Source organism: Somniosus microcephalus, chromosome 21 (assembly GCF_052327205.1).
Source record: "Somniosus microcephalus isolate GS21.2 chromosome 21, FLI_Smic_1.0, whole genome shotgun sequence".
Taxonomy (NCBI): domain Eukaryota; kingdom Metazoa; phylum Chordata; class Chondrichthyes; order Squaliformes; family Somniosidae; genus Somniosus; species Somniosus microcephalus.
The window spans coordinates 72,258,151-72,380,046 of NC_141007.1; the positions used below are offsets into that span (position 1 = coordinate 72,258,151).

Genomic DNA, 121,896 nt, shown 5'->3' on the forward strand with positions numbered 1-121,896 from the left:
CACGGACAAACATGTCACACTCACGGACAAACCTATCACACTCATGGACAAACATGTCACACTCATGGACAACCATGTCTCACTCACGGACAAACATGTCACACTCACGGACAACCATGTCTCACTCACGGACAACCATGTCACACTCACGGACAACCATGTCTCACTCACGGACAACCATGTCACACTCACGGACAACCATGTCTCACTCACGGACAACCATGTCACACTCTTGGACAAGCATGTCTCACTCACGGACAACCATGTCACACTCACGGACAACCATGTCTCACTCACGGACAACCATGTCACACTCACGGCAACTATGTCTCACTCATGGACAATCATGTCACACTCACGGACAACCATGTCTCACTCACGGACAACCATATCACACGCACGGACAACCATATCACACTCACGGACAACCATGTCTCACTCACGGACAACCATGTCACACTCATGGACAACCATGTCACACTCATGGACAATCATGTCACACTCATGGACATTCATGTCACTCACACTCATGGACAACCATGTCACACTCATGGACAACCATGTCACACTCATGGACAACCATGTCACACTCATGGACAACCATGTCCCGCTTATGGACAACCATGTCACACTCATGGACAACCATGTCCCGCTCATAGATAACCATGTCCCGCTCATGGACAACCATGTGCTGCTCATGGACAACCATGTCCTGCTCATGGACAACCATGTGCCACTCATGGACAACCATGTCTCACTCATGGACAACCATGTCACACTCATGGACAACCGTGTCTCACTCATGGACAACCATGTCACACTCATGGACAACCATGTCTCACTCATGGACAACTATGTCTCACTCATGGACAACCATGTCTCACTCATGGACAACCATGTCTCACTCATGGACAACCATGTCTCACTCATGGACAACCATGTCTCACTCATGGGCAACCATGTCTCACTCATGGGCAACCATGTCTCACTCATGGGCAACCATGTCTCACTCACGGAGAAACATGTCACACTCATGGACAACCAAGTCTCACCCATGGACAACCATGTCTCACACATGGGCAACCATGTCTCACTCATGGACAACCATGTCCTGCTCATGGACAACCATGTCCCGCTCATGGACAACCATATCACATGCACGGACAACCATGTCTCACTCATGGACAACCATGTCACACTCATGCACAACCGTGTCTCACTCATGGACAACCATGTCACACTCATGGACAACCATGTCTCACTCATGGACAACCATGTCTCACTCATGGGCAACCAAGTCTCACACATGGGCAACCTAGTCTCACTCATGGACAACCATGACTCACTCATGGGCAACCATGTCTCACTCACGGGCAACCATGTCTCACTCACGGGCAACCATGTCACACTCACGGACAATCATGTCAAACTCACGGACAACCATGTCACACTCATGGACAACCATGTCACACTCATGGACAATCATGTCACACTCATGGACAACTATGTCTCACTCACGGACAATCATGGCACACTCACGGACAACCATGTCTTACTCACGGACAACCATATCACACGCACGGACAACCATATCACACTCACGGACAACCATGTCTCACTCACGGACAACCATGTCACACTCATGGACATTCATGTCACTCACACTCATGGACAACCATGTGCCGCTCATGGACAACCATGTCTCACTCATGGGCAACCATGTCTCACTCATGGACAACCATGTCACACTCATGGGCAACCATGTCTCACTCATGGGCAACCATGTCTCACTCATGGGCAACCAAGTCTCACACGTGTGCAACCTGGTCTCACTCATGGACAACCATGACTCACTCATGGGCAACCATGTCTCACACATGGGCAACCATGTCTCACTCACGGGCAACCATGTCACACTCATGGGCAACCATGTCACACTCACGGACAATCATGTCACACTCATGGACAACCATGTCACACTCATGGACAACCATGTCACACTCATGGAGAATCATGTCACACTCATGGACAACTATGTCTCACTCACGGACAATCATGTCACACGCACGGACAACCATATCACACTCACGGACAACCATGTCTCACTCACGGACAACCATGTCACACTCATGGACAACCATGTCACACTCATGGGCAATCATGTCACACTCATGGACATTCATGTCACTCACACTCATGGACAACCATATCACACTCATGGACAACCATGTCCCGCTCATGGACAACCATGTCACACTCATGGACAACCATGTCCCGCTCATAGATAACCATGTCCCGCTCATGGACAACCATGTGCTGCTCATGGACAACCATGTCCTGCTCATGGACAACCATGTGCCACTCATGGACAACCATGTCTCACTCATGGACAACCATGTCACACTCATGGACAACCGTGTCTCACTCATGGACAACTATGTCTCACTCATGGGCAACCAAGTCTCACACATGGGCAACCTAGTCTCACTCATGGACAACCATGACTCACTCATGGGCAACCATGTCTCACACATGGGCAACCATGTCTCACTCACGGGCAACCATGTCTCACTCACGGGCAACCATGTCACACTCACGGACAATCATGTCACACTCATGGACAACCATGTCACACTCATGGACAACCATGTCACACTCATGGACAATCATGTCACACTCATGGACAACTATGTCTCACTCACGGACAATCATGGCACACTCACGGACAACCATGTCTCACTCACGGACAACCATATCACACGCACGGACAACCATATCACACTCACGGACAACCATGTCTCACTCATGGACAACCATGTCACACTCATGGACATTCATGTCACTCACACTCATGGACAACCATGTGCCGCTCATGGACAACCATGTCTCACTCATGGACAACCATGTCTCACTCATGGGCAACCATGTCTCACTCATGGGCAACCATGTCTCACTCATGGGCAACCATGTCTCACTCATGGGCAACCATGTCTCACTCACGGAGAAACATGTCACACTCATGGACAACCATGTCTCACTCACGGACAACCATGTCTCACACATGGGCAACCATGTCTCACTCATGGACAACCATGTCCTGCTCATGGACAACCATGTCCCGCTCATGGACAACCATGTCTCACTGACGGACAACCATATCACACGCACGGACAACCATATCACACTCACGGACAACCATGTCTCACTCACGGACAACCATGTCACACTCATGGACAACCATGTCACACTCATGGACAATAATGTCACACTCATGGACATTCATGTCACTCACACTCATGGACAACCATGTCACACTCATGGACAACCATGTCCTGCTTATGGACAACCATGTCACACTCATGGACAACCATGTCCCGCTCATAGACAACCATGTCCCGCTCATGGACAACCATGTGCTGCTCATGGACAACCATGTCCTGCTCATGGACAACCATGTCCTGCTCATGGACAACCATGTGCCGCTCATGGACAACCATGTCTCACTCATGGACAACCATGTCACACTCATGGACAACCATGTCTCACTCATGGGCAACCATGTCTCACTCATGGGCAACCATGTCTCACTCACGGGCAACCATGTCTCACTCACGGACAAACATGTCACACTCACGGACAAACCTATCACACTCATGGACAAATATGTCACACTCATGGACAACCATGTCTCACTCACAGACAACCATGTCACACTCATGGACAACCATGTCTCACTCATGGACAACTATGTCTCACTCATGGGCAACCAAGTCTCACACATGGGCAACCTAGTCTCACTCATGGACAACCATGACTCACTCATGGGCAACCATGTCTCACACATGGGCAACCATGTCTCACTCATGGGCAACCATGTCTCACTCACGGGCAACCATGTCACACTCACGGACAATCATGTCACACTCATGGACAACCATGTCACACTCATGGACAACCATGTCACACTCATGGACAATCATGTCACACTCATGGACAACTATGTCTCACTCACGGACAATCATGGCACACTCACGGACAACCATGTCTCACTCACGGACAACCATATCACACGCACGGACAACCATATCACACTCACGGACAACCATGTCTCACTCACGGACAACCATGTCACACTCATGGACATTCATGTCACTCACACTCATGGACAACCATGTGCCGCTCATGGACAACCATGTCTCACTCATGGGCAACCATGTCTCACTCATGGACAACCATGTCACACTCATGGGCAACCATGTCTCACTCATGGGCAACCATGTCTCACTCATGGGCAACCAAGTCTCACACGTGTGCAACCTAGTCTCACTCATGGACAACCATGACTCACTCATGGGCCACCATGTCTCACACATGGGCAACCATGTCTCACTCACGGGCAACCATGTCTCACTCATGGGCAACCATGTCACACTCACGGACAATCATGTCACACTCATGGACAACCATGTCACACTCATGGACAACCATGTCACACTCATGGAGAATCATGTCACACTCATGGACAACTATGTCTCACTCACGGACAATCATGTCACACTCACGGACAACCATGTCTCACTCACGGACAACCATATCACACGCACGGACAACCATATCACACTCACGGACAACCATGTCTCACTCACGGACAACCATGTCACACTCATGGACAACCATGTCACACTCATGGACAACCGTGTCTCACTCATGGACAACCATGTCACACTCATGGACAACCATGTCTCACTCATGGACAACCATGTCTCACTCATGGGCAACCAAGTCTCACACATGGGCAACCTAGTCTCACTCATGGACAACCATGACTCACTCATGGGCAACCATGTCTCACACATGGGCAACCATGTCTCACTCACGGGCAACCATGTCTCACTCACGGGCAACCATGTCACACTCACGGACAATCATGTCACACTCATGGACAACCATGTCACACTCATGGACAACCATGTCACACTCATGGACAATCATGTCACACTCATGGACAACTATGTCTCACTCACGGACAATCATGGCACACTCACGGACAACCATGTCTCACTCACGGACAACCATATCACACGCACGGACAACCATATCACACTCACGGACAACCATGTCTCACTCATGGACAACCATGTCACACTCATGGACATTCATGTCACTCACACTCATGGACAACCATGTGCCGCTCATGGACAACCATGTCTCACTCATGGACAACCATGTCTCACTCATGGGCAACCATGTCTCACTCATGGGCAACCATGTCTCACTCATGGGCAACCATGTCTCACTCACGGAGAAACATGTCACACTCATGGACAACCATGTCTCACTCACGGACAACCATGTCTCACACATGGGCAACCATGTCTCACTCATGGACAACCATGTCCTGCTCATGGACAACCATGTCCCGCTCATGGACAACCATGTCTCACTGACGGACAACCATATCACACGCACGGACAACCATATCACACTCACGGACAACCATGTCTCACTCACGGACAACCATGTCACACTCATGGACAACCATGTCACACTCATGGGCAATAATGTCACACTCATGGACATTCATGTCACTGACACTCATGGACAACCATGTCACACTCATGGACAACCATGTCCTGCTTATGGACAACCATGTCACACTCATGGACAACCATGTCCCGCTCATAGACAACCATGTCCCGCTCATGGACAACCATGTGCTGCTCATGGACAACCATGTCCTGCTCATGGACAACCATGTCCTGCTCATGGACAACCATGTGCCGCTCATGGACAACCATGTCTCACTCATGGACAACCATGTCACACTCATGGACAACCATGTCTCACTCATGGGCAACCATGTCTCACTCATGGGCAACCATGTCTCACTCACGGGCAACCATGTCTCACTCACGGACAAACATGTCACACTCACGGACAAACCTATCACACTCATGGACAAATATGTCACACTCATGGACAACCATGTCTCACTCACAGACAACCATGTCACACTCATGGACAACCATGTCTCACTCATGGACAACCATGTCACACTCATGGACAACCATGTCTCACTCATGGGCAATCATGTCTCACTCATGGGCAACCATGTCTCACTCACAGGCAACCATGTCTCACTCACGGACAAACATGTCACACTCACGGACAAACCTATCACACTCATGGACAAATATGTCACACTCATGGACAACCATGTCTCACTCACAGACAACCATGTCACACTCATGGACAACCATGTCTCACTCATGGACAACTATGTCTCACTCATGGGCAACCAAGTCTCACACATGGGCAACCTAGCCTCACTCATGGACAACCATGACTCACTCATGGGCAACCATGTCTCACACATGGGCAACCATGTCTCACACATGGGCAACCATGTCTCACTCATGGGCAACCATGTCTCACTCACGGGCAACCATGTCACACTCACGGACAATCATGTCACACTCATGGACAACCATGTCACACTCATGGACAACCATGTCACACTCATGGACAATCATGTCACACTCATGGACAACTATGTCTCACTCACGGACAATCATGGCACACTCACGGACAACCATGTCTCACTCACGGACAAGCATATCACACGCACGGACAACCATATCACACTCACGGACAACCATGTCTCACTCACGGACAACCATGTCACACTCATGGACATTCATGTCACTCACACTCATGGACAACCATGTGCCGCTCATGGACAACCATGTCTCATTCATGGGCAACCATGTCTCACTCATGGACAACCATGTCACACTCATGGGCAACCATGTCTCACTCATGGGCAACCATGTCTCACTCATGGGCAACCAAGTCTCACACGTGTGCAACCTAGTCTCACTCATGGACAACCATGACTCACTCATGGGCAACCATGTCTCACACATGGGCAACCATGTCTCACTCACGGGCAACCATGTCTCACTCATGGGCAACCATGTCACACTCACGGACAATCATGTCACACTCATGGACAACCATGTCACACTCATGGACAACCATGTCACACTCATGGAGAATCATGTCACACTCATGGACAACTATGTCTCACTCACGGACAATCATGTCACACTCACGGACAACCATGTCTCACTCACGGACAACCATATCACACACACGGACAACCATATCACACTCACGGACAACCATGTCTCACTCACGGACAACCATGTCACACTCATGGACAACCATGTCACACTCATGGGCAATCATGTCACACTCATGGACATTCATGTCACTCACACTCATGGACAACCATATCACACTCATGGACAACCATGTCCCGTTCATGGACAACCATGTCACACTCATGGACAACCATGTCCCGCTCATAGATAACCATGTCCCGCTCATGGACAACCATCTGCTGCTCATGGACAACCATGTCCTGCTCATGGACAACCATGTGCCACTCATGGACAACCATGTCTCACTCATGGACAACCATGTCACACTCATGGACAACCGTGTCTCACTCATGGACAACTATGTCTCACTCATGGGCAACCAAGTCTCACACATGGGCAACCTAGTCTCACACATGGACAACCATGACTCACTCATGGGCAACCATGTCTCACACATGGGCAACCATGTCTCACACATGGGCAACCATGTCTCACTCATGGGCAACCATGTCTCACTCACGGGCAACCATGTCACACTCACGGACAATCATGTCACACTCATGGACAACCATGTCACACTCATGGACAACCATGTCACACTCATGGACAATCATGTCACACTCATGGACAACTATGTCTCACTCACGGACAATCATGGCACACTCACGGACAACCATGTCTCACTCACGGACAACCATATCACACGCACGGACAACCATATCACACTCACGGACAACCATGTCTCACTCACGGACAACCATGTCACACTCATGGACATTCATGTCACTCACACTCATGGACAACCATGTGCCGCTCATGGACAACCATGTCTCATTCATGGGCAACCATGTCTCACTCATGGACAACCATGTCACACTCATGGGCAACCATGTCTCACTCATAGGCAACCATGTCTCACTCATGGGCAACCAAGTCTCACACGTGTGCAACCTAGTCTCACTCATGGACAACCATGACTCACTCATGGGCAACCATGTCTCACACATGGGCAACCATGTCTCACTTACGGGCAACCATGTCTCACTCATGGGCAACCATGTCACACTCACGGACAATCATGTCACACTCATGGACAACCATGTCACACTCATGGACAACCATGTCACACTCATGGAGAATCATGTCACACTCATGCACAACTATGTCTCACTCACGGACAATCATGTCACACTCACGGACAACCATGTCTCACTCACGGACAACCATATCACACACACGGACAACCATATCACACTCACGGACAACCATGTCTCACTCACGGACAACCATGTCACACTCATGGACAACCATGTCACACTCATGGGCAATCATGTCACACTCATGGACATTCATGTCACTCACACTCATGGACAACCATATCACACTCATGGACAACCATGTCCCGCTCATGGACAACCATGTCACACTCATGGACAACCATGTCCCGCTCATAGATAACCATGTCCCACTCATGGACAACCATGTGCTGCTCATGGACAACCATGTCCTGCTCATGGACAACCATGTGCCACTCATGGACAACCATGTCTCACTCATGGACAACCATGTCACACTCATGGACAACCGTGTCTCACTCATGGACAACTATGCCTCACTCATGGGCAACCAAGTCTCACACATGGGCAACCTAGTCTCACTCATGGACAACCATGACTCACTCATGGGCAACCATGTCTCACACATGGGCAACCATGTCTCACTCATGGGCAACCATGTCTCACTCACGGGCAACCATGTCACACTCACGGACAATCATGTCACACTCATGGACAACCATGTCACACTCATGGACAACCATGTCACACTCATGGACAACCATGTCACACTCATGGACAACCATGTCACACTCATGGACAATCATGTCACAACCATGGACAACCATGTCTCACTCACGGGCAACCATATCACACTCATGGACAACCATGTCACACTCGTGGACAACCATGTCACACTCATGGACAATCATGTCACACTCATGGACAATCGTTTCACTCACACTCATGGACAACCATGTCGCACTCATGGACAACCATGTCCCACTCATGAAGAATCATGTCACACTCATAGGCTTTCATGTCACTCACACTCATGGACAACCATGTGCCACTCATGGACAACCATGTCTCACTCATGGACAACCATGTCTCACTCATGGACAACCATGTCTCACTCATGGGCAACCATGTCTCACTCATGGGCAACCATGTCTCACTCATCGGCAACCATGTCTCACTCACGTAGAAACATGTCACACTCATGGACAACCAAGTCTCACTCATGGACAACCATGTCTCACACATGGGCAACCATGTCTCACTCATGGACAACCATGTCTCACTCATGGACAACCATGTCTCACTCATGGACAACCATGTCTCACTCATGGGCAACCATGTCTCACTCATGGGCAACCATGTCTCACTCATGGACAACCATGTCACACTCATGGGCAACCATGTCTCACTCATGGGCAACCATGTCTCACTCATGGGCAACCAAGTCTCACACGTGTGCAACCTAGTCTCACTCATGGACAACCATGACTCACTCATGGGCAACCATGTCTCACACATGGGCAACCATGTCTCACTCACGGGCAACCATGTCTCACTCATGGGCAACCATGTCACACTCACGGACAATCATGTCACACTCATGGACAACCATGTCACACTCATGGAGAATCATGTCACACTCATGGACAACTATGTCTCACTCACGGACAATCATGTCACACTCACGGACAACCATGTCTCACTCACGGACAACCATATCACACGCACGGACAAGCATATCACACTCACGGACAACCATGTCTCACTCACGGACAACCATATCACACTCATGGACAACCATGTCACACTCATGGGCAATCATGTCACACTCATGGACATTCATGTCACTCACACTCATGGACAACCATATCACACTCATGGACAACCATGTCCCGCTCATGGACAACCATGTCACACTCATGGACAACCATGTCCCGCTCATAGATAACCATGTCCCGCTCATGGACAACCATGTGCTGCTCATGGACAACCATGTCCTGCTCATGGACAACCATGTCTCACTCATGGACAACCATGTCACACTCATGGACAACCGTGTCTCACTCATGGACAACTATGTCTCACTCATGGGCAACCAAGTCTCACACATGGGCAACCTAGTCTCACTCATGGACAACCATGACTCACTCATGGGCAACCATGTCTCACACATGGGCAACCATGTCTCACTCATGGGCAACCATGTCTCACTCATGGGCAACCATGTCTCACTCACGGAGAAACATGTCACACTCATGGACAACCAAGTCTCACTCATGGACAACCATGTCTCACACATGGGCAACCATGTCTCACTCATGGACAACCATGTCCTGCTCATGGACAACCATGTCCCGCTCATGGACAACCATGTCTCACTCACGGACAACCATATCACACGCACGGACAACCATGTCTCACTCATGGACAACCATGTCACACTCATGGACAACCGTGTCTCACTCATGGACAACCATGTCACACTCATGGACAACCATGTCTCACTCATGGACAACCATGTCTCACTCATGGGCAACCAAGTCTCACACATGGGCAACCTAGTCTCACTCATGGACAACCATGACTCACTCATGGGCAACCATGTCTCACACAGGGGCAACCATGTCTCACTCACGGGCAACCATGTCTCACTCACGGGCAACCATGTCACACTCACGGACAATCATGTCACACTCATGGACAACCATGTCACACTCATGGACAACCATGTCACACTCATGGACAATCATGTCACACTCATGGACAACTATGTCTCACTCACGGACAATCATGGCACACTCACGGACAACCATGTCTCACTCACGGACAACCATATCACACGCACGGACAACCATATCACACTCACGGACAACCATGTCTCACTCATGGACAACCATGTCACACTCATGGACATTCATGTCACTCACACTCATGGACAACCATGTGCCGCTCATGGACAACCATGTCTCACTCATGGACAACCATGTCTCACTCATGGGCAACCATGTCTCACTAATGGGCAACCATGTCTCACTCATGGGCAACCATGTCTCACTCATGGGCAACCATGTCTCACTCACGGAGAAACATGTCACACTCATGGACAACCATGTCTCACTCACGGACAACCATGTCTCACACATGGGCAACCATGTCTCACTCATGGACAACCATGTCCTGCTCATGGACAACCATGTCCCGCTCATGGACAACCATGTCTCACTGACGGACAACCATATCACACGCACGGACAACCATATCACACTCACGGACAACCATGTCTCACTCACGGACAACCATGTCACACTCATGGACAACCATGTCACACTCATGGACAATAATGTCACACTCATGGACATTCATGTCACTCACACTCATGGACAACCATGTCACACTCATGGACAACCATGTCCTGCTTATGGACAACCGTGTCACACTTATGGACAACCATGTCCCGCTCATAGACAACCATGTCCCGCTCATGGACAACCATGTGCTGCTCATGGACAACCATGTCCTGCTCATGGACAACCATGTCCTGCTCATGGACAACCATGTGCCGCTCATGGACAACCATGTCTCACTCATGGACAACCATGTCACACTCATGGACAACCATGTCTCACTCATGGGCAACCATGTCTCACTCATGGGCAACCATGTCTCACTCACGGGCAACCATGTCTCACTCACGGACAAACATGTCACACTCACGGACAAACCTATCACACTCATGGACAAATATGTCACAAACATGGACAACCATGTCTCACTCACAGACAACCATGTCACACTCATGGACAACCATGTCTCACTCATGGACAACTATGTCTCACTCATGGGCAACCAAGTCTCACACATGGGCAACCTAGTCTCACTCATGGACAACCATGACTCACTCATGGGCAACCATGTCTCACACATGGGCAACCATGTCTCACTCATGGACAACCATGTCTCACTCATGGACAACCATGTCTCACTCATGGACAACCATGTCTCACTCATGGGCAACCATGTCTCACTCATGGGCAACCATGTCTCACTCATGGGCAACCATGTCACACTCATGGGCAACCATGTCTCACTCATGGGCAACCATGTCTCACTCATGGGCAACCAAGTCTCACACGTGTGCAACCTAGTCTCACTCATGGACAACCATGACTCACTCATGGGCAACCATGTCTCACACATGGGCAACCATGTCTCACTCACGGGCAACCATGTCTCACTCATGGGCAACCATGTCACACTCACGGACAATCATGTCACACTCATGGACAACCATGTCACACTCATGGACAACCATGTCACACTCATGGAGAATCATGTCACACTCATGGACAACTATGTCTCACTCACGGACAATCATGTCACACTCACGGACAACCATGTCTCACTCACGGACAACCATATCACACGCACGGACAAGCATATCACACTCACGGACAACCATGTCTCACTCACGGACAACCATATCACACTCATGGACAACCATGTCACACTCATGGGCAATCATGTCACACTCATGGACATTCATGTCACTCACACTCATGGACAACCATATCACACTCATGGACAACCATGTCCCGCTCATGGACAACCATGTCACACTCATGGACAACCATGTCCCGCTCATAGATAACCATGTCCCGCTCATGGACAACCATGTGCTGCTCATGGACAACCATGTCCTGCTCATGGACAACCATGTCTCACTCATGGACAACCATGTCACACTCATGGACAACCGTGTCTCACTCATGGACAACTATGTCTCACTCATGGGCAACCAAGTCTCACACATGGGCAACCTAGTCTCACTCATGGACAACCATGACTCACTCATGGGCAACCATGTCTCACACATGGGCAACCATGTCTCACTCATGGGCAACCATGTCTCACTCATGGGCAACCATGTCTCACTCACGGAGAAACATGTCACACTCATGGACAACCAAGTCTCACTCATGGACAACCATGTCTCACACATGGGCAACCATGTCTCACTCATGGACAACCATGTCCTGCTCATGGACAACCATGTCCCGCTCATGGACAACCATGTCTCACTCACGGACAACCATATCACACGCACGGACAACCATGTCTCACTCATGGACAACCATGTCACACTCATGGACAACCGTGTCTCACTCATGGACAACCATGTCACACTCATGGACAACCATGTCTCACTCATGGACAACCATGTCTCACTCATGGGCAACCAAGTCTCACACATGGGCAACCTAGTCTCACTCATGGACAACCATGACTCACTCATGGGCAACCATGTCTCACACAGGGGCAACCATGTCTCACTCACGGGCAACCATGTCTCACTCACGGGCAACCATGTCACACTCACGGACAATCATGTCACACTCATGGACAACCATGTCACACTCATGGACAACCATGTCACACTCATGGACAATCATGTCACACTCATGGACAACTATGTCTCACTCACGGACAATCATGGCACACTCACGGACAACCATGTCTCACTCACGGACAACCATATCACACGCACGGACAACCATATCACACTCACGGACAACCATGTCTCACTCATGGACAACCATGTCACACTCATGGACATTCATGTCACTCACACTCATGGACAACCATGTGCCGCTCATGGACAACCATGTCTCACTCATGGACAACCATGTCTCACTCATGGGCAACCATGTCTCACTAATGGGCAACCATGTCTCACTCATGGGCAACCATGTCTCACTCATGGGCAACCATGTCTCACTCACGGAGAAACATGTCACACTCATGGACAACCATGTCTCACTCACGGACAACCATGTCTCACACATGGGCAACCATGTCTCACTCATGGACAACCATGTCCTGCTCATGGACAACCATGTCCCGCTCATGGACAACCATGTCTCACTGACGGACAACCATATCACACGCACGGACAACCATATCACACTCACGGACAACCATGTCTCACTCACGGACAACCATGTCACACTCATGGACAACCATGTCACACTCATGGACAATAATGTCACACTCATGGACATTCATGTCACTCACACTCATGGACAACCATGTCACACTCATGGACAACCATGTCCTGCTTATGGACAACCGTGTCACACTTATGGACAACCATGTCCCGCTCATAGACAACCATGTCCCGCTCATGGACAACCATGTGCTGCTCATGGACAACCATGTCCTGCTCATGGACAACCATGTCCTGCTCATGGACAACCATGTGCCGCTCATGGACAACCATGTCTCACTCATGGACAACCATGTCACACTCATGGACAACCATGTCTCACTCATGGGCAACCATGTCTCACTCATGGGCAACCATGTCTCACTCACGGGCAACCATGTCTCACTCACGGACAAACATGTCACACTCACGGACAAACCTATCACACTCATGGACAAATATGTCACACTCATGGACAACCATGTCTCACTCACAGACAACCATGTCACACTCATGGACAACCATGTCTCACTCATGGACAACTATGTCTCACTCATGGGCAACCAAGTCTCACACATGGGCAACCTAGTCTCACTCATGGACAACCATGACTCACTCATGGGCAACCATGTCTCACACATGGGTAACCATGTCTCACACATGGGCAACCATGTCTCACTCATGGGCAACCATGTCTCACTCACGGGCAACCATGTCACACTCACGGACAATCATGTCACACTCATGGACAACCATGTCTCACTCATGGACAACTATGTCTCACTCATGGGCAACCAAGTCTCACACATGGGCAACCTAGTCTCACTCATGGACAACCATGACTCACTCATGGGCAACCATGTCTCACACATGGGCAACCATGTCTCACTCATGGACAACCATGTCTCACTCATGGACAACCATGTCTCACTCATGGACAACCATGTCTCACTCATGGGCAACCATGTCTCACTCATGGGCAACCATGTCTCACTCATGGACAACCATGTCACACTCATGGGCAACCATGTCTCACTCATGGGCAACCATGTCTCACTCATGGGCAACCAAGTCTCACACGTGTGCAACCTAGTCTCACTCATGGACAACCATGACTCACTCATGGGCAACCATGTCTCACACATGGGCAACCATGTCTCACTCACGGGCAACCATGTCTCACTCATGGGCAACCATGTCACACTCACGGACAATCATGTCACACTCATGGACAACCATGTCACACTCATGGACAACCATGTCACACTCATGGAGAATCATGTCACACTCATGGACAACTATGTCTCACTCACGGACAATCATGTCACACTCACGGACAACCATGTCTCACTCACGGACAACCATATCACACGCACGGACAAGCATATCACACTCACGGACAACCATGTCTCACTCACGGACAACCATATCACACTCATGGACAACCATGTCACACTCATGGGCAATCATGTCACACTCATGGACATTCATGTCACTCACACTCATGGACAACCATATCACACTCATGGACAACCATGTCCCGCTCATGGACAACCATGTCACACTCATGGACAACCATGTCCCGCTCATAGATAACCATGTCCCGCTCATGGACAACCATGTGCTGCTCATGGACAACCATGTCCTGCTCATGGACAACCATGTCTCACTCATGGACAACCATGTCACACTCATGGACAACCGTGTCTCACTCATGGACAACTATGTCTCACTCATGGGCAACCAAGTCTCACACATGGGCAACCTAGTCTCACTCATGGACAACCATGACTCACTCATGGGCAACCATGTCTCACACATGGGCAACCATGTCTCACTCATGGGCAACCATGTCTCACTCATGGGCAACCATGTCTCACTCACGGAGAAACATGTCACACTCATGGACAACCAAGTCTCACTCATGGACAACCATGTCTCACACATGGGCAACCATGTCTCACTCATGGACAACCATGTCCTGCTCATGGACAACCATGTCCCGCTCATGGACAACCATGTCTCACTCACGGACAACCATATCACACGCACGGACAACCATGTCTCACTCATGGACAACCATGTCACACTCATGGACAACCGTGTCTCACTCATGGACAACCATGTCACACTCATGGACAACCATGTCTCACTCATGGACAACCATGTCTCACTCATGGGCAACCAAGTCTCACACATGGGCAACCTAGTCTCACTCATGGACAACCATGACTCACTCATGGGCAACCATGTCTCACACAGGGGCAACCATGTCTCACTCACGGGCAACCATGTCTCACTCACGAGCAACCATGTCACACTCACGGACAATCATGTCACACTCATGGACAACCATGTCACACTCATGGACAACCATGTCACACTCATGGACAATCATGTCACACTCATGGACAACTATGTCTCACTCACGGACAATCATGGCACACTCACGGACAACCATGTCTCACTCACGGACAACCATATCACACGCACGGACAACCATATCACACTCACGGACAACCATGTCTCACTCATGGACAACCATGGCACACTCATGGACATTCATGTCACTCACACTCATGGACAACCATGTGCCGCTCATGGACAACCATGTCTCACTCATGGACAACCATGTCTCACTCATGGGCAACCATGTCTCACTAATGGGCAACCATGTCTCACTCATGGGCAACCATGTCTCACTCACGGAGAAACATGTCACACTCATGGACAACCATGTCTCACTCACGGACAACCATGTCTCACACATGGGCAACCATGTCTCACTCATGGACAACGATGTCCTGCTCATGGACAACCATGTCCCGCTCATGGACAACCATGTCTCACTGACGGACAACCATATCACACGCACGGACAACCATATCACACTCACGGACAACCATGTCTCACTCACGGACAACCATGTCACACTCATGGACAACCATGTCACACTCATGGACAATAATGTCACACTCATGGACATTCATGTCACTCACACTCATGGACAACCATGTCACACTCATAGACAACCATGTCCTGCTTATGGACAACCGTGTCACACTTATGGACAACCATGTCCCGCTCATAGACAACCATGTCCCGCTCATGGACAACCATGTGCTGCTCATGGACAACCATGTCCTGCTCATGGACAACCATGTCCTGCTCATGGACAACCATGTGCCGCTCATGGACAACCATGTCTCACTCATGGACAACCATGTCACACTCATGGACAACCATGTCTCACTCATGGGCAACCATGTCTCACTCATGGGCAACCATGTCTCACTCACGGGCAACCATGTCTCACTCACGGACAAACATGTCACACTCACGGACAAACCTATCACACTCATGGACAAATATGTCACACTCATGGACAACCATGTCTCACTCACAGACAACCATGTCACACTCATGGACAACCATGTCTCACTCATGGACAACTATGTCTCACTCATGGGCAACCAAGTCTCACACATGGGCAACCTAGTCTCACTCATGGACAACCATGACTCACTCATGGGCAACCATGTCTCACACATGGGCAACCATGTCTCACTCATGGACAACCATGTCTCACTCATGGACAACCATGTCTCACTCATGGACAACCATGTCTCACTCATGGGCAACCATGTCTCACTCATGGGCAACCATGTCTCACTCATGGACAACCATGTCACACTCATGGGCAACCATGTCTCACTCATGGGCAACCATGTCTCACTCATGGGCAACCAAGTCTCACACGTGTGCAACCTAGTCTCACTCATGGACAACCATGACTCACTCATGGGCAACCATGTCTCACACATGGGCAACCATGTCTCACTCACGGGCAACCATGTCTCACTCATGGGCAACCATGTCACACTCACGGACAATCATGTCACACTCATGGACAACCATGTCACACTCATGGACAACCATGTCACACTCATGGAGAATCATGTCACACTCATGGACAACTATGTCTCACTCACGGACAATCATGTCACACTCACGGACAACCATGTCTCACTCACGGACAACCATATCACACGCACGGACAAGCATATCACACTCACGGACAACCATGTCTCACTCACGGACAACCATATCACACTCATGGACAACCATGTCACACTCATGGGCAATCATGTCACACTCATGGACATTCATGTCACTCACACTCATGGACAACCATATCACACTCATGGACAACCATGTCCCGCTCATGGACAACCATGTCACACTCATGGACAACCATGTCCCGCTCATAGATAACCATGTCCCGCTCATGGACAACCATGTGCTGCTCATGGACAACCATGTCCTGCTCATGGACAACCATGTCTCACTCATGGACAACCATGTCACACTCATGGACAACCGTGTCTCACTCATGGACAACTATGTCTCACTCATGGGCAACCAAGTCTCACACATGGGCAACCTAGTCTCACTCATGGACAACCATGACTCACTCATGGGCAACCATGTCTCACACATGGGCAACCATGTCTCACTCATGGGCAACCATGTCTCACTCATGGGCAACCATGTCTCACTCACGGAGAAACATGTCACACTCATGGACAACCAAGTCTCACTCATGGACAACCATGTCTCACACATGGGCAACCATGTCTCACTCATGGACAACCATGTCCTGCTCATGGACAACCATGTCCCGCTCATGGACAACCATGTCTCACTCACGGACAACCATATCACACGCACGGACAACCATGTCTCACTCATGGACAACCATGTCACACTCATGGACAACCGTGTCTCACTCATGGACAACCATGTCACACTCATGGACAACCATGTCTCACTCATGGGCAACCAACTCTCACACATGGGCAACCTAGTCTCACTCATGGACAACCATGACTCACTCATGGGCAACCATGTCTCACACAGGGGCAACCATGTCTCACTCACGGGCAACCATGTCTCACTCACGGGCAACCATGTCACACTCACGGACAATCATGTCACACTCATGGACAACCATGTCACACTCATGGACAACCATGTCACACTCATGGACAATCATGTCACACTCATGGACAACTATGTCTCACTCACGGACAATCATGGCACACTCACGGACAACCATGTCTCACTCACGGACAACCATATCACACGCACGGACAACCATATCACACTCACGGACAACCATGTCTCACTCATGGACAACCATGTCACACTCATGGACATTCATGTCACTCACACTCATGGACAACCATGTGCCGCTCATGGACAACCATGTCTCACTCATGGACAACCATGTCTCACTCATGGGCAACCATGTCTCACTCATGGGCAACCATGTCTCACTCATGGGCAACCATGTCTCACTCACGGAGAAACATGTCACACTCATGGACAACCATGTCTCACTCACGGACAACCATGTCTCACACATGGGCAACCATGTCTCACTCATGGACAACCATGTCCTGCTCATGGACAACCATGTCCCGCTCATGGACAACCATGTCTCACTGACGGACAACCATATCACACGCACGGACAACCATATCACACTCACGGACAACCATGTCTCACTCACGGACAACCATGTCACACTCATGGACAACCATGTCACACTCATGGACAATAATGTCGCACTCATGGACATTCATGTCACTCACACTCATGGACAACCATGTCACACTCATGGACAACCATGTCCTGCTTATGGACAACCGTGTCACACTTATGGACAACCATGTCCCGCTCATAGACAACCATGTCCCGCTCATGGACAACCATGTGCTGCTCATGGACAACCATGTCCTGCTCATGGACAACCATGTCCTGCTCATGGACAACCATGTGCCGCTCATGGACAACCATGTCTCACTCATGGACAACCATGTCACACTCATGGACAACCGTGTCTCACTCATGGACAACTATGTCTCACTCATGGGCAACCAAGTCTCACACATGGGCAACCTAGTCTCACTCATGGACAACCATGACTCACTCATGGGCAACCATGTCTCACACATGGGCAACCATGTCTCACTCATGGGCAACCATGTCTCACTCATGGGCAACCATGTCTCACTCACGGAGAAACATGTCACACTCATGGACAACCAAGTCTCACTCATGGACAACCATGTCTCACACATGGGCAACCATGTCTCACTCATGGACAACCATGTCCTGCTCATGGACAACCATGTCCCGCTCATGGACAACCATGTCTCACTCACGGACAACCATATCACACGCACGGACAACCATGTCTCACTCATGGACAACCATGTCACACTCATGGACAACCGTGTCTCACTCATGGACAACCATGTCACACTCATGGACAACCATGTCTCACTCATGGGCAACCAAGTCTCACACATGGGCAACCTAGTCTCACTCATGGACAACCATGACTCACTCATGGGCAACCATGTCTCACACAGGGGCAACCATGTCTCACTCACGGGCAACCATGTCTCACTCACGGGCAACCATGTCACACTCACGGACAATCATGTCACACTCATGGACAACCATGTCACACTCATGGACAACCATGTCACACTCATGGACAATCATGTCACACTCATGGACAACTATGTCTCACTCACGGACAATCATGGCACACTCACGGACAACCATGTCTCACTCACGGACAACCATATCACACGCACGGACAACCATATCACACTCACGGACAACCATGTCTCACTCATGGACAACCATGTCACACTCATGGACATTCATGTCACTCACACTCATGGACAACCATGTGCCGCTCATGGACAACCATGTCTCACTCATGGACAACCATGTCTCACTCATGGGCAACCATGTCTCACTAATGGGCAACCATGTCTCACTCATGGGCAACCATGTCTCACTCATGGGCAACCATGTCTCACTCACGGAGAAACATGTCACACTCATGGACAACCATGTCTCACTCACGGACAACCATGTCTCACACATGGGCAACCATGTCTCACTCATGGACAACCATGTCCTGCTCATGGACAACCATGTCCCGCTCATGGACAACCATGTCTCACTGACGGACAACCATATCACACGCACGGACAACCATATCACACTCACGGACAACCATGTCTCACTCACGGACAACCATGTCACACTCATGGACAACCATGTCACACTCATGGACAATAATGTCACACTCATGGACATTCATGTCACTCACACTCATGGACAACCATGTCACACTCATGGACAACCATGTCCTGCTTATGGACAACCGTGTCACACTTATGGACAACCATGTCCCGCTCATAGACAACCATGTCCCGCTCATGGACAACCATGTGCTGCTCATGGACAACCATGTCCTGCTCATGGACAACCATGTGCCGCTCATGGACAACCATGTCTCACTCATGGACAACCATGTCACACTCATGGACAACCATGTCTCACTCATGGGCAACCATGTCTCACTCATGGGCAACCATGTCTCACTCACGGGCAACCATGTCTCACTCACGGACAAACATGTCACACTCACGGACAAACCTATCACACTCATGGACAAATATGTCACACTCATGGACAACCATGTCTCACTCACAGACAACCATGTCACACTCATGGACAACCATGTCTCACTCATGGACAACTATGTCTCACTCATGGGCAACCAAGTCTCACACATGGGCAACCTAGTCTCACTCATGGACAACCATGACTCACTCATGGGCAACCATGTCTCACACATGGGTAACCATGTCTCACACATGGGCAACCATGTCTCACTCATGGGCAACCATGTCTCACTCACGGGCAACCATGTCACACTCACGGACAATCATGTCACACTCATGGACAACCATGTCACACTCATGGACAACCATGTCACACTCATGGATAATCATGTCACACTCATGGACAACCATGTCACACTCATGGACAATCATGTCACAACCATGGACAACCATGTCTCACTCACGGGCAACCATATCACACTCATGGACAACCATGTCACACTTGTGGACAACCATGTCACACTCATGGACAATCATGTCACACTCATGGACAATCATTTCACTCACACTCATGGACAACCATGTCGCACTCATGGACAACCATGTCCCACTCATGAACAATCATGTCACACTCATAGACTTTCATGTCACTCACACTCATGGACAACCATGTGCCGCTCATGGACAACCATGTCTCACTCATGGACAACCATGTCTCACTCATGGACAACCATGTCTCACTCATGGGCAACCATGTCTCACTCATGGGCAACCATGTCTCACTCATGGGCAACCATGTCTCACTCACGGAGAAACATGTCACACTCATGGACAACGAAGTCTCACTCATGGACAACCATGTCTCACACATGGGCAACCATGTCTCACTCATGGACAACCATGTCCTGCTCATGGACAACCATGTCCCGCTCATGGACAACCATGTCTCACTCATGGACAACCATATCACACGCACGGACAACCATGTCTCACTCATGGACAACCATGTCACACTCATGGACAACCGTGTCTCACTCATGGACAACCATGTCACACTCATGGACAACCATGTCTCACTCATGGACAACCATGTCTCACTCATGGGCAACCAAGTCTCACACATGGGCAACCTAGTCTCACTCATGGACAACCATGACTCACTCATGGGCAACCATGTCTCACACATGGGCAACCATGTCTCACTCACGGGCAACCATGTCTCACTCACGGGCAACCATGTCACACTCACGGACAATCATGTCACACTCATGGACAACCATGTCACACTCATGGACAACCATGTCACACTCATGGACAATCATGTCACACTCATGGACAACTATGTCTCACTCACGGACAATCATGGCACACTCACGGACAACCATGTCTCACTCACGGACAACCATATCACACGCACGGACAACCATATCACACTCACGGACAACCATGTCTCACTCATGGACAACCATGTCACACTCATGGACATTCATGTCACTCACACTCATGGACAACCATGTGCCGCTCATGGACAACCATGTCTCACTCATGGACAACCATGTCTCACTCATGGGCAACCATGTCTCACTCATGGGCAACCATGTCTCACTCATGGGCAACCATGTCTCACTCATGGGCAACCATGTCTCACTCACGGAGAAACATGTCACACTCATGGACAACCATGTCTCACTCACGGACAACCATGTCTCACACATGGGCAACCATGTCTCACTCATGGACAACCATGTCCTGCTCATGGACAACCATGTCCCGCTCATGGACAACCATGTCTCACTGACGGACAACCATATCACACGCACGGACAACCATATCACACTCACGGACAACCATGTCTCACTCACGGACAACCATGTCACACTCATGGACAACCATGTCACACTCATGGACAATAATGTCACACTCATGGACATTCATGTCACTCACACTCATGGACAACCATGTCACACTCATGGACAACCATGTCCTGCTTATGGACAACCGTGTCACACTTATGGACAACCATGTCCCGCTCATAGACAACCATGTCCCGCTCATGGACAACCATGTGCTGCTCATGGACAACCATGTCCTGCTCATGGACAACCATGTCCTGCTCATGGACAACCATGTGCCGCTCATGGACAACCATGTCTCACTCATGGACAACCATGTCACACTCATGGACAACCATGTCTCACTCATGGGCAACCATGTCTCACTCATGGGCAACCATGTCTCACTCACGGGCAACCATGTCTCACTCACGGACAAACATGTCACACTCACAGACAAACCTATCACACTCATGGACAAATATGTCACACTCATGGACAACCATGTCTCACTCACAGACAACCATGTCACACTCATGGACAACCATGTCTCACTCATGGACAACTATGTCTCACTCATGGGCAACCAAGTCTCACACATGGGCAACCTAGTCTCACTCATGGACAACCATGACTCACTCATGGGCAACCATGTCTCACACATGGGCAACCATGTCTCACTCATGGACAACCATGTCTCACTCATGGACAACCATGTCTCACTCATGGACAACCATGTCTCACTCATGGGCAACCATGTCTCACTCATGGGCAACCATGTCTCACTCATGGGCAACCATGTCACACTCATGGGCAACCATGTCTCACTCATGGGCAACCATGTCTCACTCATGGGCAACCAAGTCTCACACGTGTGCAACCTAGTCTCACTCATGGACAACCATGACTCACTCATGGGCAACCATGTCTCACACATGGGCAACCATGTCTCACTCACGGGCAACCATGTCTCACTCATGGGCAACCATGTCACACTCACGGACAATCATGTCACACTCATGGACAACCATGTCACACTCATGGACAACCATGTCACACTCATGGAGAATCATGTCACACTCATGGACAACTATGTCTCACTCACGGACAATCATGTCACACTCACGGACAACCATGTCTCACTCACGGACAACCATATCACACGCACGGACAAGCATATCACACTCACGGACAACCATGTCTCACTCACGGACAACCATATCACACTCATGGACAACCATGTCACACTCATGGGCAATCATGTCACACTCATGGACATTCATGTCACTCACACTCATGGACAACCATATCACACTCATGGACAACCATGTCCCGCTCATGGACAACCATGTCACACTCATGGACAACCATGTCCCGCTCATAGATAACCATGTCCCGCTCATGGACAACCATGTGCTGCTCATGGACAACCATGTCCTGCTCATGGACAACCATGTCTCACTCATGGACAACCATGTCACACTCATGGACAACCGTGTCTCACTCATGGACAACTATGTCTCACTCATGGGCAACCAAGTCTCACACATGGGCAACCTAGTCTCACTCATGGACAACCATGACTCACTCATGGGCAACCATGTCTCACACATGGGCAACCATGTCTCACTCATGGGCAACCATGTCTCACTCATGGGCAACCATGTCTCACTCACGGAGAAACATGTCACACTCATGGACAACCAAGTCTCACTCATGGACAACCATGTCTCACACATGGGCAACCATGTCTCACTCATGGACAACCATGTCCTGCTCATGGACAACCATGTCCCGCTCATGGACAACCATGTCTCACTCACGGACAACCATATCACACGCACGGACAACCATGTCTCACTCATGGACAACCATGTCACACTCATGGACAACCGTGTCTCACTCATGGACAACCATGTCACACTCATGGACAACCATGTCTCACTCATGGACAACCATGTCTCACTCATGGGCAACCAAGTCTCACACATGGGCAACCTAGTCTCACTCATGGACAACCATGACTCACTCATGGGCAACCATGTCTCACACAGGGGCAACCATGTCTTACTCACGGGCAACCATGTCTCACTCACGGGCAACCATGTCACACTCACGGACAATCATGTCACACTCATGGACAACCATGTCACACTCATGGACAACCATGTCACACTCATGGACAATCATGTCACACTCATGGACAACTATGTCTCACTCACGGACAATCATGGCACACTCACGGACAACCATGTCTCACTCACGGACAACCATATCACACGCACGGACAACCATATCACACTCACGGACAACCATGTCTCACTCATGGACAACCATGTCACACTCATGGACATTCATGTCACTCACACTCATGGACAACCATGTGCCACTCATGGACAACCATGTGCCGCTCATGGACAACCATGTCTCACTCATGGACAACCATGTCTCACTCATGGGCAACCATGTCTCACTAATGGGCAACCATGTCTCACTCATGGGCAACCATGTCTCACTCATGGGCAACCATGTCTCACTCACGGAGAAACATGTCACACTCATGAACAACCATGTCTCACTCACGGACAACCATGTCTCACACATGGGCAACCATGTCTCACTCATGGACAACCATGTCCTGCTCATGGACAACCATGTCCCGCTCATGGACAACCATGTCTCACTGACGGACAACCATATCACACGCACGGACAACCATATCACACTCACGGACAACCATGTCTCACTCACGGACAACCATGTCACACTCATGGACAACCATGTCACACTCATGGACAATAATGTCACACTCATGGACATTCATGTCACTCACACTCATGGACAACCATGTCACACTCATGGACAACCATGTCCTGCTTATGGACAACCGTGTCACACTTATGGACAACCATGTCCCGCTCATAGACAACCATGTCCCGCTCATGGACAACCATGTGCTGCTCATGGACAACCATGTCCTGCTCATGGACAACCATGTCCTGCTCATGGACAACCATGTGCCGCTCATGGACAACCATGTCTCACTCATGGGCAACCATGTCTCACTCATGGGCAACCATGTCTCACTCACGGGCAACCATGTCTCACTCACGGACAAACATGTCACACTCACGGACAAACCTATCACACTCATGGACAAATATGTCACACTCATGGACAACCATGTCTCACTCACAGACAACCATGTCACACTCATGGACAACCATGTCTCACTCATGGACAACTATGTCTCACTCATGGGCAACCAAGTCTCACACATGGGCAACCTAGTCTCACTCATGGACAACCATGACTCACTCATGGGCAACCATGTCTCACACATGGGTAACCATGTCTCACACATGGGCAACCATGTCTCACTCATGGGCAACCATGTCTCACTCACGGGCAACCATGTCACACTCACGGACAATCATGTCACACTCATGGACAACCATGTCTCACTCATGGACAACTATGTCTCACTCATGGGCAACCAAGTCTCACACATGGGCAACCTAGTCTCACTCATGGACAACCATGACTCACTCATGGGCAACCATGTCTCACACATGGGCAACCATGTCTCACTCATGGACAACCATGTCTCACTCATGGACAACCATGTCTCACTCATGGGCAACCATGTCTCACTCATGGGCAACCATGTCTCACTCATGGACAACCATGTCACACTCATGGGCAACCATGTCTCACTCATGGGCAACCATGTCTCACTCATGGGCAACCAAGTCTCACACGTGTGCAACCTAGTCTCACTCATGGACAACCATGACTCACTCATGGGCAACCATGTCTCACACATGGGCAACCATGTCTCACTCACGGGCAACCATGTCTCACTCATGGGCAACCATGTCACACTCACGGACAATCATGTCACACTCATGGACAACCATGTCACACTCATGGACAACCATGTCACACTCATGGAGAATCATGTCACACTCATGGACAACTATGTCTCACTCACGGACAATCATGTCACACTCACGGACAACCATGTCTCACTCACGGACAACCATATCACACGCACGGACAAGCATATCACACTCACGGACAACCATGTCTCACTCACGGACAACCATATCACACTCATGGACAACCATGTCACACTCATGGGCAATCATGTCACACTCATGGACATTCATGTCACTCACACTCATGGACAACCATATCACACTCATGGACAACCATGTCCCGCTCATGGACAACCATGTCACACTCATGGACAACCATGTCCCGCTCATAGATAACCATGTCCCGCTCATGGACAACCATGTGCTGCTCATGGACAACCATGTCCTGCTCATGGACAACCATGTCTCACTCATGGACAACCATGTCACACTCATGGACAACCGTGTCTCACTCATGGACAACTATGTCTCACTCATGGGCAACCAAGTCTCACACATGGGCAACCTAGTCTCACTCATGGACAACCATGACTCACTCATGGGCAACCATGTCTCACACATGGGCAACCATGTCTCACTCATGGGCAACCATGTCTCACTCATGGGCAACCATGTCTCACTCACGGAGAAACATGTCACACTCATGGACAACCAAGTCTCACTCATGGACAACCATGTCTCACACATGGGCAACCATGTCTCACTCATGGACAACCATGTCCTGCTCATGGACAACCATGTCCCGCTCATGGACAACCATGTCTCACTCACGGACAACCATATCACACGCACGGACAACCATGTCTCACTCATGGACAACCATGTCACACTCATGGACAACCGTGTCTCACTCATGGACAACCATGTCACACTCATGGACAACCATGTCTCACTCATGGACAACCATGTCTCACTCATGGGCAACCAAGTCTCACACATGGGCAACCTAGTCTCACTCATGGACAACCATGACTCACTCATGGGCAACCATGTCTCACACAGGGGCAACCATGTCTCACTCACGGGCAACCATGTCTCACTCACGGGCAACCATGTCACACTCACGGACAATCATGTCACACTCATGGACAACCATGTCACACTCATGGACAACCATGTCACACTCATGGACAATCATGTCACACTCATGGACAACTATGTCTCACTCACGGACAATCATGGCACACTCACGGACAACCATGTCTCACTCACGGACAACCATATCACACGCACGGACAACCATATCACACTCACGGACAACCATGTCTCACTCATGGACAACCATGTCACACTCATGGACATTCATGTCACTCACACTCATGGACAACCATGTGCCGCTCATGGACAACCATGTCTCACTCATGGACAACCATGTCTCACTCATGGGCAACCATGTCTCACTAATGGGCAACCATGTCTCACTCATGGGCAACCATGTCTCACTCATGGGCAACCATGTCTCACTCACGGAGAAACATGTCACACTCATGGACAACCATGTCTCACTCACAGACAACCATGTCTCACACATGGGCAACCATGTCTCACTCATGGACAACCATGTCCTGCTCATGGACAACCATGTCCCGCTCATGGACAACCATGTCTCACTGACGGACAAACATATCACACGCACGGACAACCATATCACACTCACGGACAACCATGTCTCACTCACGGACAACCATGTCACACTCATGGACAACCATGTCACACTCATGGACAATAATGTCACACTCATGGACATTCATGTCACTCACACTCATGGACAACCATGTCACACTCATGGACAACCATGTCCTGCTTATGGACAACCGTGTCACACTTATGGACAACCATGTCCCGCTCATAGACAACCATGTCCCGCTCATGGACAACCATGTGCTGCTCATGGACAACCATGTCCTGCTCATGGACAACCATGTCCTGCTCATGGACAACCATGTGCCGCTCATGGACAACCATGTCTCACTCATGGACAACCATGTCACACTCATGGACAACCATGTCTCACTCATGGGCAACCATGTCTCACTCATGGGCAACCATGTCTCACTCACGGGCAACCATGTCTCACTCACGGACAAACATGTCACACTCACGGACAAACCTATCACACTCATGGACAAATATGTCACACTCATGGACAACCATGTCTCACTCACAGACAACCATGTCACACTCATGGACAACCATGTCTCACTCATGGACAACTATGTCTCACTCATGGGCAACCAAGTCTCACACATGGGCAACCTAGTCTCACTCATGGACAACCATGACTCACTCATGGGCAACCATGTCTCACACATGGGCAACCATGTCTCACTCATGGACAACCATGTCTCACTCATGGACAACCATGTCTCACTCATGGACAACCATGTCTCACTCATGGGCAACCATGTCTCACTCATGGGCAACCATGTCTCACTCATGGACAACCATGTCACACTCATGGGCAACCATGTCTCACTCATGGGCAACCATGTCTCACTCATGGGCAACCAAGTCTCACACGTGTGCAACCTAGTCTCACTCATGGACAACCATGACTCACTCATGGGCAACCATGTCTCACACATGGGCAACCATGTCTCACTCACGGGCAACCATGTCTCACTCATGGGCAACCATGTCACACTCACGGACAATCATGTCACACTCATGGACAACCATGTCACACTCATGGACAACCATGTCACACTCATGGAGAATCATGTCACACTCATGGACAACTATGTCTCACTCACGGACAATCATGTCACACTCACGGACAACCATGTCTCACTCACGGACAACCATATCACACGCACGGACAAGCATATCACACTCACGGACAACCATGTCTCACTCACGGAGAACCATATCACACTCATGGACAACCATGTCACACTCATGGGCAATCATGTCACACTCATGGACATTCATGTCACTCACACTCATGGACAACCATATCACACTCATGGACAACCATGTCCCGCTCATGGACAACCATGTCACACTCATGGACAACCATGTCCCGCTCATAGATAACCATGTCCCGCTCATGGACAACCATGTGCTGCTCATGGACAACCATGTCCTGCTCATGGACAACCATGTCTCACTCATGGACAACCATGTCACACTCATGGACAACCGTGTCTCACTCATGGACAACTATATCTCACTCATGGGCAACCAAGTCTCACACATGGGCAACCTAGTCTCACTCATGGACAACCATGACTCACTCATGGGCAACCATGTCTCACACATGGGCAACCATGTCTCACTCATGGGCAACCATGTCTCACTCATGGGCAACCATGTCTCACTCACGGAGAAACATGTCACACTCATGGACAACCAAGTCTCACTCATGGACAACCATGTCTCACACATGGGCAACCATGTCTCACTCATGGACAACCATGTCCTGCTCATGGACAACCATGTCCCGCTCATGGACAACCATGTCTCACTCACGGACAACCATATCACACGCACGGACAACCATGTCTCACTCATGGACAACCATGTCACACTCATGGACAACCGTGTCTCACTCATGGACAACCATGTCACACTCATGGACAACCATGTCTCACTCATGGGCAACCAAGTCTCACACATGGGCAACCTAGTCTCACTCATGGACAACCATGACTCACTCATGGGCAACCATGTCTCACACAGGGGCAACCATGTCTCACTCACGGGCAACCATGTCTCACTCACGGGCAAACATGTCACACTCACGGACAATCATGTCACACTCATGGACAACCATGTCACACTCATGGACAACCATGTCACACTCATGGACAATCATGTCACACTCATGGACAACTATGTCTCACTCACGGACAATCATGGCACACTCACGGACAACCATGTCTCACTCACGGACAACCATATCACACGCACGGACAACCATATCACACTCACGGACAACCATGTCTCACTCATGGACAACCATGTCACACTCATGGACATTCATGTCACTCACACTCATGGACAACCATGTGCCGCTCATGGACAACCATGTCTCACTCATGGACAACCATGTCTCACTCATGGGCAACCATGTCTCACTCATGGGCAACCATGTCTCACTCATGGGCAACCATGTCTCACTCACGGAGAAACATGTCACACTCATGGACAACCATGTCTCACTCACGGACAACCATGTCTCACACATGGGCAACCATGTCTCACTCATGGACAACCATGTCCTGCTCATGGACAACCATGTCCCGCTCATGGACAACCATGTCTCACTGACGGACAACCATATCACACGCACGGACAACCATATCACACTCACGGACAACCATGTCTCACTCACGGACAACCATGTCACACTCATGGACAACCATGTCACACTCATGGACAATAATGTCGCACTCATGGACATTCATGTCACTCACACTCATGGACAACCATGTCACACTCATGGACAACCATGTCCTGCTTATGGACAACCGTGTCACACTTATGGACAACCATGTCCCGCTCATAGACAACCATGTCCCGCTCATGGACAACCATGTGCTGCTCATGGACAACCATGTCCTGCTCATGGACAACCATGTCCTGCTCATGGACAACCATGTGCCGCTCATGGACAACCATGTCTCACTCATGGACAACCATGTCACACTCATGGACAACCGTGTCTCACTCATGGACAACTATGTCTCACTCATGGGCAACCAAGTCTCACACATGGGCAACCTAGTCTCACTCATGGACAACCATGACTCACTCATGGGCAACCATGTCTCACACATGGGCAACCATGTCTCACTCATGGGCAACCATGTCTCACTCATGGGCAACCATGTCTCACTCACGGAGAAACATGTCACACTCATGGACAACCAAGTCTCACTCATGGACAACCATGTCTCACACATGGGCAACCATGTCTCACTCATGGACAACCATGTCCTGCTCATGGACAACCATGTCCCGCTCATGGACAACCATGTCTCACTCACGGACAACCATATCACACGCACGGACAACCATGTCTCACTCATGGACAACCATGTCACACTCATGGACAACCGTGTCTCACTCATGGACAACCATGTCACACTCATGGACAACCATGTCTCACTCATGGGCAACCAAGTCTCACACATGGGCAACCTAGTCTCACTCATGGACAACCATGACTCACTCATGGGCAACCATGTCTCACACAGGGGCAACCATGTCTCACTCACGGGCAACCATGTCTCACTCACGGGCAACCATGTCACACTCACGGACAATCATGTCACACTCATGGACAACCATGTCACACTCATGGACAACCATGTCACACTCATGGACAATCATGTCACACTCATGGACAACTATGTCTCACTCACGGACAATCATGGCACACTCACGGACAACCATGTCTCACTCACGGACAACCATATCACACGCACGGACAACCATATCACACTCACGGACAACCATGTCTCACTCATGGACAACCATGTCACACTCATGGACATTCATGTCACTCACACTCATGGACAACCATGTGCCGCTCATGGACAACCATGTCTCACTCATGGACAACCATGTCTCACTCATGGGCAACCATGTCTCACTAATGGGCAACCATGTCTCACTCATGGGCAACCATGTCTCACTCATGGGCAACCATGTCTCACTCACGGAGAAACATGTCACACTCATGGACAACCATGTCTCACTCACGGACAACCATGTCTCACACATGGGCAACCATGTCTCACTCATGGACAACCATGTCCTGCTCATGGACAACCATGTCCCGCTCATGGACAACCATGTCTCACTGACGGACAACCATATCACACGCACGGACAACCATATCACACTCACGGACAACCATGTCTCACTCACGGACAACCATGTCACACTCATGGACAACCATGTCACACTCATGGACAATAATGTCACACTCATGGACATTCATGTCACTCACACTCATGGACAACCATGTCACACTCATGGACAACCATGTCCTGCTTATGGACAACCGTGTCACACTTATGGACAACCATGTCCCGCTCATAGACAACCATGTCCCGCTCATGGACAACCATGTGCTGCTCATGGACAACCATGTCCTGCTCATGGACAACCATGTGCCGCTCATGGACAACCATGTCTCACTCATGGACAACCATGTCACACTCATGGACAACCATGTCTCACTCATGGGCAACCATGTCTCACTCATGGGCAACCATGTCTCACTCACGGGCAACCATGTCTCACTCACGGACAAACATGTCACACTCACGGACAAACCTATCACACTCATGGACAAATATGTCACACTCATGGACAACCATGTCTCACTCACAGACAACCATGTCACACTCATGGACAACCATGTCTCACTCATGGACAACTATGTCTCACTCATGGGCAACCAAGTCTCACACATGGGCAACCTAGTCTCACTCATGGACAACCATGACTCACTCATGGGCAACCATGTCTCACACATGGGTAACCATGTCTCACACATGGGCAACCATGTCTCACTCATGGGCAACCATGTCTCACTCACGGGCAACCATGTCACACTCACGGACAATCATGTCACACTCATGGACAACCATGTCACACTCATGGACAACCATGTCACACTCATGGATAATCATGTCACACTCATGGACAACCATGTCACACTCATGGACAATCATGTCACAACCATGGACAACCATGTCTCACTCACGGGCAACCATATCACACTCATGGACAACCATGTCACACTCGTGGACAACCATGTCACACTCATGGACAATCATGTCACACTCATGGACAATCATTTCACTCACACTCATGGACAACCATGTCGCACTCATGGACAACCATGTCCCACTCATGAACAATCATGTCACACTCATAGACTTTCATGTCACTCACACTCATGGACAACCATGTGCCGCTCATGGACAACCATGTCTCACTCATGGACAACCATGTCTCACTCATGGACAACCATGTCTCACTCATGGGCAACCATGTCTCACTCATGGGCAACCATGTCTCACTCATGGGCAACCATGTCTCACTCACGGAGAAACATGTCACACTCATGGACAACCAAGTCTCACTCATGGACAACCATGTCTCACACATGGGCAACCATGTCTCACTCATGGACAACCATGTCCTGCTCATGGACAACCATGTCCCGCTCATGGACAACCATGTCTCACTCATGTACAACCATATCACACGCACGGACAACCATGTCTCACTCATGGGCAACCATGTCTCACACATGGGCAACCATGTCTCACTCACGGGCAACCATGTCTCACTCACGGGCAACCATGTCACACTCACGGACAATCATGTCACACTCATGGACAACCATGTCACACTCATGGACAACCATGTCACACTCATGGACAATCATGTCACACTCATGGACAACTATGTCTCACTCACGGACAATCATGGCACACTCACGGACAACCATGTCTCACTCACGGACAACCATATCACACGCACGGACAACCATATCACACTCACGGACAACCATGTCTCACTCACGGACAACCATGTCACACTCATGGACATTCATGTCACTCACACTCATGGACAACCATGTGCCGCTCATGGACAACCATGCCTCACTCATGGGCAACCATGTCTCACTCATGGGCAACCATGTCTCACCCATGGGCAACCATGTCTCACTCATGGGCAACCATGTCTCACTCACGGAGAAACATGTCACACTCATGGACAACCATGTCTCACTCACGGACAACCATGTCTCACACATGGGCAGCCATGTCTCACTCATGGACAACAATGTCCTGCTCATGGACAACCATGTCCCGCTCATGGACAACCATGTCTCACTGACGGACAACCATATCACACGCACGGACAACCATATCACACTCACGGACAACCATGTCTCACTCATGGACAATAATGTCACACTCATGGACAATAATGTCACACTCATCGACATTCATGTCACTCACACTCATGGACAACCATGTCACACTCATGGACAACCATGTCCTGCTTATGGACAACCATGTCACACTCATGGACAACCATGTCCCGCTCATAGATAACCATGTCCCGCTCATGGACAACCATGTGCTGCTCATGGACAACCATGTCCTGCTCATGGACAACCATGTGCCGCTCATGGACAACCATGTCTCACTCATGGACAACCATGTCACACTCATGGACAACCATGTCTCACTCATGGGCAACCATGTCTCACTCATGGGCAACCATGTCTCACTCACGGGCAACCATGTCTCACTCACGGACAAACATGTCACACTCACGGACAAACCTATCACACTCATGGACAAATATGTCACACTCATGGACAACCATGTCTCACTCACGGACAACCATGTCACACTCTTGGACAACCATGTCTCACTCACGGACAACCATGTCACACTCACGGACAACCATGTCTCACTCACGGACAACCATATCACACGCACGGACAACCATATCACACTCACGGACAAACATGTCTCACTCACGGACAACCATGTCACACTCATGGACAACCATGTCACACTCATGGACAATCATGTCACACTCATAGACATTCATGTCACTCACACTCATGGACAACCATGTCACACTCATGGACAACCATGTCCCGCTTATGGACAACCATGTCACACTCATGGACAACCATGTCACACTCATGGACAATCATGTCACACTCATGGACAATCATTTCACTCACACTCATGGACAACCATGTCGCACTCATGGACAACCATGTCCCACTCATGAACAATCATGTCACACTCATGGACATTCATGTCACTCACACTCAGGGACAACCATGTGCCGCTCATGGACAACCATGTCTCACTCATGGACAACCATGTCCTGCTCATGGACAACCATGTCCCGCTCATGGACAACCATGTCTCACTCACGGACAACCATGTCAAACTCATGGACAACCATGTCACACTCATGGACAATCATGTCACACTCATGGGCATTCATGTCACTCACACTCATGGACAACCATGTCACACTCATAGATAACCATGTCCCGCTCATGGACAACCATGTCCTGCTCATGAACAACAATGTGCCGCTGATGGACAACCATGTCTCACTCATGGACAACCATGGCACACTCATGGACAACCATGTCTCACTCATGGACAACCATGTCACACTCATGGACAACCATGTCTCACTCATGAACAACCATGTCTCACTCATGGGCAACCAAGTCTCACACATGGGCAACCATGTCTCACTCATGGACAACCATGACTCACTCATGGGCAACCATGTCACACTCACGGACAATCATGTCACACTCATGGACAACCATGTCACACTCATGGACAACCATGTCACACTCATGGACAATCATGTCACACTCATGGACAACTATGTCTCACTCACGGACAATCATGTCACACTCACGGACAACCATGTCTCACTCACGGACAACCATATCACACGCACGGACAACCATGTCACACTCATGGACAATCATGTCACACTCATGGACAATCATTTCATTCACACTCATGGACAATCATGTCACACTCATGGACATTCATGTCACTCACACTCATGGACAACCATGTCCCGCTCATAGATAACCATGTCCCGCTCATGGACAACCATGTCCTGCTCATGGACAACCATGTGCCGCTCATGGACAACCATGTCTCACTCATGGACAACCATGTCACACTCATGGACAACCGTGTCTCACTCATGGACAACCATGTCACACTCATGGACAACCATGTCTCACTCATGGACAACCATGTCTCACTCATGGGCAACCATGTCTCACTCACGGGCAACCATGTCTCACTCACGGACAAACATGTCACACTCACGGACAAACCTATCACACTCATGGACAAATATGTCACACTCATGGACAACCATGTCTCACTCACAGACAACCAGGTCACACTCATGGACAACCATGTCTCACTCATGGACAACTATGTCTCACTCATGGGCAACCAAGTCTCACACATGGGCAACCTAGTCTCACTCATGGACAACCATGACTCACTCATGGGCAACCATGTCTCACACATGGGCAACCATGTCTCACTCATGGACAACCATGTCTCACTCATGGACAACCATGTCTCACTCATGGACAACCATGTCTCACTCATGGGCAACCATGTCTCACTCATGGGCAACCATGTCTCACTCATGGACAACCATGTCACACTCATGGGCAACCATGTCTCACTCATGGGCAACCATGTCTCACTCATGGGCAACCAAGTCTCACACGTGTGCAACCTAGTCTCACTCATGGACAACCATGACTCACTCATGGGCAACCATGTCTCACACATGGGCAACCATGTCTCACTCACGGGCAACCATGTCTCACTCATGGGCAACCATGTCACACTCACGGACAATCATGTCACACTCATGGACAACCATGTCACACTCATGGACAACCATGTCACACTCATGGAGAATCATGTCACACTCATGGACAACTATGTCTCACTCACGGACAATCATGTCACACTCACGGACAACCATGTCTCACTCACGGACAACCATATCACACGCATGGACAAGCATATCACACTCACGGACAACCATGTCTCACTCACGGACAACCATATCACACTCATGGACAACCATGTCACACTCATGGGCAATCATGTCACACTCATGGACATTCATGTCACTCACACTCATGGACAACCATATCACACTCATGGACAACCATGTCCCGCTCATGGACAACCATGTCACACTCATGGACAACCATGTCCCGCTCATAGATAACCATGTCCCGCTCATGGACAACCATGTGCTGCTCATGGACAACCATGTCCTGCTCATGGACAACCATGTCTCACTCATGGACAACCATGTCACACTCATGGACAACCGTGTCTCACTCATGGACAACTATGTCTCACTCATGGGCAACCAAGTCTCACACATGGGCAACCTAGTCTCACTCATGGACAACCATGACTCACTCATGGGCAACCATGTCTCACACATGGGCAACCATGTCTCACTCATGGGCAACCATGTCTCACTCATGGGCAACCATGTCTCACTCACGGAGAAACATGTCACACTCATGGACAACCAAGTCTCACTCATGGACAACCATGTCTCACACATGGGCAACCATGTCTCACTCATGGACAACCATGTCCTGCTCATGGACAACCATGTCCCGCTCATGGACAACCATGTCTCACTCACGGACAACCATATCACACGCACGGACAACCATGTCTCACTCATGGACAACCATGTCACACTCATGGACAACCGTGTCTCACTCATGGACAACCATGTCACACTCATGGACAACCATGTCTCACTCATGGACAACCATGTCTCACTCATGGGCAACCAAGTCTCACACATGGGCAACCTAGTCTCACTCATGGACAACCATGACTCACTCATGGGCAACCATGTCTCACACAGGGGCAACCATGTCTCACTCACGGGCAACCATGTCTCACTCACGGGCAACCATGTCACACTCACGGACAATCATGTCACACTCATGGACAACCATGTCACACTCATGGACAACCATGTCACACTCATGGACAATCATGTCACACTCATGGACAACTATGTCTCACTCACGGACAATCATGGCACACTCACGGACAACCATGTCTCACTCACGGACAACCATATCACACGCACGGACAACCATATCACACTCACGGACAACCATGTCTCACTCATGGACAACCATGTCACACTCATGGACATTCATGTCACTCACACTCATGGACAACCATGTGCCGCTCATGGACAACCATGTCTCACTCATGGACAACCATGTCTCACTCATGGGCAACCATGTCTCACTAATGGGCAACCATGTCTCACTCATGGGCAACCATGTCTCACTCATGGGCAACCATGTCTCACTCACGGAGAAACATGTCACACTCATGGACAACCATGTCTCACTCACGGACAACCATGTCTCACACATGGGCAACCATGTCTCACTCATGGACAACCATGTCCTGCTCATGGACAACCATGTCCCGCTCATGGACAACCATGTCTCACTGACGGACAACCATATCACACGCACGGACAACCATATCACACTCACGGACAACCATGTCTCACTCACGGACAACCATGTCACACTCATGGACAACCATGTCACACTCATGGACAATAATGTCACACTCATGGACATTCATGTCACTCACACTCATGGACAACCATGTCACACTCATGGACAACCATGTCCTGCTTATGGACAACCGTGTCACACTTATGGACAACCATGTCCCGCTCATAGACAACCATGTCCCGCTCATGGACAACCATGTGCTGCTCATGGACAACCATGTCCTGCTCATGGACAACCATGTCCTGCTCATGGACAACCATGTGCCGCTCATGGACAACCATGTCTCACTCATGGACAACCATGTCACACTCATGGACAACCATGTCTCACTCATGGGCAACCATGTCTCACTCATGGGCAACCATGTCTCACTCACGGGCAACCATGTCTCACTCACGGACAAACATGTCACACTCACGGACAAACCTATCACACTCATGGACAAATATGTCACACTCATGGACAACCATGTCTCACTCACAGACAACCATGTCACACTCATGGACAACCATGTCTCACTCATGGACAACTATGTCTCACTCATGGGCAACCAAGTCTCACACATGGGCAACCTAGTCTCACTCATGGACAACCATGACTCACTCATGGGCAACCATGTCTCACACATGGGTAACCATGTCTCACACATGGGCAACCATGTCTCACTCATGGGCAACCATGTCTCACTCACGGGCAACCATGTCACACTCACGGACAATCATGTCACACTCATGGACAACCATGTCTCACTCATGGACAACTATGTCTCACTCATGGGCAACCAAGTCTCACACATGGGCAACCTAGTCTCACTCATGGACAACCATGACTCACTCATGGGCAACCATGTCTCACACATGGGCAACCATGTCTCACTCATGGACAACCATGTCTCACTCATGGACAACCATGTCTCACTCATGGACAACCATGTCTCACTCATGGGCAACCATGTCTCACTCATGGGCAACCATGTCTCACTCATGGACAACCATGTCACACTCATGGGCAACCATGTCTCACTCATGGGCAACCATGTCTCACTCATGGGCAACCAAGTCTCACACGTGTGCAACCTAGTCTCACTCATGGACAACCATGACTCACTCATGGGCAACCATGTCTCACACATGGGCAACCATGTCTCACTCACGGGCAACCATGTCTCACTCATGGGCATCCATGTCACACTCACGGACAATCATGTCACACTCATGGACAACCATGTCACACTCATGGACAACCATGTCACACTCATGGAGAATCATGTCACACTCATGGACAACTATGTCTCACTCACGGACAATCATGTCACACTCACGGACAACCATGTCTCACTCACGGACAACCATATCACACGCACGGACAAGCATATCACACTCACGGACAACCATGTCTCACTCACGGACAACCATATCACACTCATGGACAACCATGTCACACTCAGGGGCAATCATGTCACACTCATGGACATTCATGTCACTCACACTCATGGACAACCATATCACACTCATGGACAACCATGTCCCGCTCATGGACAACCATGTCACACTCATGGACAACCATGTCCCGCTCATAGATAACCATGTCCCGCTCATGGACAACCATGTGCTGCTCATGGACAACCATGTCCTGCTCATGGACAACCATGTCCTGCTCATGGACAACCATGTGCCGCTCATGGACAACCATGTCTCACTCATGGACAACCATGTCACACTCATGGACAACCATGTCTCACTCATGGGCAACCATGTCTCACTCATGGGCAACCATGTCTCACTCACGGGCAACCATGTCTCACTCACGGACAAACATGTCACACTCACGGACAAACCTATCACACTCATGGACAAATATGTCACACTCATGGACAACCATGTCTCACTCACAGACAGCCATGTCACACTCATGGACAACCATGTCTCACTCATGGACAACTATGTCTCACTCATGGGCAACCAAGTCTCACACATGGGCAACCTAGTCTCACTCATGGACAACCATGACTCACTCATGGGCAACCATGTCTCACACATGGGTAACCATGTCTCACACATGGGCAACCATGTCTCACTCATGGGCAACCATGTCTCACTCACGGGCAACCATGTCACACTCACGGACAATCATGTCACACTCATGGACAACCATGTCTCACTCATGGACAACTATGTCTCACTCATGGGCAACCAAGTCTCACACATGGGCAACCTAGTCTCACTCATGGACAACCATGTCTCACTCATGGACAACCATGTCTCACTCATGGACAACCATGTCACACTCATGGGCAACCATGTCTCACTCATGGGCAACCATGTCTCACTCATGGGCAACCAAGTCTCACACGTGTGCAACCTAGTCTCACTCATGGACAACCATGACTCACTCATGGGCAACCATGTCTCACACATGGGCAACCATGTCTCACTCACGGGCAACCATGTCTCACTCATGGGCAACCATGTCACACTCACGGACAATCATGTCACACTCATGGACAACCATGTCACACTCATGGACAACCATGTCACACTCATGGAGAATCATGTCACACTCATGGACAACTATGTCTCACTCACGGACAATCATGTCACACTCACGGACAACCATGTCTCACTCACGGACAACCATATCACACGCACGGACAAGCATATCACACTCACGGACAACCATGTCTCACTCACGGACAACCATATCACACTCATGGACAACCATGTCACACTCATGGGCAATCATGTCACACTCATGGACATTCATGTCACTCACACTCATGGACAACCATATCACACTCATGGACAACCATGTCCCGCTCATGGACAACCATGTCACACTCATGGACAACCATGTCCCGCTCATAGATAACCATGTCCCGCTCATGGACAACCATGTGCTGCTCATGGACAACCATGTCCTGCTCATGGACAACCATGTCTCACTCATGGACAACCATGTCACACTCATGGACAACCGTGTCTCACTCATGGACAACTATGTCTCACTCATGGGCAACCAAGTCTCACACATGGGCAACCTAGTCTCACTCATGGACAACCATGACTCACTCATGGGCAACCATGTCTCACACATGGGCAACTATGTCTCACTCATGGGCAACCAAGTCTCACACATGGGCAACCTAGTCTCACTCATGGACAACCATGACTCACTCATGGGCAACCATGTCTCACACATGGGCAACCATGTCTCACTCATGGACAACCATGTCTCACTCATGGACAACCATGTCTCACTCATGGACAACCATGTCTCACTCATGGGCAACCATGTCTCACTCATGGGCAACCATGTCTCACTCATGGACAACCATGTCACACTCATGGGCAACCATGTCTCACTCATGGGCAACCATGTCTCACTCATGGGCAACCAAGTCTCACACGTGTGCAACCTAGTCTCACTCATGGACAACCATGACTCACTCATGGGCAACCATGTCTCACACATGGGCAACCATGTCTCACTCACGGGCAACCATGTCTCACTCATGGGCAACCATGTCACACTCACGGACAATCATGTCACACTCATGGACAACCATGTCACACTCATGGACAACCATGTCACACTCATGGAGAATCATGTCACACTCATGGACAACTATGTCTCACTCACGGACAATCATGTCACACTCACGGACAACCATGTCTCACTCACGGACAACCATATCACACGCACGGACAAGCATATCACACTCACGGACAACCATGTCTCACTCACGGACAACCATATCACACTCATGGACAACCATGTCACACTCATGGGCAATCATGTCACACTCATGGACATTCATGTCACTCACACTCATGGACAACCATATCACACTCATGGACAACCATGTCCCGCTCATGGACAACCATGTCACACTCATGGACAACCATGTCCCGCTCATAGATAACCATGTCCCGCTCATGGACAACCATGTGCTGCTCATGGACAACCATGTCCTGCTCATGGACAACCATGTCTCACTCATGGACAACCATGTCACACTCATGGACAACCGTGTCTCACTCATGGACAACTATGTCTCACTCATGGGCAACCAAGTCTCACACATGGGCAACCTAGTCTCACTCATGGACAACCATGACTCACTCATGGGCAACCATGTCTCACACATGGGCAACCATGTCTCACTCATGGGCAACCATGTCTCACTCATGGGCAACCATGTCTCACTCACGGAGAAACATGTCACACTCATGGACAACCAAGTCTCACTCATGGACAACCATGTCTCACACATGGGCAACCATGTCTCACTCATGGACAACCATGTCCTGCTCATGGACAACCATGTCCCGCTCATGGACAACCATGTCTCACTCACGGACAACCATATCACACGCACGGACAACCATGTCTCACTCATGGACAACCATGTCACACTCATGGACAACCGTGTCTCACTCATGGACAACCATGTCACACTCATGGACAACCATGTCTCACTCATGGGCAACCAAGTCTCACACATGGGCAACCTAGTCTCACTCATGGGCAACCATGTCTCACACAGGGGCAACCATGTCTCACTCACGGGCAACCATGTCTCACTCACGGGCAACCATGTCACACTCACGGACAATCATGTCACACTCATGGACAACCATGTCACACTCATGGACAACCATGTCACACTCATGGACAATCATGTCACACTCATGGACAACTATGTCTCACTCACGGACAATCATGGCACACTCACGGACAACCATGTCTCACTCACGGACAACCATATCACACGCACGGACAACCATATCACACTCACGGACAACCATGTCTCACTCATGGACAACCATGTCACACTCATGGACATTCATGTCACTCACACTCATGGACAACCATGTGCCGCTCATGGACAACCATGTCTCACTCATGGACAACCATGTCTCACTCATGGGCAACCATGTCTCACTAATGGGCAACCATGTCTCACTCATGGGCAACCATGTCTCACTCATGGGCAACCATGTCTCACTCACGGAGAAACATGTCACACTCATGGACAACCATGTCTCACTCACGGACAACCATGTCTCACACATGGGCAACCATGTCTCACTCATGGACAACCATGTCCTGCTCATGGACAACCATGTCCCGCTCATGGACAACCATGTCTCACTGACGGACAACCATATCACACGCACGGACAACCATATCACACTCACGGACAACCATGTCTCACTCACGGACAACCATGTCACACTCATGGACAACCATGTCACACTCATGGACAATAATGTCACACTCATGGACATTCATGTCACTCACACTCATGGACAACCATGTCACACTCATGGACAACCATGTCCTGCTTATGGACAACCGTGTCACACTTATGGACAACCATGTCCCGCTCATAGACAACCATGTCCCGCTCATGGACAACCATGTGCTGCTCATGGACAACCATGTCCTGCTCATGGACAACCATGTGCCGCTCATGGACAACCATGTCTCACTCATGGACAACCATGTCACACTCATGGACAACCATGTCTCACTCATGGGCAACCATGTCTCACTCATGGGCAACCATGTCTCACTCACGGGCAACCATGTCTCACTCACGGACAAACATGTCACACTCACGGACAAACCTATCACACTCATGGACAAATATGTCACACTCATGGACAACCATGTCTCACTCACAGACAACCATGTCACACTCATGGACAACCATGTCTCACTGATGGACAACTATGTCTCACTCATGGGCAACCAAGTCTCACACATGGGCAACCTAGTCTCACTCATGGACAACCATGACTCACTCATGGGCAACCATGTCTCACACATGGGTAACCATGTCTCACACATGGGCAACCATGTCTCACTCATGGGCAACCATGTCTCACTCACGGGCAACCATGTCACACTCACGGACAATCATGTCACACTCATGGACAACCATGTCACACTCATGGACAACCATGTCACACTCATGGATAATCATGTCACACTCATGGACAACCATGTCACACTCATGGACAATCATGTCACAACCATGGACAACCATGTCTCACTCACGGGCAACCATATCACACTCATGGACAACCATGTCACACTCGTGGACAACCATGTCACACTCATGGACAATCATGTCACACTCATGGACAATCATTTCACTCACACTCATGGACAACCATGTCGCACTCATGGACAACCATGTCCCACTCATGAACAATCATGTCACACTCATAGACTTTCATGTCACTCACACTCATGGACAACCATGTGCCGCTCATGGACAACCATGTCTCACTCATGGACAACCATGTCTCACTCATGGACAACCATGTCTCACTCATGGGCAACCATGTCTCACTCATGGGCAACCATGTCTCACTCATGGGCAACCATGTCTCACTCACGGAGAAACATGTCACACTCATGGACAACCAAGTCTCACTCATGGACAACCATGTCTCACACATGGGCAACCATGTCTCACTCATGGACAACCATGTCCTGCTCATGGACAACCATGTCCCGCTCATGGACAACCATGTCTCACTCATGGACAACCATATCACACGCACGGACAACCATGTCTCACTCATGGACAACCATGTCACACTCATGGACAACCGTGTCTCACTCATGGACAACCATGTCACACTCATGGACAACCATGTCTCACTCATGGACAACCATGTCTCACTCATGGGCAACCAAGTCTCACACATGGGCAACCTAGTCTCACTCATGGACAACCATGACTCACTCATGGGCAACCATGTCTCACACATGGGCAACCATGTCTCACTCACGGGCAACCATGTCTCACTCACGGGCAACCATGTCACACTCACGGACAATCATGTCACACTCATGGACAACCATGTCACACTCATGGACAACCATGTCACACTCATGGACAATCATGTCACACTCATGGACAACTATGTCTCACTCACGGACAATCATGGCACACTCACGGACAACCATGTCTCACTCACGGACAACCATATCACACGCACGGACAACCATATCACACTCACGGACAACCATGTCTCACTCACGGACAACCATGTCACACTCATGGACATTCATGTCACTCACACTCATGGACAACCATGTGCCGCTCATGGACAACCATGCCTCACTCATGGGCAACCATGTCTCACTCATGGGCAACCATGTCTCACCCATGGGCAACCATGTCTCACTCATGGGCAACCATGTCTCACTCACGGAGAAACATGTCACACTCATGGACAACCATGTCTCACTCACGGACAACCATGTCTCACACATGGGCAGCCATGTCTCACTCATGGACAACAATGTCCTGCTCATGGACAACCATGTCCCGCTCATGGACAACCATGTCTCACTGACGGACAACCATATCACACGCACGGACAACCATATCACACTCACGGACAACCATGTCTCACTCACGGACAACCATGTCACACTCACGGACAACCATGTCACACTCATGGACAATAATGTCACACTCATGGACAATAATGTCACACTCATCGACATTCATGTCACTCACACTCATGGACAACCATGTCACACTCATGGACAACCATGTCCTGCTTATGGACAACCATGTCACACTCATGGACAACCATGTCCCGCTCATAGATAACCATGTCCCGCTCATGGACAACCATGTGCTGCTCATGGACAACCATGTCCTGCTCATGGACAACCATGTGCCGCTCATGGACAACCATGTCTCACTCATGGACAACCATGTCACACTCATGGACAACCATGTCTCACTCATGGGCAACCATGTCTCACTCATGGGCAACCATGTCTCACTCACGGGCAACCATGTCTCACTCACGGACAAACATGTCACACTCACGGACAAACCTATCACACTCATGGACAAATATGTCACACTCATGGACAACCATGTCTCACTCACGGACAACCATGTCACACTCTTGGACAACCATGTCTCACTCACGGACAACCATGTCACACTCACGGACAACCATGTCTCACTCACGGACAACCATATCACACGCACGGACAACCATATCACACTCACGGACAAACATTTCTCACTCACGGACAACCATGTCACACTCATGGACAACCATGTCACACTCATGGACAATCATGTCACACTCATAGACATTCATGTCACTCACACTCATGGACAACCATGTCACACTCATGGACAACCATGTCCCGCTTATGGACAACCATGTCACACTCATGGACAACCATGTCACACTCATGGACAATCATGTCACACTCATGGACAATCATTTCACTCACACTCATGGACAACCATGTCGCACTCATGGACAACCATGTCCCACTCATGAACAATCATGTCACACTCATGGACATTCATGTCACTCACACTCAGGGACAACCATGTGCCGCTCATGGACAACCATGTCTCACTCATGGACAACCATGTCCTGCTCATGGACAACCATGTCCCGCTCATGGACAACCATGTCTCACTCACGGACAACCATGTCAAACTCATGGACAACCATGTCACACTCATGGACAATCATGTCACACTCATGGGCATTCATGTCACTCACACTCATGGACAACCATGTCACACTCATAGATAACCATGTCCCGCTCATGGACAACCATGTCCTGCTCATGAACAACAATGTGCCGCTGATGGACAACCATGTCTCACTCATGGACAAACATGTCACACTCATGGACAACCATGTCTCACTCATGGACAACCATGTCACACTCATGGACAACCATGTCTCACTCATGAACAACCATGTCTCACTCATGGGCAACCAAGTCTCACACATGGGCAACCATGTCTCACTCATGGACAACCATGACTCACTCATGGGCAACCATGTCACACTCACGGACAATCATGTCACACTCATGGACAACCATGTCACACTCATGGACAACCATGTCACACTCATGGACAATCATGTCACACTCATGGACAACTATGTCTCACTCACGGACAATCATGTCACACTCACGGACAACCATGTCTCACTCACGGACAACCATATCACACGCACGGACAACCATGTCACACTCATGGACAATCATGTCACACTCATGGACAATCATTTCATTCACACTCATGGACAATCATGTCACACTCATGGACATTCATGTCACTCACACTCATGGACAACCATGTCCCGCTCATAGATAACCATGTCCCGCTCATGGACAACCATGTCCTGCTCATGGACAACCATGTGCCGCTCATGGACAACCATGTCTCACTCATGGACAACCATGTCACACTCATGGACAACCGTGTCTCACTCATGGACAACCATGTCACACTCATGGACAACCATGTCTCACTCATGGACAACCATGTCTCACTCATGGGCAACCAAGTCTCACACATGGGCAACCTAGTCTCACTCATGGACAACCATGACTCACTCATGGGCAACCATGTCTCACTCACGGGCAACCATGTCTCACTCATGGACAACCATGTCACACTCATGGACAACCATGTCACACTCATGGACAATCATGTCACACTCATGGATAACCATGTCACACTCATGGACAACCACATCTCACTCACGGGCAACCATGTCACACTCATGGACAACCATGTCACACTCATGGACAACCATGTCACACTCATGGACAATCATATCACACTCATGGACAATCATTTCACTCACACTCATGGACAACCATGTCGCACTCATGGACAACCATGTCCCACTCATGAACAATCATGTCACACTCATGGACATTCATGTCACTCACACTCATGGACAACCATGTGCCGCTCATGGACAAGCATGTCTCACTCATGGACAACCATGTCTCACTCATGGGCAACCATGTCTCACTCATGGGCAACCATGTCTCACTCACGGAGAAACGTGTCACACTCATGGACAACCATGTCTCACTCACGGGCAGCCATGTCTCACACATGGGCAACCATGTCTCACTCATGGACAACCATGTCCCGCTCATGGACAACCATGTCCCGCTCATGGACAACCATGTCCCGCTCATGGACAACCATGTCTCGCTCATGGACAACTGTGTCTCACTCATGGACAACTGTGTCTCACTCATGGACAACCATGTCACACTCATGGACAACCATGTCTCACTCATGGACAACCGTGTCTCACTCATGGGCAACCACGTCTCACACATGGGCAACCACGTCTCACACATGGGCAACCATGTCTCACTCATGGACAACCATGTCTCACTCATGGGCTACCATGTCTCACACATGGGCAACCATGTCTCACTCATAGGCAACCATGTCTCACTGATGGACAACAATGTCACACTCACAGATAACCATGTCTCACTCACGGGCAACCATGTCTCACTCACGGGCAACCATGTCACACTCACGGACAATCATGTCACACTCATGGACATTCAGGTCACACACACTCATGGACAACCATGTCACACACTAATGGACAACCATGTCACACTCATGGACAACCATGTCACACTCATGGACAACCATGTCATACTCATGGACAATCATGTCACACTCATGGACAATCATTTCATTCACACTCATGGACAACCATGTCCCGCTCATAGATAACCATGTCCCGCTCATGGACAACCATGTCCTGCTCATGGACAACCATGTGCCGCTCATGGACAACCATGTCTCACTCATGGACAACCATGTCACACTCATGGACAACCGTGTCTCACTCATGGACAACCATGTCACACTCATGGACAACCATGTCTCACTCATGGACAACCATGTCTCACTCATGGGCAACCAAGTCTCACACATGGGCAACCTAGTCTCACTCATGGACAACCATGACTCACTCATGGGCAACCATGTCTCACTCACGGGCAACCATGTCTCACTCATGGACAACCATGTCACACTCATGGACAACCATGTCACACTCATGGACAATCATGTCACACTCATGGATAACCATGTCACACTCATGGACAACCATGTCTCACTCACGGGCAACCATGTCACACTCATGGACAACCATGTCACACTCATGGACAACCATGTCACACTCATGGACAATCATATCACACTCATGGACAATCATTTCACTCACACTCATGGACAACCATGTCGCACTCATGGACAACCATGTCCCACTCATGAACAATCATGTCACACTCATGGACATTCATGTCACTCACACTCATGGACAACCATGTGCCGCTCATGGACAAGCATGTCTCACTCATGGACAACCATGTCTCACTCATGGGCAACCATGTCTCACTCATGGGCAACCATGTCTCACTCACGGAGAAACGTGTCACACTCATGGACAACCATGTCTCACTCACGGGCAGCCATGTCTCACACATGGGCAACCATGTCTCACTCATGGACAACCATGTCCCGCTCATGGACAACCATGTCCCGCTCATGGACAACCATGTCCCGCTCATGGACAACCATGTCTCGCTCATGGACAACTGTGTCTCACTCATGGACAACTGTGTCTCACTCATGGACAACCATGTCTCACTCATGGACAACCGTGTCTCACTCATGGGCAACCACGTCTCACACATGGGCAACCACGTCTCACACATGGGCAACCATGTCTCACTCATGGACAACCATGTCTCACTCATGGGCTACCATGTCTCACACATGGGCAACCATGTCTCACTCATAGGCAACCATGTCTCACTGATGGACAACAATGTCACACTCACAGATAACCATGTCTCACTCACGGGCAACCATGTCTCACTCACGGGCAACCATGTCACACTCACGGACAATCATGTCACACTCATGGACATTCAGGTCACACACACTCATGGACAACCATGTCACACACTAATGGACAACCATGTCACACTCATGGACAACCATGTCACACTCATGGACAACCATGTCATACTCATGGACAATCATGTCACACTCATGGACAATCATTTCATTCACACTCATGGACAACCATGTCGCACTCATGGACAACCATGTCCCACTCATGAACAATCATGTCACACTCATGGACATTCATGTCACTCACACTCATGGACAACCATGTGCCGCTCATGGACAACCATGTCTCACTCATGGACAACCATGTCTCACTCATGGACAACCATGTCTCACTCATGGACAACCATGTCTCACTCACGGACAACCATGTCACACTCACGGACAATCATGTCACACTCATGGACAACCATACCACACACATGGACAATCATTTCACACTCATGGACATTCATATCACACTCATGGACATTCATATCACACTCATGGACATTCATATCACACTCATGGACATTCACATCACACGCATGAACATATGCAAATATGTTAAAGTGTTCTGCGAGACATGTTACTGTAACCATAACATGCCTTTTAATGATACAATGACCCCCACCCCGTATTGTTAAACCATATGAAGCACAGACCAGATAATTACTAGAACTGGACTATATTGTGTCTCTGGCAGTAATTAGGAGTCTTGCTTCCGTACCTGACTCTTCATAGGTGAAATATGAAAATGTGCAACTTTCACAGCCTTCAAATTTTCACAAAGGTTTTGAATTGTCCAGTCACACAAATTAATCCATTTTAATCAAACAACATAGAAACGGGTGTTTTTCATGATTCGAATTCTAATTAAAAGGTTTAGGCCTAAAAATTTGGTTGCTTTACGCCTCCCGTTAGCGCCCTGCTCGCGCCCCGGCCGCGATCTTCGGTAGCGCCCCCTAACTTACCCCAGGACGCTATGTCCGACGGGGTCAGGGGGACCTACCTGCGACCGGGGCAACGCAAATTAAAGGGGAGGTGCCGGGCGGCCATTTTTGCTGCTGGCCGCCTGCCAGCACCTGCCCCCTCTACCGTCCCCGGCCTCCTCTGCAGCCCCACCGCGGAGTGCCGATTGTGCTCCGTGAGCCCAGCACTTCTCTTGAGTGTCGGGCTCTTTTGTCGGCACTCCGATCCCTGGTGGGCCAGCTGGGCCCTGGGTCATGCTGTGCTGGGCCTCTCCCCTTTAATAAGGGGAGGAAGGCCTGCAGTACCGCGGCACGATATTCACTCGCAGCGCCCCAAGAGGGAGGCAGGGCGCTTCCAGTAGCACCCCGCTTCCCTCTTGTGGCGCTACCGGTGAATTTCGGCTGCGGGGGACGCTAATTTTTTTGGAGCGCAACTTGATCTCAAAAATGCCAATATGGGAAAGGTGCCCTAGCAGAGGCTAGGGAAAGATGGGAGGGAAACCTCTTGTCGGCTGCTGTCACACACCTCTTAACCAAGATATGGCCCAGGAGAACTCCAGGTCGACTTGGTACCCTTGGAACATTTTCAAAGAAGCAATTTCCCCCCCAGTTAGATGGTGCAGGCTCCAGTCACATACCTGACATAATCTGTAGTACCTGTAATGAAATCTGTTTGTCTTGATCCTGTATTCATTTTGCACTCATGTATATTACCCTCCCCCACTGTGTATAGTTTCACTTCCTCTTTCCCGACTAACCTGGGAGGTTCCAGGTCTTGGCTCTTGGCTCCGCCCCTGACTTCTCTTACATAAAGATCCCAGGATCTGTATGACTCATTCCTGTGAACCAGTCGGCATGTTGAGATGTTAGCTCTGATCTTAGTGATTAAAAGCCAACTTGTTTAAGTTTATAACTTCTAGTTTTGTGGTTATTGAAGGCCCATCAGTACCTCTGCTACATCGAACTAAAACACGCAGGAACTGTGGGTATGGCCAGTCATTTCTGTGCCTCTAATGTGCTCTAGTTCGATATTTCAGCTGTCATTCAGCGTCACAGAGATTCAAGTGTACCGTTCCTCTAGTTGATTATCAGTTACACAACTGGTCAATATTTTTATGGTCCTGTCTTGCTGGAGTCAAAAATTACTTATTAAGTGTAATATCCATACAGGTTCCCAGTTAATCTTGGTTACTATGGCTTCCTGCCCAAGGTTAACGGCTGCACACAGGACAGGAAACAGAACAGATACAAAACAGGAACAACATAGCAAAGGAATCAAAGAACAGAGCACAGATACAGCAGGGTACAGATACAGAGGGAAAACAGCACAGATACAGAGAGAATACAGCACAGATAGTTTCTTGGACATATATTTCTTCAACAGCACCTCCCAAACCTGTGACCTCTACCACCTAGAAGGACAAGGGCAGCAGGCGCATGGGAACACCACCACCTCCAGGTTCCCCTCCAAGTCACACACCATCCTGACCTGGAAATGTATCGCCATTCCTTCATTGTCGCCGGGTCAAAATCCTGGAACTCCCTACCTAACACGGACTGCAACGGTTCAAGAAGGCAGCTCACCACCACCTTCTCAAGGACAACTAGGGATAGACATGGCCCCAATAAAAATGTCAGCCTTGACAGCGACGCCCACATCCCATGAATGAATAAGAAACCAGATGCAGCATGGATTGCTAGGTGACCTCAGAGGGCACGAAAAATCGAACACATAGGCCGGAATTTGCCGGTGCGCAGCGGACGGGATCGGTGGCAGGTTGGCAGTTAAATGTGAATTGATTGACAGCGGCTCAGGAACCTGCTGTCAAATCGCGTACATTTGCCTTTCCCGATGTCGGGTCCGCCAGCGCTGATTTTAAACTTACCTTTTGAATTCGACAGCTCGCCCACGGGTTTCACGCTGTTGCTAGACCACGTCTGTGAAGCTGAGGTGGGAGGTCAGTGGCCATTGAATCAGCTGTTGAGTTGACAGCTTCAAATGTCAAGTAAAAACTCCCACCTTACAGAGATATCTTCCCTTAGCCACAAGTTCTTCCTCACTGCATTTCCACAATAAATTCAGGATGCTGCAAGTCTTTACACAAGTCTCCATCCAGTCTGACCTCATTATCTCTCTCACCATTGACAGATCGCTTCTGTCATCACTAGTTCACCTGCCATCTATTCCATCAGCATGGGTGCCCTTTATACTCTCTCACCTTGGTCCTCATAATCCCACCATGATCAGCCCCCACACCAGCATCACCAGGCACACCAGCAGCACCAACAACAGCACCAACCTTCTCCACAATCAACTGATGCTGCACAGGACAGAAGGCATCAGCATCCGACCACATTGCTGCCCGGGAGGCTAGAGATGGCCTCACCATGGCCAGATTTACTTCCCTTAATGCTGTACACCCTGGCTGTCACATGATGCACCAGGTTGGCACCACCCCACACCAACACCATAAAGCATCCCTACAATGCCCAAGTCATTCCTTTCACACTCATCACCACTGCGGGGGGCGGGGGGGGTACCGTTATGTCTCACCATTCACTGCAACTCACTAAGCCACTTCCAAAGGTGCACACAAACCTGTCCAAGAATGCAAAGTGTTGAAAATAAAGGTTTCAATGTTTGACACCACATTAACAGAAACTTTACATGACATTGCATAACACACCCAAGTGGCTACCCTTGTGTGTTGTTAGTTGGTATGATTGCACTAGGATGAGGGTGAGTGTGAGGGGTGGCTAGTGAGATGGGGATATGATAATATAGATAGAGAGAGAGGGATGGGTGGAGGTCCAAGGTAAGTTGGTGTGAGTAAGGATGTGCAGGAATAGGGTAGGGAAGACAGAGTGATGAGGATGTGATGAGAGGCACTGAGCAGGATGAGGTTGAGTGTGGCTTTGTACTAAAGTTTTGTGATCTACTGAGATCATTGAAATGTTTGCGGCACTGCACCCAGGTCCTCCTGACCACATCTCTGCTTATGCCCTCCTCTGCAATGTGTAACCAGGCTGTGTTGATCTTCTGGGGAAGTCTCTTCCACTCATGGGAAGGGAAGAGGACCTCCTGGGAGAGCCTAGGTGCAGCCCTGTGCCTTTGTGCAGTCATTGTCAGTGTTTGCAACACCTCAATGCTGTAGAACACTGACAGCACAACTGTCAAACTAAATTTGGCCATGGTCCCTTTATGACGTCACCAGACCCGCTTCCTCTAATTGGCTGGGAAATGCACTGGGCGGGCTTAACAAGCCCCATCAGTGGAAAATCATTTCATAGAGCGGGATGCAGCGGGGTTGGGACCCGCCACCGACATCGCCTGCCAGGGACCCGCCGAGGTTAGCAAAATCGCGGCCATAGTGTGGGATTGGAGTCACATATTGGCCAGGCTGGGTAGAGGTGGTAGATTCCCTTCCCTGAAGGACATTAGTGAACCATTTGGCTTTATTACAATAATCTGGAAGCTTTTGTGGATATTTCTCTGGTACTCACCTGCCCGTTATTCAACTATCATTACGTTGATAACATTCCCACTTTCTTAGTTGGAATGGGACCATTATGTTCCATTGACCATTTGATCTTCCAAGTTTATACTTATCCTGATAACCTTCAATCCCATTCTTAACCTGCTCCTTTTGAAATAGTTAATAATGCAACATTAATTCCTTTTGAATGGATTATAGTCCACATATTTACACCTCCAGGAGAAAAAAATATTAATTTTAATATATGCCTCTCTCATCTTAGAATCATAGTTTAAATAACTTATCCATAGCCACACAATGCCATGACTATTTTAACATGTCCCCTCTGACAGCACTTTTCTACAGTGACAAGAAGTTCAATTCCAGTTGCCTATCTTCACAATTTTCTAATCCTGAGAACATCAGCATTGCATGTGGTTGGAAATATCTTTCTCCATATCTGTTGTGAAACACTTAGGGCTCTAATTTCCAAGTCCCGAGGAGGCGGGTTTGGAGGAGGGAGTGGTGGGAAAATTGCAGAATCGGGGGGGAACCCATCCCGCCCCCAACCCGCCTCCGTGCCAATGTCCCAAGAGGCGAGTATCCAACCTGTGCTGGGAGCCGCCTCCCCGAGGCGGGAAGGGGATTAGTGCCAATTAGTTAACAGGTAATTAACAGGCAGTTTTTTGCCTAATCCCTATTTTTAGCCCTGAAGTGTGGGCTTCTCGACGGCTCCAAACCACGCCAAGTTAGCGAGGCGGACCATCGGTCTGAAGGGGTTGGAGGGGTCGAGATGTCCGTTGTGCAGGTGAGTGATGGGTGCATGTGTGCAGAGGTAAGTGTGTGAGGTAAGTGACGTAATAAAACTCACTACGCACTTGGTTTGAGTATAAAGCAAGACTTTAATCAACTTGTTTCAGAACATGGAGGTCTAGTTGTACTTCACTAGTTCCTGTCTTACAAAATGTCCCTGGAAAGCTGGGCCCACGCCCGAGTATTTATACTCCTTGGACGGCGCCACCAGCTGGCCATCCAGCGTTATTTCACGAGTAGTTTCTTGATGATGAGATTTATAACAGTAAGGGGGAAAAATTGGGTGAGTAGCGCCACCTCTTAACGCCTAAAGAGGCAGTCAGTGGCTGTAGCGCCACTGGCTGCGCCTCCCGCGATATTCAGCAGGGGTGCTAATGGTGGCGTTAGCCATTTGCGCTGCGCCACCACCGATGACGTCATCGGTGTGCGCACTGCCCCATTTGCGCCCCGTTCACGATATTTGGTAGCGAACGCCGCAGTTGTGCCGTTCGCTACCCACGCCCGGATCACGGGGCCTTACTGTGCCGGCAGCGGCGCAAGTTAAGGTGGAGGTGCGGGGCGGCCGCCTTTTTTGGCGGCCGCCTGCCAGCACCTCCGTCCCCGGCCTCCTAACCACCCACCCCCCGCGGCATTGCCCGCTGTTTCCCGAGAGCCCGGCACTTCTCCTTGGTGCCGGGCTCGTTTGCCGGCACTCACGAGTGGGGATCGCGCTGTTGCAGGCCCCTCCCCCTTAACAGTGGGAGGAAGGCCTGCAGTACCGCAGCGTGCCATGCCGCAGCATGTGGCGCTGCGGCACGTTGCGCTACGATATTCAGTTTCAGCGTCCTAAGAGGGACGCGGAGCGCCTCGAGCCGCGCCCCGTCTCTCTCTAGGGGCACTTCAACTGAATTTGCGGCGATCGCGGCGCAAATTCCAGCGCACAAGCGAACTTTGCGCCGCTTGGGCGCCTCAGGCCAATTTCTAGGCCTAAGTGTAAAGTGTTTTAATAAGTTTTACTTACCTTTACTTTCTCCGGCAGGCTTCCTTCCTTCAGTTCTCGGGAGTCCCTCAGTTCACCGGCACAGAAAGCAGAATGACCGCTGAACTGTGAAAAGCTGCAGCATTCTGCTTTCTGGTCTGGAGAGATCTCTAACTGAGTCTGAGTAGAAGGACTCAAGTTAGAAGACAGATTGTCAGTGTTTGACAGCTTCACAGAGCTGTCAAACGCTGATTTTTCATCTGTCAAAAGTTCTTGAGAGATGAAATGTCAATCGCTGACGTCACCAGTAACCAGGTGCCCCTTAATTGGCGTGCTGAGCCCGCTGGGCGGGCTTAACAAGGGAAAATAGCGTGGGTTGGCCACAAGTCGATGGAGGCAGGACTACAACCCAAAAAGTGGGAGTCCCGCCCCCATCACGTCCCCATTGACAAAATCCAGCCCTTATTGTCAGAAAGTAGTGACAGACGGGGATGGTACCAATGGCAAGCTCGATGGATGACAAATGCCAATCATCTACTCTGCTGGCTAAACTGATGAAGTCTCTGACTGATGAAATAAGAGATAAGATCACAGGCATTGCAGTTCATGCCATACACTGTTAGAATAAGCTGGAGAATCAACGGACCATTGTATGGTACCAACTATTCTGCTACTGTCTCCTGCTGGCCTCCCATTTTCCACCCTCCATAAGCTTGACCTCATCTAAAACTCTGCTGCCCGTATCCTAAACCCGCACCAAGTCCTCTTCACCCACCATTTATCTCATTGCTTTATATTAATGCTCCTGAGAATCTCATGATTCAAAATACCCAGTAACATGTGATACAATATCCAGGTTAATTATATTATCCAAACTGCTGGATCATACAGCACCACCTGCCCATGTATGTGTTGAAAGGGATGTTGAGGTGGCTTTGTCAACAAGGCAGCAGATAAAACTGCCACAGACCACAGTGTACTCATTGTAAACATTCCAAAAAAAGATAGGTCTCTGATTCAACAGGATGTGGACTTGGAGTCATGTTACGGGGTAAATGCAAAGGCCGGATGGATACCAAATATGGACTGAACAGGAGAAACAAATATGGAACTGTCAAAAGATTAGCTTGAAGGGAATGGGTTAATAATGACCCAGTTACAGACAAATGGCAGTAAATAGTTAATATATTCAATGATTACTTCCACCAATCATTCACTAGACAAGACTTTAGCAACATACCTTCCATAATCGGAGATACTCCAGGTCGGCTTAACAATGGGTTCAAAATCCTAGATAGGATAGGGTAGGGTTCAAGTAAAATAAACCCCAGGAAGGAATTTTTTCCCCCTGGGGTACTAAGGGAGACGCAGGGTGAGATTTGTGAGGTGCTGACAGTCACAATAAGGGAGCCATCAAACGCTGGGGAAATCCAGTTAGATTGGAATCTAGTTAACAATCTAATATGATACCCATTTTCTAAGAATGATCAAACAGATCCAAGTAACTAGAGGCCCACTCATCCTACATCAAAATCATGGAATTGATCAAAAGGAGCAAACATGAGAATTTCCTGAATGACAATGACCCAATAAACAGCAGCCAACATGGACTCAGGGGAGAAGATCCTTCCTGGCCAACCTCCTTGACCTTTTGAAGGAAGTGACCTTCCAGTTAGACTGTGGAAAACCTTATAATAGAGTATAACTAAAGTTTCAGAAAGCATTTGACTGAGTTCCTCAAGAAATGTTGCAGCATAAACTTAAGGCAGCAGCAAAACCTGATAATGGATTAAGAAATTGTCTGAAGGGCAGGAAGCAGCAATTGGCAAAACAAATACTGTAGAATGCTGACCTACATTGGTAAATCAGTCGGGTTTCAGTTAGTTGGAGTCAGGCTAAAGTTGTACAGCACTCTGGTAAAGACTGCAATTTGAATAATGAGTCTGGTTTTAATCGCCAAGTCGCAAAGGAGACATTCAAGCCCTGGAGAGGAGGGCCACAAAGCTGAGACCTACCATGTGAGGATTGAGTCATGACTGGAGATATTCAGGCTCTTCAGCTTTGAAAGAAAGCAGTTTGGAGGAACCCTCATTGAGGTATATGAGATTGTACAAGGGTAGAGAGAAGATAAATCTGGAACAAAGTGAGTTCATGTTAAACTATGTCAGTAGGTAGGTTAAAACTGCAAATTTCAGACTGATGTAAGAAAGTTCTTTCGATAAAGAACGATTGACACTTGGAATAGACTTCTGAGTAGGTTAGTGGAGGATTTAAGAACCTTCATTTTTAAAATGTTTGTTGCTGTGGTTGGGGGCACGGATGGTTCTGGGTACAGTTCTGGTCACCACATTACCAGAAAGATGTGATCGCACTAGAGAGGGTACAGAGGGTACAAGGATGTTGCCAGGACTGGAGAATTTTAGCTATGAGGAAAGATTGGAGAGGCTGGGGTTGTTTTCTTTGGAACAGAGGAGACTGAGGGGAGACTTGATTGAGGTGTATAAAATTATGAGGGGCCTAGATAGAGTGGATAGGAAGGACCTATTTTTCCTAGCAGAGCGGGTCAATTACCAGGGGGCATAGATTTAAATTAATTGGTAGAAGGATTAGAGGGGAGTTGAAGAGAACTGTTTTAACCCAGAGGGTGGTGGGGGTCTGGAACTCACTGCCTGAAAGGGTGGTAGAGGCAGAGACCCTCATCACATTTAAAAAGTACTTGGATATGCACTTGAAGTGCCGTAACCCGCAGGGCTACAGACCAAGAGCTGGAAAGTGGGATTAGGCTGGAGAGCACTTTTTCGGCCGGCACAGACACGATGGGCCGAATGGCCTCCTTCTGTGCCGTAAATTTCTATGATTTGATGATTCTATAGATGAGTTAAGATTGACCAATTACTCATCCTTCTCTGTATCTATCTTGTGATCAGGGTGAACTAAATGTCCTTTTCTGATTCCTACCTCATTGCATTTAGTTAAAAGAAATCCTACTGGTTTAAAGACTGGGCACAATGGGTTAAACATTGGCCTTTCACCTCTGGAACCTGAGTTTGAATCAGGTTTTTTTTTAAACTGATAAACTAGTCATTCCAGCTCCCAGCCCCAGTGAATCTGCGATGGTTGCAGCCGACTGCACGAGACCCAGGTGTCTGGAGCTGGTGTTGCAAGCATGGGTCAAAGCACAATACAGAAGCAGTTTGTGAGAAAATGTGTGGTCATTAACTGGACCTACAATGACAGATAGCCCCTTTTGACACATGTGAAACAAATATACTCAGGACCAGCAGCTAAAGAGTTAAAAACTGCACTTTGGAAATAACCATTCTTTATCTTTAGCTGATTGCGTGTGTGTTGACTGACTGAAGTTGATATAATGGATCTTGTCTCTGCAATGCAGTATTTGCTTTGAGTTAAATTGTAACATTGATAAAATTTTGTTATGCTGTTGAAAATCAGTCAGTTACCGGGAATGATTAATTTCACCAGCAAGAGGTGCTAAGCCCTTTGGCTCCCACCCCCACCAACCATTCTGCACCCGTTTAATGACATAAGGAAAAGGTGGATAAGTATCACTGATCACGACATTAAACACATCGATCATCTCCCAAGGTACTAACCCTGCCAGTTAGTCACCACATAACTTGGAACGTTATTGCCCTTGTTTGTTATACTGCTTACGCAGTGCTTGCCAATTAATGAACACCACCCACATGGAACATCCATTCAAAGGGACGGTTTGCTCAGTAATTCTCCAATCATTCCAACAGGAAGACTGTGGGTTCAGGATAGCGCAGCCCACTGCAAAGCTGACTGTAGTGTGCAGTCAGACCCAAAGTCTGATACAATCCTGACACCAGCCATCTTCTAAATGTCAACTTTAAACTGTAGTATCCCACAGATCAGCTGAAGTCACTGAAGTATTCTTCAATCTGATTGGTGAGCCTCACTGTTCCTTTCCTGCTCACAGACGCCATAGATCCCCTGCAGAGGGCACCGCACTGGATCAGACGCTGGATTGGAGGAAATCTACGCTGAGAAGCCGCAAAAACTCTGTGGGCAGTTTTCAGCGAGGTGAACAGCGAGTGCCGTTCCTTCGTCACTGACAGCAAAATCCGGGCCAATGAGAGACTGGAGCATCTACACACTTCACTGGCCCCGATTTTAACCCATCCTGGCCAGATGGTGGGGGGAGGGGGAAGGTGCAGGTCACCAGTTAAAATGGCAAAAATCTGCCTGGCAACCTGTTCCCGCCGGCTGCCATTTTAACTCTGGTGCTGACCTGGATCGAGGTGACTGCGGTTTCTCCATCAGTGTGTGTGTTCAAATCGCTCCATGGCCCTCGCCCCTCCCTATCTCTGTAACCTCCTCCAGCCCTACAACCCTCCGAGATCTCTGCACTCCTCCAATTCTAGCGTCTTGCGCATCCCCTGATTATAATCACTCCACCATTGGCGGTCGTGCTTTCAGCTGCCTTGGACCTAAAATCTGGAATTCCCTCCCTAAACGTCTCCGTCACTCCACCTCTCTCTCGTCCTTTAAGACGCTCTTTAAAACCTTGGTCCTTGATTATCTGCCCTAATATCTCATGTGGCTCGGTGTCAAATTTTGTTTGATAACGCTCCTGTGAAGAGCCTTGGGACGTTTTACTCCATTAAAGGCGCTATATAAATACACATTTTTATTATTGTTTTGGAAGGGAAGTTGCATGAAGATTCTTGGCATTACAGGGTACAGTTTATGCGGCTCTGATCTTATGCAGTTGCTCACTCAATGACAACGCAAATTGGAGAACTAGGCATGTATGTCAATGTGCCCGATTCCCAGCGCTCCTAGTGACTAAAATTAACCGAAGCCTCACAAAATCGGCCTTCATAGATAAAACTGATCTTCAATTCTATTTCTTTTTTAAATTAATACATTTAAGTTTTTTGTTAATGTTTTGGTTCTTCTGCCCTGTCTTCTTGTTTAACAGCCTGACAACAGTAACAATTTGGAATCTATATCTTATCACCTTCTGCCCCTGTAGAGTGGGCCCAGCATAAACAATGGTACCAACTGTAATGATTTTGCACGAGAATTTACGTAGGATTCCCATTATGTCTTCAGTCTGCTCAAACAATGAGAAATATTGTGCACCCACCAGAATTCTGATGGGCTAAAACAATTAATCACTTTTACTTAACCCTAACCCTAATGCAGATGGAGTTATAAAAATACAGCGAATTAGACAAATACTGGAGTACTGTAATTAATAATATTCAGTTCCTCGGAGCTCTTGACACCACTTCTTCAGCAGTTAGAAGAGCGTGGGAAGACTCTTTGTTATTCGATTCGGATGATTCTTGACTATCGGTCAAATAGTCTTTTTTTTTCTACAATATTTTTATAACTAATCAACAGATGTATTCAAAGAAAATGAAAAAACAAAACACAATTTTTTTTAATGCCCCTATCATGTTTCCCCAGGATTACTTGCGGCAGCATCCTGGACATTAACCTACAATTCCTGGAGACTCCAGGCCAATCCTGGAAGGTTGGCAACCCGAGATGCGTGAAAGCGCGCCGGAAAATTCTGGAAACGACAGAGACCTGAAGGAAGCCCCATGGATTTTCAGGGCCTTTGCCTCGAGCTGCATCCTTTGAGTAGGGAGCTTCACACGTAATTCCTGATCGAAACACTCTCACAGCTCTATGATTTTAAAAATATTACCAAACAGAAATGCAATGCAATAACACTTCATAGCTTTTGGACAGTTCACGACCACTTTAACAAATTAGTTAACCACAAGAAAACTTCATTTGATGTTATATAATTATGAATTAATTTAATATATATTATTAACAAGGGGGTTCAGTTGCTACCTCTAAGCCAGTACCTGTGCTGAAAGGCCCTGTGCGAAACAGGGCAAAAACAATGGGCTGCATTCCTTTGCCTGGAGGCGATAACTGTGACCTCTGCTGGAAGTGGGTGTGCGTGAGTGTTGGGTGACGACAAGATTAGGCTCCACTGTGATACCCTCCATGGCTCAACCGGCGTTTACCGTCAAGGCCTGTATGTACAGAAACACCAGAGGCTTGTGAAACTGCACCTCAACACACAGCTAACACCTTCAGGACAGGAGCGGAAGAAAAGAGGAAAAAAATCAACCCTTCATACATCATTCTCTCAAACAGGAAGAATCCTGTCTCGTTCCCTTTTCCTATGTTTGGTACTAATGCAAGTCGGGGGGGGATATAGATTGAAAAAGCAGAGCCTCCAGAGACTAGAGCAGGGAAGGGATAGTGAGCGAGTGACACAGGCAGCTGGCCAACAGTTTAGAAATGTAATTTATCATTGGGGTTCGACTGATCTTAGAATTATAGAGACTTACAGCACAGAAGGAGCCATCCAGCCCATCGTGTCTGTGCCAAAGCTTTGAAAGAGCTCTCCAGTTAGTCCCACTGCCCTGCTCGTTCCTCTCCTCAAACCTCGGCAATTACTATTGGCCACAACAGTGCACAAACGCTTAGTGTGCACAAGCGTGCAAACACGTTAAGCATTGTTATCAATGAAAATACTTTCTACCAGTCGCTGTTTATGGTGCAATCCAAACAAGTGTCGGCATTGTTAACATCATCAAATATAAAACTAACTGCATCTAAACGCCCTCCTCAAACCACACCAGAATATGTTGGAAAAGCACTGCAGATCAATCACCAGCTGGAGAAAAAGATCATGACGGTGTTCTGAGAAGGGGCATCCCCCCATAAACATTAACTGATCTCTCTTGTCTCAGGTACTGAGCAGCCTGTTGTGCATTCCCAGCATTTTGTTTTTATTCCAGATTTGCAACATTTGCAGTTCTCTATCTCTAACTGCCCAACTCAATGTTCCGAGAGAGTCAGGACAATCTGTCTGCATCATCAGTCCACTCGAAATGCACAAACCTAGTACTTGTTTATTCCGGGAATGTGTTGATTGAGAAATACCTTAACCAGAAATGTTTCACAATGTCATCTAGGGGAGAGGAAGATTTGGGTTTTCACGTTCCCAGGGTCAGTAACCTATTTGTCTATTGATTTAATGAAGCATTTGCAATATATACCCTCTCAGGTCACCTCGGGCTTCCACAGCACAGGGATCTATCCGGCTGCGGCAACTAAACATTTTGTGTCCTCCGCGTTTCATCTTTCGAAAAACCTGGAAAATGGTTACCAAATATTTCCTCTTTGCTTTAGTTTATCAACTGTGTTTATGTGAAAACGTTTTGGCAGGTAAGGTAATATTCAAAGTTTTAATGGATTTTCTCCCCTCCCTTTTCTACTAATGTCTCTTCCCCCCCCCCCCCACCCCACCCCAATCCTCTCCTGAAGGTATGGAGTCCCTGCTGGGGTATGGCCGCCCCCCCCCCCCCTGCCCCGGGGCCAGGCACCTCACCAAATTGACCACCATACATGTAGGAGCCTAGATAGTGAGTATGGGTCAGGCTAATCGTCAGCATCATAGAGGAGCATAGCCGTGCTGAATCCTGTCCTCATCCAATCTCTACACATGCACATTTCCAAGATGCTGACTGGATGGTGATCAAGACTGGGATTCCTGATTCCTGCAATCCAGGGGTACTGCGGCTAACTGTAATTCCCCCTATTGTCACTCAATCTAAAAGCAGCTAATCCAGCACAAACTCAGGAGTGAACCTGGGACATTCTTGGTTTGCACGGCTCATACGCTGACCACCTCAACCAGCTAAGCCATCAGCATTTGGGGGAGCTGTTTCCATAAATTTTAATTCTATTTTTGAGAAATTTTTGTTGGCTAATAAAGAATACATATTCCTTTTCTTTTATACCTTTAACAACACCACATAACATTCCCTTGGAACGCAGGAACAGGAGGAGGCCATTGAGCCCCTCGAGCCTGTTCCGCCATTCAATGAGACCATGGCTGATCTGCGACCTAACTCCATATACCTGCCTTTGCCCCATATCCCTTAATACCTTTGGTTAACAAAAATCTATCAATCTCAGATTTAAAATTAACAATTGATCTAGCATCAATTGCCGTTTGCGGAAGAGAGTTCCAAACTTCTACCACCCTTTGTGTGTACAAGTGTTTCATAACTGAAAGGTCTGGCTCTAATGTTTAGACTATGCCCCCTAGTCCTAGGCTTCCCAGCTAGTGGAAATGGTTTCTCTCTATCTACCCTATCAGTTCCCCTTAATATCTTGAAAACTTTGATCAAATCACTACTTAATGTTCTAAATTCCAGGGAATACAACCCTAGCTTGTGTTATTTCTCCTCATAATTTAACCTTTGGAGTCCGGGTATCATTCTAGTAAACCTACGCTGCACTCCCTCCAAGACCAATATATCCTTCCGGAGGTGTGGTGCCCAGAACTGCTCACAGTTTCCAGGTGTGGTCTAACCAGGGCTTTTTATAGTTGTAGCATGACTTCAACCTCCTTATATTCTAGTCCTCTAGATATAAAGCCCAGCATTCCATTCGCCTTTTTGATTATTTTCTGTACCTGTCCATGTCATTTTAATGATCTATGTCCATGGACCCCTAAGTTTCTTTGGACCTCCACTGTTCCTAGCTTTTCACCATTTAGAAAGTACTCTGATCTATCGTTTTTTGGTCCAAAGTGAATGACCTCACACTAGCCTACATTGAAATCCATTTGCCACAGTTTTGTCCAATCTCTTAGGGCGCGAAATTCGGTTATGCTCCGTTTGAGGGCGGTAACTGAGTTAAGGCTGGACATTTAGAGCCCAGGCCGCTAAATTTGGCTTACCACCCTGCACAGGACGTGGAGCGCAACCTCGGGCACTCCACTTCCTGTTGGGGCGTTAATCGAGGCGATGTCGGAGCACGATCGGCAGCGCTCGGCGGAGGCTCCGTGGAGCACTGTCGTGTTTCAACGTCCCTCCCCTTCAGTTAAAGGGGAAGGCCGCTGTGCACTCAGCAGGACCTCCGATGGCCCCAACTAGACCACCAGAGCGGCGTGGTGCCATGGCAACAGCCCGGCACCGAGACGCGGTGCCGGGCTGCGCGATGGTGGCCAGGACCACGCCACTGATGTGCCAAATAACTGCCTGAATCCATGAGGTTACAACTTAAAACTAAAGGCTTTTATTAAGTAAGAATCTTGGCATCAAGTTAACACAGGGCAACCATCATTCATCACCGACCCAGCCCTTATGAGTAAAACCCAGCTCTTATAAATAAGACTCACACCAATCAGGAGGATCCATAAAGGCGGAGCTAGGGAGGAACATTAGTGGTTACACCTGTAAAACATTTACAGACATTAACAAGTACAACAACAGACATCCAGAACACAGAGTTATTTCATCACAGCCACGGCTCACCATGGAGGGCCGACCTGGAGGTTGGGCAAAAAAAGAAAATGACGACGTGCGTCGCGGCCGCACCTCCCCTTTAACTACCGCCCCGCGAGCGGAAGTCGGCCCGGCTCATGACCCGCGAGGCTGTGCTGACACCGCTCGTGGCAGCCTTGTGGGGCACAGCCGAATTTCTGCTGCGGGGAACTAAGGGGTCGCCGCGCATGATGATGTCGTCATTGCCGGCGGCGCAGCGGCCCGGGCGCTACCGACTGGAGTGCGGCACTATCAGGTAGCACCTCAGCAACGCCCCGCCAAATTCCCCGGGCGATAAGCCCTTTGCGCCCCATTAGCGCCCCCCAGAGGCGCTAACGGCAGGCGCAAAGGAGCCAAATTTCTAGCCCTTAATCTATTAATATCTCTTTGTAATTTTATGCTTCCATCTACACTGCTTACAATGCTGCTTATCTTTGTGTCATCGGTAAACTTGGATATGTGGCTCTCTATCCCATCATCTAAGCCGTTAATAGATGCAGTGAATAGTTGAGGCCCCAATACAGATCTCTGTGGGACACCACTAGTCACATCCTGCCAGTTAGAGTATCTGCCCATTATCCCTACTCTCTGTCTCCTGTTGCTCAGCCAATTTCCTAACCTGGTACGAACAGACTTGAAGGAAGATGTGTATCTGGCAGCCGCACTCTGTTAACCCGATATTAGGAGATGTGTTGTGACAGTCCGAGACATTTTGGAGTCCAACTTGTGCCCTCTTCCCAATGGGCTGAGCTGATATTGAGAACTGACTAGGGGGAGAAATTAACCTTAAAACAATTTTTTTTTTATTCGTTCATGGGATGTAGGTGTCGCTGGCAAGGCCAGCATTTATTGCCCATCACCTATTTGCCCTTGAGAAGGTGGTGGTGAGCCAGCGCCTTGAAGCGCTGCAGTCCGTGTGGTGAAGGTGCTCCCACAGTGCTGTTAGGGATTCAAGGAATTATTCCTTCTGTTGTGGCTGTTCTTGCACACCTGGGAGAGGTGATGATACAGATTGATTATGCGTGCACTGCATTCTTTTTTTTCAACCCAGATAGACCTGTGCACCATCTAATAGGAATCGGATGCTTCCCAAGTGGTTGCTGGCTATTCTGGTATTGTAAATATGCTTGTGAAAATTTCCTCTGTTTTAACAAGTTTAAATGGCGACTTTGCCAGTTGTAGGGAATTGCCACTAGAACTGTGATTGCCCGTGGAACGGATTGCTACACCAATACACTGCACTGTCTAACTGTCTTCATATTTTGCTTTACTGATCACAAATGTAAGCCAAAATGCACAAGCAGAACTTCTCGAAAGGTCACTGTGTACTGGTGATATTTATTGGTAAATGTTAAAAAAATCTAAAAGGTCAAATTGAAGCACATTTTCTGCTGTTTGCAAGTTTATTTCCACAACGAAAGGATTTGAAAGTACAGATGAAGCTCAACACAGGTCCCGATAGGACTGAGATCTGTTGAACAGGAAACAGTTTTGCTGTCCCAGTACGCTGGCCTATTGACTATTTCAGTAATTTACTTGGCTGCTTAAACTTCAATGGAATGTAAAGAATTGGGATTGTAAACAATAGAAAGAGATAAGTCCCTCATGGAAAAAAAATTAGACAAAAAAGAAGGAAGAAAGGGCGTAAGGAGAGAAAGATAGAGAAACAGGGATGGAGAAAAAGAGAAGGAAAATGAAGAGAAACAGAAATAAGAGGGAAGTAAAGAAATAATGAGAGTCAGAGAGAGAAAAGAGAAAGAAGAGAAATAAATTACAGGGAAGAGAAACTGAAGGAAACTAGAAAGAAGATAATAGAATAAACAGATGGCAAATCTGAATTGAGGAGCTGGTAAGCTTTTACCATTCATCTGAATTTCATGAACATAAAAGAACATAAGAAATAGAAGCAGGAGTCGGCCATTCGGCCCAACGATCCTGCTCCGCCATTCAATAAGATCATGGCTGAACTTTTACATCAACTCCACTTTCCCCACGATCCCCATATCCCTTGGTTCCCTTAGTGTTCAAAAATCCATCGATCTCAGCCTTGAATATACTCAATGGCTGAGGATCCACAGCCCTCTGGGGTAGAGAATTCCAAAGACTCACAACCCGCTGAGTGAAGAGATTTCTCCTCATCTCAGTTCTAAATGGCTGACCCCTAACCCTGACTTCACACAATTACCTCTCACTGAGACCTGCTTAGCATGCTATAGTAATATCCCCCGCCCGATTATCTGGATACTCGGGTACTCCAGCAGACGTGAGGTGAGCTATCAATGGTCTATTCCATACAGGGCAGTCTGACGGTGCACTGTATTTGTATTCTCGAACGTAGGCACACACCTGTAAATCCTTGTGCGGTCACTTCCCATTGAGGAAAGGTCCCAAACAGAGGCAAAGCACTTCCTGACAGGGAGGTTTAAAATAAAAATCTGAGGGTGAATCAACTTGCAGAGTTCAAGGTGTCCAGAAGGCAGAGTTGTGAGTACACGTTGGCTTCCAACCAGTTGGCGGAGTGCAGTTCGTCAGGGTTGAATAATGCAGAATAAATGTAGGACTCATATGTCAAGAGTTTTGTTCAGTTATCAGGTGTCAGCGTGGCTCAATTGGTAGCACGACAAGATGCACTGCAGCAACTCACCAAGGCTTCTACAACAGCACCTCCCACTCAAACCCGCGACTTCTACCACCTAGAAGGACAACGGCAGCAGGTGTATGGGAACACCATCACCTCCAGGTTCTCCTCCAAGTCACACCCCATCCTGACTTGGAAATATATCGCCATTCCTTCATCGTCGCTGGGTCAAAATCCTGGAACTCCTTCCTTAACAGCACTGTGGGAGCACCTTCACCACACGGACTGCAGCAGTTCAAGAAGGCGGCCCACCACCACATTCTCAAGGGCAATTAGGGATGGGCAATAAATGCTGGCCTTGCCAGTGACTGCCACATCCCATGAATGAATAAAAAACTCTCACTTCTGAGTCAGAAGGTTGTGAGTACACCCTCACTCCAGGACCTGAGCACATAATCTTGGCTGATACTAAGGTGTAGTCCTGAGGGAATACTGCACTGTTGGAAGTGTTATCCTTTTGGATAAGCTACTAAACCAAGTGGAACACTGAGTGAGGCGACGACAGACTTGAGTTTCTGCAGATAAAGGGTAAGGAAATAAACTGAGACAGAGTGGGCTTGAACCTGCAAGACCAGGCATGTGTGTGTATGTGTGTGTGTGTGTGCTGACTGTGTTGTTTTGAGAGAATTATGTAGATTGTAAAAGGGAGAGACAATTGAATGCAAAGAGGATGAGAAGACAATTGAGTGAGTACTGGGAGTTTGGCCTGAACTGGAGTTTGTTGAGTGTCTCTATGAATTAGGTCTGAAGGCGAGGAGGGGAGGTGGATACAGTACCTTTGGGAACTGTGGTAATTGGGTGGGGGCCATTGGATGTGGAAGACTGACTGTTGAGGTAAGTTTTGAGAGTGATGTTTTGGTTGATCTGTTGAAAACTCAAATGCCATTTTTTGTTTTATCTTCTCTTCAAGATTAAAAATCTCTTAGTAGTTATTACCTACCCCCACAGAGTAAATCAGTTGCGTAGGGACCATGTTATTAAAAATGGCTGTTGGACGAATGGGCTAGATGGACAGAATGGCCTTTCCTAATTCCATTCTTTTGTCTTCTCTCGATTGGGAATGGTATATGATGTTGGGAAGGACAACTTGAAAGGAAGGGAGAAAATACATTGAAAAGAAAGAAAAAAGTATCGCACAGAAAATCACGATGTCTTTTTCCTTGTCTACAGCATGTGGCAGACCGCCAAACGTGAACAATGCAAACGTTCTGAATGGGAAAAGGGTGTATGAACCTGGTGAAGAGGTGATATACTCCTGTATGTCTGGCTACATGGGGCATGGTATGAGCAAGCTTGTCTGCCCGAAGTCTGGAGTTTGGAACAGACCCAAACTTAGGTGTGAGCGTAAGTGAATTAACAAACTCTTTGAAACTTGGCTAAATTGTAAATAGTTTTAACTTCAACTAAAGTTCATTCTGAGACCACAGCATCTTCTTTCTTGTGCAAGCTGGAGGAACAATACCTCATCTTTCCAACAGTACCTCATCTTTCCAACAGTACCTCATCTTTCCAACAGTACCTCATCTTTCCAACAATACCTCATCTTTCCAACAATACCTCATCTTTCCAACAATACCTCATCTCCAACAATACCTCATCTTCCCAACAATACCTCATCTTTCCAACAATACCTCATCTTTCCAACAATACCTCATCTTTCCAACAATACCTCATCTTTCCAACAATACCTCATCTCCAACAATACCTCATCTTTCCAACAGCACCTCATCTTTCCAACAGCACCTCATCTTTCCAACAATACCTCATCTCCAACAATACCTCATCTTTCCAACAATACCTCATCTTTCCAACAATACCTCATCTTTCCAACAGCACCTCATCTTTCCAACAATACCTCATCTTTCCAACAATACCTCATCTTTCCAACAGTACCTCATCTTTCCAACAGCACCTCATCTTTCCAACAATACCTCATCTTTCCAACAATACCTCACCTTTCCAACAATACCTCACCTTTCCAACAATACCTCATCTTTCCAACAATACCTCATCTTTCCAACAGTACCTCATCTTTCCAACAGTACCTCATCTTTCCAACAATACCTCATCTTTCCAACAATACCTCATCTTTCCAACAATACCTCATCTTTCCAACAATACCTCATCTTTCCAACAGTACCTCATCTTTCCAACAATGCCTCATCTTTCCAACAATACCTCATCTTTCCAACAATACCTCATCTTTCCAACAATACCTCATCTTTCCAACAATGCCTCATCTTTCCAACAATACCTCATCTTTCCAACAATGCCTCATCTTTCCAACAATACCTCATCTTTCCAACAGTACCTCATCTTTCCAACAATACCTCATCTTTCCAACAATACCTCATCTTTCCAACAATGCCTCATCTTTCCAACAGTACCTCATCTTTCCAACAATGCCTCATCTTTCCAACAATACCTCATCTTTCCAACAATGCCTCATCTTTCCAACAGTACCTCATCTTTCCAGCAATACCTCATCTTTCCAACAATACCTCATCTTTCCAACAGTACCTCATCTTTCCAACAATGCCTCATCTTTCCAACAATACCTCATCTTTCCAACAATGCCTCATCTTTCCAACAGTAGCTCATCTTTCCAACAATACCTCATCTTTCCAACAATACCTCATCTTTCCAACAATACCTCATCTTTCCAACAATACCTCATCTTTCCAACAATGCCTCATCTTTCCAACAGTACCTCATCTTTCCAACAATACCTCATCTTTCCAACAGTACCTCAACTTTCCAACAGCACCTCATCTTTCCAACAATACCTCATCTTTCCAACAATACCTCATCTTTCCAACAATACCTCATCTTTCCAACAATACCTCATCTCCAACAATACCTCATCTTTCCAACAATACCTCATCTTTCCAACAATACCTCATCTTTCCAACAATACCTCATCTTTCCAACAATACCTCATCTCCAACAATACCTCATCTTTCCAACAGCACCTCATCTTTCCAACAGCACCTCATCTTTCCAACAATACCTCATCTCCAACAATACCTCATCTTTCCAACAATACCTCATCTTTCCAACAATACCTCATCTTTCCAACAGCACCTCATCTTTCCAACAATACCTCATCTTTCCAACAATACCTCATCTTTCCAACAGTACCTCATCTTTCCAACAGCACCTCATCTTTCCAACAATACCTCATCTTTCCAACAATACCTCACCTTTCCAACAATACCTCACCTTTCCAACAATACCTCATCTTTCCAACAATACCTCATCTTTCCAACAGTACCTCATCTTTCCAACAGTACCTCATCTTTCCAACAATACCTCATCTTTCCAACAATACCTCATCTTTCCAACAATACCTCATCTTTCCAACAATACCTCATCTTTCCAACAGTACCTCATCTTTCCAACAATGCCTCATCTTTCCAACAATACCTCATCTTTCCAACAATACCTCATCTTTTCAACAATACCTCATCTTTCCAACAATGCCTCATCTTTCCAACAATACCTCATCTTTCCAACAATGCCTCATCTTTCCAACAATACCTCATCTTTCCAACAGTACCTCATCTTTCCAACAATACCTCATCTTTCCAACAATACCTCATCTTTCCAACAATGCCTCATCTTTCCAACAGTACCTCATCTTTCCAACAATGCCTCATCTTTCCAACAATACCTCATCTTTCCAACAATGCCTCATCTTTCCAACAGTACCTCATCTTTCCAACAGTACCTCATCTTTCCAACAATGCCTCATCTTTCCAACAATACCTCATCTTTCCAACAATGCCTCATCTTTCCAACAGTACCTCATCTTTCCAACAGTACCTCATCTTTCCAGCAATACCTCATCTTTCCAACAATACCTCATCTTTCCAACAGTACCTCATCTTTCCAACAATGCCTCATCTTTCCAACAATACCTCATCTTTCCAACAATGCCTCATCTTTCCAACAGTACCTCATCTTTCCAACAATACCTCATCTTTCCAACAATACCTCATCTTTCCAACAATACCTCATCTTTCCAACAATACCTCATCTTTCCAACAATGCCTCATCTTTCCAACAGTACCTCATCTTTCCAACAATACCTCATCTTTCCAACAGTACCTCATCTTTCCAACAGCACCTCATCTTTCCAACAATACCTCATCTTTCCAACAATACCTCATCTTTCCAACAATACCTCATCTTTCCAACAATACCTCATCTTTCCAACAGTACCTCATCTTTCCAACAGTACCTCATCTTTCCAACAATACCTCATCTTTCCAACAATACCTCATCTTTCCAACAATACCTCATCTTTCCAACAATACCTCATCTTTCCAACAATACCTCATCTTTCCAACAGTACCTCATCTTTCCAACAATGCCTCATCTTTCCAACAATACCTCATCTTTCCAACAGTACCTCATCTTTCCAACAATACCTCATCTTTCCAACAATGCCTCATCTTTCCAACAATACCTCATCTTTCCAACAATGCCTCATCTTTCCAACAATACCTCATCTTTCCAACAGTACCTCATCTTTCCAACAATACCTCATCTTTCCAACAATGCCTCATCTTTCCAACAGTACCTCATCTTTCCAACAATGCCTCATCTTTCCAACAATACCTCATCTTTCCAACAATGCCTCATCTTTCCAACAGTACCTCATCTTTCCAGCAATACCTCATCTTTCCAACAGTACCTCATCTTTCCAACAATGCCTCATCTTTCCAACAATACCTCATCTTTCCAACAATGCCTCATCTTTCCAACAGTACCTCATCTTTCCAACAATGCCTCATCTTTCCAACAATACCTCATCTTTCCAACAATACCTCATCTTTCCAACAATACCTCATCTTTCCAACAATACCTCATCTTTCCAACAATGCCTCATCTTTCCAACAGTACCTCATCTTTCCAACAATACCTCATCTTTCCAACAATGCCTCATCTTTCCAACAATACCTCATCTTTCCAACAATACCTCATCTTTCCAACAATGCCTCATCTTTCCAACAGTACCTCATCTTTCCAACAATACCTCATCTTTCCAACAATGCCTCATCTTTCCAACAATACCTCATCTTTCCAACAATACCTCATCTTTCCAACAGTACCTCATCTTTCCAACAGTACCTCATCTTTCCAACAATGCCTCATCTTTCCAACAATACCTCATCTTTCCAACAATACCTCATCTTTCCAACAATGCCTCATCTTTCCAACAATACCTCATCTTTCCAACAATGCCTCATCTTTCCAACAATACCTCATCTTTCCAACAGTACCTCATCTTTCCAACAGTACCTCATCTTTCCAATAGTACCTCATATTTCCAACAATGCCTCATCTTTCCAACAATGCCTCATCTTTCCAACAATGCCTCATCTTTCCAACAGTACCTCATCTTTCCAACAATGCCCCATCTTTCCAACAATACCTCATCTTTCCAACAATACCTCATCTTTCCAACAATACCTCATCTCCAACAATACCTCATCTTTCCAACAATACCTCATCTTTCCAACAGTACCTCATCTTTCCAACAATACCTCATCTCCAACAATATCTCATCTTTCCAACAATACCTCATCTTTCCAACAGTACCTCATCTTTCCAACAATGCCTCATCTTTCCAACAATACCTCATCTTTCCAACAATACCTCATCTTTCCAACAGTACCTCATCTTTCCAACAGTACCTCATCTTTCCAACAATGCCTCATCTTTCCAACAATACCTCATCTTTCCAACAATGCCTCATCTTTCCAACAGTACCTCATCTTTCCAACAATGCCTCATCTTTCCAACAATACCTCATCTTTCCAACAATACCTCATCTTTCCAACAATACCTCATCTTTCCAACAATACCTCATCTTTCCAACAATGCCTCATCTTTCCAACAGTACCTCATCTTTCCAACAATACCTCATCTTTCCAACAATGCCTCATCTTTCCAACAATACCTCATCTTTCCAACAATACCTCATCTTTCCAACAATGCCTCATCTTTCCAACAGTACCTCATCTTTCCAACAATACCTCATCTTTCCAACAATGCCTCATCTTTCCAACAATACCTCATCTTTCCAACAATACCTCATCTTTCCAACGGTACCTCATCTTTCCAACAGTACCTCATCTTTCCAACAATGCCTCATCTTTCCAACAATACCTCATCTTTCCAACAATACCTCATCTTTCCAACAATACCTCATCTTTCCAACAATGCCTCATCTTCCAACAATACCTCATCTTTCCAACAGTACCTCATCTTTCCAACAGTACCTCATCTTTCCAACAATACCTCATCTTTCCAACAATACCTCATCTTTCCAACAATACCTCATCTTTCCAACAATACCTCATCTTTCCAACAATGCCTCATCTTTCCAACAATGCCTCATCTTTCCAACAATACCTCATCTTTCCAACAATACCTCATCTTTCCAACAATACCTCATCTTTCCAACAATGCCTCATCTTTCCAACAATACCTCATCTTTCCAACAATGCCTCATCTTTCCAACAGTACCTCATCTTTCCAACAATGCCTCATCTTTCCAACAATGCCTCATCTTTCCAACAGTACCTCATCTTTCCAACAATGCCCCATCTTTCCAACAATACCTCATCTTTCCAACAATACCTCATCTTTCCATTAGGCACTTTACAGCCTTCTGGCCTCAACACTGAGCTCAACAATTTCAGATCATTACCGCTTTTCTTGGACAGCCGGTGCTGGTAATGGTTCTGCTGTTGCCATATACAGCTCCTCTAGACCCATCTTTTGTTTTTTTCTTGTCCCATTACTACCTCTTTTTGCCTTCCACCATCATTCCTTTTGACATTTAGTCACTCCTGCCTTCCAACCTATCACAGGCCTTCCCTTTTGTTCATTCTTCCCTTCCCTGCTTCCCCCCTTTCCATACCTCTGTACTTGCTTAAAACCTGTTACATCTCTAACCTGTGCTAGTTCTGACAAAGGGTCATTGACCTGAAACGTTAACTCTGTTCTCTCTTCACAGATGCTGCCTGACCTGCTGAGTGTTTCCAGCATTTTCTGTTTTTCTTTCAGATTTCCAGCATCCGCTGTATTTTGCTTTTGTTTTAGTAGTTACAATGGAATGTAGTTGTGATCCATGTTGTGTGAATCTTGCTGGATGAGGGAGTTCCTGGAGCGTGAGTATCCAGGACAAACATATTTGTGGGAAAGGTCTCCAGATGCGTTCACTCATGGTCAAAGTTACTGAGCTAGAGGAACAGCAGGAGACACTCCAACTCATGTGCAAAGGTGGAGGAGTTTATCGAACATATGTTCCAACTGGCAGCCACCCCTAAGCCACATAGAGTGATAATGGGCAAGGACTGGAAACAGGTGACCATCCATCGAGGTGAACGGAGGTGTATGAAGGAAGTGTGGGGTCTCCTGAGGGAAACTGTCCTGACAAATACATTTTTAATACTGAATATTTTCTTCCATCTGTGAAGACTTGGGGCGGAGGGTGGGGGGCAGCCATGAGCATTGCCATGGTACCATGAGGGAAGTAAATAATCACTTCTTTAACTACAAACATTAAACCTGAACGGTAAGCTGCCTCCCAGGTGCCAGGGTAAAGGACATAACGGAGAAGGTGCTGCAGCTCCCGGAATGGAAGATCAGTTGGCTGATGTGGTTTGTGTCAAAACCACTAACATCTGGAGGAACAGGGTTCAGGTCCTGCAGAAAGAGTTCCAGGAGTTAAGAGGTAGATTAAAAATCAGGACCTCAGGGTTATTGCCAGTCCAAGAGCAGCCGGATTAGAGCAGTGAAATGTGGCTGGAGGCTGATGCAAGGTTCAGATTCCTATGAGCACTGGGACCAGTTCTGGGGCAAGAGGGAGCTGTACCGACAGGACAGCCGGCCTATATCTGAACAGAGCTGGGACCTTGAGTTTTGAAGGGAGCTGTTGGGGAGGGTTCAAGCCAATATAGCGGAGGGGGAGGGAGGGGAAATTAAAGCAGTAAAGTTAAGGCAGCTTGGAAGGAAAGTTTTCAGGCACATAGGTATGAGGAAGAGAGATTGAAAGCGATGGTTAATAAAAAATCAGGATGTGGAAAGACAAAAGAAAAAGGAAAAAATAGCAAAACCAAAGGAATCCAAAATAAAATGTATGTATATTAATGCACAGCAGAAGAAACCAAATTAGGGAACTAGATTCACTGATGAAAGTAAAAAATCATGACATAAAAGCAGCGATTGACAGAGCACTAGAGTGCAACAACAAAAACAACTTGTATTTATTTATATAGCGCCTTTAACATAGTAAAACGTCCCAAGGCAATGCACAGGAGCATTTTAAGACAAAAAATTTGACACCGATCCACATACGGATAAATTAGGGCAGGTGACCAAAAGCTTGGTCAAAGAGATAGGTTTTAAGAAGCGTCTTAAAGGAGGAAAGAGAGGTAGAGCGGCGGAGAGGTTTAGGCAGGGAATTCCAGAGCTTAGGGCCGAGGCAGCTGAAGGCACGGCCACCAATAGTGGTGCAAGTATATAATAGAGATGTGATCTAAACAGAATCACTTTGGATTAAGCTAAGTAACAGCAAGGGATCAGTCACATTACTGGGAGTATATTAAAGACTGCTGAACAGCAGAAAGGAAATTGAGGATTTTTAATTGAGACAGGAGAGGTTTATTGCAGTGCATTCAGGACTGTTTTCTCAGTCAATATGTTGCTACTCCAACAAGGAAGGGAGCATTGCTTGACTTAGTTTCAGATAATGAAGTGAAGGTTAGAGGCGTCCAAAAAGTATGGGAATATTTGGGAAACAGTGACCACAATATAATTAGGTTCAGTGCAAGGATAGAGAAAGAAAAGCCGAAGACAAGGGTGCTTGAATGGGGGGAATCAAATTACAGAGAAATAAAAAGGGACCTTCCCCAGATTAAATGGAAGGAAAAACTGGCATTAGAACTATAGATCAGCAATAGGAAATATTTAAACTGGAGATGGAAAGGATAAAAATCAAATATAAACCAATAAGAAATAAAAGGAAGGGCTCTATAGATAAATTCTTTTAAACGGGAAAGGGATAGTGACTTGAAAAATATCATTAAAGAGTATGGAAATGGACAGGAGAGTGGGGTTAGGCTAGTTGGCACATGTAGAGAAATACAGCAGTGTAGACTTGATGGGCCAAATGGCCTGTTTCTGTGCTGGAAGATGCTATGATTTGAATGTAACTTTTAGGCATTCTTCTTTCTTTGTTGACCTTTGACATTCCTTAAGTGGACTTTAATTGAATGAAGTTGATCTTTTCCATGTGGTTGCGCCAACAGTCTGAGCAATGCAACGGGCACACATGCTGCTCAGATTTCCACTTTAGATGTTGCGATCAATTGGAGACTTGCCCAAATTTATCACTGAACTCCACTATGTAATTTTTAAGGCAGTAATGTAATGTCAAGGTTCTGATCACCATTAAGAGCAAAGCTTGAGCAATGTAGATGAAATATATTGTCCAATCTCGCAGGTCAGATTACAGCATCTCATTCTCAGCTATCCATTATTCTTTATCCGAACCCTTCAATTAGATTCCATCCTGTAACTCACTCCCAAACACCTGTCATTCTCTTTAACTAAAAGCTGCAAATGTATAAAGCATTGTACGGTACATTGTATGAGTCCCAATTTCTATAATTTTTCTTTCCTGGTTCCTCGGGTTTATTGCAGTTACCTGCTAATCATCTTGTTTCTTAACCACTGCATAAAGACACAATTCAGGTCATTAATTTTGTACGGTCTACCAGGATGCTTGATGCTTGAGCTACAGAATATTTTTGTGGGGGTGGTAGGATGATTTTTTGTGTGCTCATCAGGTAAAGGTGTCGGCGTTGGGGATTTGATCCACTTTAGCGCCAGGATCGAACTGACCTGGCAAATATGGTTTAAAAACGTAACCTACTTTGCATGTTCATCTTAAAATTAAACACAGCCCCCTATGGTTGAACAGCTGTTTTGTCTGTGCCCCTCCTTCTGTCAGTCTGAAACATCAGTAGTGAAATCTCCCTGATGTTGCCAGTTCTGAGCACTCTCGCGTACAGATATAACACGAGCCAGATGCGGAGTCAAAGTTTCCTCTCCTTCGCTCCATCCATGTACCATAACCCAAGCTTTAGAAAAGCCATCTTTGTCGTCTTTGAGGGAGACAGTAAATTTGGAGCCAATATACACATGTTTATTAGCACTGATGGCTCTAACAAATCTTTAGCATCATGATAGGTTATTGTCAGGGCAGCTTGTTTAAATTACAGACTCACATCTAGGGATCAATTATCCTGCATGTGTTGATCAATGACATAGATCGGTATTATGCAAAGACAAGATCGTAAAATAATTCTGATTTATGTATTTTTTCCCCTAAAAGCAAGATCTTGCCACGTGCCAAAAATGCTGGAAAATGGAGAAATGCATGCAACGGATTTCAAGTTTGGGAGAGAGGTTTACTATAATTGCAATGAAGGGTAGGTACTGTGCAGAGACTGACAGCAGCCAAACAACAATAATGCATTCCGTTGTAAGAATGGGAACTCTGGGACGGTTTTCCTTTCTTCACCATTTCCTCTCTCCATGTTTAGTCCCATGCCATCCACCTTGGACAAAAGGGTTGGATGGTCCTATCTGTTGGCAGGAAGAGATTGGATTGGAGGGTAGCTAATGTAACCCCACTATTCAAAAAAGGTGGTAGAGAGAAAACGGGGAATTATAGACCGGTAAGCCTGACATCGGTAGTGGGGAAAATGCTAGAGTCCATTATAAAAGATGTAATAGCAGAGCACTTGGAAAACAGTGACAGGATCGGACAAAGTCAACATGGATTTACAAAAGGTAAATCGTGCTTGACTAATCTACTGGAATTTTTTGAGGATGTAACTGGTAAAATAGATAAGGGAGAACCAGTGGATGTGGTGTATTTGGACTTTCAGAAGGCTTTCAATAAGGTCCCGCATAAGAGATTAGCATGCAAAGTTAAAGCACATGGGATTGGGGGTAAGGTACTGACTTAGATAGAGAACTGGTGGGCAGACAGAAAGCAAAGAGTTGGAATAAACGGGTCTTTTTCCGAGTGGCAGGCAGTGACTAGTGGGGTACCCCAGGGATCGGTCCTTGGACCCCAGCTATTCACAATAAATATTAATGATCTAGACAAGGGAACTAGATGTAATATCTCCAAATTTGCAGATGACACAAAGCTGGGTGGGAGTGTGTGCTGTGAGGAGGATGCCGAGAAACTCCAGGATGATTTGGATAGGTTGGGTGATTGGGCAAAAACATGGCAGATGCAATATAACGTGGATAAATGTGAGGTTATCCACTTTGGTGGCAAAAACAGGAAGGCAGATTATTATCTGAATGGCAATAGATTGGGAGAAGGGGAAGTGCAACAAGACCTGGGTGTCCTTGTGCACCAGTCGCTGAAGGTAAGCATGCAGGTGCAGCAGGCGGTTAAGAAGGCAAATGGTATGTTGGCCTTCATAGCGAGAGGGTTTGAGTACAGGAACAAGGATGTCTTGCTGCAGTTGTACAGGGCCTTGGTGAGACCACATCTTGAGTATTGTGTGCAGTTTTGGTCGCCTTATCTGAGGAAGGATGTTCTTGCCATGGAAGGAGTTCAGCAAAGATTCACCAGGCTGATACCTGGGATGGCCGGAATGACGTATGAGGAGAGATTGGGACGATTGGGCTTGTACTCGCTGGAGTTTAGAAGAATGAGAGGGGATCTTATTGAAACTTATAAAATTCTGACAGGACTGGACAGATTAGATGCAGGAAGGATATTCCCGATGGCGGGGGAATCCAGAACCAGGGGTCATAGTCTAAGGATAAGAGGTAGGCCATTTAGGACAGAAATGAGGAGGAATTTCTTCACCCAGAGAGTGGTGAACCTGTGGAATTCTCTACCACAGAAGGCAGTAGAGGCCAATTCATTAAATATATTCAAGAAGGAGTTGGATATATTTCTTAAGGCTAAAGGGATCAAGGGGTATGGGGAGAAAGCAGGGACCGGGTACTGAAATTGGATGATCAGCCATGATCGCATTGAATGGCGGAGCAGGCTCGAGGGGCCGAATGGCCTACTCCTGCTCCTATTTTCTATGTTTTCTATGAGACCCAAAATTGGGACTTTGGACTTGGAGCTCCAAGCTGGGAATGCATTTTACATATATTATAGTCTCTCGGCTTCTCTAGAAAGTTATATTAAAACTCCAAAGGAATTATACTTAAAATAAACCCCTTCTTTAAGTACTTTATTAAATTGTAACAGTTTATTCATTTGTCTCTTATTAAGATCCAATTCCTAATTCTAGGCCTGAAATGTATTGGTGAAATTATTTTGCTTCCCTACTTTTAATACTAGCTGTTCCATCAGATGATGCCATGAGTTATTAGGGAAGTGAATTACAAGGCAGGAAAATATTGAAGCATTGAGATGACATCAGTCAAGATGTAACTGAGACACAAATAAATGTACAGACATCTCTTTTAATACCATTCAGGATTATGTGCCAATTTAGTAGACAATCAAAATAAAAGATCAGAAGGGTAGAGTTCAAGATTTTAAAGTCTTGATTTATATGTAGTACCTTCAATATTATCAAAAGTACATAGACAGAGATACTACATTATAAAACCCAGCTTAGAGTCTCTGATTGAACAAATAGGCTGCTGCCAAAGGTCCCTTCAGCCAGACATCAGGAAGAGACCCCAGACAAAACTCTTTCTTGATGTTTAAATGTTCAACCATGACATTTTCACTGGAAATGTTCATGGAGAAGGAGACAAACAGCGTGCATTTGGGAATAAATTGAAGGTATATAAACCATGATTTTAAAATTTTCAACAGTAGAATTCAGATTTATATACCATCAACATTCTGCTGGATTGCCATATAACCCTAAATGCTACTGAGAGATATCTGTACAGCTATTTGTGTGTATCGCATAGCTCTCAACAACTGCCTTATGGCACGTTTCAGCCGAGATGACTACAGAAGTTTACAGCAGAGAAGGAGGCCATTTGGCCCATCGTGTCTGTGCATGCTCTCTGCTAGAGCATTAATAAAATGAATCCTACAACCCTGCTCTCTCTTACAATTCTATTGCAGGAGACTGTACCTTTCCGAATGATACGTTGGCTTTCTGGGAGTTTAGGGAAGAGTGGAATCCAGGAGAAGAGTCTTTCTGGGCTGTTCTTGCATTCCCATTCCCAATAGATATTGACATAGTGGCATTGATACTATCCAACATGTATATTAAACGCATTTAATGCTTGGTCATTCTTGCAAAAGTTATGAGCGATGTTTGTACATGTCTCAGCATCTCTTAGGTCCCGTTTATTATCGGCTTTTTGTTTTAAAAGTGTTTGCTGGAGGCACCTTGGCTGCATTTACACTACAGCTGTAACATCATGCGAAGCGACACTGCTTTGCACTGATGCTGATAAGCTGCAGCATACATTTTGGAATCAGATGATACTCTGACTGTAGCAAAGTGAAGTGAGACTCCCTCCTCAGTCATATTTAGAATTAGCATCAGTGTGAAGCAAAACCACTTTGCAGTGATGCTATAGTTGTAGTGTAAATGTAGCCTCAGTACCCACAACTCACCAATCCCATTCATAATATCATTGGAACCAGAGTTTCATGCTGTTACACTGGGGGATTTGTACACATCTGTTGGTTTTTATACTATTAAACATGGTAACAAAGGAGAGGAAATGGGAGACACCGTTAAGTATAAAGATATCTTGTTCACAAATTTACAGGAGTAATTTTCCTGTTTCTCTTTCCCCACCTCCAACCCCCATTTGTCCTGGCACTGGACAAGCAGAGTGCACCCAAAGTGTACAGGCCCACAGCGTGCTCAAATGTGGTGGGATAGCTTAGCTTATTGGCATGGCCCAATCACACCCCTGGTATAAGTTCACCCCTTGAAAAACCCTTGCATCAGGAAGTAGGGGTGGAAACAGAAACAGCTGTAGGACTGACTGCTGGTTTTGGAGCCTTGTGGGTGCTCTTGGGGAATAGCAGCCACAAGGATCGCTGGCTCAAAGATCTGAAGGATCCATGGGGGGATGGGGGGTGAGGGACATCAAGGCCACTCACCTTTTTGGGCTGTGTTAGCTTTGCTGCCTGGTCCCCTCTGCTCCTGCTATGTGTGGAGGTCCCAGGAACAAACCCACCTCCACCTTCTTCGGGTGCCCCAGCAATTAGGCGCACTTTGGTCTCAGGAAAACAAAAGGTGATGCAGGAGGGCTGGCAAATGTCCCAACCCACCTCATTTTCATGGGATCACTTGGCCTGCACCTACTGGAGGCATCAGTTTTCTTTGCCCCATTTCCTGTAACTATTGCTCAGGGATTAAGCGTTCCTGGGTGCTACTGATAGGAAAACTGGTTCCTACATCTTTGGATGTTGCTTTCTTTTATATATATATATATAAGCACAGATATTCCCCAATTACCTGTTTTCAATATACAGTCTATGTACTGAAAACATACTGTAATTGGCAAATATATGCTGCTTGTATTTCATCAAATGTCTCCTACAGCCCACACATTCTAGATCAGATCACTTTTGTATAATATACATAGAAGAAAACATAGATGTGCTTTTCAACGCAAAAAACTTCTGAAGACGTTGATAATGATGGGAAGATAAACCATAAGAGCACATTCCAACTTGCATTAGTTCATCACTTAATTTAATTTTTTTTGGTTGATTTACACTGATCAGTGGCACCTTGTGATTTAAAGTGGCAGTAATATCGGGGTTTATTTCACTGTCTGTTACAGGGAATATCATTGCTTCTCATTTATTTAAACATTGTTTCCTGTTGCTTTTGCTCGATTCAATTGCTAAGTAAATGGCTCTGCCACAAAGATGTAGAAACTGGTTATTTTTATCCCAGTCTATCGAAGGCTTGCCGTAGGTGTTAAATTTATTGGCAAAATAATTTTGTGAAGCCTGAACTTCAATTAAAATTCTACACTGGAAGGGGAACTTTAGTCCGAGGTCAATCCAATGAATGATGTGTACTTACCCCTAAATCAGTGCTTTGCTGCAGTAAAGCAAGTACAGTATGCATCATTGTTGTGTTTCCACTGAACTAAAAAAGGATGTGTGGAGAGCTCTGTAAATGTGAATATCAACAAGAAAAATACACCTGCACAGGACTGATGGTGGGTATTAACCCTGCTTTAAAGATCTTCTTGCCCCTAAGGATGCCAGCCTCTCTTTTTAAAATGATATTCTACATCGATTTTTCCAGGGTCACATACAAACTATGATTGAGAGGGAAGGTTTCTCCTGCCCTTCTTGCTAGGCAGCATGCAAGGGCGGTCCTGTGATTACTCAATTTTCCACCTCTCCCTCCTCCCCTTATAGGAGTGGCTGGCCTCCACTGCACATTTCTACACAATGACATGAGATTAGGAACTCAGCAGAATGTGGGTGCAACTCCATGTCGCCCCCACCCCCCTGCCCCACCCACCCCACCTTCTCCACTGTGCTGTACTTCTGAAGTTCTCCATTAGCGAGAATGTCCGAGTATTCTAAACTGAAACCGCAGTGGCAGAAGCTTTGCAGCGAATTGCAGAATACCTATTGTTCCCTGTTTGGTTTAACACTGTTGGTAACCCTAACTTTATTTGTTCAGATTCATTCTTAAGGGCTTAAACCGCAGCACCTGTCTATCTGATGCGACGTGGAGTGATCAGCAACGATCCTGTGAACGTAAGCATTTTGTATACATGTCAAATAGCGAGTTTAACCATCCTCCTAGAGCTACTTAATAGTACTGAAAAATTACATCTGGTATGCTTCTGATGGGTAGTGGAAATACATAGGAACAGGAGGAGGCCATTTAGCCCCTCGAGCCTGTTCCGCCATTCAATGAGATCATGGCTGATCTGCAACCTAACTCCATATAATTGAAGGAACAGTTGGATACTGGGACTGTCGGATCTTTCACAGTGGATGAACTACGATGGACCAATCTCCTTTATCGATCTAGTGATCAGGAGCCTTTTTAAAGCACATTTGGTAATTGTTTGCAAACAATGTGTTGAATATTTTTGTCCATTTTTTTGTAAGATATTTCATTCTCCCTCTCCATGTCTCCCTAGGCTAGAAAACATTCCCCAGTTGAGAGGACATACGTCATTCACATAACAAGGAACTACAAGGATTTTTTGTTTTTGGTTATTTCTTTTAAATAAATTCTGATAATAAAGTGACTGCTGAAGATATCATTGGGAGAACAGTCTGGGAAGAATCAACAAGACTAACAGAGAGCTGAGTTAACACAGAAGTGTGTCATCTCCCCTGATGGCTTAGTGGGTAAATGGATGACATAGTGTATACCGACCAGAAGGTTCGGGCTTTCTGCTGAGTTAGTTGGTGTCAGCTAGTTGGGGTGTAACAATTGGTGTCAGCACCCCTGGGTTAAGGAAGGCAAAAATATCACGAGTTCCTCCTCAAGTGACTCCTGCTACGTGGTACATGCTTGTGGACATAAAGTAAGGACAGGGTGAAACAGCCTGCCAACACTCACTGTCTTGATTCACATGAAGAGCATCCACTTGGGTAGGTTACTGTAAAGCATAAAGCTCCTAGAAGGAAATGTTGATGGGACTAGATGAAGAAGGGTGGGAGGAGGCTCCTGTGGAGCATAAATACCGGCATGAACTTGTTGAGCCGAATGTCCTGTTCCTGTGCTGCAAATACTATGTAATACCCATGGAACCATATTTTAATAAGAATCTGGACCTTTAGAAGAGGAGTGGAGAAAATTGGGGAGGGGGAGATACAACTTTCACTATGCATGTTAAGTCAGGGTAGACTTCCTCACAATGAGAGGGGGAAAATTACAGCTCTTGAGCACGACTTAGCACCCAACTCAGGAATATCATTGCAGAATATTGGGAGCAGCTCAAATGCCCAATCTCTGGACTAGAGAATGATATCTTCTGAAGCAGGCCATAAAGGAAAGAAGAACCATTTTGGTAAATAGGAAGAATATTTAGACTGTCTCCATCTCATTGATAGGGAGTTCTTTATTTCAGCTGTACCATCAAAAGGAGGAGCCAAAAGGAGACGAGACACTTGCCTCCAGGGAAGAAGAATGGGAATAAGTGGACTGCAAGTCATTTTGGGTCACTCTTGCATATTTCCCAGAGATTAGCTATAGAGTGGCAATGGCAGAAATGTAGAATGATGTATGTCCTCTCAACCAGGAAATTTTTTATTGCCTAGGGAGACATGGAGAGGGAGAATGAACTATCTTACAAAAAATGGACAAAAAGCAGATGATATGAAACCATTAATTCATACCTTAACCTGTCTGTATTCTGGTCTGTGCTACCTTTGACCCAGTATTGACAGACAGTGTACATTGTATGTATTACCAATGTAGTTCATGCTTGCCTTTGTTTTGTATCTTCTGCAGCTGTGCAATGTTCACCTCCCACACCACCGAAAGATGGAAAAGTCCGTTTTCATCCCACAGGCCGGCCCAATAACGTTTCAGTCTTTGGGGACGTGATTTTCTATGAGTGCATGAAAGGCCTGGCTTTGATTGGAAATGAAACGGGCTTCTGCCTAGCCAATGGAAAATGGACAAATTCGCCCCAATGTAAAGGCAAGTCATCCTGATATATAAATAAAATGACAGGAGTCTCCACCATGCACGAGTTGCTCTAAAACTTGTATGATTAAAAAATCTAGTAAGTGACTGCTGTATTCAGGTCTGTGCACATGATTGGAAGTATATCTTATGGGATTGTTACATTTCTGATGTTCCAAACACTCATTAACAATGATTTATAGTTTTTTTTCCCCATCCACAGTTTATTTCAAGAAACCAAATATTACAAACAGATTACAAATTGGAATAGGAAAACTGGCAACATTTAACAATTAATGGTTCACATGGAAACAATATTTTTAAATTAAAAATTTAGCACTGGTGTAGATTCTCAACACAGCTTTTAGGGAAGGTCATACTGACAATATAATTGTGCATTGTCATACAGTAATTTAACATGTGACAGGTCCAAGCCAGTACTGTGAGTCAGGGACGTAGGCCGTGATATTACCTCGGCGGGCCCGTGGCGGGCGATGTCATAAAAGAGGTGGCTGAAGAGATAGTGGATGCATTGGTTTTGATCTTCCAAAATTCCCTAGATTCTAGAATGGTCCCAGCGGATTGGAAAGTCACAAATGTAACACCGCTATTCAAGAAAGGGAGAGAGAAAACAGGGAACTGCAGGCCAGTTAGCCTGACATCTGTCGTCGGGAAAATGCAAGAATCTATTGTTAAGGAAGTGGTATCAATTCACTTCGAAAATAACATGATTAGGCAGAGTCAACACGATTTTATGAAGGGAAATCATATTTGACAAATTTATTAGAGTTTTTTGAGGATGTAACTAGCAGGGTAGATAAAGGGGAACCAGTGGATGTACTATATTTGGATTTCCAAAAAGCATTCGATAAGGTGCCACATAAAAGATTATTACACAAGATTAGGGCTCATGGGTTTAGGGTAATATAGTAGCATGGATAGAGGATTGGTCAACGGACAGAAAACAGAGAGTTGGGATAAACGGATCTTTTTCAGGTTAGCAGGCTGTAACCAGTGGCGTGCCTCAGCTATTTACAATCTATATTAATGACCTAGATGAAGGGAGCGAGTATAATGTATCCAAGTTTGCTGATGATACAAAGCTAGGTGGGACAGTAAGCTGTGAGGAGAACACAAAGAGACTGCAAAGGGATATAGATAGACTAAGTGAGTGGGCAGTGAGGTGACAGATGGAGTATAATGTAGGGAGATATGAGGCTATTCACTTTGGTAGGAAGAATAGAAAAAAAGAATATTTTTTAATGGTGAGAAACTTTCAAATGTTGGTGTTCAGAGAGATTTGGGTGTCCTCGTGCAAGAAACACAGAAAACTAGCATGCAGGTACAGCAAGCAATAAGGAAGGCAAATGGCATGTTGGCCTTTATTGCAAGGGGGTTGGAGTATAAGAGTAAGGAAGTCTTGCTACAATTGTACAGGGCCTTGGTGAGACCACACCTGGAGTACTGTGCACAGTTTTGGTCTCCTTATCTAAGGAAGGATATACTTGCTTTGGAGGCGGTGCAACGAAGGTTCACTAGATTGATTCCTGGGATGAGAGGGCTGTCCTATGATGAGAGATTGTGTAGAATGGGCCTCTACTCTCTGGAGTTTAGAAGAATGAGAGGCGATCTCATTGAAACTTACAAGATTCTGAAGGGTATTGACATGGTAGATGCTGAGAGGTTGTTTCCCTTGGCTGGAGTGTCTAGAACTAGGGGGCATAGTCTCAGGATAAGGCATAGGCCATTTAAGACTGGGAGGAGGGGGAATTTCTTCACGCAAATGGTTGTGAATCTTTGGAATTCTCTGCCCCAGAGGGCTGTGAATGCTGAGTCTTTGAGTATATTCAAGGCTGAGATAGATATAATTTTGGACTCTAGGGGAATCAAAGGATATGGAGATCAGGCGGGAAAGTGGAGTTGCGGTCAATGATCAGCCATGATCTTATTGAATGGCGGAGCAGGCTCGAGGGGCTGTATAGCCTACTCCTACTCTTATGTTTTAAAATATTTGTTTAATGTTTCTGCCATTTCCTTATTCCCCATAATAATTCCTCCTGTCTCAGCCTCTAAGGGACCAATGTTTACTTTTGCTATTCTCTTCCTTTTTACATATTTGTAGAAGCTCTTACAATCTGTTTTTATATTTCTTGCTAGTTTTCTCTCATTCTATTTTTTCCCTTTTTATCAATTTTTTGGTCTTCCTTTGCTGGTTTCTGAAACTCTTCCAATCCTCAGGCTTACTACTATTCTTCGCAACATTATAAGCTTCTTCTTTCCATCTAATGCTATCCTTAACTTCTTTAGTTAGCCACTGTTGGATCACTTTTCCTGTGGAATTTTTGTTTCTCAATGGAATATATTTTTGTTGAGAATTATGAAATATTTCTTTAAAAGCTAGCCACTGCTTATCTACTGCCATACCTTTTAATCTATTTTTCCAATCTACCTTAGCCAACTCGCTAATCATACCTATGTAATTGGATTTATTTAAGTTTAAGACTCTAGTTTCAGACTTAGGCAAGTCACTGTCAAAATTAATGTGAAATTCTATCATATTATGATCACTCTGCCCCGAGGATCCTTTACTATGAGATTGCTAATTAACCCTGTCTCATTACACAATACAAGATCTAAAATAGACTGTTCCCTGGTTGGTTCCATGACGTATTGTTCTAGGAAACTGTCCCGGATGCATTCCATGAACTCGTCTTCCAGACTACCTTTGCCAATTTGATTTGTCCAGCCTATATGAAGATTAAAGTCCCCCACGATTATTGCATTACCTTTGTTACAAGCTCCTACTATTTCTTGATTGATATTCTGACCAACGGTATAGCTGCTGTAAGGTGGCCTATATACTACTGCCACCAATGTTTTCTGCCCCTTGTTATTCCTTATCTCCACCCATACTGAATCTACTTCTTGATCTTCCAAATCGAGATCTTTTCCCTCTATTGTCCTTATGTCATCCTTTATTATCAGGGCTACTTCCCCTCCTTTTCCATTCTGCCTGTCATTTCGAAATGTCAAGTACCCTGGAACATTTAGTTGCCAACCTTGGTCACCTTGCAACCACGTCTCTGTAATGGCTATTAGATCAAAACTATTTATCTCTATTTGTGCTACTAGTTCATCTATCTTGTTATGAATGCTTTGTACATTCAAATAAAGAGCCTTTAATTTAAAATTTTTACCATTATTCCCTGCTTTGACCTTATTCTCTGCTGCACTGCTACCATTAAACTCTCTGTCCCTTCCTGTCACACTCTGCTTATTTTTACCCAAATCGCTACACTGTTCTATTGCCTTGACCTTTCTCTTTAGATTTTTAAATTACCCCTCACCTGACCCCTTCCCCCCTTTTTTAATTTAAAGCCCTATCTACAGCCCTAGTTATTCGATTTGCCAGGATGCTGGTCCCAGCCCGGTTTAAGTGGAGACCGTCCAGACGGAACAGTTCCCTCTTTCCCCAGTACTGGTACCAGTGCCCCATGAATTGAAAATCATGTGGCAACCATAGGGTACAGTGTGAACTGAAGAAAATCTGGCCATGGTGAAGCCATCCCTGGCCTCCCGGGCAGCAATGTGGTCGGGTGCTGATGCCCTCTGTCCTGTGCAGCATCAGGTGATTGCGGAGAAGGTTAGTGTTGTTGTTGGTGCTGCTGGTGATGCTGGTGTTGGGGCTGATCGTGGTGGGATTCTGAGAGCCAAGTGAGAGAGTTTCAAGGGCACCCATGCTGATGGAATAATGGCAGGTGAAGTAGAGATGACAAAAGCGATCTGTCAATGGTGGGAGAGGCAATAAGGTCAGACTGCATGGAGACTTGTGTAAAGACTTGCAGCATTCTGAATCTGTAGTAGAAATGCAGTTTAGAGAAGCTAGTGGTTAAGAAAACATTTCTCAATCAGCTGAGAGCTTTGACTTGACATTTGAAGCTGGCAACTCATCAGCTGATTCAATGGCCACTGATCTCCTGCCTCAGCTTCACAGACGAGATCTAGGCACAGCGGGAAACCGGTGGGCGACCTGTCAAATCCAAAAAGCTGGGAAAAATCCATTGATAAGTGGCTGTAAACAAGCCACTAATGATTTTAATTGCCTCCCCTGCCGCTGCCTGTTGGGTCTGCTCAGCACTGGCAGACCCGACATCAGGAAAGTCCAGTGTGCGCGTTTTGACAGTGGGTTCCCGACCCACTGTCAATCATTTAAAATTTAACAGCTGACCCGCCACCCATTCCGTCTGCTGAGCGCCGGCAAAATTCCGGCCACACAGGAAATCCCAACCCCGGTAGGGCTATTTTCGGCTGTGTCACTTTTTCTGTACAGTTGAGGACCAATGGTGGTGTATGTTTTCATTGGCAGTAACCCGTCCCTCCGGTTACATGGGTGTTTTGTGGGGTCTGTGAGAGAAGACCTTTTTTTAAGGTGTCTAAGGAGGGGATCCAGGCTGATTAATATTTTCCCAGGTTTAAGAAGAATCCATTCACCACGCTATGTCTAATGTCTAATCTATACATGTGTAGTGCAAAACTTTCTCCAAAATTGGGGGATGCCAATCTCTCGGCCCCAGGAAAAGGCCTTGCAGACAGGAGATGGTAGTATAAAGGATGTACTTTAGCAGTACAGGAAACTTTGGTTTATCTGGAGGTTAACTGTCCGGAATACTCGAGCCACCGGCAAAATTCAGGAGTCGGTTCAGTAAGTTTTTTTTCTTTTCGTTGCTTTTTTTCCACCAGTCAGGCTCTGCAAGGTCTAGCTAAAGCTGTTGCTTAGCTACAGAGACGCTTGCAAGCTACGGCCGACTGTTTAGAAGCTGTTGCAACAGGGTTTGTTGCTAGATATGGAGCTCAAAAGCTTCTGTATGTTTTAACATTAGCGCTGGTTTGTCCGGCAGTTTTGATGGGACGGCAACAGCTTGGTCCCGTCGGTGCCGGATAGCACAAAGTTTCCTGTATTTCAAATTGAAACACAATGAGCACAGTAAGTATCTTAGTTAGTAATAGACAAGATCTCCTGAGAAAGCCCACCCTGAGTCTTGGCGAACAGGAGATACAGACTTCTTTAATGTTCAGACTTTTCCATGTGGAGATTTCCTGCAAATATTGAGATCCAAAGGACCGACCGTCCCCCAAGACATGTCCAGATAAGTCCTCCATTGCTGATGGAAACAGTGGAAATGTAGGAATCTGCCTCCTGGAATGTAGATTGGCTTTCTCTGCATCCACCCATTCCTCCATGTTCTTCTCTTCTTCCTCTAAGTAACACTAGAGTTGTTTTCCTTGGAGCAGAGAAGATGGAGAGGAGATTTGATCGAGGTGTTCAAAATCATGAGGGGTCTGGACAGAGTAGATAGAGAGAAACTGTTCCCATTGGCAGAAGGGTCGAGAACCAGAGGACACAGATTCAAGGTGATTGGCAAAAGAACCAAAGGCGACGTAAGAAAAAACATTTTTACACAGCGAGTGGTTAAGATGCACTGCCTGAAAGGGTGGTGGAGGCAGACTCAATTTTATCTTTCAAAAGGGAGTTGGATAAGTATCTGAAGGAAAAAAAATGCAGGGCTATGGGGAAAGGGCAGGGGAGTGGGACGAGCTGAGAGTTGGCACGGGCTGTAACCATTCTATGATTCTATGAACACAATACGGTGGAATTCACAAAAGGGACATCCAATGTGTGAGGAGTGACGGTAGGGATAATGAGGACTAACCCCAAAGCCATGCTACAACCCGTTGACCCACACCATTGAGAGGAAGGAAAGGGTCCAAAAACACACAACAGTCAAAGAATCTCAAATTCAATTGCAGCAGTAAGTTGTTGGTCACCTCTTTGAACAAACTTTGTATGTAAAAACACAGCCTAGCAACTGTCAATATCCAGTTTATGTAGGAGAGATTAGGAAGTGGTGTTGCACTGACATAATGACGTGAAAGGTATAACGACGTTGCTTCTGCGCCATTACATTACTATCTGTTATGTGCCCCCAGGCATCTCTGGCCCTGTTTGCAGTCAGTGATGCCGCAATAACTGGTGCACATGGGTGTGACCGACACTAAAATTGTCACATATACTCTCGTACACTGTATCGCTACAAAAAAGGAAATGCACCAGCTGCTTTTGTATAGGAACAAACATTGGTTACATGATAAAGTACAACGAATTGAAAGCCCATCTTACAAGCTGTTTTTGTATTATAGAAGTGAAATGTACATTACCACCAAAATTGGTAAATGGATTTATGGTGTTTGCACTCAAAAGAAACTATAACTTCAGGGAGTCTATTGAGTACGGCTGTATTGAAAATTACGTCTTGGATGGTTCAAGGGCAATCACGTGTGAGAAGACAGGAAACTGGACTGCAAAGCCCATGTGTCGAGGTGAGATGAATTGAATTGGAATTGCGAAGGAACAGACAGCTGGGAACAAGTTACCTGTCGATAACACACAGTTCACCACACCTCAAGGGGTTGAGATAACAACAGAGTATTGTCGGCTATAGCAAAAAAATGGAGTTAAACCAATATACTTTGTGTTGTGCTAATACACTTCTTTTATGATGTATCTAATTTATTACTTCAAATTGCTCCCAGTACTGATAATGTTAATGATAAATCTGTCACCACCAGTCCGTCACCCGAGCGCCTGTAGTACAACATACTGTCGCAGGGTCCTGTTCTAGAGGTTTATGTTACTGAGTGATATATACCCTTGTAACATCCTTCATTGTATCAATCACGGGATGAACAGAAATTTCCTCCAACTCAATATTGGGAAGAACGAAGCCATTGTCTTCGGTCCCTGCCACAAACTCCGTTCCCTAGCCACCGACTCCATCCCTCTCCCAGGCAATTGTCTGAGGCTGAACCACACTGTTCTCAACTTTGGTGTCATATTTGACCACGAGATGAGCTTCCAACCACATATCCGCTCCATCACCAAGACCGCCTACTTCTACCTCTGTAAAATCGCCCGACTCTACCCCGCCTCAGCTCATCTGCTGCTGAAACCCTCCTCACCCATGCCTTTGTTACCTCTAGACTTGACTGTTCCATCACTCCTCTAGCCAGCCTCCCATCTTTCACCCTCCATAAACTTCATCTCATCCAAAACTCTGCTGCCCGTATCCTAACTCGCACCAAGTCCCGTTCACCCATCATCCCTTTGCTCGCTGGCCTACATTGGGTCCTGGTCCGGCAATATCTCAATTTTAAAATGCTTGTCCTTGTTTTCAAATCCCCCCAATGGCCTCGACCCTCCCTGTCTCTGTAACCTCCTTCAGCCCTATAAGCCTTTGCGATATCTGTGTTCCTCCAATTCGGGCTTCTAGCGCATCCCCGATTTTAATTGTTTTTTCCACACGGCAGCTGTTGATGATTCTGCAATTCACATTTACACCTCTTCTAAACTCATCTTTTGTTTCCTTACCTGTTCCATTACCATCTCCTTTTGCTTTGTACAATCAACTCTTTTGTCATTTAATCTCTCCTGCCTTCCACCCTATCACAGACCTTCCCTTTTGTTCTTTCCTCCCCTCCCACCTTTCCCTGCTTCTGCACTTGCTTAAAACCTGTTACATCTCTAACTTTTCCCAGTTCTGACGAAATGTCATCGACCTGAAACGTTAACTCTGTTTCTCTCACCACAGATGCTGCCTGAATTGCTGAGTATTTACAGCATTTTTTGTTTTTATTTTATATTATATAATTACAAGTTGTTGCTGTTGTATATTCCAATATGCAACATGGATACAAACATCTTGGCTTATCTCATCTCAACTTGCAAAGTGATAACAGGGTGAGATTTGGGTTGGTGGCAGGAGCCAGATTTTCTGCTAGGATGGGAAAATCAACAGATTTATCGACTTGAGAGTCTTGTGTGCCACTGTTTATTTTCTCAGTGGCGCTGTATAAGATCGTGATATCTTGATTAAACAGGATAGCTAAGAAGTGTGACCTTATCAGTAATGTATCTGAAAACAAAATTTATAGGTACGATGTGCTTTTTCTTTTCCAGCTCCTTGTATTTTACCTGTAAACAGAGCTCGTATATTCTACAATGGAAATAAGCTCTGGATGAACGATCTTCCAAAGAAGAGAATACTGCATGCAGAAAGAGTGGCTTTTTACTGCCACAACAAAGAGCAAAACTGTGGATACCCAGTTCTGACTCAGTGCATAGACAGTAAAGTTGAAATTCCTTTGTGCTTTAAGGGTGAGAATGATTCTAGGTATCAAGATGTGTGAAAATCTCTTACGTTAGTTATATTATTGCAGTTCAATAATATTTCATTGTTTGAAATGTCTACAAGGAAATCTCAGAGCTGGTATAAGCCAATGTCTGTGGAGCATCACAGATCTATTGCGTCACTCTATTACTATATTATGTACACAATCTACACCCCACTCTGATGGTTAACCATCTCATTTCTCCCCACTGGTTTCTCCATGGCAAATGGCATCTAAACACGAGAGTGACCTTCGCCCAAAGGGCTCAGAACAACACCTCGAATTTACAACTCTCATTCTTGTGTTCAAATCGCTCCACAGCCTCACCCATCCCTATCTCTGTAACCTCCTCCAGCCCTACAAACCTCCGAGATCTCTGCGTTGCTCCAATTCTGGAAGAAATCCCAGATTTCCTTCACCCCCCACCGTTGGTGGTCGTGCCTTCAGCTGTCTAGGCCCTAAGCTCTGGAATTCCTTCCTTAAACCTCTCTGCCTCTCTCACCTCATTTACTACTCTCTTTAAAACCTACCTCTTTGACCAAACTTTTGGTCACCTGTCCTAATATCTCCTTATGTGACTGTGTCAAATTTTGTCTGAAAATCATCGTGGGATGTTTTACTATGTTAAAGGCGCTATATAAATGCAAGTTGTTGTGCTCGTCTCTTCCCCATCATCCCAGAACTAAAAGTCTTCTGCCCCCATGTTGACAATCAATAACTTACTTTTCTATCTCACTTCTTAGCGCAGAAAGACACATCAATGTACTTTATGGAGTGGTGGAAAACAGTGGAGGTTATCGCGTTTGTTTTATAAATGACATAAGTTGACAGGAAGTGCACACAGACACAAGGGGCTTGAAATTCCCATGGGCCTGCTCCACCAGCACAAGTGTGGCGGAGTGGAACATACGGCAGCCCAAAGTGAAGGCTGCGGACCCTGTCCCAAATGGTGGAGACAGGGCATGGTCAGAGTGGGCACATTCAGAAGGCATGCCTTGATCACCCTGCCGGAAGACAGAGCTGCATCTAGGTACTTCACAAGGGGGACCCTGAAGCCCTACCCCAGCTGACGAGCACTAAAAGTCTTCCGCTCCAATGGCAGTCATTAATGTTTAAATTAAGATAATGGTTCCTGTCCACAATTGATTAACTTACTTCTGGCAAGGTATGGGCCTTTTCTGAGTCCTTAGCAGGACTCAGGACTGAGGACCTGGAACTCGCTGCCGACGGAAGTGGTGGAAGCGGAGACACTCAATGTTTTCAAGGGGAGACTGGATAGGCACTTGAGGGAAATAAACTTGCAGGGCTACGGGGATAGAGCGGGGGAATGGGACTGACTGGATTACTCTACAGAGAGCCAGCACGGACTTGATAGGCCGAATGGCCTCCTTCTGTGCCGTATGACTCTATGACTCACTCTAGCTCTCAGGTGTGAAGAATTCCACCGAGGCCTTCTAAAAGAGTGTGAAGGACAGAACATCTGGGGTGGAACGGGAACTCTCCTGATACACCCACATGATGTGGGCCTCCCCATGGAAAATGGCAGAATGAAAAACTCGGGAGGCAATCTGGTGGAATTGGGTTCTGCGTCAGCTTCAGGTATCTTGTGGGGTAATTTGTTTGTGTTCCACCCAGGGCCTAATTAAAATTTTGATTTTTAATATATGACCCTGTCTCCACCATTTGAGACAGGGTCTGCAGCTTTCACTTTGGGCTGCCATGCGTTTCGCTCCCCTGCACTTGTGCTGGCAGAGCAGGCCCATCGCAGTTTCAAGCCCCTTATGTCTGTTGATCTCCTGTGGGGTCATGCACAGGGTGTCATGTCTAAGTGCAGCTTCGAGTAAAGCAGGAGATAACTGGGCCAGGGCATGCAGACATAAATTCAGGCCCCATTTTAAAGTCACTGGCGAGAGGGTGTAATTACAGTGCAACAAGTTTACATAGGCAGTTTCCATGATAAATATGGACAAAGGAATCCATGCAGACATAGAATTTATATTATAGATGGATAGGAGGCACATTTGACAGGACAGCTGCAGAGTGACAGATGGTAGTGTGCCTTGGAAGGATGTCACTGGAGAAATAAAGATGAAATTTCGCTGGCACGAACTAAATAACCATTTGTATTTCTTTTTCAGAACCTTCAGGCTGGTCCTACAAAGTTAGCTTTAGATCACTTCCATCGGAAATAACACAGTGTTAAAGCAGGAGCAATAGAACCATTCCCGTCAGTCAAGTATCATTTATAATGAAATGATTCCAACAATGATCAAAACTTTGTAAAGTGTTCACAAATCTCAATTAGCAACATACAATTTGTTACATAATACAAGTAAGATTATATTTGCAGCATCTACTTTTTTGGCAGGCTACTGATGATTTTCTTTTCAGACATCACTTGAGCTGTCAAATATAGTGCAACACTACTAATAATCACAGAGTTTGGTGCAATGTACATTTTTAGCTGCATCTAGTTTATTGTCAAAATCCAAAATCCAAATTACACCACTTTCATTGTATTCCTAGGTAATGATATTTACATCATATATTGTACTTTGGTTGACACATGAAATCAATAAAACTAATAAAAGCTTTGCTAATTGAAGTACATATCTTTGTTTCATTTAAGTTTAATGATGAATTTGCATTGGTTGGTGTGATGAAATATGTCATTCATCAGACTCTGTAGTTAACTACATATATTGTATTGCCTGCTCCGGTGTTTTACCTTGTATTGTGTATAGTGCACCGCCCCCTTTGTGTGTCGGCTCCGCCCATACCTGGCCCTACTTAAGACAAGCCCAGGCTTGTCTTGCAGCAGAACAGCAGCATGCTAGGTGAAGCCACAGGCATCTTTTCTTTGCTAATAAAAGCCTTGTTTTATTCAGTTAACTTTGAGTCTTGAAGTCATTGAGGCGCATCAATTTTATTAGCAAACTTTAACGATGGATCAACTTTTGAAACCGGAACGCTTGGATTTGGACCCGCATGCTTCGGATGCATCGGCATGGTTTGGACACTGGTTCCAGTGCTTGGAATTCTTTATGGCCAACTCCGAAGCCGTCAGAGCCTCTAAAGCCACCGGAGATGTGAAACTCGGGATCCTGCAGAATCGGGTAAGCCACCGGGTTTTTCCACTCATCCAAGACGCCGCCACCTACCTGGATGCCTGCAACATTCTAAAGGCCCACTATCAGCGGCCTACCAACGAGGTGTACGCCAGGCACCTGCTTGCTACCTGCACACAGCGACCCGGAGAGTCGCTAGAGGACTTTCTAGTCACCCTAAAAGTGCTTGGCCAAGACTGCAAATGCAAAGACGTGAAAGCCACGGTATACACAGACGAGCTTATTCGGGATGCCTTTATCGCAGGCCTTAGCTCTAATTACATCTGGCAGAGACTGCTAGAGAAAACGGGCCTAGATCTGACACAGGCTGTGGACACAGCGCGATCGCTGGATGTGGCTCAGAAGAACACTGACTCCTACTCGTCAGGCCGCGCGGCCCACGCCGCCTCTGCTTCCCCGCCCGGTAGCCCAACACCGTCGGGGCCCTGCTCTCCCCCCAGAAGCCCTACGACCGCCGCGACGCATCGGGGCCCCAAATGCTACTTCTGCGGGCAGCCGAAGCACACCAGGAACCTGTGCCCGGCGAAAGGCACCACCTGCTGTAAGTGCGGTAAGAAGGGGCACTTTGGGAAGGTGTGCAGAGGGAACCCCGCAGGCAAAACCGCCACCGCCGCGTGCGTGCCGTGGGAGCGGCCATCTTGGACGCCATCTTGTCCGACCTCGTGGGGTCCGCCATCTCGCGAGCAGACATCGTGGACGCCATCTTACCCGGCCTCGTGTGGCCCACCATCTTGTCCCGATCAGGGCCCTACAGTGGCGTCGATCACAGTGGGCCAGTCCAGACCGCACCCACTATCCAAATCGATGGTGGACATCGAGGTAAACGGGTGCAAGGTTAAATGTTTAATTGACAGTGGGAGCACGGAGAGCTTCATTCACCCTGATCTGGTACAACGACTCTCTCTAACTATAGTCCCTACTCAGGGCAGGATCTCTATGGCCGACAAAACCCAGATATCGACTATTGCAGGTTACTGCGTGGTACGATTGTCCGTTAAAGGCACTGTATATAATAATTTTAAACTGTTAATTATGAAGGATTTATGTGTGAGCGTGATCTTGGGCCTGGATTTTCAGTGCCACCACCAAAGCATCACGCTCAATTTCGGTGGGACCCAGCCGCCCCTCACAGTGTGCGGTCTTGGCTACCCTGAAGGTAAAGCCACCTTCGCTATTCGCGAACCTTACCCCTAACTGCCGGCCAATAGCGACCAAAAGCAGGAGGTACAGCTGGGAGGACAGGCGGTTTATCGCGACCGAGGTAGACAGGCTCCTGAGGGAGCGCATTATTGAACGCAGCAACAGCCCGTGGCGCGCCCAAGTGGTGGTGGTGAGGGGTAGCGAGAAGAAGCGGATGGTGATTGACTATAGTCAAACAGTCAACATCTATACCCAACTAGACGCCTACCCGCTACCCCGCATATCCGAGATGGTGTACCAAATCGCCCAATACCGGGTGTTCTCCACCATCGACCTCAAGTCAGCGTATCACCAGCTCCCTATCAGACCAGAGGACCGTTCGTACACCGCCTTCGAGGCAAACGGACGCCTCTACCAGTTCCTCAGCGTCCCCTTTGGGGTGACGAATGGGGTCTCGGTCTTTCAGAGGGAGATGGACCGCATGGTCGATGACCACCACTTGCAGGCAACCTTCCCCTATCTCGACAACGTCACCATCTGTGGCCACAACCAACAGGACCACGACTCAAACCTCGCGAGGTTTCTGAAAACCGCACAAAAACTCAACCTCACCTACAACGAGGACAAGTGCGTTTTCAACACCACACGCCTCTGCATACTAGGCAGCGTGGTGGAGAATGGGGAAATCGGACCAGACCCCGACCGATTGCGTCCCCTATGGGAGCTGCCCCTGCCCAACACTCCCAAAGCCCTGAAAAGGTGCCTGGGGTTATTCTCGTATTATGCCCAATGGGTCCCCAACTACTCCGATAAAGCCCGCCCCCTCTTGAAAGCATCCTCTTTCCCGCTCTCTGCTGAGGCCCATGCTGCCTTCAAAAGCATTAAGCAGGATATTGAGCGGGCCACGCTACAGGCAGTGGACGAGAACACTCCCTTTCAAGTGGAAAGTGATGCGTCTGATTTTGCCTTGGCGACCACACTCAACCAGGCGGGGCGGCCTGTAGCTTTCTTCTCGAGGACCCTCCAGGGGCCCGAGATCAGACACTCCTCTGTGGAAAAGGAGGCCCAAGCCATCGTGGAGGCAGTGCGCCACTGGCGGCACTACCTAGCCGGCAAACGCTTCACCCTACTTACCGACCAGCGGTCGGTAGCGTTTATGTTCAATAATAAAGAGGGGGAAGATTAAAAATGATAAGATTCTTAGGTGGCGGATCGAGCTCTCCACCTTCGAGTACGACATCATATACCGGCCGGGGGCCCTTAACGAATCCCCCGACGCCCTCTCACGAGGGATGTGTGCCAACGCCACCGGGGATCGGCTACAGACCCTCCACAATGACCTCTGCCACCCAGGGGTCACACGGCTGTTCCACTTCATAAAGTCCCGCAACTTACCCTACTCGATTGAGGAAGTTCGGTCCCTGACCAGGAACTGCCGCACTTGCGCTGAGTGCAAGCCTCGGTTCTACCGCCCTGATAGAGCCCACCTAATCAAAGCTACACGGCCCTTTGAGCGGCTTAGCTTAGATTTCAAGGGCCCCCTCCCGTCCGTCGACCGCAATGTTTACTTCCTGAATATTGTGGACGAATACTCCCGTTTCCCATTCGCCTTCCCCTGCCCAGACATGACCAGCGCCACGGTCATTAAATGCCTCAATAGCCTGTTCTGCCTGTTCGGTATGCCAAGCTATATCCACACGGATAGGGGGGCGTCCTTCATGAGTGAAGAGCTACGCCAGTACATGCTGTCCAAGGGGATTGCCACGAGCCGTACCACCAGCTACAACCCCCGGGGTAACGGTCAGGTGGAGCGAGAGAACGGGACAGTATGGAGGGCAGTCACCCTAACTCTAAGGACCAAGGGCCTCCCTATCTCCCGCTGGCAGGAAGTCCTCCCAGATGTGCTCCACTCAATACGGTCACTATTGTGTACCGCCACTAATGCCACACCTCATGAGCTAATGTTTGTGTTTCCCCGGAAATCCACCTCAGGCGTATCCATACCGTCATGGCTCTCCACCCCAGGTACGGTACTTTTGTGGAAGCATGTGAGGGGCCACAAGACGGACCCTCTCGTGGAGCCAGTGCACCTGCTACACGCCAACCCACAATATGCGTATGTCCGGCACGCCGACGGACGGGAGGACACCGTGTCCATAAAAGACCTTGCCCCAGCCGGTAACAACAGCAACAACGACTACAACAACAACAACAACCACCACAACAACTATTACCCACCCACTCCACCCACTATTCTTTCATCACCCCCGGAAGAACACCAGCCAACGGTACACCCACCACCTACTCCTTCAACAACCCCGGTGGCGCCCCCGGCAGAGACCCAGGAGACCACCCGGGACACCCAGCCGGCACCCGCGGCACCGCAACCGTTACGTCGGTCACAGAGGACTATCACACCCCCGGACAGACTAAATCTGTAGAAGGGGTGAATGTGATGAAATATGTCATTCATCAGACTCTGTAGTTAACTACATATATTGTATTGCCTGCTCCGGTGTTTTACCTTGTATTGTGTATAGTGCATCGCCCCCTTTGTGTGTCGGCTCCGCCCATACCTGGCCCTACTTAAGACAAGCCCAGGCTTGTCTTGCAGCAGAACAGCAGCATGCTAGGTGAAGCCACAGGCATCTTTTCTTTGCTAATAAAAGCCTTGTTTTATTCAGTTAACTTTGAGTCTTGAAGTCATTGAGGCGCATCAGTTGGATATTTGGATCAATGCACTGCTTTCAGTTTACTTTGTTTGTCATCCTTATGGGCGCTACTGGCTTGTGCATAGCCTGTTTCAATCCAGTAGAGGAAGGGGGCAGAGCAAGTTGCATTTAGCTTTAGTTTTATCCTTCCAATTTATTTACAGCCGTCTGGTACTTTGACAAGCGATCGGTCTTCATGTGTGAGCTTAGGCAGAGAATGTTAAGTTATTCAGTTGTGGTGGGGACGGTAGCCAAGACAGACCCTGTTACAAATTTCAGGTCTGCCTTAGTTAGACATTCTCTCAGGTTAGCATTGCCAGTTTCTCCTGGAAACTAACCCGGGTCTCTCACAGACATGAGTTTACGGTGACTACATAATATGGAGATGTACAATAGTGAAATCCAAGGGCTGTAACAATGAGACCCCCTTGCTTATGAACTGAATATTGTGTTCCCCACACGTCATCACACACACTTCTCCAATCTTCCGGCAGGCGGAACTGATGAACACTTTGGCGAGCCCAGGTCAATGCAGAATCAAGGAGCTGGTTTATTTTACAGAATACAGGTGATTGAACAGAATGATTCCAGCCTTAGAATCATACAGTGATACAGCACAGAAGGAGGCCATTTGGCCAGTGTCGGCTCTTTGAAAGAGCTATCTAATGAGTCCCACTCAATATTCCCTCTAATTTCTTTTTATGTGCAGTCCCTTTAAATCTGCTGCACGGCTGCGCATGTGCGGTATCTTCTCCAGCGTCAGCAGTTGGTGAGCGGCCTATGTGGGACCTCCCGATCAGCGCACGGCTGCGTGCCCGCGCAAGCTGAGGGGGAACACTGGTCCCACTCCCCTGCTCCTTTCCCCATAGCCTGGAGAATCTTTACCCTTCAAGAATTTATCCAATACCCTTTTGAAAGTTATTATTGAATCTGCTTCCACGAACAACTCGCTGAGTAAAAATGCTCTCTTCATCTCCCATCTGGTTCTTTTGGGCCGGATATTCCGACCCCCGCGTATGAGGTGTGTACGAGGTGTGTACCCGTAGGGGCCTCACAAGTGCTGGTTTCAGGCATGCGAAGCGCATGCACTAAAACCCGGCACTTCCGATCTGTCAAGAATTCTCTTGACAGATCATTCGCCTGCCCGGGAAAAGTGCCTCCGCGGGCAGGGAGTTCCGCTTTCTGCACAATTTCTGCCCGCTGAAAACCTTTAAAAATCTTACGCCTGGTAAAAGCCTGTGTAAGTACCAGCATAAGAGTTCCAAAAAATAAAAAAGTATTTTTTTCCCCAATTATTTATAATTTTAAAATACTTTAAAAAAAGGTAAGCTTATTTTTAGCCCTGTAAATTTAATTTTTGTTTAAACTATTTAATTTCATGTAATTTTAACTAATTTTAAATACGTGATTTAAAAAAAATGTATTTAATGTCTAGCTGTGTTTTTTAAGTGATCCCCATTCATACATTTGACTGATCGGTGCGTAGAGACCTGTCAAAAGTGTGCAGGGGGGATTCCCTTCTTTGATTGGTTCCCCGTGGCCCACGTGATCCCAGGGATGCTTGCGAACCGCCTGCGCAGTGTAGCGATTTGGGTAAAAATAAGCAGAGCGTGACAGGAAGGGACAGAGAGTTTAATGGTAGCAGTGCAGCAGAGAATAAGGTCAAAGCAGGGAATAATAGTAAAAACATTAAATTAAAGTCTCTTTATCTGAATGCACAAAGCATTCGTAACATGGTAGATGAACTAGTGGCACAAATAGAGATAAATGGGTTTGATCTAATAGCCATTACAGAGATGTGGTTGCAAGGTGGCCATGGTTGGGAACTAAATGTTCCAAGGTACTTGACGTTTCGAAAAGACAGGCAGAATGAAAAAGGGGGGGGACTAGCCCTGACAATAAAGGATGACGGAAGGACAGTAGCAAGAAAGGATCTCGGCTCAGAAGATTAGGAAGTAGAATCAGTATGGGTGGAGATAAGGAATGACAAGGGACAGAAAACTCTGGTAGGAGTAGTATATAGGCCTCCTAACAGTAGCTATACCGTTGGACAGAATATTAATTAAGAAATAGTAGGAGTTTGCAACAAAGGTAATGCAATAATCTTGGGGGACTTTAATCTTCATATAGACTGGACAAATCAAATTGGCAAAGGTAGTCTGGAGGACGAGTTCATGGAATGCATTTGGGACAGTTTCCTAGAACAATATGTCATGGAACCAACCAGGGAACAGGCTATTTTAGATCTTGTATTGTGTAATGAGAAAGGGTTAATTAGCAATCTCACAGTAAAGGATCTTCTGGGGCAGAGTGATCATAATATGATAGAATTTTACATTAAGTTTGAGAGTGACTTGCCTAAGTCCGAAATTAGAGTCTTAAACTTAAATAAAGCCAATTACATAGGTATGAGGGGTGAGTTGGCTAAGGTAGTTTGGAAAAATAGATTAAAAGGTATGGCGGTAGATAAGCAGTGGCTAGCATTTAAAGAAATATTTCAAAATTCTCAACAAAAATACATTCCATTGAGAAACAAAAACTCCACGGGAAAAGTGATCCAACCGTGGCTAACTAAAGAAGTAAAGGATAGCATTAGATTGAAAGAAGAAGCTTATAATGTAGCAAAGAATAATAATAAGCCTGAGGATTGGGAGAGTTTCAGAAAGCAGCAAAGGTTGTCCAACAAATTGATAAAAAGGGAAAAAATAGAATGAGAGAAAACTAGCAAGAAATATAAAAGCAGATTGTAAGAGTTTCTACAAGTATGTAAAAAGGAAAAGAGTAGCAAAAGTAAACATTGGTCCCGTAGAGACTGAGACAGGAGAAATTATTATGGGGACTAAGGAAACGGTAGAAATGTTAAACAAATATTTTGTATCTGCCTTCACAATAGGAGACACAAAAAGCATACCAAAAATGGTGGGGAACCAAGGCTCTAATGAGGGTGAGGAACTTAACGTAATTAATATAAGTAGAGAAAAAGTACTAGAGAAACTAATGGGACTAAAAGCCAACAAATCCCCTGGACCTGACGGCCTAAGTCCTAGGGTTCTAAAAGAGGTGGCTGAAGAGATAGTGGATGCATTGGTTTTGATCTTCCAAAATTCCCTAGATTCTGGAGAGGTTCCAGCGGATTGGAAGGTCACAAATGTAACACCGCTATTCAAGAAAGGAGGGAGAGAAAAAATAGGGAACTACAGGCCAGTTAGCCTGACATCAGTCGTTGGGAAGATGCTGGAATCCATTGTTAAGGAAGTGGCATCAAGTCATTTAGAAAATCATAACATGATTAGGCAGAGTCAACATGGTTTTATGAAAGGGAAATCATGTTTGACAAATTTATTAGAGTTTTTTGAGGATGTAACTAGCATGGTAGATAAAGGGGAACCAGTGGATGTAGTATATTTGGATTTCCAAAAGGCATTCGATAAGGTGCCACATAAAAGGTTGTTACACAAGATTAGGGCCCATGGGGTTGGGGGTAATATAGTAGCATGGATAGAGGATTGGTTAATGGACAGAAAACAGAGTAGGGATAAACTGATCTTTTTCAGGTTGGCAGGCTGTAACTAGTGGGGTGCCTTAAGGATCAGTGTTGGGGTCTCAGTTATTTACAATCTATATTAATGACCTAGATGAAGGGACTGAGTGTAATGTATCCAAGTTTGCTGATGATACAAAGCTAGGTGGGACAGTAAGCTGTGAGGAGAGCAGAAAGAGACTGCAAAGGGACATAGACAGACTAAGTGAGTGGGCAGTAAGGTGGCAGATGGAGTATAATGTAGGGAAATGTGAGGTTATTCACTTTGGTTGGAAGAATAGAAAAACAAAATATTTTTTAAATGGTGAGAAACTTTCAAATGTTGGTGTTCAGAGAGATTTGGGTGTCCTCGTGCAAGAAACACAGAAAGCTAGCATGCAGGTACAGCACGCAATAAGGAAGGCAAATGGCATGTTGGCCTTTATTGCAAGGGGGTTGGAGTATAAGAGTAAGGAAGTCTTGCTACTATTGTACAAGGCCTTGGTGAGACCACACCTGGAGTACTGTGCAGAGTTTTGGTCTCCTTATCTAAGGAAGGATATACTTGCCTTGGAGGCGGTGCAACGAAGGTTCACTAGATTGATTCCTGGGATGAGAGGGCTGTCCTATGATGAGAGATTGTGTAGAATGGGCCTCTACTCTCTGGAGTTTAGAAGAATGAGAGGTGATCTCATTGAAACATACAAGATTCTGAGGGGAAATAACAACAGAAAATGCTGGAAAAACTCAGCAGGCCAGGCAACATCCGTGGAGAGAAATTAGAGTTGACATTTTGGGTCAAAACCCTTTATCAAGACTAAAGAGGCACAGGGAATGAAATAGATTTCGAGGCCGGGCTGGGAGAGAACAAAAGAGAAGAGACATTAAGAGGTATTCAAAACGAGACGAGATGGTGATAGGACTAGTGGAGACAAAAGACAGCTCTAGATTAGGTGTAAAATGCGCTGGCAAAATGGGAGACAGCTGCCATGTGGGAGAGAGAAAAAAAAGGAAAGGGGGGCGGGGAGGGAAAAACCAAAACAAAGGTGTGGATAAAAAATATAGTTAAAAATGTAATAGGGGCCGAGTTTATGATCTGAAGTTGTTGAACTCGATAGAGAGTCCGGAAGGCTGTCAAGTGCCTAATCGAAAGATGAGGTGCTGTTCCTCGAGTTTACGTTGAGCTTCCGTGGAACAATGCAAGAGGCTAAGGACAGTGAAGTCCGAGTGGGAATGGAGCGGTGAATTAAAATGACAGGCGACCGGAAGCTCAGGGTCCCCCTTACGGACTGAACGGAGGTGTTCCGCAAAGCGGTCACCCAATCTGCGTTTGGTCTCCCCAATGTAGAGGAGACCGCATCGTGAGCAGCGAATACAGTATACTAGATTGCAAGAAGTACAAGTAAATCGCTGTTTCACCTGGAAGGGGTGTTTGGGGCCCTGGACAGTGGGAAGGGGGGAGGTATAAGGGCAGGTGTTACATCTCCTGTGCTTGCACGGGAAGGTGCCAGGCGAAGGGGAAGGGGTGCTGGCGGTGATAGAGGAGTGGACTAGGGTGTCTCAGAGGGAGTGGTCCCTACGGAATGCTGAAAGGGGAGGGGAGGGGAGGGAAAGATGCGTTTGGTGGTGGGATCACTTTGGAGGTGGCGGAAATGGCGCAGGATGATCCGTTGAATGTGGAGGCTGGTGGGGTGAAAGGTGAGGACAAGGGGAACCCTATCATGGTTCCGGGAGGGAGGGGCAGGGGTGAGGGCAGAAGTGCGGCAGATAGAATGGACACGGTCGAGGGCCATGTCAACCACGGTAGAGGGGAATCCTTGGTTGAGGAAAAAGGAAGACATGTCGGAAGCACTGGTGTGGAAGGTGGCATCGTCGGAGCAGATGCAGCGGAGACGGAGAAACTGGGAGAATGGAATAGAGTCCTTACAGGAGGCGGGGTGGGAGGAAGTGTAGTCCAGGTAGCTGTCGGAGTCAGTGGGCTTGTAGTGAATATTGATCAATAACCTATCCCCAGAGATGGAGACGGATTCTGAGGGGCATTGACAGGGTAGATGCTGGGAGGTTGTTTCCCCTGGCTGGAGTGTCTAGAACTAGGGGGCATAGTCTCAGGATAAGGGGTAGGCCATTTAAGACTGAGATGAGGAGGAATTTCTTCACTCAGAGGGTTGTGACTCTTTGGAATTCTCTGCCCCAGAGGGCTGTGAATGCTGAGTCTTTGAGTATATTCAAGGCTGAGATAGATAGATTTTTGGACTCTAGGGGACAAGGGATATGGAGATCGGGCGGGAAAGCGGAGTTGAGGTCAATGATCAGCCATGACCTTATTGAATGGCGGAGCAGGCTCGAGGGGCCGTATGGCCTACTCCTGCTCCTATTTCTTATATTCTTATGTTTCTTATGTTCTTAAAATTTGACACCAAGCCACATAAGGAGATATTAGGACAGATAACCAAAAGCTTGGTCAAAGAGGTAGGTTTGAAGGAGCGTCTTAAAGAAGGAGAGAGAGATAGAGAGGTGGAGAGGTTTAGGGAGGGATTTCCAGAGCTTAGGGCCAAGGCAGTTGAAAACACAGCTGCCAATGGTGGAGCGATTAAAATAGGGGATGCACAAGAGGCCAGAATTGGAGGAGCTCAGAGATCTCGTAGGGTTGTAGGGCTGGAGGAGGTTGCAGAGATAGGGAGGGGTGAGGCCATGGAGAGATTTGAAAACAAGGATTAGAATTCTAAAATTGAGGCGTTGCTAGACCGGGAACGAACGGAGGTCAGCAAGCACAGGGTTGACGGGTGAATAGGACTTGGTGCGAGTCAGGGTACAGGCAGCAGAGTTTTGGATGAGCTTAAGTTTATGGAGGGTGGGAGATGGGTGACCGGCCAGGAGAGCACTGGAATAGTCAAGTCTAGAAGTAACAAGGGCATGGATGAGGGTTTCAGCAGCGGATGAGCTGAGGCAGGGGCAGAGTCGGGCGATCTTACAGAATGTTACTGAACAGCAATCAAGGACTGAAATCCAGTTGATTTTCTCCCCCCTCCTGACTGAGGCCAATTATAACTTCCCCCATTGCTGCCCTGCCTGTGATCAACTAACTGAGTGCAGACTGGGAATTGAACCTTGGCCTTTCTGGTCTATATGTCTCAGTTCCAGGTTACGTATTGCTTTATGATATTGTTTGAATCCCTTGATTGTTTTAGAGCCTTGTAACATACTCTGCCAAACTGTTTATATCGCCCAACTGAAGTGTGCCTCTTTTCTTCCTGCCCCAATACTTCAAAATAATGGCTCTACCCTTACTCTACAGGTGGTCAAATGTAACATACAATGAAGGGTATTAGATTTTTGGGGTTAATAGTTGATAAATAAATCACTGCAGATCTTGTAGGAAAACTGGCCTTCATAGTCTTTTAAAATACATCAATGAACTCTGGAAAAACCAAAAGGGTTAATCGTGGAATTCCAGGAGAACGACCAAATGATCTCGGGTGGGATGAACAAAAGATTCATGCAACTTGTAGGTGTTTCCAATTAGCCACTTGATGAGCGATGGACACAGGTAACCAGAATGGTCATCCTGTCTGCGTAGAAAAAGAATACTTAGGAATGTCCAGAGGAATAATTTAAGACTCAAGGGAATTTTTAAAAAAAAGTATCCAACAAACAACCAATTCTTGGTCAACGAATTAAAGTGTGATTATTATAAGACCCCGACCAGTCCTGAATAAGAACATAAGAATTAGGAGCAGGAGTAGGCCATTCGGCCCTTTGAGCCTGCTCCACCATGCAATTAGATCATGGCTCATCTTCGACCTCAACTCCACTTTCCTGCCCCATCCCTAGAGTCCAAAAATCTATCGATCTCAGCCTTGGATATACTCAACGATTCAGCATCCACAGCCCTCTGGGGCAGAGAATTCCAAAGATTCACAACCCTCTGAGTGAAGAAATTCCTCCTCATCTCATTCTTAAATTGCCGACCCTTTATCCTGAGACTATGCCCCCTAGTTATAGACTCTCCAGCCAGGGGAAACAACCTTTCAGCATCTACCCACCCGGTCAATCCTCCTCAGAATCTTGTATGTTTCAATGTGATTGCCTGTCATTCTTCTAAACTCCAGAGAGTATGGGCTCAATCTCTCCACATAGGACAACACTCGCATCCCAGGGAACAACCTAGCGAATACTGGTTGTACAGCGGTTGGTGCTGTTCCTTGCATTTCTCTTGTAATTGACGTGCGGTGAAGATCATGTCCATTGTGCCCCTTAGTGGGCGGAATCCGCATTGCGACTCTGGGAGGAGCTCTTTGGCCACTGGGAGAAGGCGACTGAGGAGGATTCTTGCGATGACATTCCCTGTGGAAGACAGCAGGGAAACTCCTCTGTAATTACTGCAAAAGGACTTGTCACCTTTCTTGAAGATGGTCACAATTACGGTGTCTCTGAGATCCCCTGGCATGCTCTCCTCCTTCCAGATAAGAGAAATTAGTTCATGAATTCGCGTCAGTAGTGCTTCTCCGCCATGCTTTAGTGCCTCAGCGGGGATTCCATCTGCTCCTGAAGCTTTGTTGTTCTTCAGTTGTCGGATGGCCATTTCAACCTCATGCCGGGCTGGGGTTGTGCTGAGATGGTGGCGGGTATCATGCTGTGGGATGGAGTTGAGGACACTTGCGTCGAAGACAGAGTCGCGGTTAAGGAGATCTTCGAAGTGCTCCTTCCAGCAGGCACTGACTGCCTCTCTGTCCTTGACGAGTACCTCTCTGTTCTTGGCCCACAGTCGGGTAGGGCCTTGGGTGCTTGGGCCATAGATGGTCTTGACTGTGCTAAAGAATCCATGCACGTCGTGGTTGTCGGCTAGCTGCTGGATCTCCTGCACTTTCACCACCCAACCATCTGTTCTTTAGGTCGCAAGTTTTTTGTTGGACCTCGGCCTTCAGGCTTCTGTAGAGCTGTTTTCTTGCTCTCGAGTTCTGTTGCTGTTTCCAGATCAGGAATGCCTTGCGCTTGCGGCTTATTAGCTCCTGGATCTCCTGGTCGCTCTCGTCGAACCAGTCTTGGTGTTTCCTGGTCGAGTGACCAAGCGTCTCTTCACAGGTGCTGATTATGGAGGCCTTGAGTGCAGACGAGGTGCTGTGGGCACTCTGAGTCTCTGCATCACTGGGAGTCGACAGGTTGTTTGTGAGGCACAGGCTGAATAGGGCTTTCTTAGCGGGGTCTTTGGGTGCTCCAGCGTTAATTTTCCTGCAGCATTGTTTCTGTTGCCGCCGCTGTTTTGGGGCTACATTGATGGAGATGACAGAGCGGGTTAGGCGGTATTCTGTCCAGCAGTCATCAGCTCCTGTCATGGCGCAGGTGATGCGGACGTCCTTGTGGTCCCTCGCTCGGACGATGACGTAGTCCAGCAGACGCCAGTGCTTGGAGCGAGGGTGTTGCCATGAAGCCTTGTACTTGTCTCTCTGACGGAACAAGGTGTTGGTTATGACAAGGCCATGTTCTAAGCATTTCGACAGCAGGAGGGTACCGTTGGAGTTGGCTTTCCTTATCCCCTCTCTGCCAACCGCTGTACATGGCCTTCTTTGATCTCACAAAGGCTATCGACACGGTCAACCATGAGGGATTATGGATTGTCCTCCTCAAATTCGGCTGCCCTCAAAAGTTTGTCATCATCCTCCGCCTGCTTCACGACGACATGTAAGCCATGATCCTGACCAACGGTTCCCTCACAGACCCAATTCACGTACGAACCGGGGTCAAACAAGGCTGTGTCATCGCACCAACACTCTTCTCGATCTCCCTCGCTGCAATGCTCCATCTCACCCTCAGTAAGCTCCCCACTGGAGTGGAGCTAATTTACAGAACAAACGGGAAACTGTTCAACCTCCGTCGCCTCCAGTCCAGATCCAAGGTCGTCCCATCCTCTGTCGTCGAATTACAGTATGCAGACGATGCTTGCGTCTGCGCTCACTCGGAGGTCGAACTCCAAACCATCGTCAACACCTTCACCAAAGTGTACGAGAGCATGGGCCTTACACTAAACATCCGTAAGACAAAGGTCCTCTACCAACCTGCCCCAGCCACACAGTACTGCCCCCCGATTATCAAAATCGACGACAAGGCCTTGGACAACGTGGACCACTTTCCATACCTCGAGAGCCTACTGTCAACAAGGGCAGACGTCGATGACGAAGTCCAACACCGCCTTCAGTGCGCCAGTGCAGCCTTCGGTCGCCTGAGGAAGAGTGTTTGAAGACCAGGACCTCAAACCTGGCACTAAGCTCATGGTCTACAGAGCAGCTGTGATACCCGCCCTGCTGTATGCCTCAGAGACATCGACCATGTACAGCAGGCACCTCAAAGCACTGGAGAGGTACCACCAACGCTGCCTCCGCAAGATCCTGCAAATCCATTGGCAGGATAGACGCACCAACGTCAGTGTTCTTGCTCAGGCCAACATCCCCAGCACCGAAGCTTTGACCACGCTCAATCAACTCTGATGGACGGGTCACATTGTCCGCATGCTCGATACGAGACTCCCAAAACAAGCGCGCTACTCGGAGCTCCGGCACGACAAGAGAGCCCCAGCTGGGCAGAGGAAACGCTTCAAGGACACCCTCAAAGCCTCCTTGAAAAAGTGTAACATCCCCACCGACACCTGGGAATCCCTGGCCCAAGACCGCACAAAGTGGAGGAGAAGCATCCGGGAAGGTGCTGAACACCTCGAGTCTCTTCGCCGGGAGCAAGCGGGAGCCAAGCGCAGGCAGTGCAAGGAGCGCACGTCAACCCAAGCACCCCACCTACTTGCCCCTTCAACCACCGTCTGCCCCACCTGTGACAGAGACTGTAGGTCCCGCATTGGACTCATCAGTCACCTGAGAACTCATTTTTAATGTGGAAGCAAGTCATCCTCGGTTCTGAGGGACTGCCTAAGAAGACGACGACGACTAAGGTTCTAGCTTAATTTGCAAACTCCTCTATTCCCCACAGTAGCTTTCCAAAAGAAAAAGCTTGCCTGGTGTAAGAGCAGCATAAACGTCAGCCATTCGCGGCCATGAGCTGCGTGTGCTGGGGACAGGATTGGGTGCCCGGGCCCTCGGCAGCGAGTCGCTGGTCTCCATGGCGACGCCCGGGCGGCCGTTTGCGGAAGTGCGTCATGAAGCGGCTGGAAGTTTGAAGGTTGGCGCTGGGCGCGAGCGGTGGCTGTCTATCCGCTTCCCGCCCGGCTCCCTCTCTCTTCACCGGCCCCGGCCCGCTGCTCGAAGGCGGCCGAACCCGCCTCCACCTCACGGTTTGAAGGAGGGCCGTCGGTGGATGTCAGTGACTCCCCCTAAACTCTTGTTCCTTAAAGGGACCTTCCACTTTGTTTGGCCTTTTGTTAAGGGGGCAGACAGTCGCTTCAGCAAGCACAGGTCAGTGTCCTGATCTTATCAGTCATGTCAAGAGTTTTTTTTTTCTGTTGTTGCCCCTCTGATGGCGGATGAGGGGATCATAACTATCTCCAGTCTAGTGGATCTAAAGCATCGCCAGTCTAGTGGATCTAAAGCATCTCCAGTCTAGTGGATCTAAAGCATCTCCAGTCTAGATCTCTAGTCTAACTACTGTTTGCTAGTAACTAGACCGTTCGAGTTGGGGCAATGCTGGGCCAATTTGAATGGGGGAATGTTGCTGGCTTGAGAGGTTGAGTGGGGGTATTGCTGCTGGCTTGAAGAGTGCTAACTTCATTGTTGAACCATCACTAGGGAGTTCACAAGAATGCTCTTGGTTGACTTTGCTGTGACATAGACTATTAGATGTGGACTCCTGATTTCACCCTGCATAGGAACAGGAGTTGGCCATTCAGCCCTTCGAGCCTGTACCGCTGCTCTATTAGCTCATGGCTGATCTGTACCTCCGCTCCATTTACCCGCCTTTGCTTTAGAATCCTTGATACTGTTACCTATCAAAAATCTATCAATCTCAGTCTTGAAAATGATAGTTTGTGCCTTGTGGGAATGGTGTGACAGGAAGGAAAGTGTAGTGTAATTCAACCTATAATGTTCTTGTGAATTTCCTAGTGGTAAGTTTAACAGTGGACATAGACCTGGTTCCCTAATTCGTGAGGATTAGTGTGAAATGTATTATCCAAATGGACCAAAAGTTTGAGTGGAAAAGTTGCCCCAATTAAAGATATCAAGGGTGATATTCCTATCTCCTCCAATTTTTTATGATAAAGTTGGTGTGAATACCAAACAATTTTTATGTTTGCATTGACTTTGGCATGAGAAGGAGCAAAACCATAAATTTCACCCCATGCTGATTGATTAAATGGCCCTGTGATATATATTAATAATTCAGACTTGAACCTCTGTTGAGATCACCAGAAGTCTATCTGTCCCCAAGGTAGTTGCTACAGACAAGCATTAATGAATTGCGTTTACAGTTATGTTTTTCTCTTAGGCATACTCTCTCCTCTTTTCTCTGGAGGTCTTGGAACACAGCTTCCCCAGGCCAGGAGATCAGAAACTCAAAAGTATGGGAGTTTCTGCAAAGAATGAGCACACACCAAAAATCTGTGATGCCACAATTGGTAGACCAGAGTTTGGTGCTTACAGCATTAAGTAAAAATCATAGTGTTTCTCAAGAATAGATGAAACTGTTGAATGATTGCGTGAAATATAAAACTGCAGGTAATTATTTTTTGTAGCAAGTATTAATTATTGTAGATTTTATTACTGAGTTTGTGGTGGAGGACAAGGACAATGGCTTTGGTCTTCATAGCATTTAGGTGGAGGAAACAGCTGCTGGATGTCAGACAACACACAAACAGGGAAGTGGTAGAGCTCGGTGGTGTTAGCATACATGTGAAAGCTGACCCCATGTCTGTGGATGATATTGCCAAGGGGTAGCATGTAGATGAGGAAGAGGATAGGGCTAAGCCTGGATCTTTGGGGGATTCTGGAGGTAATGGTGTGAGCGTGGGAAGAGCAGCCCATTGCTGGAGATGCTTTGGCGATATTCAAATAGGCAAGTGTGGGGTGATCTGATTGGTTGTGAAAAGGAGGACAGTACCTGAGGAGAGATAGCATGGGGTTCAGGAAGGGAAGTTGGGTGATGAGCAGTTTACTTGGAATGGGGTCAAGGGAGCAGGAGGTGGATCTCATGGACAAGATGAGCTTGGAGATGGTATGATTGGAGAAATACTAGAGAGCGATGTGAGTTCAGGGCTAGGGTTGGGGGGGAGCCTGGGGGAGGTTTGGCTTGTTGGGAAAGGGGAAGGTTTCAGCCTTCATGACAAAGAAGTCCATGAGCTCCTCACAGTTGTTGTTGTAGAGGAGGGTGAAGGGGACGGGGAGAAGGGTTTAAGGAGATGGTTGGTAGTGGAGAAAAAAGCCAGGCGTTATCTTGCTCTCCAGAATGATCCTGGAGTAGTGGGTGGTTTTGGCAGAGGCGAGTGAGGCCCGATAGGTACTCTTTGTACACTTAATAATAGTGTAGACAGTTGTAGATGGTCCTTTTACTATGAAACTGAGTGGAGTGACTTTACTGGAATAATGAAACTTCATTAGCAATATGTTTATTTGCTGTGTATTGACTGAAACATTTAATCATGCTTCTTAAAAGTACCTATTTCAGTTCATTAGTTAGTTGTCCTTGCCCGTTTAATTGTGATGATATTTTGTGGCGCAAGTTGCTGAAAGTGCGAGCTGGTAATGTCGCAGTGAGGGAAACCAGGCATCTGGGACTTGAGTGAACAGGTCAAGCAACTGTGTATCTTCACAACCAATCAGATTGAAGGATTGTGAAATTACTCATGCAAGGACTGTGTGCTGTGAGGAGGATGCCGAGAAACTCCAGTATGATTTGGACAGGTTGGGTGATTGGGCAGATGTATGGCAGATGCAGTATAATGTGTATAAATGCGAGGTTATCCACTTTGGTGGCAAAAACAGGAAGGCAGATTATTATCTGAACGGCAATAGATTGGGAGAAGGGGAAGTGCAACGAGACCTGGGTGTCCTTGTGCACCAGTCGCTGAAGGTAAGCATGCAGGTGCAGCAGGCGGTTAAGAAGGGAAATGGTATGTTGGTCTTCATAGCGAGAGGATTCGAGTACAGGAACAAGGATGTCTTGCTGCAGTTGTACAGGGCCTTGGTGAGACCACACCTTGAGTATTATGTGCAGTTTTGGTCGCCTTATCTGAGGAAGGATGTTCTTGCCATGGAGGGAGTGCAGCGAAGATTCACCAGACTGATACCTGGGATGGCAGGAATGACGTATGAGGAGAAATTGGATCGATTGGGCTTGTATTCGCTGGAGTTTAGAAGAATGAGAGGGGATCTCATTGAAACTTATAACATTCTAACAGGACTAGACAGACTAGATGCAGGAAGGATGTTCCCGATGGCGGGGGAGTCCAGAACCAGGGGTCACAGTCTAAGGATAAGGGCTAAGCCATTTAGGACAGAGATGAGGAGGAATTTCTTCACCCAGAGAGTGGTGAACCTGTGGAATTCTCTACCACAGAAGGCAGTTGAGGCCAATACATTAAATATATTCAAGAAGGAGTTAGATATATTTCTTTAAGGCTAAAGGGATCAAGGGATATGGGGAGAAAGCAGGGACAGGGTACTGAATTTGGAGGATCAGCCGTGATCTCATTGAATGGTGCAGCAGGCTCAAGGGGCCGAATGGCCTATTCCTGCTCCTATCTTCTACGTTTCTATGAAGGAAGTGTAAGTTCAAGTTGGTGAATTTGATGCCAAATCAGGTACAGAAAGAAATAAAGAGAGGGAAAGAAAGATTGAATTAAGAGAGAGAGGAAAAAAAAGGAAAGGGAAAAAAAATTACATTTTTAAAATATCCAACAACAATTAAAACCTGAGGGAAATGAGACTCCACACTTATAATATATAATTTTCAGTGCCGGAGAGCTTCATTGACCATAATTAACACTTAGCAAATCGTTAAAAGAATCTCTGACAGCTAATCCAGGCTGAATTAAATATGTGCGGACCTTAAATGGCTCCAAGACAGGCTCCTTGCATCACTTCAGATCAGCTCTAACATTCTGTGGCGAATTTAGTTCGTATCTACCGCGCAAATACAGCAACTTCATGCCATTCAGTGTATTTGAATGGTGAGCCAGACAGCGAGATGCTGTTTTCGTGAATCACGCATCTTGGACAGCAACCTTTGGATTTCCATGTTTAACCATGCATCTGCCCTCGCCTGAAGTTGCTGTAACATTTGCTCACAAATAACGGAGAGCGTCATTAGCCTCACCGTTATTTTGGGCCAAAATGTACTGTGTGAAAACTTAGTGATCCTGAATTGGACCATTTAGCTTAATTGAATACACTGCTTTCTCATGAAGATGAGTGGCAAACTCAGCTGTGCAATATAAAGGATTTATCAGCCACTTCTTGATGGAGAGAGGGAATGCTTAATTGAGGAGAAAGTTGACCTGCAGTGTTGTCATGAACCTGTCTGCGCAGCTCTTGAATTGACATGGATGTTAGCCAAGGAAATCATCCTCCGCATGTCTGCCTCAAGACGCGATCTTAGTTTTGTTTAGATTCCCAACTTCCTCAGACGTCTACTAGTTTCTTCATCTCCTTCAGAATCCCTTTGAGAAGGTCAGGTGCCTATTTGCTGTATCTTACGCTCGTGCATTTATAACTATTCGGGGGGTCAAGATGACAATATGTGTCTTTCCACACCATTGGACAGTATATTGCTATGTTAATACACCAACCCCAGGATATGACTTTGTTACTTCTCATGTTTTTTTTGTTGTCTTGAGGACATAAGGATGAGAAATTTAAATACCAGCCCCTGGTAATAAGGATGATTTTTGCTTTAATTGTATTTTTGAAATCCCATTACAGATACTAATGTTAGTTGTACTATGGCTTACTCTGATCCTCTAACAAGTACAGTATCTTGATTTTTTGCCAGCAGTCCTAAACTATCCTTTTGTAAATATCGCACTGTTTTTCTAAATCAGCTTTTGTACATCAGATTAATCTTTGTATGTCGGCCTGCATTGATCAGCTGGTGAGATGACAGTCAGGAGACACAATAGTCACCAAACTTTGTTTTCTTTGTATGTGGACATGAGAGATTGCAGGACTGGTTTTAAACTCTTAACAGCTGTTCCTAGAACATCTGCGTGCTGCTGATAATCATGTGATACAGAACAAACATTGCATTGACAAACCTCCCTGAAAATTGTTCTGCAGAAAAATTGTACGGTCACTACACTAGAAAGTATATTAATCTAGTGGTAAATCTGTCAGTATTTATAGCTAGTTACCCAAGGTTTTCTAAAAATACTAAATCTATGTTAAATGTTTGTTTGTTCCCATTTATATAAGCAGAAGACATGAACATATCTCACACAGTATACTTAGCCAGTAAGCGGATCTGGTGTAATTCACTTGTGACTATGTTGCTTGCTTGCCTATTTGGTTGGTAAATACAGAATGCTCTGAAAAGTCAGATTCGATCTGTAAAACGATATAAAGAGGAATGTGGCTAGAATGGAAGTATTTTCCATGTGGGGGAATTCAAGATTATTGCTGCCTATAAAGAAGTCTTGTTTTTCCATTAACCCATAGTTCCTGAAGATCCACAGTGTTAACTTTGAAAGCCAAAAAAGATCTGGGGTCTGCTTCAGTAGTGTAAGGATTCTGGCCTAACGATCTTATCTGTACTGATTTTGATTAAAGTTCTTGACAGAGTTGGAGGGAAAGTACCACACCCTACTCTGAGCATTCTCAGTAAATAATGCTTATTATAGATTCTCTGAAAATCATGAAAGCAAAGTTGTTTAAAATGAAGCTAATATCTGATGATATAATTTCAGCCGATGAATCAAGCTTTTTGGTTGCTCTGTGCTGGGTACTGAGTTCATTTGAAACTTCTTTTGGCATAGACTTGTATAACATTTTGGGAAGTATATTTGAATAACCGGCCTTCTCCCTGATTCAGCATGGGAGTTTGATCAGACCCCCTTCAGTATTTGTGGCATTTTGTTTCTTTCCTCCAACATTACCCCGTGGAAATAACTTTTTTCTTGTGCGCGCTTAAGATGATCAACAAATAGAATTTCAGAGTTTATTTGTCTTGATCAATAGCAATATATTGTATTGTACATTTCAATGGTTTTTGCTTTAAGATTTTCTTCCTCTTTCTGGGTCACCTGTATGGTTTGTCCCTATTATCCTTGGGAGTGAGTGTTGGTGACTTCATCTTAGTCCTCCACCATTGACAGGAGTCCTGTGTGACTCTTTCCATAATGAGAAATGTTTGATTTTTTTCCCTCCGTGGCATGGTTGTGATCACTAACTCACTTTGTTATGCTGCACCCACACTTTTCCACTCTGACACACTGTGCATACTGTGGCCAAAACTCTCACCATTTATTAATCAGAGAAAAAGTTGACCATAATTGGGAACCACTCATTTTTTTACATAAGAACATAAGAAATAGGAGCAGGAGTAGGCCAATCGGCCCCTCGAGCCTGCTCCGCCATTCGATAAGATCATGGCTGATCTGATCCTAACCGCCAATCCACTATCACAGAACCATCTCCTGAATCTAACAGAATTAGACACACGAAATAGGAGCAGGATCAGGCTACACGGCCCCTGGGCCCGCTCCGCTACCCACAGGGCCATGACCGATCCGAACCTAGACTCATGTCCAAACTCCTGCCCGCTCCCCGTAACCCTTAATTCCCTTTACTTCCAGGAAACTGTCTATTTCTGTTTTAAATTTATGTAATGATGTAGCTTCTACAGTTTTTTGGGGCAGCATATTCCATGGATCTACCACCCTCTGAGTGAAGTAGTTCCTCCTCATCTCAGTTTTGAAAGAGCAGCCCCTTATTCTAAGACTATGCCCCCTAGTTCTAGTTTCACCCATCATCTGGAACATCTTCCCTGCATCCACCCGATCCAACCCCTTCACAATCTTATAAGTTTCAATAAGATCGCCTCTCATTCTTCTGAACTCCAATGAGTAGAGTCCCAATCTACTCAACCTCTCCTCATATGTCCATCCCCTCATCCCCGGGATTAACCGAGTGAACTTTCTTTGTACTGACTCGAGAGCACGTATGTCCTTTCTTAAGTATGGACACCAAAACTGTACGCAGTATTCCAGGTGCGGTCTCACCAATACCTTGTACAACTGAAGCAATACCTCCCTATTTTTATATTCTATCCCCCTAGCAATGAAAGCCAACATTCCACTGGCCTTCTTAATCACTTGCTGCACCTGCATACTAACCTTTTGAGTTTCGTGCACCAGGACCCCCAGATCCCTTTGTACTTCAGTACTTTCCAGTTTCTTGCCATTAAGATAATAACTTGCTCTACGATTTTTCCTGCCAAAGTGCATAACCTCACACTTTGCAGTATTGTATTCCATCTGCCAAATCTCTGCCCACTTAACCTGTCTATGTCCCCTTGCAGGTTTTTTATGTCCTCCTCTCTCACTACGTTCCCCCCCATCTTAGTATCATCTGCAAACTTTGATATGTTACACTCGGTCCCCTCCTCCAAATCGTTTATATAGATTGTAAAGAGTTGGGGACCCAGCACTGACCCCTGCGGAACACCACTAGTTACTGATTGCCAGTCTGAGAATGAACCATTTATCCCAACTCTCTGCCTTCTGTTAGATAGCCAATCCTCTATCCATGCCAGAGTATTACCCCCAATCCCGTGATTTTTTATCTTAAGCAATAATCTTTTGTGTGGCACCTTGTCAAATGCCTTTTGGAAGTCTAAATACACTACGTCCACTGGTTCCCCTTTATCCACCCTATATGTTACTTCCTCAAAGAACTCCAGCAAATTTGTCAAACTTGACTTCCCCTTCATAAAACCATGCTGACTTTGTCCTATTAAATTATGATTATCCAAATGTCCTGTTACTGTCTCCTTAATAATGGACTCCAAAATTTTACCTACCACAGATGTTAGGCTAACCGGTCTATAGTTTCCAGCCTTCTGTCTACTGCCCTTTTTAAATAAGGGTGTTACATTAGCAGTTTTCCAGTCTGCCGAGTCCAGGGAGTTTTGGAAAATTATTACCAATGCATCCACAATCCCTACCGCCACTTCCCTCAAGACCCTAGGATGTAAGCCATTAGGTCCAGGTGATTTATCCGCCTTGAGTCCCATTATTCTACCGAGTACCACTTCCTTAGTGATTTTGATCGTGTTTAGCTCCTCCCCCCCCCCTTTAGCCCCCTGTTTGTCCAGTGTTGGGATATTCTTAGTGTCTTCTACTGTAAAGACTGTTGTAAAATATTGATTGTGTTTTTGCCATCTCCATATTTCCCACCATTAATTTCCCGGTCTCATCCTCTAAGGGACCAACATTTACTTTAGCCACCCTTTTTCTTTTTATATAACTATAAAAACTCAGTCTGTTTTTATATTTTTTGCTAATTTACTTTCATAATCTATCTTCTCTTTCTTAATCAATCTTTTTGTTATTTTTTGCTGTCTTTTAAAGTTTTCCCAATCCTCTATCCTCCCACTAGATTTGGCTACCTTATATGCCCTTGTTTTTAGTCGAATACTATCCTTAATTTCTTTACTTAGCCACGGATGGCTGTCTTTTCTTTTACACCCTTTTCTTCTCAGTGGAATATATATTTTTTGGAAGTTGTAAAATAACTCCTTAAATGTACACCACTGATCATGTATCGTCTTACCCTTTAATCTATTTTCCCAATCCACTCTACTCAATTCCGCTCTCGTACCTTCATAGTCTCCTTTATTCAAGCTTAGCACGCTTGTTTGAGATCCAACCTTCTCACCCTCTAATTGAACATGGAATTCAACCATGTTATGGTCACTCATTCCAAGGGGATCCTTTACTAGGACATTTTTAATTAATCCTGTCT

The 121,896-nt window shown here is 46.9% G+C and overlaps 1 protein-coding gene across 2 annotated transcripts; it reads left to right on the forward strand.

Annotated features, from left to right (window-relative positions):
- The first annotated feature begins 64,704 nt into the window (after positions 1-64,704).
- On the forward strand, positions 64,705-98,117 carry LOC147102951 (beta-2-glycoprotein 1-like). 2 transcript variants are annotated; one of them, XM_085963928.1, is made up of 8 exons: positions 64,706-64,863; positions 70,780-70,953; positions 80,024-80,120; positions 85,314-85,390; positions 87,105-87,296; positions 93,480-93,659; positions 95,296-95,493; positions 97,646-98,117. In XM_085963928.1, exons 1-8 carry the CDS (start codon positions 64,797-64,799, stop codon positions 97,708-97,710), a joined length of 1,050 nt encoding a protein of 349 aa, XP_085820054.1. In that variant the 5' UTR covers positions 64,706-64,796; the 3' UTR covers positions 97,711-98,117. The 2 variants fall into 2 exon arrangements, with proteins under 2 accessions (XP_085820055.1, XP_085820054.1); XM_085963929.1 differs by lacking the exon at positions 93,480-93,659 and having other exon boundaries at positions 64,705-64,863.
- The last annotated feature ends 23,779 nt before the right edge of the window (positions 98,118-121,896 follow it).

Coding starts and splice junctions, on each gene's coding strand:
- LOC147102951 (XM_085963928.1), top strand. CDS start 64,797: ATGGTTACCAAATATTTCCTCTTTGCTTTAGTTTATCAACTGTGTTTA. Junction 70,954..80,023: donor ACCCAAACTTAGGTGTGAGC/GTAAGTGAATTA, acceptor TTCCCCTAAAAG/CAAGATCTTGCCACGTGCCA. Junction 87,297..93,479: donor AAATTCGCCCCAATGTAAAG/GCAAGTCATCCT, acceptor TTTGTATTATAG/AAGTGAAATGTACATTACCA.